Raw genomic sequence first — 121896 nt, 5'->3', positions numbered from 1 at the left:
TTTATTTTTTAAATTTAAAAAAAAATTTATGTATCTGTGAGGGAAAAAGAGAGAGAAGAGCAAGAGCACACACAAGCAGGGGGAGGGGCAGAGAGAAAAGCAGGCTCCCTGCTGAACGAGGAACCCAACATGGGGCTTGATCCCAGGACCCTGAGATCATGACCTGAGATGAAGGCAGGAGCCTAACCGATTGGGCCACCCAGATGCTCCTAGCACTGCTTTTTTAAAGTCAGACCTGCTCTTGAATAGAAGTCCACTGGAGATGCACAAGCCGAAATTGGAGTCTTGAAGCTGAGCCGTGCAACACTACTTCAGATGGTTTACAGGTTAAGATGACTGTTAAAGCTTCATACAGTATTTAAAATCAGACCACAACAGCAATGTCAACCATCAATGGCATTTTATTTGGGAAGTTTCTATGTATTCCATAGACATTCACTTCCTTTCTCTTACCACTCTCCCCACTCGTAAAAAAAAAAAAAAAAAAAAAAAAAAATCAGAAAGACTTAAAAAAGTTAACATAAAAAATCTCTTATCTAGTTTCTCTAGTCTTAGGTTAAAAAATCTTCAGTGGGGCCTCCCCTTTATGACAATACTGCTTTTTAAGGAGAATTCATAGTCTGTCCTTAAGCTCGCTACAGATTTCTACTCCTTCCTGGGGAAAAAGTGGTCAATGTTTCTGCTGCCTTTTAATAAATTCCTTTCTTGATTATTACACATTCTCATTCCCCACTTGACACCTTCTTAGAAACTTGATTGTTGGATGCATTTTTCATTTGGCAAAAATTCAATGTGGCTTTGCGTGGGATGTCTCAGTGTCAGAAACAGCAGTGTTGACGTTCTGGTTTTGAGAGGGAAAATATATATAGAGATGCATACATTCCCGGAAGAACAAATGTAGGAGACTGAAATAGGGTGTGCACAGAGTTAAGAAGGCTGATAGACACTACTTGGTTTTGAATTCTGTGGCTGTCAGCCACCAAAGCCTGCAGTGTAGGCCAGAATAGAAATCCCTGCAGGAAGAAGTTTGGTTCGGCACTATGGAATGACAGAGTCGGCTTCCTCTTGTTCCAAGTGCATCAGCACAGACACGCGTGAGGAGGAGCAGTATATGCTCATTTGCAATGAGCGGTTCACTGTAAGTGATCACTTATGAGCATTTCTGCAAACCCTCTGTCAAACCTAGGCACTGGGGAAAGAGAAAAGAAGCATCCTCTTAAAATATACTTCCAGCTCTAACTCACCCAAGACCCCAGGTCTCCTTAGCTCTGTGATTCGCAAGGCCAAAATGAAGTTTAAGTACATGTCACTCCTGGTCATCCAGAAGCTTGTTCACTGGGGCCATCCCGGAAGATCCAGGCGTGCCCTCGAGAGCAGCAAGCCTACCCAGAAGGGTACGCCTTAACGATCTTCACATCGTCCACAGGGCGGTCCTGGGAGTTTGTTTCCACCATTCCTACTCGATTCACCATTCCTATACCTTGGCAGACGCGGCCAAAAATGGTGTGCTTGCCATCAAGCCACTGGGTAGGGGCAAGCGTCACGAAAAACTGGCTGCCGTTGGTGTCTGGCCCTGCATTGGCCATGGCGAGGATTCCAGCCCCTGGTGGGTAAAGAAAGAAAGTAAGAATAACCCCCAGAGCTCTAGCCGGGCGCATGTCCCACCATCCCAGACTTTATTCTGGCCTCCACCATTAACCACAGGACCCGAACACTCTTCCCCCAAGGGCAGGCCTTGCCTTTACCCAACGGCCTGTCACCGCCCTACCCCAACAACTGCACCTTCCTAGTCTTGGCCTACTCCCCAGCTTCTCTATCCATGATGATCCCCACTAATCGCTGGACCATGTCCCCAATGCCCTGCAAAAACCCAGCAAGGTCTCCGGCTTCTTTGAGGACGCTTTCGCTTATCCTATAGTTTGTAAGAGCAACAACATTTGACCGGGTCTAGAACATTCGGACCAGCACTGTGAATTACGCAGGAGAGAGAGGTGTCACTCTCTCGAACCCACCAGGGTTCTTTGTGGCACCACAGCTGGGCAGCTCTGTGGTACCCTGCCACGGTGTCAGACATGACCCCAGAATCACAGCCAAGAGTGAGCTTTTCAAATCCACTCCCCCTTCCCCCCACCCAGCACAGCCAGATTACATACTTACCCGTGAATTTCAAGTCTGGGTGAAGTTCATCCTCAAACTGCTTGCCATAGATAGATGCACCACCTCGACCTGCCAGATTAGAAGATGAGAGACCATCCGTCAGTCCCATGGACTCCTTCTCAGCAAGAAGCAGTGAGCATGCCTAGTCCCCCTGCGAAGCATATGCTGCAACTACAGAGCCCAGCGGCGGAGTTCAGCACTGGCACGCCATATTGGAACCCCTGGTTTCGTTCGGGTAAGAGGTTTCCTTTCAAAATAACACCAAGAGTGTTTTCTCCTGGGTATTAGAGTAATACATATTCACTGTCAAACATGCAGAAAGCATAGAACATTATCAGAAGAACATTAAAGTTCCATAGAATCTAACCATCTATAGACAACTACCATTTTTAAGTGGATGTATTGATAGATTTCTGAATTTTTAACTTTTTAAGGAATATTTAATTAATTAATTAATTATTTAAAAAAGATTTTATTTATTCGACAGAGAGAGACACAGTGAGAGGGAACACAAGCAGGGGGAATGGGAGAGGGAGAAGCAGGCTTCCTGCTGAGCAAGGAGCCCAGTGTGGGGCTCGATCCCAGGACCCTAGGATCACGACCTTCCTGAGCTAAAGGCAGACGCTTAACGACTGAGCCGCCCAGGTGCCCCCTTTTTAGGAGTATTTCAGACAGGAGTGCCCCAGGACTTAACTATGTGCCCATCACAGGCACTGTTCATCAATCAGCATTCCTCACCGCTGAGCTTCCATCTGTATCCCACCAACTCGGAACTCCAGGCAGCCATTTTTAATGGATTAGAGATGGCACAAGAATTAAAACCTATTTGCTGTCCTTGATGTCAATGAAGGAAAACAACATTCACTTTGGTCAACGATATCCAGCTTAAGGAGAAGAGAGACGGTGGCCAGTGGCAAGTGGCAAAGAGGAATCCTATTACAGTAGGTGGAGTCTATTGAGAGGAGAGGTGGTACATCACAAGGATACCGTGAGGAAACATGGCATTCGGAATGATTTGCTGGCAACATCGCCACCACATGCTATTTATATTATGTCCACAAGAGTGTGGTGCTGTGCACCCAGGTTCTGTTCTCAGCGCAAAATGATATAACAAAGACGGTTTTCCCAGTGGAAAAAAATGTCCTAACAGGAGACAACTCTTAGTCAATTATTTAGTAAAATAAATACGACTGGTTGAACTACTTTGGTTTCTCCAAGATGACAAAACAGCCTGGAACAAAATGAACACTGCGTTTATCAGCGTTCTCCGTCTGCAAACAGCCTGGCCACAGGGAGCTCCTCCTTCTACAGCCTTCTGTGAAAGCAGGATGTGAAAAGCACCACGTCCCCCTTCTCTCCCAGGCCCTCCCAGTGAAAATCCTTGCATTACCTTTTAGGATGTTCCACCAAAGACAGCCTGTCATAGCCCCAGATTCTGGAAGAAAACACTTTGTCTTTTTTTTTTTTTTTTTTAAAGATTGACCCTGGGATCACAACCTGAGCCAAAGACAGATGCTTAACTGGTTGACTGAGCCACCCAGGCGCCCCTGGAAGAAAACACTTCTAAGAGGTGCCTGGATGGCTCAGTTGGAAGAAAACACTTCTCACGCAAAGAGGAAGTAGGGGTGAAATCTCCCGCCTAGCCCAGCTACCTACGCTTCTGGAAAAGTACCCAACTACTGAACTTTGTAAAAATTCATTCCCCAAATTCCAACCTGCTAGCATACTTCTAAACAGCAATTAGGTGACCAGCACATGCTCTCTGACTACGGAGTTCCTGCCTGAGACTGGGGGCAGAAGGGGTGGTGAGTGAGAGTGCTAGGGCTGAAGATGAAAGAGAAAGCTGAGGGGGCCAACTGTGTTCAAGCCCTAAGCCTGGGGCTTGAGTGAGCAAATGGAGGGTGAAGTTCAGGAGTGGGCTGTCCATTGGGGGCTGAGCCTTGGAAATGTGATCCCTGTAAGCTGGGGGCCGCCGGGATGAAAGGGCAGGGTCCCTGCCCTCTAGGTACTCAAAGCCATCAAATAAAGGGCCCTGTGAACAAGAGGGCTAAGGGATGGGCCAGTCAGGAGTCACAGACGAAGCTGGGGGTTTGCAGTCAACAGGAGATGGGAGGAAGGGCCCAGAGGTCCCTCTGTACTCACTAGGAAGAGTCGGACCAGCTGCAACCAGTTTGGGGGGCTCTACAGCACCATTTCTACATAATATGTTATGGTTTCATAACCTAATTCAAGTCAGTAGTGTCTGCACTAGAATGTCAGAAAGACAAACACTTACAATCAAAACACTCCTCTGGGTGCGTGGAATAGGGAAGAGATGGGAGCGGGGCCGCAGCGATCTAAGAGTTTGACCGTGTGGAGAGGGCTGTGCAGATGCCAATGAACACATACAAAGCCAACCATCTGGAGGCTTCGCCATCAAAATTTCACCATGTGCCTCGTATGGTGCGGGTATGACAGGAATTAGGCACTGATCGGGTTTCTGAACTCTGTACCCTGGAAGTTCTTTTATTCTTCTGTCCCTTGTTTTTGACACTTAGTCTCTGTACTTAGTGTTTCAGACCTACGAAGGAGACAAAGAACATGACGAACAACGGCACCTTCCCCTCAGGGAACAGTGTAGCAAATCCAGTCCCAGAGCCCATGTCCGTAGCCCCTGAACTCTGTGCTCCCCCCATCCCCACAGCTAACAACGGCCTCAAAGAATCACATCTTGGCCTCAGGGAACCACTGCGGTGACCAAGAGTCTGTCACCTCCATGCATTCTCCCTTCTACCACCTATGTATGTGTCCCTAAACAAATGTATTGTTGCTCTGCATGTTTTTAGGGTTATACAAATGCTATTAGACTCAATGTGTTCTTCTGCAATGAGCTTTTCTGTGTTCACCGCTCTAAGTGATGTTTACGCATTTGGCTCTGAGCAGCTCTCTCTAGTATTCATTCCACTACACGACTGTTAACACCAGTCTTCTCTACGCCGATGGATATTCAGGATCCTTTCAGGGTGTTTTTGCTGTTATGAACCATGCTGCAGTAACCACTCTCGTACTGTCTCCCAGACGCACATGCAGGCACTCAGGGGCTACGCCTCATGGCGGACAGGCGGGGTCACAGCTTGAACAGTTCCCCATTATGACATGTCCTCGAATATCTTACCAGAAGTGGCCTATCCACACTGCTCACTCTTACTGCTCTAGGTCCTCCAGCCACACTTTCTAATATTCGTCAGCCTAAGAGGTGTCAGATGCTTGTGTTTTAACCTGCATGTCCTTGAAGGTGTGCAGAATTTCATGTTTACTATTTACCTTTCGACCTCTGGGAACAGCCACTTATCTACCAAGTGGTTTGACATTTTTATATATATATATATACACACACACATATACACACACACACACATATACATACACACATATATGTATGTATGTACAAATACACACACACACTCACACATACAAAATTGGTATATTATTAGGATTCGTACTCTGGAAACTAATCCTTGGTCAGTGAATGCTTTTGCAAATACTTTCTTCCCAGTGGATTTTTTTTCACTCTTTTTGGGGTCTTCTGATGCACAGAATCTTTTGCAGTTGAAATTTGTTTATCTTTTTATGATCTGTGCTTCTGCTCTAAAAAAAAATTTCTCTTATCCTCCGGACTCCTCTAAGGTCTCTTCTTCCTGCTCACTACCTGTGGAAACCTCTCACAATGAACTGGAGTGGCCCCTAAGCCATGCACGGTGGTCTCTCACACAAAGATTACCACACTTGGCGCTACTTATCCCCACCGGTCCCATGCCACAGCTGATGGGACCACGGATTAATATCTAGCCCCAAAGTGGTCATGGGTGGGCCAATGAGCCACTAGGAGGCCTAGGTGAAAGCTCTGCCTGAGGCACCCAACACCAGAAGGCCATTAACCAAAACAATCAAAAATCTCTTTTCTGGCAAGAGAGCATCTAACTGCAGATTAGCTGTCCTCTGAGGATTTCTAACACCTTCTCCATGGCCTGCCTCAACTTCAGAGACAAGGGAGGCAGGTACTAACCAGTTCCTTTTGCAGCTAAGAGTGGTCAGATGACCCAGCTCCGACCTACTGAAACAAAGAGAAGCCTGCTCAGTAGTTTCTGGGAAAGCTATAGCTTTCCTGATAAAAAGGGACAAACACACTCCTGTTGTCTTTCACCCGTAGCTCTTTCCCCATCTTGCTTCTTTGAAAGCAGAGGTGATGTCAGGAGCAGCAGCAGCCATCTTGCAACCATAAGATAAGTTTGAGATCAAAGGCAACACATTCACAATGGTGGAATGGAAAGACAGAGCAAACCTGGGTCCCTGACAACTCTGCTGGGCAGCTGAACCAATGCCTGAAACTACTTACCTTCAGACATTTGTTATGTGAGGAAAAAACAAAAGCTCTCTTCCTTTAAGCCCTTGCTGTGGAGTTGTGTTACTTGTAGCCAAAAGCATCTCAAACTGATACAATCTATTAGTACAGAGTCTTCAGAAGGGGAAACTAATTGGTGGAGCTGCTGTTGGGTTTACCAGGGCAAATGCCAGATACCAGATCTACCAATGAAAATGATGCTACCAAGAGGCTTTGTAGTTCTTAAGAGTACTCTCTTCTTCACTTGCCCGTGGGGCCAAAGAGATCCAGATTTCTCTTCCAACTCCATTATTTACTGGCTGTGTAACCTTAAGCAAGATACCAACCCTCTCCAAGCCTCAGTTTCCTTATCTGAAAAATGGGAATAGCGGTAGCGCCTCTGTCTCACAGGCTTGTTAGGAGACAGTTAAAGGGAGCTCATCATCACTGATAATACTGCGTTTGCTTCATGTTTTACACTATGGGGATTTCTGTGCACTCAGATAACCTAGGCATCTTCTGGGAGAGGGAACTGCAGATAGAGGGGAACAGTTCACCCTGGGGGCTGGCCTGCCTGGGTTTGCTGCAGTTCCTCCGTCGGCAAACTTCCACCACTCCCTCGCTCTCCCGGCTCTGTGAGTGTAACTCTGCTTCTTATCTTACTGACGCAAAGGCAGAGGCCTCTCACCACCAAATCCACTTCCCTTCCTCCCTTATTGATACATTGTATGAATTTGCTGTTCATCCAGCCAACCCATCACCATGTCTCACACCAATCCCATTCACCTTTAAGGAACTCTGCAACTATAATTCCTCCCAGTCCTGTATCAAGTTTTCTTTCTAGTGGATCATTCCTATCAGCATTAAAAAAAAGTGGTATTAATATTCCCTGTCTTAAAAAATAAACATAAAGCTCCATCTCCAAGTATCCATCCCCCTATGTCTCTGCATCCCTTCACAGAAAAACTCAAAAAAAGCTGCCAACACTTAGTGTCTTGGCTTCCTCTCCTGCCTCTCAACGTGCGCTCTCCGTTCAGACTTTTGCCCTCAGCGCTCCATGACCTGGCTCTTGTCAAAGCCATCAGTGACTGCCATGTCATTAAATTCAATGGTCAATCCTCGGGCCCCACCTTGCCTGCTCCACCAGCAGCATCTGACAGCTGATGTCACCCCTCTTGAGATCCCGCCTTACTGGTGGCTCCCCCTATTCTCTACTGGCTCCTTCTCTTCTGCCCCCTTTCCTTGCATAAATTAGACCTGCATTGATGTCTGAAGACCTCCCCTTCTAAACCTGCTCCCTTGCCCCTTTAACTTTCACGGTGTTACCCCAACCAATGTCCTGAATGTCTAGCTCTGTCTTCGCATCTACTTCCCAGAGGACCAAAACCAACAGAAAACACTATCACCCTAGTCCAAATACAAAAAGCTGTGGCTATGACAACAATGAAATCTCTCAATTGATCTCCTTGCTTCCAGGCTTGTCTCCTCCTTTCCATGCCAGTTGATTCTCCATGTGGAAGCCAGGAGGATTCTTTTAGAACAAGCCTCATCAGAGCAGTCCTCTGCTCAAAATCCTCCAGTGACATTTCATCACTATTAGTACAATATCCAAAGTCTTCATGACAATGTATGAGACTCCAAGACCTGGTGCTCTGCTACCCTCCAAAGGTGTCTCTTACCACTCTTCCCCTCATTCACCTGCTCTAGCCACACTGGTCTATGCTCTTTCTTTCTTTTTAAAAAGATTTTATTTATTTATCTGACAGAGAGAGACAGTGAGAGAGGGAACACAAGCAGTGGGCAGTGGAGAGAGAGAAGGAGGCCTCTTGCTGAGCAGAGAGCCCAATGTGGGGCTCGATTCCAGGACTCTGGGATCATGACCGGAGCCGAAGGCAGACACTTAACAACGGAGCGACCCAGGCACCCCTGGTCTGTTGCTGCTTCTTGCCAAGCACACTCTGCTCTAAGGCCTCTGACTGCTGTTCCCCCTGGAGTGTCCTTGCCCCTGACACTCTCAGGCTCACTACTTCACTTTATTCAGAGCTCTGCTCAAATGCCATCTTATCAGAGAGGTCTTCCCTAATCGCACTATCCAAAATAGCACCTCTCTCGCTCTCTATCCCAGGGATTCTCAACTCAGGGTGACTTTGTCCCTTACGAACATGTGCGGAGACATTTTTAGTTGTCACACAGAGGGGCTCTACTGGCATCCAGCATGGTAAGGTCAGGGATACAGCTATAAATCCTACAATGCACAGACAGCCCTCTACAGCTAAGAATTATCCAGCCCAAAACGTCAATAGTGCCAAGGCTGAGAATCCCTGCTTACACAGTATTTCTTCCATATCACGTGTCATGACCTGATAGTAGTATCATGTACTTAGTTGTTCATTGTCTCTCCTGCCAGAACGTGAGCTTCACAGGGGCTGTCTTATTTACTGTTTTCTCTCCCCAGCTCTTAGAACAATGCCTGGAATATGGCAGGAGTCCAAAAGACATTTATGAAATAAGTTAACAACCAAAATAAATAATAAATGACATCTTTTTAAGCTCCTATTTTGTGTCGAGCCTGTAGCGGCCATTTTACAAACACCAGCTCATTCACGGCTCACAACATCTTCATGAGGTGCACACAACCAAACCGCACTCTGCATTTATAGCTCAGAAGGCTCAGTGATTTACGTTATGTCTACATTTAATAAGTGTTCCTGTGAAGTTCGGAGTCAAGCCCAAACCCACCGGGCTCTGCAACCCAGGCTGTTCACCCCATGCTATGGGACCTTGCCATACACTACTGCTGAGTTACATTTCCCCACATATTTTTCTTATCCCAGACTCAAGAAACTCTGGAACCCAAAGCAGTTCCAGAATGATGTTAGATCAAATCTGAACTCTTGTCTGGGTGTCTCCATGAACTGGTCTGAGCTTAGGCACCATGCTAATTACTCTCTGCACTTTGTCCCCAGTTGCACCTTAACTGTTTCTTAAACATGCAGTTCAGGAACCTTAGAAATTGCATCATACACATTTGTCCTGGACATGAAGAGGTGGCTAGATGATGTCACAGAGCCAGTCTAGCACGTGAGACACAACATGTGGAGTACTGGGCTCTCCTTCACCCTCAACAGGTCTCCCTATCACTTGTGCCTCTGCTCTGTATTCTTTCTTCCTAAATCTAAAATGCCCTTTCCCTGTCCTCCTAAGAGTTAAAATTCTACATTTCCTGGGTGCCTCAGTTGGTTGGGCAACTGCCTTCAGCTCAGGTCATGATCCTGGAGTCCTGGGATCGAGTCCCACATCAGGCTCCCTCTGCTCAGCGGGGAGTCTGCTTCTCCCTCTGACCTCTCCCCTCTCAAGCTCTCTCACTCACTCTCTTTCTCTCTGAAATAAATAAAATCTATTAAAAATTTTTGAAAAAGAAAAATTCCACATTTCCTTCAAGGCTCACCTCACACTATGCCTCCATTCCATGCTAATCCCACTCTACTGTACTTTTTCTCTTTTGATGAATTAGTCCAATCTCTGTTATATGCATGACCCAGAGCGTGCCGCCATAAATTTGCATAGCATATTATTACTTTCGAGTTGTTTCTTGTAAGAACTATCTTGTCTTCCTGGCAGAGAAGGGAACACTACAAGGAAAAGAGAATGCCTTGGCTTCTAACGCTTAAGTTTCTTCATGGGACTTAAAATAGCATATGATACCCAGCAGACTCTTAGCAAATAGTCATCAAATGAATAAAATTAACAATGAGCATGCTGTTCACCACGTTCAATCTCAGGTGTTCCCAGGGCTACCAAGAGGAAACGTGAAATCAGAGGGAGGGCATAATCAGCACAGGATTAATCACCACAACCACACCAGCGAGGGAGCACTGAGAGCCAAAGCGCAGAACACGAAAAGCCAAAGGAAGGGCTTGACAGGCTGCCACATCTTACAGGGAGAGAAAGCAAAGAAGTCAGTAGAAGCACATAAAAAGATATTTGGACAGCTAAGGAAAAAGCCGGCGTACAATTCTTATAAGTAGAGAAATTTAAAAGTGGGAAAATGGTTTAAAATCCAGCAAGCAGGGGCACCTGGGTGGCTCAGTGGGTTAAGCCTCTGCCTTTGGCTCAGGTCATGGTCTCAGGGTCCTGGGATCGAGCCCTGCATCAGGCTCTCAGCTCAGCCCGGAGCCTGCTTCCTCTCTCTCTCTCTGCCTGCCTCTCTGCCTACTTGTGATCTCTCTGTCAAATAAATAAATAAAATATTTAAAATAAATAAATAAATAAAATCCAGCAGGCAGTCAAAGGTATTCGAATTGAGAAAACCCCTGGCAAAGGCATAAATGAAAAAACTGTGGAAAGAACGGTTGCAGAGTAGCCAGACAGAGGGACAGGTGGGGACAGAAACAGTACACTGGCTTGCTGATGAGCCCAGGATGCCTCATGCTGCTCATCTGAGATGTTTAGCAAAAAACGTGTCACCTAATCAGTGAGTGGTTCACATCAGTGACCCAGGAGGGCCTAACTCTTGTTTGCCTTCTACAGCAGACCCGCCAGCTCCATCATTCATTATACTTGAGGCTGGATGCAATTACTTGGAAATCTTTTGACTGATTCAATCTCATTAAATCTGCATCATGGTGGGGCGCCTGGGTGACTCAGTCGTGAAGCGTCTGCCTTCGGCTTGGGTCATGATCCCAGGGTCCTGGGATTGAGCCCTGAATCAGACTCCCTACTCCATGGGAAGCCTGCTTCTCCCTCTCCCTCTGCTACTCCCCCTGCTCGTGTTCACTCTCGCTGTGTCTCTGTCAAATGAATAAACAAAATCTTAAAAAAAAATGCCTCATGGAAATGTGACATTATGAAGGATTACAAACCGATTATAGAAATATAGGGGAGCTCTGCCATGAGCAACTCACATTGGAAGTCACTTCCAATTCTTGTACCCTCATCACGGACTCTCTCAGCTTACCAGTGTTATGAATTAAAATTTTATCTCATGACAAGGGAGAGGAAGAAGACAGGAAAGAAATACATCAAAGTGTTTACAGGACACTTTCAGATAAAGAAGTGGAGTGAAGGAACACCTAAGAGGCTCAGTAGGTTAAGCGTCTGCTCCGATCATGATCTCAGGGTCCTGGGATCCAGCCCCCTGGGCTCTGTGCTCAGTGTGGGGTCTGCTACCCTCCCTCTCTCTCTCTGCCCCTCTCCCTCCCATCCCCTGTGCACTCTCTCTCCCTCTCTAAAATAAGTAAAGAAATCTTTAAAAAAAAAAAAAGGTAGAGTGAGGCAGGCTTAGCCTCTGCCTCCCCAATACCTGATGACACAAACACACAAAATTCCATTCGTTTCCAAGCCCCAAATTCACCAGCATCAACCAAATAAAAAGGAAACAAACTTATTACAAACATCCTGAAAAGAGTCACCAAGGAAAGAAATGAGAGTGTCTTCTGCCTGCACTCCCTAAAAGTGGCAATCAGGAAAGAATAAGAGTAACCCAGAGGATTCTTACAAATACCTTCTGATGCTGAGAAGCCAGCAGGAGGGTGGATGGGCTGGCGAGGCTGGAAAAGTTAGAGCAGTCCCTGAGGGCAAAAGCCTGTGCATACTACCAGGGCTCCGGAGCAACATGGCAGGCTACCAGCACCAGGCAACTTGTGGGGCATGGGGGAGCCCTGGGCCATGATGGAGTTCAGGTCAAACTACCCCCAAATATGGTGCTTTGGCATACTGACTGTCAAGTTGAAGGAATCTGAGAAACATCAGGTACAAGAAGGACATTCCGACCTTCCCCGGAAGTAGGTCCTAAGACCCTCATGTGAGAGGTGCTGTCCCTATACCTGGGGGAAGAGAACATCTCATCTCTAAGACAGAAGGACCCCTGGAGGAATCTGAAAGAACAGGCCTTGCTGCTTCCCTCAGTTTATTTTTTTAGACTCCCTTCATCCTATCACATTTTCCCACAAATTTCTACTCTTTGTCAAACCTAGCACAAAAACACTCAGGTACAGCCACTTCTTTGGGTCTTCATTTCTTTATCAAGGCCACAGTGTCATCAAAACTTACAGCAAACAGGAGCACCTGGGTGGCTCAGTCGGTTCAGTGTCTGTCTTTGGCTCAGGTCCTAACGTCCTGGGATGGAGCCCAGCCTCAGGCTCCTTGCTCAGTGGGGAGTCTGCTTCTCCCTCTCCTTCTGCCCCTCCCCGCTGCTTGTGCGCAAATGCCTGTGCACACCCGCGTGCTCTCTCCCTCTTGCTCTCTCTTGCAAATAAACAAAATCTTTAAAAAGAAAAAAAAACTTAACAGCAAACAGATTTGTATGCTTTTCTCTCATTAATCTGTCTGGTTACAGAGACCCAGCTATGAATGAAAAAGGGTAGTAGGATCTTTCTCCTCCACCACAGCTATTGTCAGGGGACCACCCAGAGTTCCAGGTTTGGGGAGAGGGATACCACTGGTTGGTGGAGGAGACCCAGGGATAGGACTTTAATGGAGGCTGGGAAAACCAGAAGCTAGCCCTCCCATAAGGTGCGTTCGGCCTTAGCTCTCCTCCCCACCTCATCAGGCTGGAATAAAATGGAAAGAAAGCAACCTAGCATCTGGAATGGGGAAGACAACTGTCTTCCCCACCCTGCCCCAACAAAGCTGGGGACAAGGACAGAGAGAATCCACTTATACTGTATCTGAGCAGATAAAAAGTACGTACAGCATCAGTGCCAACATTAAGCACGGATAAGATGAAAAGAGATGGCACAAAAACTATGCAAACATATTACAACAAATGGAAGGAGAAAAAGAAAGCGTGTAAGTAAAAAACAAAACACACACCTCAGGAACTCAGTCTGGGAGAAAAGAGAGTCCACAAAGGGCTTCTCTGCAGTTGTCTCAAAACTAGAGATGCTTCAACAGAAATAAGAATCCAGCGGTGCCTGAGTGGCTTAGTGGGTTAAATGTCTGCCTTCGGCTCAGGTCCTGATCTCAGGGTCCTGGGATCGAGCCCTGCATTGGGCTCCCTGCTCAGTGGGGAGCCTGCTTCTCCCTCTGCTTCTGCCCTACTCGCTCTGCCCACCCCCACCCCACTCTTCTTTCTTGTGCTCTGTCTCTCTCTCTCAAATAAGTAAAATCTTATCAAACGAAAGAAGAATCCAATAAAACAAGAGCTCAAAGACAAGATAATAAATCAACAGATCAAGGTGAAAAGATTGCAGAGCTAAGGAAACAGTGAGAGCCCAATGACAGCAATACGGAGCTAATCAATCACACAGAACAGTAAAGAACAGAACAGACGTGACTAAAAAGTTGAATAAGGCACAGAGTAAAGGTCTGACACTAATTCAGTGGATGCGGGGGGAAAAAATAAAAAAACATCATCTCAGACCCTCAGAAGAAATGTAATAGACAGGGAAGGCAGAGGTCATGAAACAGAGAATAATTGGTTTCCTGAAATACAAAATCAGAGCAAGTAACAGAGAAAATACTCAAAAACACAAATCAAAACATTTTCCCTGAGCTGAAGGAAGGAGTTACTCTGGCCTCAGTATTCTCCAAAGCCACGCTTAGAACCAGAAGGCAACAGAGCAGAACTGCTGAAAACAATCTGAGGGGATGAGCGTGGCCCAAGAACGGCAGACCCAGTCATGGTCTTTTTCAAATTGTCAAACCGGACTGAGTTACCAAATGTAACATCCCGCAGCCCTTGCAATACAAACCACACACCAGGAAATTCTGCCCTCGAGCACCTGGGAACGGAAAAGCCTAATGGTGGGCACTGAAACCTCGGAAATGCAGGACCCGTACTGCAGCCGAGGGAATCAAGCACAGGGTGGAAAATGTACTCTGACAAGGAAAAATAGTAATGACAAAAACCAAGAGCAAGGGAGAGTGTGAGGTAATACAAGATATACGGATCTATCTACATGGATCTATATGCCTGTCCCTGGTTCACGGCAAGGAGCTCCTAAAACTCTTGTCATTTCCTAAGTGATAAGAACACTAGGAATATCTGTGGTTCTCACATTTAGTCTTTGACCTGTCCCTGAAACAGGGCTTCTAAAACCCTTCTGAAAAAGCATTTTTTGTTCTAATGAGGCAGGTAGACTCCCGAATGGCTCCTGGGTGGGGCCTGGCCACCAGAAAGACCAAGCCACAATTAGAAGCTTGGAATTTTCCATCCCCACTACCCTCTGCTTCTCCAGAGACGGGAGAGGAGCTGGAAATGGAGGTAATGATCGGTCACAGCTACAAGAAGCTGCCTCCGCAAAATCCCAAGAGTACCAGGTTCAGAGAGCTTCCAGGTGGGCAAACACAGCCCTTCCAGGAAGATGACACACCCAAATTCTATAGGGACAAAAGCTCCTGCCCACAGGACCCTCCCAGATCTCACCTTATTCATCTCTTCATCTGGTTGTTCATCTGTATCCTTTACCATATCCTTTAATAAACTGGTAAACATGTTTCCACGAGTTCTGTGAGCTGCTCTGGCAATTAATTGAACCCAAGGAGGGGGCTGGTTATTGGAACATCTGATAACCTAGGCTTGAGACTGAAGTGGGGTAGGGAGCAGGGGGCAGTCTTGTGGGACTAGGCCTTAACCTGTGGGATCTGATGCTATCTCTGGTTAGATGGTGTTGGAACTGAGCTAAATAGTAAGACTCACTTGGTGTCACAGAACTGCTTGTTGGAGGGCAAACCTCCATGCATTTGGTGACCAGAAGTGTCAGAAGTGAAGTGATCTGTGTGAGTAGTAAAGGAGACATGTAAGAGAAAAACACAAAAGGGAAGAACTAGGTTTCTCCCAACACAGAAGGCAGACAAAACGGAGTTTTCCCTAAACAACAAGAATGAGTAGAAATTTAAGTACTAATTGCCCCATCCTTCATAGCAGAAAACCAACTTTTTGATTATATATATAAATAGCATGCATGACATAGCCTATTCTCTTGAAATTATTTCTGTTTAGCTAGTTATCCATCCATCCTTTTGACTAGGTATCTGAAAAGAAAAATGTCTAGAATAATGGCCACCAAGAGTTAACACTAATTGTTTCTAAGAAGTGGGAATGTTGGGGCGCCTGGGTGTCTCAGTTGGTTAAGTGTCTGCCTTCAGCTCAGGTCATGACTCCAGGGTCCTGGGATGGAGGCCTGCATCGGGCTCTCTGCTCAGCGGGATGTATGCTTCTCCCTCTTCCTCTGCCCCTCCCCCTGCTCATACTTTCTCTCTCTTGCTTGCTCTCTCTCAAATAAATAAAAAAAATCTGAAAAAAAGAAAAAAAAAGAAGTGGGAATGTTGCAGAATAATCAATCACTAATAGTGGTTAGAAATCTTTAAGAAGTATATTTATGAGTGTTCTTTTTTGTAGTTTCCTATATATACTGTATTTTCAAAAAAGATTTTGCTTATTTATATTGAGAGAGAGTGATCAACCAGGGAGAGGGGCAGAGGGACAGAGAATCTCAAGCAGACTCCACTCAGAATACACAGCTTGCATGGGGCTCAATCTTACCACCCGGAGATCATGACCTGAGCCGAAATCAAGAGTCTACTGAGGGGCGCCTGGGTGGCTCAGTGGGTTAAGCCTCTGCCTTCAGCTCAGGTCATGATCTCAGGGTATGGGATCCAGTCCTGCATTGGACTCTCTGCTCAGTGGAGAGCCTGCTTCCCCCTCTCTCTTCATGCCTCTTTGCCTACTTGTGATTTCTCTCTCTCTCTGTCAAATAAATAAATAAATAAAATCTTAAAAAAAAAACAAAAAAAAAACGTCTACCAACTGAGCCACCCAGGTGCCTCTACACTGTACTTTTTACACATGTCCATATACATTAAAGAAACTGAATGCCTCTGGTCATAAAGGATAGACAGAGAACAACTGACAATGTCAAAGAAGAACAAGAAAAAAGACTGCCACAGAGAGTATCAAATTTATCTAAAGGCAAAAAAGCAGGAGCAGGAATCAGCGGAGAGAAGATGCAGACTGAGAAGCAAGGGGCCTTGAAACTAACGTTAGCATCCACTGATTTCACTAATAAATCCCATCTAAATGACAGTAACTCCCAGATTTGGACCTCCATCCCAGACCTTTCCATGAACTCCACACTCGTATCCCCTTACTTATTCAACATCTCTACCTGAAGATCTGACAAATATTTCAAATGTAATATATCCAAAACTAAAACCAAATTCTTAATTTTTCCCCTCTGCACGTGCTCCTCTCTCAGCCTTCCCTATTTTGCTGAATTCAGCCAAGGCCGGCTTAATTATACCTGTTCCTGTTGGGTCACCTCCCTGGATCATGAAGTCTTTGATGATCCTGTGGAACTTCGTGCCATTGTAGTAACCTCGACGTGCCAACTCAGCAAAATTCTTACAGGTCTTCGGAGCATGCTTCCAGTACAACTCCAGCACAATGATCCCCATGCTGCAGGGGGAGAGGAAAGTAGAGCTCCAGTCAGGAACAAGGTCACAGCAACAGTAATGTTATGGGACTGATCCAGGACTCTCTATTTTCAAGCTTATATTAAGTCATGAAATTGTAATACACATTGGATTTCATGCTGGGCAAAGGAAAACATCACAATCACAATGTAAATAACATAAACACAGATACCTTCTTTGAGTAAAACACATGGGAGGTTCTGGTACTTCTTTTAAACAAAATAATTGTGGACAACAAAAAAAATTCAAACTAGCTTTATATATTAGAAAAATCTTTGATTGTGGGAAACCAATATAACCAACTCTTAAATTAGGGGGAAAAATTACACTTAATTTGTAATTTTTTTTAAGGAGGACATTAACATATCAGGAATTTATACTTATTTATACATGCATGAGTTTCTGGGTCGAGGTAGAAACTGGGTAATGGGAAACAGGAAGGCTTTCAATGAGTATCTTCTTTTAAACTTTTGTATTTTTGAAACATGTAAATATATTACCTATTTGTAAAAATTTTAATGCGGAAAAAAAAAAGTACAGTTTGTGTGTGTATTTAGGAGGGGGTGCAACAAACGAAAAACCTGATTATTTCAAATCTCTAACCTACCAAGTGGGATGAGCACTTTTCCCCATGAAGTACAGCCAGGGAAAAGGAAAAAGTAAGACTTTAGACAGGTGCCTTCCCCTCCACTCCATCACTCACCTAGATTTTAAGCTCCAAGAATGTGAAAATTGAGGCAACTCTGGATAGCCTGCATACCCAGCGCCAAGCACAGTATAAGCACTCTGTAAATGTGTGTGTGTATACACACACACACATATATAAAATGTGCTAGAACATAGCTTTCTAAAACCCTTTCTACCAGCAATTCATCCTTCACACTACTAAAATTCAACAGGGATTAACACCTACTCTGTACAAGTTCTAGGTGCTTTTGCCCTCATAGAGCTTATATTCTGGTGCCAATTTTTTTAAATACAGGGAGTAACTTTTTGGAATGGCAATCAGGAAATACCTACACAACTCTGAAATCTGCATACCTGTTGGCAGCAATTTCAACTTCAAAGTATTCTATAGCAAAACCTACAGATGTGCCTAAGGATCCAGTATGTGCAAGGGTCTTTATTTATCCAGTATTTATCATAACAAAAACAAGAGGCAATTTAAGTGTCTCTTAAAGAGGAAATGACTAAAATACAAAATAGCAATAATGTGGGAAGCCATATTAACGAGTGAAAGGAAAGCAAATTATAGGAAACATATATACAGTATGATCACGATCCAGTTTTTAAGAAACAGAACATTAAAAAAAATGTTTATACATTCGCAGAGAGAGATGTAGGTCATCCAAAGAACTATTAACTATTTCTACAGGAAGAGGTGGATTTCATTTATTCTACACACTTCTACACTGCTTGGATTTAAATTTCAATTTATTTTGTAACTTAAAAATGTTAACAGGTGAATTCAGAAATTACTTACAAGTTGAGGCCTGAAGAAGTAGAATTTTGCCATACACGGTGGGGAAGATGACCAGAGAGCAAAAAAAAGCAGCACCTGAGAACCGTGTTCTGCGGGAAAACAGCATGGCCAAAAGCAGAAAGTAGACAGAGAACTAGAGCCTGGACCTAGGCTACTGGTGTGGGGATGGCAGAAGATGTAGCTAGAGAGCTAGGCAAAGGCCAGATGAGAAAAAAAAAACCCACCTTGAATGTCAGACTACGACTAATCTGATATTGCTGTAGCAGTAAGAAGTTACTTAAGGTTATTTGTCCTACTTCCGAAACATAGGACTATCTCCAAAGAGGCAATGGAATCAGTGGGGCTAAAGAACCGAGCAAGTGAGGCAGACAGACCAGGCTCCAAATGAGGTTCCCCTACTTACTAGATATACGGGTTTGGTCAAATCATTTAATCCGTGAATTCTGTCGTTTCCCCTGCTAAAATGGGAGAGAAGGTGGAATAACACCTGCATGATTTGAGTTGCTAAGTGGATTAAAATCAGTGAGATGCTGTACGTCAGGGGACGGGGACTAGAGGGGCTGGTGCTCAATGATACCGCTCTTTGACAGTGGGGAAATGTGCTTCTTCCTATGCCTTCCTAGTAATTTGTTTATCCTGCTGAACTATTTACTACGTTAGTAGTTACAGATCTGCCCCTTTCACTACACTGCAAGGTCCTAAATGCAAGGCGGCGTGTCTCCTGCAGCTATATCCTGATTCCAGTCCCGACGTCGCCTCGTTGTAGACTCAACACACGCTCGTCGAAAGAAGGGATGAATGAACCAGGTGGTGGAAGGAGGACAACCAGGCAGCTGTCGCTGAGGTTTCAGAGCGAGCCGGTGCGGAGCTCGGACGAGGGCGGTGGCGGTCCCCATTCAGCCCACAGGCGGCCCCCACGGCCGTCCCTGCACGGTTCTCCACGAGGAGGCCGTGCTCTCGGCGGAGCGCACGGGGAACCCAGCCCCGCGGCAAAGCCCGGGCTCCACGTTGCCTCAGCCAGCCGAGCCCCAGAGGTCCGACCCCTCTCACCTGGTCTCCAAGTATACGTTGGGAGGCTGCCAGGAGTCTGGGGGGATCGCCGCCATAGCGCAGCCGACGGAGTCTTGCAGCAAAGCTACTTCCGGTGTTGGTTCCGGGGGACCCTCCGCTGCTGCGCACACTTCCGGTCTCCGTCGTTCAACTTTTGCGATGCCAAGATTTGGGGGGGCTGAGACAAGGATGAAGAAGGATCCCCCTTCCAAGGCCGGGAAGCTGGGATGCGAGGCGAGAAGAAGCTGACGGCAAGGACGGAGAAAAGTGCAAGCTCCATCGTAGAGGTGGTCTCTAGGTTGAAGAGACCGCGACACTCTCCGGACGCTCTAATTGGTTCGTTTAGGCGTGGAAGGCGGGAACACCAGCAAATCTGCACTCCGATTAGAGTTAATACCCTAACTTTCAATTGGAATGATTTCCTAGTTCCACAAAAGGGCAAGGTCCTGAAAGGGGATGGGAATGAGTTGCTAGTCTCTGACATTTTTAAGGCGCTGTACAATTTGCGTAACACTACACTTTACTCTTATCTACTCCACAAAGCAGTCCTGTAAAGAAGATAATATTGTTCCCATTGTTCAGTTGTGAAAACTGAGACCCAGCGGTGAGATGACTTGCTCATTTGTCCATAGCCATACAGCGAACCCGAGCCTCCAGCTTCCAAAGAGTCAGGGAGAGTGGAAGGGGAAGGGCCAGGAAGAAAATGAGGAGGAAAAAGAGACGGGAGAACGAAGATCAAAGGGATGAGGGCTAAAGCAGGGCTCAGAGTGACTGGCTGGGATAGATGGGGTAGAAGGTTGTTGGGAGGGTTTGTTCAGGACTAAAGAGAGGCAAAGTAGAGGTCCTGCGAGGTTTGGAGGAAGGACGAGAAGGAAATGGGGTAAGTAATCATATGTTTTAGATGCTTTGCACACTGGGTAATAATGATGTTAGCCAATGAATTCTTACTTTATGTCAGGCATCGAGTTAAGCACTCGTGTGTACTTTCATATGGTTAAAATAAAACACAAATGGCGACCAGACTTGAAAATCTCCTGAGCAGTCAAACTAGTTTAGTCATATAAGCCATATAAGTCATATATCTTAATTTAGCTTGTTCTGTAAAGTAAGCAAAACTTATCTTGGACCACTTCTTGTTAACGCCTCTGGAAATCAAAAAGGAAACTTAAAATGTTCTCAAAATGGATGTGAAATAACTTCTTGTAACTCATCCCCATCACTAGGGAAACTCTAATATTATAACCGATCTGAAGAGTAAAAAGCCACTGCTTCCTCTCACCATATGAAGTACTTCATGATAATATACCTCTGAACCTCTCATCCCATGTTCAGTTTGAGTGGTTCCAGTTTGCAAACTTTTTGTGCATGATGAACTTTTCCTAATTACTATTTCAGTGGTGCAGTGGTTTTCCTTCTGCTATTACTGAACTTTTGACAACACTTCAAAATCTTATGAGGTAGATATTACTATTCTCTTTTTCCTTTAAGGAAACTGAATCTTACAAAGCTTAGGTAACTTGCTCAAAGTACTACAGCTGTGAGCCCCCGTGTTTAACCACAGTTCAACCCTAGCTCCCTTCGTTGTCAGGTAGGAATAAGGGTATATACAATGTCGTAAAGATCAAATTGGACAGTGAGCAGGCCGGGCCCCCTCCATCTCTGTCCCCTTCTCACAGAGTACTAAGAATAGGGTGTTCAGGTTTGTCAAATGAATAATGGGCAGAAAGTGACATTTTAAACTGACGAGTGCTGGGTAATGTATGGTGTAATAAATTTTACACCTTCTGCAGTCTTGTGTTCATATCCTCTTTGTGACCCTTGAGCTGGACAGAAAAGTGATCATCATTCGTCTGTTCTGTCCTCTGTTATTTGAGTTGCCTTTCTCTGGGCCTTGTGTAGTTCCTTACTATATATTTTGCAAGGCTTAGGGCACAGTGAGAATGCACTAGGATTATACACAAGAATAGGTCAGTGTCTTGCTGTCTCATTCCAAAGCCCTTCCTCAAGAGACTCAGTATTTGTTGGCCTTTTTGTCCCCAAGAGAACATTGGATGACTATAGGGAAGAACTGACAAAGATTTCTTTTCTGAGTTATAACCAGTAGTCCACATGAAATTACTCAGAGTAGCTTATATGTACTTCATCTAGTCTGTTAAGCTTAGTGTGTCTTCTGAAGAAATGTGCTTTATTAAAAACAAAATTATAAACTTCTACAGAAACATTACTTTTTGGGCTAGAGAACTGAAGATCATCCTCTTTCTCCTCCCTATAAAGGATACATCATCAAGACCTATCAATTCTTTTTTCCCAAGATAACCCAAAGTATATCCCTTCCTTCCTATTCCCACTGATGTTTCAGACCTTTAACATCAGGATTATTTTAGAAGCCCCCTTGTAGGGTTCCCTGCCTTTTGGCTTTTCCCCCCTAACCCATCCTAAGCACACATAGCAGCAGCCAAAGCTTTCCTCCCAAGTTATAGTATGTCACTTCTTTGCCACAAAATGTTAAATGGCTTCCCTATGCCTATTAAAATAAAGTCCCAAATCACTTGGCCTGGGCTTGAAGCCCCTTGGTCATTGGCCCCTCAATGGCTTCCCCAGCCTGATTTCCTGCCATTTCATCCATGTCTTAACCAACTATACCACCCAGGCGTCCCTTATTTCATCCATGTCTTAAATGTGCCAGGGGCATTCCCACTTCAAGACCTTTGCTCAGGCCATTCCTTTCCTTGCAAAGCTTCCCAAACCTCACCCGTGCCTTTGTCCCAAGTCCTTCAGGAAACCTCTCTCCCCTTCCTGTCTCTAAGTAGGCTTTCTCCCATCTTGGTTTTTAATCCTGTGCCACCTTTCAGATTTATATGGCCATAATAAAACACTGATCATGTCACAACCCTGCTCAAAAACCTTCAGTGGCTCCCCACCACCCACAGATCAAAGTCTTAGCATCAAATTCTTCCTGGCTATGCCAAGCTGATCTTTAAACATTGTTTCTTCTTCTATATGTAGCCTTGGCCTCACTCAGATTGACATTCTAGGTTCTCCAGATGTGCTCTTGTCTTCCCTCCTCTGAATCTTCTTACTCCCATGTCTTAATGCCTGAAATGTCCATTCTCAGCCTCCAATGTCTGAATCATTACAGCCACTTCCAAGATCACTTTCTCCCTAAATCTTTTCCTGGAGCACCTACCAGCCACTAGGCACTGAGGAAAATAAAGGTGGGTCACAGACATTGTGCGGCCCCAAAGGAACTCACATCCTACGAGAGACAAATACAGTTACAAGGGAGTTGAATGAGAGTTATAATAAAGAAGCACATGGTACTTCCTGACCTCTGGTTGTTCCAGAGCTGGCTTTGCGTAGTCAGAGATTTTTCTGCGAGTGATAAACTGAGCTGAGATCTGGAAAATGGTGGAGTTGGCCAGAAGCCAAGAGAGTTCTCTTTGTAGATCTGAAACTTTATAAAGAGCTTGGGAAGTCAGAGAGTTTTTCTTGGGCCATCCTGAAGCTGAGTGTGAGGGAATCATAGAGGATCTTAGAACTTGATTCTGAGGCAATAGGGACATGTGAAGTGGCAAAATCAGAATTTGTACATTGAAAGTTGTCACTCAGGCTGTGGTATGAAGACTGGCAGGAGGGGCCAGGAAAAAATGGGCTTTCTTGAGCCGAGTGGGCTCCCCAGAGTATTTTTAAGATTTTATTTATTTGATGGGGTGCCTGGGTGGCTCAGTCATTAAATGTCTTCTTTTGGCTCAGGTCATGATCCTAGGGTCTGGGATTGAGCCCCACGTCGTTGGGCTCCCTGCTCTGCGGGGAGCCTGCTTCTCCCTCTCCCACTCTCCTACTTGTGTTCCCTCTCTTGTTGTGTCTCTCTCTGTCAAATATATAAATAAAATCTTTAAAGAAAGATTTTATTTATTTGAGAGAAAGAGAGAGCATGAGCGGTGGGAAGGAGCAGAGGGAAGGGGAGCAGCAGACTCCCAGCTGAGCAAGGAGCCTGATGTGGGGCTCCATCGTAGGATCCTGAGATCATGACCTGAGCTGAGGACAGATGCTTAAGCACCTGAGCCACCCAGACACCCCAGAGTATTTTAAGTAAAAATTTAAATTCTGAATACATTCAGAAAAGTGGACAGATCCTGTGTGTAACAGTTCAATTAATTATTATGAAGTAAACCCACCACTAAATCAAGAAATGTTTCCAACTCCAGGGAAGCGCCCCCTACCAATCAGTACCCCTTCCCCGACGAAGGTAACCACTTTCTAAGTCCATAGATTATTTTTCTCTGTTTTTGAAATTTACATAAATGAAGTCATGAAGTATTTTTTGTGTGTCTGTCTTCTTTTGCTTATCATTTTTGCAAGATATTACCATGTTGTATGCAGTGGCTGTGTAGTATTCTGTTGCATGAATATACTACATGCCTTACACATTTCATTCCTTTTTTTTTTTTTTTTTTTAAGTAGGCTCCATGCCCGGCATGGAGCCCAGTGCAGGGCTTGAACTCATGACCCTGAGATCAAGACCTGAGCTGAGATCAAGAGTCATATACTCAACTGACTGAGCTACTTAGGCGCCCCTATACATTCTATTCTTAATGGGCATTTGGAATATTTCCAGATTGTGTCTATGACAAACGGTGCTGCTATGAATATTTTTGTATGTATCTTGGTGCACTGTACGTGAATTTTTTGGAGTATATACGTAGTAGAATTGCTGGGCCATAAGTTATATGTATATTGTAATTAACAGTTAACCAGACTGTTTTCCTAAATGGCTATAGCAATTTACATCCCTACCAGCAGTGTGTGACTTGCTTTGCTCCACTTCCTCATCAACACCCAGTGTTGCTAGTCATTTCCGTTGAAGCAATTTTGGAGCGTGTATAAGATCTCATAGTCATTTCTGTAACAACTAATGATTAGTGAAGTTGAACACTTTTTTTAACACGTATATTTGCCATTTAGGTGTCCTCTTTTGTGGTATTATCTTTTTGTGTTCAGATCTTCTGCTCATTCTTCTATTTGGCTGTCCAGTTGTCTTTTTTCTTATTGGTAGTTTTTATGTATCCTGTACACAAGCTCTTTGTTGGTTTCTTTCATTCTATAGGTTATCTTTTTCATTCTCTCAATTGTGTCTTTCAGTGATCAGAGGTGGTTTTTGTAAATTTCATGTGGTCCACTGTGTCTTATCTCTTACAGAACATCTCAATTCTGACTAGCCACATTTAAGTACTCAGTAGTCACTTGTATGGCCATGGTATTGGACAGAGCTGCTCTAAAGTTTTCTTGTTTTGCTTTTCTCATGTAGAGCTATAATGCACATAGAACTTATGTTGGTGTGTGGTGTGAGATTGGAGTCAAGATTCATTTTTTCCTATATGGATATCCAACTGACCAAAAACTATTTATTTATTTATCAGAACTATTTATTGAAAGCATTATCCTTTCCTCACTCCTCTGTTGTACCTCTCTGTCATAAAGCAAGTGTCTGTAGATGCGTGGTTCTCATTTTGGTCTCTCTGTTCTGCTTAATTAGTATCCCTATCCCTGCATCAGTATCACACTGCCTTTATAGTTAGCTTTATTAGTCTTGTTATGCCCCCCAAAATGGGTCCATGATTAAAGGAGTGAGACTGATATAAAGTGAAGGTTAAGCAAAGCTTTATTTCGCACCAAGAATCAAGAATCATACTGACCGGCCAGGGCCACGCCTCTTACAGAGAGGGGCAACCCTTCTCTGTTTCACAGACTAGCTTTTAAGGGCAAAGGCCTGGCCACGCACAGGTGGCCAATGAGATTGTAACACACACAGGAAACTCCACAGAGATGCTAGGTGACCAACTGAATTACAATTTACCCTAGTAGACATTTGAATCAGCCTATCTCCTTGGTCAGAATTGGCGCCCAAAAGGTGCCCAAAGGGCGGGGCCCATATTCCTTGGTAACTAGGGAGACTATGCATCTCCCCACTGATCGGATGTCTCCACCTGGCCTGACTCACCCTTGTATTTGGGCTTTGTTACCTGGAGCTGGTTCCCGGGACTTGTTTTTAAGTCAGTCCCCTGGAGGAAGGGGAACAGGGACAGTTTAAGGGATAAACAAGGTGGTTGTTTAATCTTAATGGAAGTCTCTGGTTAAATAGGTCCTTACAGTCTGGACTCAGTAGCATTTTGATTGCAGATCTCTAATAGAAAGCATTTAGGATCTTGGCACTAAAGACAGGGCAAAATAAGGAACCTGGGTTCAAATTGTGACCACACCACCCTTTGTGTAATCTTGAGCAAATTAACCTTTCCATAAACCTCAGCTTGGTTGGTATGAGATAAATGTTGTTGGGCATCAGGAAGGAAGAATTTACTTTGCACTTCAAGGTTCTTCCAGCTGGACAAAGAATCAAATTGACCTGCAACATATTAACGAGGAAATTGAGTTTCACATATGCAGGGCGCATGCGTGCGCGCGCGCATACACTCCAAAGACAGCCAACATAAGGCTTATAGGAGACAACCTGAGCTAAGGAGAGGGGCAAGGATCTGGGGATACAAAGAAGAGAAAGGCCCCCTTCTATTAGCAGGAAGGGTAGAGGAGATGATTGAAAAACAAAAGTTGTCCTGTAAATTTCTCAGATAAAGAGGAATCTGCGTTAATAGCTATCTTCTAGCTACAGGCAGGCAGTTGACGGGGTAAGTGGAGAGCTTTTCCTAAAAGTGCTGGATTCTAATTGCTTTTGGTTCAAAATAATCATAATGCTAAATTCCCCCATCCTGTGGTGGCCTGACCTTGGCCCGTACAGAAACTATTTATATGATAGAGTAGTTGAATTGGTTTCACGAATACAAAGGGCTTGGTAATGTCTGGCAGAGTAAGCGTCAATAAATATTCAGGAGTGGACTAAATGTGTGTTAATTTGAGTGATTGCTTGTCTTTGTTTTAAACGAAGAGCTCCCGGAGGCTTTAAGGACTTGCCCCCCATTACCTAACCCTCCCACTCCCGCCCCTTAATGCCTAACACGCTGCTCGGCACGTAGTAGGGGCCTCAATAAAAGCTTGTTGAACGGGATCAGCACAGCTGCGAAGCCCCGGTTGAGCCCCCGGTTGAGCGCAGCCACAGGACAGACCCTGGCATGCAATGAAAAGAACCCGCACGGCAAGAACCTGACGCCAGGGGGAGCAGGGACCAGTGCTCTCCAGATATCGCGGGAGTTTGCGCGCGCGGCAACGTCACTGGTTCTGTTTCTGACGGAAGCGCGGGGCGTGAAGAAGGAGCGGCCTTAGGGCGCGCGGCCTCGCCGGTGGCGCGGGAGTTGCTTCCGGGTTGCGTGCCCGGAAGCAGGAAGTTGTCGGCTTACCCTCCTCGCCCGGCGGCTGCTGTCCCCCAGGCGGGAGGAGCCCGAGAGGGCGCGGGCCCCGCATGTGAGTGACTGGGGCCCGAGGCCGGGAGGGGGGGAGGCCGCGCTGTGACAGCCTCACGGGGCCCGTCTGTGACATCCTCGCGCAGCCCCTTGCCCCTGCGCAAGCCCATTTCTTGAGCCTCAGGTGTTTCGCAGACTGCCTGCACCCCCGGCAACTTTCCCCTCGTACCACCCCCCCGACCAAGGCGAGGTTGACTCCTTTAAGACCTTTTCTTTCTTTAGCTCCGAGAGGCCGAGCAAAGTGAGGTCGACCCTGCTTGAACCTGTTTCGCAGGCGTCACGTTGGTGTCCAAAACACGACTGGCGCCTCGAAGTCTAGATTTCACTGCCCTTTTGACGGACTTCTGATTTTTCTTGTATATTGGGAGTAGATTCCCCGCCCCTCTTCGAAACATCTCTTTGTAATTGTTACCGGTGGAAGCTTGCCCTGTGTCAATCGAAGGCCCTCTTCTTGGATTCCCCACAAAAGATTTAATACATGAGGATCCGCAGTGGAATAAAAACAGTGAGAAGAAAGGTAGCAAGCACAAAGCGGTTTATCAAAGGACAGTACACTCAGAATGGAGTGGGCAAGTCCGGGATTGGCAACTGCCCCGAGGCTACCGGAGTTTTTTTTTTCCCTTTTAAGTGGGGTCATGAGTGTGGACAAGGTAGTTTTTAATGGAGACTCCTCCTACCGGTGGGGAGGGAGAACTTTTGCCCTACAGGGTTCCTGCTGGACCGGTCTTCGCTGTCTTCCCTTACCAGGGCGGGCAATCCTGAATGCAAACGTAATATGAATTCTGGGGTTACCCTGGGGCAGAAGTTGAAGAGCAGAGCACAAGCTCTGCACCTGCTGCTCTTGGTCTTGTAGTCCTGGTAAGTTGGAAACCACAAAACCAAGATGTTTGCCCTCAGGTCTCTAAATGTAACCCATTTATTGCTGCCCTTGCCTCCAGCTCATATGTAATAGCTTACTCTGCCATTCCCCCTTCAAAGACGAGGTCCTGAAATCTTTTAAGTCGGGGGCCGAACTCAATCTTCTGTAGCTGCTTCCTTCAGAACACGTCAGTGTTTTCGTTAGAGTCCTAATCTTTGCTCTCTGTCTGGGGCATCAGGCAGTGGTATGAGATTAAGGTGGAATGGGGGCTTGTGTCCTGGTCTTAGAAGGCTTGACTACTCTGGTCCAGGGGCTATGGTAGTTTTGATGTTCACTTGATAGGGGCTGATACCCTTGTTGCAGTAAGAGCTGAAGTTGGACCTGTCTAACATGAAAGGAGATGAGCTGCGTTAAAAGGTGAAGAAGACACAGTCCAAAAAACAAAAGAAGGATCATGCAAAGGAGAGGTCCTAGAAGAAGGGAAATATCCATGACCTAAGACCAAAAGAAAGGAGGCGGTGGATGTACCTGATAGGAGATGTGAAGTCTTTTAATACTTCTTGAACAAACCCTGATTGTTTGACATAAAAACATTATTCTTAAGCTAATGCACATATACCCCCTTGGGCAGAAGCAAGGATATTTAATGCCCTTTGATTTTGGAGGATTACTCCTGAGTCCTCCAAGGTTGCCAAAACTTGCATACTTTTTTGAATGGATTTGCCTAATTCTTTTTTTTTTTTTAAGATTTTATTTATTTATTTGACAGAGATCACAAGTAGGCAGAGGGTTGGGGAGAGAGAGAGGAAGGGAAGCAGGCTCCCTGCTGAGCAGAGAGTCTGATGCAGGGCTCGAACCCAGGACCCTGGGATCATGACCTGAGCCGAAGGCAGAGGCTTTAACCCACTGAGCCACCCAGGCGCCCCGGATTTGCCTAATTCTTGAGAGAATTGGGGAGAAAGGACAGTCCTAGTGAGCCCTGTGGCTGATCCTGAGGCTGTTTCCAGGAGGGTCCCTAGTAAGAGGAGTGTAAGGACTGCCTGCTTTGGATATGGATGTTTCAGTTACAATAGAGTGGAAAATTTGTGAGTACTTCCTATGAGGGTTACATCTGGAGCTAACCAGGTGAAAGAACAAGTGCCCTTCCATCCATTTGGAAGGGCTAGGTATGCCTGAGTTCCACAGAGTCCCTTCTGTGGACCTGCATACCAGAGAGGATGCAGGTAAGCCTTGGTTAGGATAGGAAATAGGGCGCCTGGGAGGTGCAGTTGGTTGAGCGTCATACTCTTGGTTTTGGCTCAGGTAGTGATCTCAGGATTGTGAGATAGAGCCCTGCACTGGCTCCATGCTCCACTGAGTCTGCTTGGGATTCTGTCTCCCTCTGTTCCTCGTCCCCTCCTCAACTCAAATAAATAAATCTTCCAGGGGGGAGGGGGAAGAAAGAAAATAAAGGGACTTCCTCGGAGGGAGTTCTCCGAGGTCCAGCAGTGGCCCTAAAGGGGACCGAAGCCAATATGAAGGCAGGCAAGGGGGTCATGACTATACAGTTGTGTTGGGCTGTTCAGAAAAGAGGTGGCTTCAGTGAGGATTCCAGAATATGTTCTAGGAGTTTTTCCAGTGGGAGGGCTGTTGGTAGGTTGTGTTGAAGGAGGAGGAGGTTATTTGGGCTGATGGATGGCCCTGACATTATTGAGACATGGTGGACCCAATGGGGGGCTTGATGGTGAATTTAGGGGGAAGATTAAAAGTGGGGTATTTTAACAGTGTTAAAGTAGTGATCAGAAACACTTTCCCACTTTCCCTGCTGAAATGCAAGGCACTGAGAAAAGGAATAGAACCTACTGGAGTCCCAGATGATGAGCTAGCACTAACATAGATTGGGAAGGTCATATTAAAAAGTTTGAGTTGAGTATGCAGCAGTCCCACTATAGAAGGTATTGGGAGGGGCCTCTGAGCATTTAGGATTTTTCTGCTGTGTTCTGTGACCTTTCTTTGGAGGTTTCTTGCACTTACAGGGGGCTGCAAGGTCCATGTTTGTGTCCAAAGACAGGTATAGGTGAAACTAGTGGGGCTCTTGGTGGTGGCCCACAATGAAGCAGGTACAGGAGTTACAGTGGCTAAGTGGGGTCCCACACATATCCAGCAAGAGGAATTGGTGGTGTTGAGATAGCACTGAGCAGTGTAAGTGATGGGGCTAAGGGGTCAGAAAGTTGCATTCTTGTGTGGTCCAGGGCAGTGTGAGAATTATCAGGCAGAAGAAGTGTGGTGAAAGAGGTACCCATGGATTTCTTTAGGGGTGTAGTCTTAGAAGTCTCCTGGAGGAACTTTGACCACACTAAGGTATTGGATATAACAGAATAGAGAATTTTAGGACTTATCTGAGATGCCCCCTTTTTGAAGAGTATGTTCAGAGGCATCGGGGTCATCCTCTTTGTTAGAGGTCAAAGCAGGCTTGGCTTGGGAGAGATGGATCCAACTGGCAGTTTCTGGGACTTTGATGACTGACTATAGGGTAGGGCTGAATAAAAGAACAGTAGAGGGTCCCTTCCATAAAGAAGTTAGTTGGGATCCAGGAGATCCATCTCTCCAGGATTTAATTAGGACCTCATCTTCTGGTTGGAGTGGGGAGGTTGGGTTTGAGTGGTGCGGCTTTGGTAGGATCTGTTTTTCCCATAGAGCCTCTCAAAGGCACTAACTGAATAGAGCCCTGTCCCAAGAACAGATGAATTTTAGCTTGGTGAGTAGGCCATTCACTCCCATAACCAGATAGGAGTTGAAGGAAAGCTTATACATAAAAGAGGTTAAGATAAAGTAGGTGGCTCCCGTGTCCAAAAGAAAATTAATTGTCCTACTTGCCCCATCAAGGGTCACCTGGTCCCCACTGCAGTGATGGAAACAGTGAGTGGGGGAGCCTGTTGGTGCCCTAGGGCTCCTCCGAGTGACAGCTAGTGGGGATGGTGGTGACAGAAGGGATTCTGAACTTCTGGTTCTCCCACTAGAGGGGCAGTCTCTCCTCCAATGTCCCATTTGAGGACATTGAGAACAGGCCATGTTATGGACTTAAGGACATTCATCTCTCCAGTGTTCCTCCTTTTTGCAATGGTAACAGGCTCCTTTTGGTGTCTCCCTTTTGAGGGGGTGACCCTAAGGTGATGACTTGTGTTGCAAGGTCACCAGGAATTGAGCCTGTCTCCAATCCTTATGTTTTTCTTTTCCCTTTTTTTCCCTCCTGGTCCTGGCTATAGAACACCAAATTGATCACCTTAAGGAGTTCAGAGCCTGGGGTGTCTCACCTTAGGGATAACTTTTGGAGTTTCCTCCTTACATTGGGGGTGGTCTGAGTGATAAGTCGGCCATTAAGAACGTAAGAACTGGGATCAAGGTTGGTATGTTTAGTTAGTCTCTCTTAGTCTTTCCATAAAGGCTGCAGGGTTTTCTTCCTTTCCCTGGTTTATGAGAGCCAGCTTATTATAATTAATTGGCTTTGATTGGCATCTTTTCATTCCATTTGTTAGATAGATTGTAAGATGGTCTCGGGACCATTGTCCTTATAGAGTCTCATAGTTCCGATGAGGATCTGTGACTGGCACTGCCATGGTATCTGGCAGAACTGTAAAGTTTATCCCCAAATTGGGTGGCAGCCTCCCCAGTTCCATCTCAGTCTGCCTTGGAGAGAGTCTGATTGAGAATGACCACTGTGTCCTTCAGGACAGATCAAAAATTAGTGCCAAACTGATATGTAGGTGTCAGGGTCCACAGAAAAATCTCCCAAGTCCTTTTGGACTTGGTGGAGATCACTCATAGAGAATGGAGTTTGCACCCACATGGTGGTTCCAGTTGGACCAGCCATTTCCTGGAGGGGACACAGAATTGGAAGGGGCTTATTAGGACCTGAGGGGGTTGGTGGTCCCAGATATTGGGATACTGGATCATTGTTTTGGGGCTATGGTAGGGTTTGGTGGGGCAGTGGGGCTTTGGGAAGCGTCCTCTGATGGTGGGGGAGGGGGCTTACAGCTTGGGTCTGTGAGGAGAACTAAAGAGGACAGCTCAATATTGCAGGTTTTGAAAAGCCTAGGGTTTGTTAAGGAACATGAAGTCTTGGATCTAAGGGATCTGAGACCTCTGTCCTTAGTCTCTACAAAAGAGGTCTAGCTGTAAGATGGTGTTAAAAGATTTTCTTTTTTTAAGAGAGTAAGAGAGAGAGAGCATCAGCAGGGGAGAAGGCCAGAGGGAGAAGAAGCAGATACCCCGCTGAGCAGGGAGCCTGATGTGGAGCTTGATCCCAGGACCCTGGAATCATGACCTGAGCCGAAGGCAGATGCTTACTGACTGAGCCACCTAGTAAGATGATGTTATAATCCATTGTCCTATTGTGGGGCCTTGTTGCCCCATCTCATAGTTTATATTGGGGCCATGCTGTATGCAGAAAAGATGAACCGTTTCCTCTTTAAAGTTTGGGGGTCAAACGTTCCAGTTAGCAAGGAAGCATTCCGGGTACATCTGACAACCAGTTTCCCATCTGTAAGGGGATAGCAAAGAAGGAGAAGTAGACACAATATTCCAAGAATGTCCCCATTGGAATGTTGTGTATCCGGAAGGGAGATGGCCTTCCTCCCTGCCTTTTTTTTTTTTTTTTTTAAGATTTTATTTATTTATTTGACAGAGGGAGAGAGAGATCACAGGTAGGCAGAGAGGCAGGCAGAGAGGCAGGCAGGGGGAAGGGGGGAAGCAGGCTCCCCACCAAGCAGAGAGCTGGATGCGGGGCTCGATCCCAGGACCCTGAGATCATGACCTGAGCCGAAGGCAGAGGCTTTAACCCACTGAGCCACCCAGGTGCCCCTTTCCTCACTGCTTTGAAGAGCAACCCTGAGGGTGTCCCCCTAGGAGAGGTCCACTGCCTTAATTAATATTACTACAGCCTCTCGTTTCTTTACCTGCCTCCTCGCAATTGATGTGCCCATGAGGGAGGGCATTGGTATATTTTATGGTCCCTAATGAGTCCCCGAGTTCCAGGATATATGCCCTGGCCCTCAAAATCTATGTAGTTCCATTTACGGATTTCATCCCAGGCCCCTCTCAGAAGTATTAACTTAAGTTTGAGTAGGTACAAAGTTTTGTCCTTTCCTTATTGGAAATAAATTCCCATACGATACCGTGATAATCATGCACCCACCTGGGATTTTAGAGGCTGATTGAGACCATCTTTCCAGAAAGGGAGTGGGGGGCACGTGAGGAGGTCTGATATGAGGCAACAGAAAAAGTAGAACTCTTGGTTAGATGGACCATCCAGGAGGTTGAATGAGTATGAGGATGGACGGAACTAGCAGGTGGGACAGCATGTCCTCGGGTTTTGAGGGTCACACAGTGAGTGATGGCAGAAGAGGTGCAGGAGGGGAAGAAATGCAGACAGTAGTAGCCAAATTGCAAAGTGAGTGAGAACTGACATCCGAGAAAGTAAATCAGACATGGGTCCTCTAGCCCCAGCGGGGTGAGGACTATCTTACCTTGTGCTGGAGTTACCGGTGGAAGCTGGTCTTGTGTCAATGGAAGTCTCGGTTCTTGGATTCCCCTCAAAAGATTTGTATGAGGATCCGCTCTCGAATAAGGACACTAGGAATGTACCAAGCACAAAGCATTTTATTAAAGAACAGTACACTATCAAGATGGAGGAGAGGGGGAATTGACGACTACCGCAAGGCTGTAGGGAGTTTTTTCCTTCCTGTGGCTTAAAGCTGTGGAGTAGGTCGTCTGTAATGGAGGTTGCGTCCGACTCTTGAGAGACTCCTCCTACCCGTGCGGAGGGAGAAATTTTGCCTCTAAAAGTTTTCTACCGGAACTGTCAAGGCCGCCTGCCCCGCCCCCGGGAGTTAGGCAGCGGGTGAAACAGCAACGCAAACGCATCACAGTGACGTTTGGTCTGCTAACCTGGTAAAGTTGGAAGCCACAGTGTTTGTCTTTGTTTTAGACGAAGAGCACCGGGAGGCTTTAAGGACTTGCCCCCCATTACCTAACCCTCCCACTCCCGCCCCTTAATGCCTAACACGCTGCTCGGCACGTAGTAGGGGCCTCAATAAAAGCTTGTTGAACGGGATCAGCACAGCTGCGAAGCCCCGGTTGAGCCCCCGGTTGAGCGCAGCCACAGGACAGACCCTGGCATGCAATGAAAAGAACCCGCACGGCAAGAACCTGACGCCAGGGGGAGCAGGGACCAGTGCTCTCCAGATATCGCGGGAGTTTGCGCGCGCGGCAACGTCACTGGTTCTGTTTCTGACGGAAGCGCGGGGCGTGAAGAAGGAGCGGCCTTAGGGCGCGCGGCCTCGCCGGTGGCGCGGGAGTTGCTTCCGGGTTGCGTGCCCGGAAGCAGGAAGTTGTCGGCTTACCCTCCTCGCCCGGCGGCTGCTGTCCCCCAGGCGGGAGGAGCCCGAGAGGGCGCGGGCCCCGCATGTGAGTGACTGGGGCCCGAGGCCGGGAGGGGGGGAGGCCGCGCTGTGACAGCCTCACGGGGCCCGTCTGTGACATCCTCGCGCAGCCCCTTGCCCCTGCGCAAGCCCATTTCTTGAGCCTCAGGTGTTTCGCAGACTGCCTGCACCCCCGGCAACTTTCCCCTCGTACCACCCCCCCGACCAAGGCGAGGTTGACTCCTTTAAGACCTTTTCTTTCTTTAGCTCCGAGAGGCCGAGCAAAGTGAGGTCGACCCTGCGTTCTTGAACCTGTTTCGCAGGCGTCACGTTGGTGTCCAAAACACGACTGGCGCCTCGAAGTCTAGATTTCACTGCCCTTTTGACGGACTTCTGATTTTTTGTGTGTATATTGGGAGTAGTCCCCCCCCCCCGAACATCTATTTCTAATAGTTGTTAAGGAGTTTTCTTTAAGTGTGGACTTGGTATGTGATAACAGTAGCATCTAGGGTTTCAGAAAGTTGTATGATTTGGTTTATTGACCCGATGAGCTGTTTGTAATCACCTTTTAGTACAAAAATCGTGTTCCGTAGTGTCTTAAGACCGTTAACCCTGTTGGCACACCTTTTCATGTTTAAGAGCCTGCATAGCCTTGGTATTCGCGAGTACATTTAAAGTGTACAGTCATCACTTTATAATAGAAACTACTCCCGGATACTTAACTATTCTGACTTCTTAGGGTGCTCATTTGGTTGTTCCCATGGTGGAATCTTCTCCCTTAATAAAAATGTGTATTTGAGTTTATCACAGTTTTTTTCTAAAGAACAACAGAAATGCAACTTTTGCTACATTGAAGTTTTGACTGAAGTTCACATAGTCCAACTTGCATACCAAAGAGTAACCCTGTTTGCCCTCTTAGGTCTTTCCGCTTTGGACCAAAACAACTTTCAAGACCCACTTTGAATCCCTAGTTCTCTACAGCTGCCCCACAACACCACAGATTATCTAAATGGGAGGTTCCTAATCTCATCTAAATCCTCCTTAGGTTGATGTATTTTTAAGAATAAGAAGAATAAAAGGTAAAAGGAATCAAGTATTAGATCAATTAGTTTGGGAAAAGAATGACCACTTTAGGTCCTTTCTATAAATTTGCTTAGTAGACATTGATCAGTTTTCATGTCCCTGAGATGAATTTCATGTGTGTTTTTAGTGTCTTCTGTTTCTCCATTTATCTTTGCTTTCAAGTGTTAACAAAAATTCAAATGAGCAAATTTTAAAGGTGTAATTGGCTTTATTAATTCATTAATCAGGCAGCATCCCATCTAGCAAGTAGAGGGGAGCTCCTAAGGGTTACAGAAAAGGAAAGGTTTTTTTTTTTTTTTTAAGATTATTTATTTATTTATTTGACAGAGATCACAAGTAGGCAGAGAAGCAGGCAGAGAGAAGCGGGGGAAGCGGGCTCCCACCGAGCAGAGAGCACGATGTGGGGCTCGATCCCAGGACCCTGGGATCATGACCCGAGCCGAAGGCAGAGGTTTTTCTTTTTCTTTTTTCTTTTTTTTTTCTTTTTTTTTTTTTATGGTTTTATTTATTTATTTGACAGGGAGAGATCACAAGCAGATGGAGAGGCAAGCAGAGAGAGAGAGAGGGAAGCAGGATCCCCGCTGAGCAGAGAGCCCGATGCGGGACTTGATCCCAGGACCCTGAGATCATGACCTGAGCTGAAGGCAGTGGCTTAACCCACTGAGCCACCCCTGCCCCCGAAGGCAGAGGTTTTAACCCACTGAGCCACCTAGGCGCCCCTAGGAAAGGTTTTCAAACATAGAGGGAGCACCTGGGTGCCTCAGCTGGTTAAGCGTTCAAGCACTTGATTTTGGTTTAGGTCATGATCTCAGGGTTGTGAGATCTATCCCTGTGTGGGTTCCACACTCAGCAGGGAGTCTGCTTGAGATTCTCCCACTCCTCCCCCTCCCCCGCCAACGCACGCACACATGCACGCTCGCTCTCTCCCTCCTTCCCTCCCTCCCTCTCAAAATAAATAGGGGCGCCTGGATGGCTCAGTCAGTTAAGTGTCTACCTTCTGCTTAGGTCATGATCCTAGGGTCCTGGGATTAAGCCCCGAAATCAGGCTTCCTGCTTATTGGGGAGCCTGCTTCTCCCTCTCCAGACTCCCTGTGCTTGTGTTCGTGCTCTGTTAAATAAAAAATAAAATCTAGGGGCGCCTGGTTGGCTCAGTGGCTTAAAGCCTCTGCCTTCAGCTGGGGTCATGATCCCAGGGTCCTGGGATCGAGCCCCACATCAGGCTCTCTGCTCAGTGGGAAGCCTGCTTCCTCCTCTCTCTCTGTCTGCCTCTCTGCCTACTTGTGATCTTTGTGTGTCAAATAAATAAATAAAATCTTTAAAAATAAATAAATAAAAATTTAAAAAATAAAATCTGAAATATAAATAATCTTTAAAAAATAAAGGTAGCGTAGAATAAAGGCTTTTTTTTTTTTTTTTTTTTTTTTTTTTGGCAAGGTCATTCACCTAAGGGAAATGGGAAAAGTTTTATCAGTAAATTTTCTAGCACTGACCAGAAATTCCGTGTTGGCTGGTTAAAGTTCTAAGGGGTTTGAAACTGCAGTTAGGTTAGGTGTTAAGTCTTGGTTTACTGACTTTACCTAAGGACACCATTTTGGGCCTGTGATTTTCACCCCCACCCCCCCCTTTTTTTTTTTAAAAGATTTTATTTATTTGGGAAAGAAAGAGCATGAGCAAGGGGAGGAGCAGAAGGAGAGGGAGAAGCAGACACCTTGCTGAGCAGGGACCGCCCCGCGCCCCCCCCCCCAATGTGGGACTTGATCCTGGGATCCTGAGTTCTTGACCTGAGCTGAAGGCAGACACTTAACCAACTGAGCTACCCAGGTGCCCCTGTGATTTTCTTTTCAAGGAAAACAATGTAGTGTGAGGAGACATGGAAATAGGTATAATATAGAGTGATTGAGTTGTGTTTAAGGTTCAAAGGACAAACATCAAGGCTGGAATAAGGAGTTCACTCATTGGGAATCTATGGGAGTTAGACTTTTTATAGCAGGGGAAATTACTTGTGCAAGAGCAAAAAGATGTGAAATGGTATGGCAGTGAAGCATGTGAAGAAGGAATGGGAAATGAGACTGAACAGGTAAGCAGTTGAGCAGGTCATAAAGGGCCAATGCTAAGTAATTTGGGCTTCATCTTATGACATTTACTAAGTATTAAATTTGGGTATTGGGACACATGTTTTACATTCATCATCTTATGATCCCTAAACAACATTTTATAAAATAATGAAAACTCTGAGGCTTAGATTAAGTGGTATTGCTATGGCTACACAGTAGATGGAAGATCAAGTAATTATCCATCTTTTTCCAACTCCATTTGCCTTCTTAACCCACTGTCTACACTGTTGCATAGCAGGTCATGGGGATTCAAGGAAGTTGCTTTATTTTATTTATTTGTTTGTTTATTTGAGAGGGGTAGAGAGAATCTTAAGCAGGCTCCACGCTAGGCCTCAGGTCTTGATCTCACAACCCTGAGGAAATGACCCTAAGCCAAAATCAACAGTCGGACACTTAACCAACTGTGCCACCCAGGAACCCCCTCAAAGAAGTTGCTTTATTTGTTTATTTATATTAAAGATTTTACTTGTTTATTTGACAGAGATCACAAGTAGGCAGAGAGGCAGGTAGAGAGAGAGAGGGAAGCAGGCTCCCCGCCCAGCAGAGAGCCCGGTGTGGGGCTCAATCCCAGGACCCTGGGATCATGACCTGAGCAGAAGGCAGAGGCTTTAACCCACTGAGCCACCTAGGTGCCCCAAGGAAGTTGCTTTAAATAGATGAGTAACATGAACTAATTTGTGTTTCAGAAAAAATAATTTGTGGAGAGAGTAGAGGACGGATTGGAGAGGAGGAGGAGGACTGGAAGTGTGGAGATAAAGTATATCTTTGTGATGGTCCAGGGAGACCTTAACTGCCATTAATGTAGAGCTAAAGGGAAGATGAGGAAGGTGGGAACTATACAGGGGGTGGAATTGAGGATTTAGCAATTGGTTCATTGGTGGTGATGAAGAAGGTGGAAGAGAGGTTTTAAATCTGGAGAACTGGTGTTTCTGTTAATTACAAAGCAATATAGTAGGAGAAATGGGTTGCAGGGAGGAAAATAGTCAGTTATGGACACATTACATATAAGAGATAGTAGGAAATTTCGGCCATGGTGTCTGGTAGGTAGGTAGATGGATGTGTCTGGAGTTCTGGAGTTGTAGACCGGAGAAGAGATTTGGAATCACTAATAGATGGCAGTTAAAGCCATAGAGGGGTATGAGAAGATCAAGGACAACTATGATAAATACCACATTCAGGGGTATAGTCTCTGAGAAAAGAGAATTATGCCAAGGTTTGAGAGCACTTGAGAGAGAAAATACATAGCAACAGCAGGTTCTGCAGAGAGATCGGGTAAGGTGATAGTTGAGAAAACATCCAAAACCTTTGGACTTGGCATGTAGAGAGCCACTGGTGGCCTGAGTGAGAGCATTATTGGTGTGAGCAGGGCAGAAATATAATTTCAAGAGGTTAGCAAACAAATGGAGATCTGAGAAAAAAGGTGACGTGATGCCTTTTTTTTTTTTTTTTTTAAGGAACTTGGCTCAGAAGGGTGGGAGAACATGAGCACTGGAATTCTAGAGAGGAAGGGTTTGTTGTTGTTTTAATGATAGAAACTAGAGAAGGTGAGGATAGGACCAGGTAAAAATAAGTTTTAAAATGGGATGGGGGTTACTGCTTCAAATATATTCCTATCATAAAGGACAAAAAAAAAAGGCCAAGATCTGTTCTAGGTTTAAATAAACCAAAGAGACATGACAGCTAGTTGTGATGTGTGACTGTTGATTGGATCTTGGGTTTCTAAAAAACTATATAGCCTTTTTTTAACAGAAATTTGACTATGGCGTGGATATTAATCTTAGAAAGTTATTTTAGTAGGTATGATAATTTTGCTTATGATTAAGTAGAGCAGTGTCCTCATTCTGAGGAGATGCATGCTGAAATATTTAGAAGTGATTTCATGATGTGTTGTAACTAACTTTTAAATGATTCTGGCAAAAGCAGAGAGGAGACAGATAAAGCAGATTTGGCCAAATGTTAACAGTCGGTCTAAGGGAAGGATATACAAGTGTTTATTGTAGTATTTTCATTTTTCTGGAGGCTTACAATTTTTCAAAAATAAGTAGCTGGAAAAAGTAGAAGAGACATATTTTCAGTGAGCAAAGAAAGTGTCAGACTCACCAGGTTTCACTGGACAGAGATGTCCAGAAGGAGGACTTAGTCAAATGATGATAAAACTGCAAAAAAGTAGGTGTGCCTGCATGGCTCAGTTGTTTAGCAGCTGCCTTCAGCTCAGGTCGCGATCCCAGGGTCCTGGGAAGGAATCCCGTATAGAGCCTGGCATTGGGCTCCCTGCTCAGCGGGAAGCCTGCTTCTCCCTCTCCCACTCCCACTGCTTGTGTTTCCTCTCTCGCTGTGTTTCTCTCTCTTAAATAAATAAAATCTTAAAAAAAAAAAAAAAAACTGCAAAAAACTATTCCGTCAGTTGTACATTTTGAGCACTTTTTACATTTTTAATTCCTGCTCTTTTAAATCCTCTTGTTTTAATATTCATCAACTATTTTTTTCTTTAAATATTGTATTTGTGGGGTGCCTGGGTGGCTTAGTGGGTTAAGTCTCTGCCTTCGGCTCAGGTCATGATCTCAGGGTCCTGGGATCGAGCCCCGCAAGGGGCTCTCTGCTTAGCGGGGAGCCTGCTTCCCTCTCTCTCACTCTCTGCCTGCTTCTCTGCCTACTTGTGATCTCTGTCTGTCAAATAAATAAATAAACTCTTTTTAAAAAAATACATTAAAAAATAAATAAATATGATGGGGTTTTTTTAAGTGGTTTTTATTATACCAAAGGCCGCATTTTTTTCATTTTAGTAGAACTTCAGTTAATGGGAATCACTGGATAAAATAGAATGGAATTTGTTCGTAACACTAAGGAATGGTTTTATCATACTGCATAGCTAGCACTAAAGAACCTGGTACTGAAAAAAGAAAATTTAGTATTACTCGAGATATTGTTCCCACTTTTGAAGATTATGACATATTTATTTATTTACTTATTTGTTTGTTTATTTGACAGAGATACAGTGAGAGAGGGAACACAGCAAGGGGAGTGAGTGGGAGAGGGAGAAGCAGGCTTTCCGCTGAGCAGGGAGCCCAATGCAGGGCTCAATCCCGGGATCCTGGGATCATGATCTGAGCTGAAGGCAGATGCTTAACAACTGAGCCACCAGGCGCCCCTGGGACATATTTAGATGGGCTTTTGAAACTTTCTTTTTGAAATACAGCATTTTCCCTTTGATGTTTTAGCTAGATGCATCAGTATGGCATCTCAGAGTTGCCTAACTGGCACAGCTGTTTAGTTTGGTAAACCGAGACCCTCCAGGGTGATGTCAAATCAGTGCTTGGGACATATTTATAACTCTAAAGGAATTCTGTATTAGACAGGACAAAGCAGAATTTGACATTAGGTCTGATCTCTTTTTTTTTTTTTTTTCTTTTTTTAAAAGATTTTATTAGAGTGAGAGAGAGCACAAGTGGTGGGGGGGTGGCGGGGAGCAGAGGCAGAGGGAGAGGAAGAAGCAGGCTTCCTGCTGGGACCCCTATGTGGGGCTTGATCCCAGGACCCTGGGATCATGACCTGAGCCAAAGGCAGATGCTTAACTGACTGAGCCACCCAGGCGCCCCTTACTCTGATCTCTTAACCTGTTTTCTACTTTAAATATTTTTGTTGATAAGTTCTGTCAGGGTCATTCTGTCAGCTATGCCTCTGTCCTGTTTTTTTCCTAGACTGAGACCCAGAAGGAATTGTGGAGAACATCTCATCAGAGCTGTCAGTGGCTTCCTTCTCTTCCTGAGATGCTCCTTCAGAAGCGAACAGCCTCCTGGCTTACCTCTCCCCTCACCTCCACCCCGGCCTCCCTTGAAAGGAGAATTTCTTAACCTCAGCACTCTTAATAGTTTAAGTGGGACAGTTCTTTGTTATAGGGGGCTGTCCTTATAGGATGTTTAGTCTTTACCCACTAGATGCTAATGGTGCCTTTCCAGTTTTGACAATCTAAATGTCTCCAGACATTGCCACATGTCCCCTGGGGAACAGACTCTTCCCCAGTGGAGAACTGCTGGCTAAAGCAGCGTCTCGTAATTGGGGGTGTGCCTCTAGTCAACAGGGAAGAGTTTGAATACTTCTGCACCTGGATCCCACTCCCAGATGTTCTAGCAGTTCCTTCTGTCCAGGGTGGTGCATGATACCTTGATTTTCATAATTTTGCTGGTGACCCTGCCTGTGCCCTTGCAGGTCTAAGCCACTGTTAGGAGTCAAGTGCACTTGGAACTTCCCTCTGTGGCAAAGCTCATTCCTGCCAGAGTTGGATCTCTCTTTCTTTCTGGAGGTAAAGGAATTGCCATCAAGGCTCAGCTGATTTCAGTCAGTCCCCTCATGCTTGATACTTAGCCATGACTATATGTTTGATTTTTTTTTTTTTTTTTTTAGAGGACAAGATTTTTTATTATTATTTTTTAATACAAATCCTTGTGTGGAGGACTGACTTTCAGATCACAGCAAGGAGCTGCTTTGCTAGTATGAAATCCCAACCCAAAGGGACATTTTTTGTGTATGTTTAATTAACATATTTGCTAGATGCCAGTACCCCTCCAATGTGACCATAAAAAATGTCTCCAGACTTTCCAAATGTCCCCTGTCCTGAATCGCCCCAGGTGAGGATGACTGGTCTAACCAAAGCCAAAAGGAGGGCTTATTATGAAGATCCCCATATGCTCTTAGAAACTTTATGAAATTATTAGTAATAATCCATCCCATAATTTGGGAAGTGTGTCAGAATCTCAAGGAAGAAAGATGTACAATTAGCAAAAATATATTCAGTATTGTAATATCATTGTATACTTGAATTACAAAGAAAACCCTGTTGTTTTTACAATATAAACTCTGGGTTTGGTGAAATGTTTATGTGTATTAAAAGTAAGCAGAGGTTTACGGAAGGTTGTGAAATTGTCATCAGAAATGATGGTTGTTAGTTCTCCTCACTTGCGCTTTTGTTCCTTTCACAGTTCTCCTAAAGGCACAATAATGTGATGTTCTCTGTTGCCTGAGGGCTACCTACATGTGCTCCACCTTCCAACACTTTCAGATTTTTTATTGGGATTTTTTCTCGTATTCTCACTGCTCTCTTTTCTGGCCCTTTACTAAATTTTAATGGATTTTGACTGGATATTGTTAGGTAATTAATTATGGTTTGTTTGAACATTATCCTTGCTTGCTTAGAATGTCTGTTAATTTCAACAGAAAAATTCTGTCTCTGGAATCACTAGTTACAAAATCACAATGTAAAAAATATTGTTATAAGTTACTGCTTTATTTTTCCAGGAATCATTGTAGTTGCTCACTTTTCCAGTTCTCAACCACTCGGTTGTGATAATTGAGGGACACGGTATTGCGGTTTCTGTACTGCCAGCTCAGAGTAGGAAAATACTTGGTAGGGAGGCAGCATGCATAAAGGTTAAAAGCATCAACCCTGATGTCAGGCACACTTGACTTCACATCCCAGCAAGTTATGGAACCTTTCTGAGCTTAGTTTCAATATTTGAGAAATAGGATTAATCACACTTACCTTTTGGCAAAACTGAAAGCAAAGAGAGACAAACCAAGGAACAGACTCTTAACTATAGAGAACAAACTAACAGTTGCCAGAGGGGAGGTTGGTGAGGGAATGGGTGAAATAGGTGAAGGAAATTAAGAGTACACTTACCTGGGGCACCTGGGTGGCTCAGTGGGTTAAAGCCTCTGCCTTCGGCTCAGGTCATGATCCCAGGGTCCTGGGATCGAGCCCCGCATCGGGCTCTCTGCTTAGCGGGGAGCCTGCTTCCCCCTCTCTCTCTGCCTGCCTCTCTGCCTACTTGTGATCTGTCAAATAAATAAAATCTTAAAAAAAAAAAAAAAAAAAAAGAGTACACTTACCTGTGATGAGCACTGAGTCACATATACAATTGTTGAATCATTATATTGTACACCTGAAACTGATAGAACTGTATGTTAACTAGATTGGAATTAAAATTAAAAACTTAATAAAAAGAAGTCACACCTACCTTCTGGGATTGCTGTGATGATTTACAAAGATAATGTTTCTAGAGTGCTTAGCATGATGCTTAGCATATAGGATGGCATAACAGGAAGTGGGATAGCAATGCAATTCAACATAAGTCCTTAATTTCTAATGAACTGAATTTTTTCTAGTTCCTGAAGTCTTCATCTACTCTTAAAATTTTAGAGCTAGAGGGGACTTTGAAAACCTCCTACTTCACAGTCCTTTTATTTTTTGGATGAAGTAGACCAAGTGACATAGCCAGATCATAGCAGTGTAGTGTAATAAATGCCACAACAGGCATATGTTGAAATTCTATAAATACAGATTTTAAAAATGTCTTTTTGGAGCTTTAATTTATATGCCATGAAATTCACCCATTTGAAATGTACAATTTAGTGTACATTTTTAGTATATTCACAGAGTTGTGCAACTATCACCACAATTTAAGTTTAGAACGTTTTTTGTCACTCTAGAAAGAAACACTGTATCTACTAACAGTCACGCCCCATTCTCCCTTCCCTCCCTTGGATAACTACTAATGAATCTACTTTCTGTCTCTATAGATTGCCTCTATTCTTGACTGTTTGCATTTTATTAATGAAGTCTTATGTTATCTTTTGTGACTGTCTTCCATTTAGCATAATATTTTCAAGTCTCACCTGTGTTGTAGCATGTATCAATACTTTATTCCTTTTTATTGTCCAATATTTCATTGTGTGGGTATACCATATTTTATTCATCCATTCAGTAGTTCATGGACATTTGGATTGCTTCTATTTTTGAGCTATTATGAATAATGCTGCTTGGATATTTGTATGCAAGTTTGTGTGTGGAAATATGTTTTAAATTCTCTTGGGTTCGTACTTACAAGTGGAATTACTGGATCATATCACAACTCTGTTTAAATTTTTGAGAAACTCAAACTTTTCCAAAGCAGCTGTACCATATTCCCACTAGCAGTGTACAAGGGTTCCAGGTGCTGAACATCTTGCCAGCTTATATGATTTTTTCATTATAGCCATCCCTGTGGTTGTGAAGTAGTGTCTCATTGTGGTTTTGATTTGTATTTCCCTGATGGCTAATGACGTTGAACATCTTTTCATGAATTTATTGGCCATTTGTGTATCTTCTTTGGAGAAATGTCTATTCACGTTCTTTGTCCATTTTAAAATTGGGTCATTTTATTATTGAATTGTACTAATTCTTTACTCTGAATAGCAATCTCTTATCAGATATATGGTTTGCATATGCATTCTGCCATTCTGTGGGTTGTCATTTCACTTTCCTAAAAGGTATCATTGGCAGTACAAAAATGTTTTATTTTAATGTAGTCCAATTTAGTTTTTCTTTTGCTGCTTATGCTTTTCCTGACATATCTAAGAAACTATTGCCTAATCCAGTGTCGTGAAGATTTTCCCCCACGTTTTCTTCTAAGGGTTTATAATTTTAGTTAAGTTTATGTCTTTGATCCATTTTGAGTTCATTTTTGTGTATGGTAGAAGGAAGGGTCCCATTTCATTCTTTTGCATGTGGATATCTCGTTGTCGCAGAACCATTGGTTGAAAATACATATTTTTTAAAAAGATTTTATTCATTTATTTGACAGAGAGAGAGATCACAAGTAGGCAGAGAGGCAGGCAAAGAGAGGGGGAAGCAGGCTCCTTGCTGAGCAGAGAGCCCGATGCGGGGCTTGATCCCAGGACCCTGAGATCATAACCTGAGCCAAAGGCAGAGGCTTAACCCACTGAGCCACCCAGGCACCCTGAAAATACACATTTCTAAATACAGTTTACCCATCCTTTTATCTGAACCTTGAAATGAAAGCCTGTATGGCCAATTAAAAACACTGAGCAAGAGCAAAGACTTGGGGGAAGGGATTTAGCCTCATTAGGTGTGGGGTGTTTCTCCCCTCCCCCAGCCAGTTCCTCAAAGTCTAGATTCCCTGTCTGTTAATTCACCATTAGAAGTCTGTTTCTGATTTAATTGGTTAGGGTTGACGTCCTGGTATGAGCATTCATTAAAAACTGTCTGGGGGAGTGGAGCGCCTGGGTGGTTCAGTGGGTTAAAGCCTCTGCCTTCGGCTCAGGTCATGATCCCCGGGTTCTGGGATCAAGCCCCACATCGGGCTCTCTGCTCAGCAGGGAGTCTGCTTCCCTTCCTTTCTCTGCCTGCCTTTCTATCTACTTGTAATCTCTGTCTGTCAAATAAATAAATAAAATCTTAGGGGGAAAAAAAAACTGTCCAGGTGATTCTAATGTGTAGGCCCACTTCATAACTAGTGAACTAAAGGGCTAAAAGTCATGAAGAGCACCAGTCAATCAGTCCCCCAGAGGCTCTGCTGGAAGGGGAGATAGGCTGAGGTGCTCGCTGGCTGGTGGCACTGTGGGCCTGCTTTTCTCTGCTGACCTCCAGGACTGTTGTCCTCTGCTCTACAGGTGGCAGCATCTCCTTACTAAAAAAAATTGAATTGTATCCTGTCAGTGCTTTTTGGGGTTAGAAGCACTTTGGGGATGAGGTATGTGAGATAAGAGGCCCTCTACATTTAAGGTGGAAAAAGACCAATAGAAGAGAACATAAATCCCAAGCCCTATTTTTCCTTCCCTTTTTTTTTAAGATTTTATTTATTTATTCATTTATTTGACAGAGAGAGACACAGCAAGAGAGGGAACACAAGCAGTGGGAGTGGAAGAGAAAGAAGCAAGTTTCCCGCTGAGCAGGGAGCCCAACCCTGGGCTCTATCCCAGGACTCTGGGATCATGACCTGAGCCTAAGGCAGATGCTTAACGACTGAGCCATCCAGGCCCCCCTCTGTTTTTCCTTCTATAAATGAAGGAAATACTTTTTTTTTCTTTTTTTAAGCACAAGCAGTCTTTAAAAGAACTATTTGACTGCATTTTACAAATGTTACAAGAGAGTATTATACTTCGCCACTTTAGTTTTTACCTTTTATTCTATGGCTACTGTGAAATAGTTTGGCTTTGAAGTAACTATGAGAACAAATTGAATTTTGAAATTAAAGATCTCAGGTCTTTTAAGTATATAAAACACGAATAAAAGGCTATTTTCTGAAGTTGTGTTTGTGGAAAAGCATGAGGACTGCAACGTACAAGGTCTGAAGACCCAGTGCCATGGTTTCCGTGTTGCCTGAAATTCTTGCTCTAACAGTAACAAAGAGTATCAGCATGTTACGCACAGTAAATCTTGCTTTCAGTGATTAGTTCCTCCTCCTGTGTTGCTAAAAGGCATATCTGATGTAAATGCAAAGAAATAAGATCAATAAGACTCCATGTTGTGTTTCTTTTTATTTAAGTAAATTACTGGTAACAGACCTCTTGTGATTGGTTTCAGAAATCATTTTGGTACTAGTGTTTCAGGGTCCCATTTCATTTATTTATTGTGCTCTTAGACTAGCATTCCTCAAAGTGTTTGGGAACCAGTACTGGTCTGTAAACCATTTGTTACTACCCCACAATTAAGAAACACCTAAAAGCTGTATGCCACTAACTTGACATTGTCTAGACATCGATTTTGTTTTACAAAAACATTGGCCTGCAGTGGATTAGGAAAAACACAAAGCTGGTCCTGCCCCCACAGATGGTCAGGAAGCGCTGTTCTAAAGGAAGGAGCTTTGAGGAGGAAGTAGTTGAAAGAAACCATCTTTGTTTTTACATTTATTTTCTTTCTCCCAGGGATTTTGTATTGGAAGACATGGATCTCGCCGCCAGTGAGCTCAGCATTTATGACAAACTTTCAGAGACTGTTGATTTGGTGAGACAAACAGGCCATCAGTGTGGCATGTCAGAGAAGGCAATTGAAAAATTTATCCGACAGCTCCTGGAAAAGAATGAACCTCAGAGAGGGCCACCCCAGTATCCTCTCCTGATAGCTATGTATAAGGTAAAAATGTGTTCTGATGTGGAGATACCTTATAGAACACAAATTCTTCAACTTTCTCTCCAAAAACTACTGTCCTCTGATTCCACCACTGAACCTTAGTTTTTCTGTGAATAATTTGGCCTTTGCTCTCATTACCATGTGTTACTAGGAAATTTGACTATTTTGTTAAATATCCTAGATGGAAGCTATATGTTTATAGTTAAACTGTATTTGTGTGTATTTTAAACTTTTTTTTTGTATAATTTTTCAATTAATAGAAGCTTGATGAGCATTGCAGTCCTCATAGTTCTCAAAATCACACTTTTTTTTTTTTTTAAAGATTTTGTTTATTTGACAGAGATCACAAGTAGGCAGAGGCAGGCGGGGTGCGGGGGGATTTCCTGCTGAGCAGAGAGCCCAATGCCAGGCTCGATCCCAGGACCCTGGGATCATGACCTGAGCCGAAGGCAGAGGCTTTAACCCACTGAGCCACCCAGGCACCCCTCAAAATCAAACTTTAAATGCTTTCAGAAGTGGATGTAAATGACTTGTTTATGAAAATGGATTAGTTCTAAGGCAAATTGGCAATAATAGAAGAGGCGGGGTTTTTTCTTGGCATTAAAATATTTTTTTGCTGGGACAATTATTAATCCTTTCCCTGTCTTTCCTTGTAGGTCCTTGTAACCCTGGGATTAATCTTGCTCACTGCCTACTTTGTAATTCAACCTTTCAGCCCATTACCACCTGAACCAGTGCTTTCTGGAGCTCACACCTGGCGCTCACTCATCCATCACATCCGGCTGATGTCCTTGCCCATTACCAGAAAGTATATGCCAGAAAACAAGGGAATTCCTCTGCATGGGGGTGATGAAGACAGACCCTTTCCAGGTAGAATGCTGCATTTTACTACTTCTGAGAGACAGCTTTATTGACGGTATACGATGGGAAAGGAAATAATGTGTATTGACATCTAATGAGAGACACTTTCCCTATTTTGTCTCATTTAATTCATTGGGGACTGATGAGTTTTATTGTCCCTGTTTTTCAGATTGAGAAACTGAGGCTCAGAGAGATTAAGAAACTGAACAGAAAAACACTTCTGGGGGAGCCAAATTTCAACCCCCTCCAATACCAAAGCACACAAGTGGAGATGAGTGTTTCTGTTTATAGAAAGGATCTGAATGTCGTATTCTACCCTCTTCTCTCCTGTGCTCCCTGTTCATAATAGGCATTTTAATAAATAGCTCTTGATTTACTGAAAGCATGTGAGTCAAGCTTGCTTTTAGCCATATCCTCTAATAGTCCTTGCCTGTTGGACTTGGTTTTTGTCCTAGTTTGTCATAGTCTTTTAGTTTAGTCTTTTCTTTCTCACAGTATGCTTATTTCATGCTCCTAAGTGAGTTCTGCCAATAAGTTGAATTTAAAAAGCACTTAACTTAGTAACGGTGCATCATTGATGCCACAGGAATTTCTGGTCTGACGCACCATTTGAGCACTTTCCTTCTGAGAACAACATAACATGACAAGACTTGAAATTTACTCTTTGAGAAACAACGAAGGGGATTTTGTTATTTTGGCAGTGTTAATCTTATTTGCCTATATGAAGGAATATGTAAATTAATTTCACAGATGGATTTCAGAACTTTTTGTTTAACTGTGTTCTGAAACCTTTAGGTTCCAGCATAACTGTTTAGAAGTATGTTCTCTCTTCATTTTGCTTTCAGCAAAAATTTCCTAGTGGAAACTACACTTTATAATGCCCCTATTTGAGCCAAGACCTAATCAGTCATAAAAAATCACTTGGATTGAGTCTCCTTTGAAAGCTATTTTTGTACACTTGATCAAGGGAGGAAATTATGGAAAGATTTCCAAAATTATACTAAAATCAGAGGAAGGGAACATTACAAAACAAAAGCCTCGTGAGTTTTTTTTTTTTTTTTTTGTTAGCTCATGTATAGAAAGTTTTTAATTCCAAATATAACTTCCTTGTATTTATTGGAAGGGTTGTTTTTGAAATGTCATCATCAAAGCTTTAAAAAAAAAAAAAAAAAAGCGACATTTCCAATACCATATCACGGAAGGTCCAGAGCACATGGGGGAAAGATCCAGAAAAACTTGTTAATCAGGCCAGCCTGTGCTGCATCCTCACATGCATCAGCCTCCTTTCCAGTCTTTCTCTCACTGCCTCCCTCAAGGCATCTTCTGCTGTTTGGCACACAGAGATGAAGTCAGCAGTGTTTAGCCCCAAATTGATGGCAGTTTCTTTCTTTCTCCCTTTCCTGTAAGAGAAATTTCCATAGGCTATTGAATTAAGAAGTGAGAGTCGTTGGACCACGATTGCTTATTCTCTAAGTCAGAGTCTAGTAATTCAAGAAACCTTAGTGTCTCATCCACAAGCCTAACTATTGGGTCCACTCCAAATGAATATTTGCCTTGCAGATGGAAATAAAATGAGTCCTTGGAGCTCAGTTGTAAAGAGAGAGCATTGGCAGGGTGGGGTTTTAGCTCTCTAATGTTGTTGACTCTATTAAAGTGCTCCTTTTACTTGTAAATGTGGACATTGATGCACCATATTTTCCTGTGTGTGATCATTCTGGGAAGCGGTGGCCATGTAGAATGAACAGCATTTTGCATAGCATTTGGAAGGAAACTTAAGAATGCATAATATTGTAAGAGGTAAATAGAAACATATTGGGGAGAATTAGGCACAAGAAATAGGAACTGCTGGGCCTGTAAGAGGGCTAGAAAAGGAATACAAGGTATCATTCCTAATGTCATGGTACCAAAAAACAACTGCCTTTTATTCAGGATTACTTAGTGATACCTTTGAAGTAAATGTAGAGAGACTGGCAGGGCAGATTCGGCTCCCTGAAGGAAAGTCTGCTGGCATATTGGGGCTGCCCTGTCTAACTTGTCATCTGTCCCCCCCCCACCCCCAGTCCCCTGACACTCCTTGCAGTGGCACCTTGGGAATGACTGAGGGCAATGGTGGGAGCAGTGCTGATATGCCCCAGGTAGCACTACCAATGGTGCTAGGTTTCCTCCTGACCTCTGGCACTTTTTCCTCTTGACTCCACCCAGGAAACAAAAGGCAACAGAAGTGGGATTCTTTTTCTAGGTTCCAGCCTTGGATCGGAAACCCTGCTCCTGAATCTTCTTGATGGGAAGGAGCAAAGTGACTCTCCAGTGACTCACGTCAACCTCCCACTCTGCAGCAGAAAATAAATAAGCTGACACTTCCTTAGTACCTAACGGATGCCAGGCCCTGTTCAAGGGTTTTCCATATATTGCCTCATTTAATCTTTACAATTTTCCTGTGAGGGAAGTTCTGGTTTTATGCACGTTTTAAAGGTGGAGACACTGAGGTACAGTGACATTAGGTCACTTGCTCAAGGTCCCACGACTAGTAAGTCACCGAACCATGATTCGAACCCAGGCAGTCCTTTTCTCAGAATCTAAGCTCTTACCTTGTGCTGGGAGTTGTGTGTAGCTATACAGTGTACCTGAAGAATCTAGCTTTAAGTTTGATTTGTGGGGGGGGAAGAAAAGTTTGATTTTGGAGTTCTGTACTCTCTCTTAGCTCACCAGACGCTTCCTCTCAGCTCCCTAGTGCCCGGAACAAGGTTTTGCATCTGGTACTGCAGATCCAAAGATAAGCCAAGCTCTTGGTGCTTTAGAATTTTCCTAATCTAGTCTTTTCCTAGGTATTCAGCCCCGCTCATCTTCCTGGTCTGCACCCTTATGGGTAATATTTCACTTATTGTTTGACTGAATCCTTTATCTTACTAACCCATAGTTTTCTTTCACAATCTCAGTCTTAGTTCTTATTTCCTCTCCAGCCTCATATCTTTATGTTCTTGCGGCAACCATCAGTTTGCTTGCATTTATGGGATGATCTTACCAGCCATCCTCTTGGCTTTCACCCTTCCATGGAATCACGGAGTCTTAGAGCTAAAACGGAACTTTAGTGTTGATCTAGTGCATAGCCCCATTTTATAAAGAGGAAATGAAGGACAAGAGAGGTGAAGTAACTTGCTTAGCCAGATAAAAATACCAAACTGGCACTTGAACCTTTGTTTCTTAACTCTAGTGTAGCGTTCTTTCCATCACACCACACTTACTGCCCGCTGTCTCTGCCCTCAGCCAAGCCAGGCTCCTGCATGTTAGGTCCAATTACTTTGTTTACTTGGGACATCTGTAATTTTTTTTAAGATTTTATTTTTAAGTAATCTCTACATCCAACATGGAGTTCAGACCTACAACCCTGAAATCAAGAGTCGCACGCTTTCCTGAGTTGAGCCAGCCAGGTGCCCCTAGGCATCTATAATTTTTAATTATGACACCCGTTTTTACTGAGGAGGCCTGGGATAGTTCCCATATACAATGAGAAAGTGTCTCTCTGGATCTGTACTGCATAATTGGAACTTCATGTCTTCATGAACTTCCAAGGGAAGGTTGAAGTAGATCCAGCAACATCAAGGAGTTTTGAGAATAGTAGATCATTCATGGACTTAGAACTAAGGACCTAATCAGAGTCTAAGCCAGTGCCCAAAGATGAAATTCTCAGACCTCAGGGAATGTCCCATCCTCTTATTTGCAAATAAATTTGAGGTGATAATGCAACCATGTGAAGCACTTTCTGTATCAAGCTCTGGGCCGTGTATTTTCTCAGTCATCACAGCAATCACAGAGTGGTTACCGTTTCTATGTCCATTTCTTTTTTTTAAGATTTTATTTATTTCTTTGACACAGAGATCACAAGTAGACAGAGCAGCAGGTGGTGGGGGGGAAGCAGGCTCTCTGCTGAGCAGAGAGCCTGATGCGGGGCTCAATCCCAGGACCCTAAGATCATGACCTGAGCCAAAGGCAGAGGCTTAACCCGCTGAGCCACCCAGGCGCCCCTTTATGTCCATTTCAAAGATGAGGAGACGTTGTGCCTGGGGATTGACTATTCTAAAAGTCTCACAGTTAGAGACCATGTTTTTAAACTGAAGTCTAATTGACACACAATATTACATTAGTTTCAGGTGTGCAGCACAACAAGGAGACAAGTCCCTATGTCATGCTGTACTCACCACAAGGGTAGCTACCATCTCGCACCATACAGCACTGTTACAGTACCATTGACTACATTCCCTAAGCTGTGCCTTTCCTCCCAGTGACTCATTCATCCCATAACTGGAAGCCTGTGTCTCCCAGTCCCCTTCACCCCTTTTGCCTATCCTCCCTCACCCTCTTTTCTCGCGGCAGCCATCAGTTTGTTTGCATTTATGGGTCTGTTGCTGCCTTTTTATTTTTTCAATTCCACATGTAAGTGAAATCTTATAGTATTCATCTTTGCCTGACTTACTTTACCTGGCATAATGTACCCTCTATCTGCGTTGTTACAAATGGTAAGATCTCGATCTTTTTTTATGACTGAGTGATATTCTTCTGTGTGTGTATTTGTGTGTGTGTAGTACTTCTGTCATACCTTTTTAAAATATAAAATAGCTTGGGGCGCCTGGGTGGCTCAGTGGGTTAAGCCGCTGCCTTCGGCTCAGGTCATGATCTCAGAGTTCTGGGATCGAGCCCCGCATCGGGCTCTCTGCTCAGCGGGGAACCTGCTTCCTCCTCTCTCTCTGCCTGCCTCTCTGCCTGCTTGTGATCTCTCTGTCAAATAAATAAATAAAAATCTAAAAAAAAAAAAAAAAGAACTTCTTTAAAAAAAAAAATAAAAAAATAAAATATAAAATAGCTAGTATACAGCACCTGGGTGGCTCAGTTAGTTAAGAGTCTGCCTTCGGCTGAAGTCACGATCCCACGGTCCTGGGATTGAGTCCTGCTGAGCAGGGAGTCACCTTCTCCCTCTACCACACCCCCTGTTTGAGATCTCTCTCTCACATTCTCTGTCTCTCAAATAAAAAATAAAATCTTTAAACAATTAGCTAGGATAGGGAGGTTATTTGGAGTAAGGAAACCTTAGACATTAAAAAAGTTAGGAAGTGACTATCCAAATTCCACAGGGGTTTATCTGGTGCTGCAGGGAGGGGATAGAAGTGAGGACTGGAGAGAGGTGAGATGCAGCATGTAAGGGGACTGAAGAAGAGCTGTGTACTGGAATGGCATAGGGTGGTCTGCTCTGTGCTGTTGGCTATTTTCCAGGGTACGATTTTGCTCACTTTGTGGTATGATGGTTCCAGCCAGTTGTATAGAGAACACATCAGATGAAGCCTTTTCAGGTAGATGGAGGCCAAGTGGGGAGTCTAGGTACTTCTCCTTTTGTAGTTGGGGATTTTATAGGAAGGGGAGGAAGGAGCCCCAGCCGTGCACCCCCACATACACCCAGACAATTTACTACCTGGCCATTCGTCAGTCCCTTCCCACCAAAATATAAGCACATTCTTTATCCACCTTTGGTGATTTCAAGGCTGTAGAGATATCAAAAGTAGCTCTCCCTCTTGAAGTTTGGCTCCCCTAATTCAGATGGATGGCATAAGCTACCCCATTCCAATGATCCATTTTTCTTCATCATTTCCCTTCTTTCTTTGCTGGCCACCAGCCTGGCCAGTGTCTCTGCTCCTGTCAGGTACCACTCCAGAGGCCTGCCTTCTAAGATGACCGAACTCTACATTTCGTAGTTGATACTCTCAGCTTAAGTTTTCATGGTCTCCAGCAGCATTTTTATTTATTTTTATTTATTTGGAAAATATATAAGACACATACAAAGACAATAAAGGGGTATAAGATTTTTATTTTTAGAAATACAGTTTTAGGGGCGCCTGGGTGGCTCAGTGGGTTAAAGCCTCTGCCTTCAGCTCAGGTCATGATCCCACGGTCCTGGGATCGAGCCTCTCGTCAGGCTCTCTGCTCAGCGGGGAGCCTGCTTCCTCTCTTTCTCTGCCTGCCTCTCTGCCTACTTGTGATCTCTGTCTGTCAAATAAATAAATAAAAATCTTTATTTTAAAAAATACAATTTTAATAAAGAAACTTCTCTCAATCCTTCTAACTCCTCCTCCCACCCAACCACTGGTAATAATTTGATATACATACTTGTGAATTTTTCCATGGCTATACAGATAGGTACACTTAATGTATATAAGTATATTTTGGTACACACCCAGGAGACTGACTTATGTACGTACTTTGAGCTAGTACCATAGGTTGGGTGCCTTAATGCAATAGAAATTCATCCTCTTCCAGTTCTGTAGGCTTGAAGTCCAAAATCAAGATGTTCGTAAGGCTCTCCTCCCTCCAGGGAAGGTTCTTGTTTGCCTCTTCCAGCTTTTGATGGTTGCCAGCGATCCGTAGTGCTCCCTAGCTGTGGTAACATTTCCCCCGTCTCTGCGCCCACCTTTACTTGGCCATTTTTCCTCTGTGTGTCTTTGTGTGGTCCTCTCATCTTATTAGGGATAACAGTTGGAGTAGATTTAAGGCCCACCTTACTACAGTATGACTTCATCTTAATTAGTTACATCTGCAAAGACCCTATTTCCAATTGTGGTCACATTCTGACTTTCCAGAAGGACTTAAATTGGGGGGGTGGGCGTTCCTATTCAACTGAGTATATATACTTTTCCAGATTTTATATTACTCCATTATGTGAATATTCCATTATTTAAGTTTCTACTGAGTTTTTTTTATCTTTTTTTTTTTTTTTTTACTATTATTTAAAAAATGCACCTGGGACTTTCATATATACATATCTTTATATACATGTACTATTATTTCTGTAAGAGATTCTTAGAAGTCAAACAGCTGAGTCAAAAGGGCATGCACATTTTGAATTTTAATAAATACTACCCAGATTTTCTTCATAAACTTGTATCAGTGTATACTTTCATGAGCTGCATATGTACAGTGATATTGTCATTGTTTTGCCAGTTAGAAAAACCAAAGAACGATGTCTTATTTTAAGTTACATTTCTTTGATTATTACTGGAATTGGATACCTTTTCATATGCTTTATAGGCCGTTTTATTTATTTTTTCTGTGAATTACTTGTTTTTAGTCTTTGCCTGTTTAACATTTTCTAATAAATAGAAGTTCATTATACATTAGAGATGTTCTTTGCCTCATATGCAAGTATTGGTTGAATCTGTCCATGTTTTCTTCATGGCATCTTGGTCTGTGTCTTGCTTAGGAAGCCTTTATTTTCTCCCAAAATTATAAAAATCATATTTTCCTCTAATTATTTTTAAAGTTTTGTTTTATCCATTTAAGTCCTTATCTAGAATTTATTTCAGTGTATAGTGAAAGGTAGAGATCAAACTTTATTTTCTTCCAAAAAAAAAATTAAAAAAAAAAAAACAACTTTATTTTCTTCCAAATAGGTGGCTACTTGTCCCAACATCATTTACTGTATATCCATCCTTTCTTCACTGAATTAAAACTGACCTTTATCATAAATTAAATATTCTCATTGTGTGTATATGGATGTGTATACTGGATTTGTTGCTACATTCTTACTTGGTTTTATTACATTTTTTGTCTGTTTATAAGAACACAGTTCTCATTATTTGCTATGGTTATGTTCTATAAAGTCCCTACAAATAGTGAATTAGTGAATATTGATCCATTGCCCTTAAGGGAAATCAGAGTTGTGCTCCTGAGAGTCTCTGGCCACATTTTCATCAATTGATGAATACTTGGCTTTGTTTTATGTATGTTTTTGTTTAAAGATACCTCGTTTAATACATATATTGTTGATTCATTAACATTGAATTCACATTCAACAACGCTACAACTCATGCCCAAACAAAGCTTATCTAACACATTTATTTTCTCTGTAAGGCACATCACAGCCTGCTTGCACTTAAGAATGCTAGAACTTTAGCACTATGCTTGGAAGCCTTTTTTTTAAATTAACTACTTGAGCAGTTTTGGGTTTGTGTTCACAGCAAAATTAAGCAGAAAGTACAGAGAGTTCCCATATACCACTGTCCCCACAGTGCATAACCTCCTTGGGAGCCATTCTAAACAGCAAAATCATCAATAAAAGTGCAAAAAAATGTAGCACCAAATAGCAAAAAGGACACTCATTTACAGTGTGAGAGGTGAAACAAAACGGCCAAGTGTCACCTTCTTGCACCTCAGCTAGGATTTGCCACTCTGCATGGCTGGGGATGACTGCGAAAGCACCACAAGAATTGATTGGGGTTACAAATAAATTTCAGGGAGTAGGCAGATTCACAGATCAGAATCTGTAAATAGTGAGGATTGATTGTACTCTTTTAATTAGTCACTTTATAGAATGCTACTATGTTCTTATATCTAGAAGAGCAAGATCCTTTTTTTTTTTTTCAAGAATTTATGTTAAAAAAAAAAACAAGTTCTTTAAGTTCAATAATAGACAAAAGAGGGGCGCCTTGGGGGGCTCGGTTGAGCATCTGCCTTCAGCTCAGGTCATGATCTCAGGGTCCTGGGGGGGGTCGAGCCCTGTTTTAGTCTCCCTGCTCAGCAGGGAGTCTGTTTCTCCCTCCCTCTGCCCAACCCGGCTCCCCTGCTCCCCCCCCACACACACTGTCTCTCTCTCGCTCAAATAAATAAATAAAGTCTTTAAAAAATGGGCAAAAGATCTGAATAGACATTTCTCTAAGAAAGATATGCAGATGACAGGAACATAAAGTAGTGCAGCTGCTTTGGAAAACAGTTTAGCTGTTCCTCAGAAAATTAAACACAGAGTTACCAAATGACCTAGTCATTCTGCTCTTAGGTATGTACACAAAAGAATTGAAAACACATGTCCACACAAAAACTTGTACGCAAGTATTCGTAGGAGCGTTGTCCGTAACAGCCCCAAAGTAGAACTGTCCAGCAACATATGAAAGAATAAACAAAATGTAGTATATCCATGTAACAGAATATTACTTGGCAATAGAAGGGAAAGGACAACTGACACAGACTGTAGCATGAATAAACCTTGAAAACGCTAGGCTAAATTAAAGAAGCCAGACACAAATGACCGTATATTGCACAATTCCATTTATTTGAAATACTAGAATAGGAAATCCAGGGAGACTGAAAGAATACTGGTTGCTTAGGGCTGGCAGGAGAGGGGATAGAATGGGAAAAGTGTCTGCTAATAGGTATAGGGTTTCTTGTTAGGGTGATGAAAATGTTTTAAAATTAGATAATGGCGGGGTGCCTGGGTGGCTTAGTGGGTTAAGCCGCTGCCTTCGGCTCAGGTCATGATCTCAGGATCCTGGGATCGAGTCCCACATCGGGCTCTCTGCTCAGCAGGGAGCCTGCTTCCCTTCCTCTCTCTCTGCCTGCCTCTCTGCCTACTTGTGATCTGTCAAATAAATAAATAAAATCTTTAAAAAAAAAAAATAAATAAAATAAAATTAGATAATGGCGATAGTTATTACAACTCTGTGAATATACAAAAGCTACTGAATTATAAAGTTTTTTTTAAAAGATCTATTGATTTGAGAGAGAATGGGAGCGGGAGGGAGGGGCAGAGGGAGAGGGAGAATCTCAAGCACACTCCCCGCTGAGCATGGAGCCCATCTCCAGACGCAGTCCCAGGACCCTGAGATCATTACCTGAGCCGAAATCAAGAGTCGGCCGCTTAACCTTGACTGAACCACCCAGGCATCCCTGAATTGTACACTTTAAATGAATGAATTTTATGGTCTAGTAATTATATCTCAGTAAAGCTGGTTTTTTGTTAATGTTTTATCTACAAAGAGAAAGCAAAATAATGCCACTTCCCTCCAGTCCTGCCCCTCTTCATGCCCCATGTGGAGAGAGGCTTGAGCTGTCTGGTGACCCATGAGCGGTCAGGGGTGAGGGTCCTCAGGTCCACCATCTGCCCAGGGTCCATCACATAGGCTCTTACTGTACTCTCTAATGGTATCTGGGCCTTAGGGGGCCATCCTCCGTAGATCTGAAGCAGCGGCCAAACTTTGTAGGTCATTTGTATTACCAAGGACACCTCTGGCCCTGAAATTCTTTCCAGAGTTAATCTGGGGAGGGGATGGATTACTGCCTGTTGCTGTTCTCACACATTTACTCTTCTAGATGAACTTCAGAATGGGATTGTCACAGCCTCACCCCACCCCACCCCACCTTCACCAGTAAGAACTCTGAAGGGAGACTATCCAAGTTCTGATCTTTGGATAGACTTGGCCTCTTTTTAATATTTAGTCTTCCATCCTGGATCACGGTATGATATGTTTATTTATTCAGGTCTTATTTTATGTCCTCCAGTCAAATACTACAGTTTATCTTTTTTGTGAAACTTACTGCTAGTTATGAATGAGGCCTTCTTCCATTTCAGTTTTGCAGTGAGAGGAAGAGGTAATTGATGTTCATGTGTCTAGGTGTGTTTACCTTACATCCTGCCACTTTATTCAGTCCTCTTTTTAGTACTCTATTTTTTTTTAAGATTTTATTTATTTATTTGACAGAGAGAGATCACAAGTAGATGGAGAGGCAGGCAGAGAGAGAGAGAGAGAGAGGGAAGCAGGCTCCCCGCTGAGCAGAGAGCCCGATGCGGGACTCGATCCCAGGACCCTGAGATCATGACCTGAGCCGAAGGCAGCAGCTTAACCCACTGAGCCACCCAGGCGCCCCTCTTTTTAGTACTCTAGTCTCTCTTTTTCTTTCCCAATTTTTCCTTTCCGGGGTTTTCTTCCTCTGCCTCTTTTTCAGGGCACTTCTACCTGGAAATCCCAGGAGTGTCTAAAGCTCCAAATAAAACTGAAATTCAGTAAGTCACAGCTAAAATGATCTCTCTGTGCCCTTAGGTTCAGAACTGCTCACTGCTAGCCCCTAGCTCTTAAAGCACGTTTGTATGCGTTAAGAGAAGATGCCCCTTTCTCTGGGCACTTGACTCTTATCTCCTGGAGAAATTGCCATAATTAACTAATTCAGTTGGAATAGGATTCATGCCTGTAAGAACATGTCATGGTGAATCTGCAGGTCCCCAGTGTCTCCTGCACCCGGCCCCCCTTAGGCAAGGCGTGCTCGGGCAATCTCAGTGCACAGCATTCTTTAGGTCTGTAGATTGTGCTGTCACTGCCTCAGTTTACCTCTCATTATATGTCACCTCTCGTCACAGTACAACCTCCGCCCCCCCAAAAAAGGACAAAAACAAAGTGCAATCCAATGTTCCTCTTCCCAGCCTCTCTCTTCTCAGACCCTCTAGCCACAGCCCAGAATAACCTTCCTAAAGCATTGGAAACCCCTACCCAAAGGCCTTTGCTGGTTCCTTGTTTTGGTCAGAGTCAGAAGTACTTCACTCCCTGGAGGCCCTCATCATAGCCATGCTACTTTTCCTTTCTGCCACCACCCGGTCTGTGGTCTTCCCACCACACTCTGGTGCCTTGGTCACTGCTGTCACCCTTCACTCTCTGCTTGCTCATCTGTAAAGGGAGAAGAGCAGCACTTCCTCAATAATTTTATGGTAAAAAGTAAAGATAGAGCATGCGAACATGACCAGCATGGGGCCTAGCATTTAACACGTTGATGTCCTTTCTCTTCCTTCCTTAGAACTCCCTCACCAGGACTTTGGAAACTGAAATGCTATGTAACATGTTACGATTACTTATGGCTCATTGTATGTCTGTTACCCAAAGTGCTTGTATTTGGGTAAGAATTCATCGTATTTGACCTATAATTAGGAACATTTGAAAATATTCCAGAAGAGGGGCACCTGGGTGGCTCAGTTGGCTAGGTGTCTGACTCTCAATTTCGGCTCAGGCCATGGTCTCAGGGTCATGAGATCAAGCCCCACATTGGAATCTGTGCTGGGGCATGGAGCCTTCTCCCTCTCCCTCTGCCTGTGTCCCCCACTCATGATCTCTCTCTCTCTCTCCTCCTCTCTCTCTTCCTCTCTCTCAAAATAAAAAAAGAAAGAAAATATCCCAGAAGAAAAAAAGTCTAGGGGCACCTGGGTGGCTCAGTGGGTTAAAGCCTCTGCCTTCAGCTCAGGTCATGATCTCAGGGTACTGGGATCGAGCCCCACATCGGGCTCTCTGCTCAGCAGGGAACCTGCTTCCCTTCCTCTCTGCCTGCCTCTCTGCCTACCTGTGATCTCTGTCAAATAAATAAATAAAATCTTAAAAAAAAAAAGTCTAACTTTGTAGCCTCAGTGTGCCCCCTGAAACAGGTGCCATAGGAAGGTTCCTGGCTGTGCCAGGAGACTCCTGGCAGGATAAGGATGCAGCAGAGGGTCCCCTAGCTGGCAGTCTAGTCTGTCCACGACTGAGGCACATGAGGAGGGAAGGTGCCAGCTGCCTCAAGGAAACACAGATTCTCTCTGCAAGAAATGGAGGGGGTTTGGAGGGCACTCGGGAAACAAGCTGAGAACAAACGCAGTCCTTCCCTGGTGGGGATTTCCTCCACCCCACTACTGTTGCCCTCAGAAAACAGGGGGAAAGCACTTGCCGTCGACTGCAGCAAATGTTTTGTGATTAGGAGTCAGTTTCCAAGTGTGTTCATTGGTTCAGAGAATTGACTTCATTTCAGCCACATTTGGCTGTCTGTTTGTCTTTTGTTCTAGACTTTCTCCTGATTTGGTTTCCATTGGGTTTGAATCCGAAACCATCTGTGAAAATTTTGGATCCAAATTAGAGTTTATCATAAGCACATATCTCAGAGAAACAGATGAAACCCAGAGTGGAACAGAAAGCAAACAAGAAATAATGCAATAACATTAGAAGCAGAATAGTGCCAGAGGGAAGGAACAGAAGGAAACTGAGAAGAGCTGCATAGAAAGAGGGAGCCAACCTTTCAGCAGAGGACTAGCCAGAGAAAGGGGTCTGAGCTGGGACAGAGTACTGTCTTTTTTTTTTTTTTTTAAGATTTATTTGAGAAAGAATCTGAGGAGGGGTGCTGGGAGCAGGAGCAGAGTGAGAGAGACAGACTCCCCGCTGAGCATAGAGCCTGTCTCGGCCTGAGCCCACAATGCCCAGATCATGATCTGAGCTGAAACCAAGAGTCCCACACTTAACCAGCTGTGAATCCAGGTACCCCACAGAGAACTGTTTTAATGGGCACATACAATTTACTTTGTACCAGAGATGGGCCCATGAGAAGTCCTATTTCCTCTCCATCGCTTCTCTCTGCCTTCTTTTCTCACTCTTCTTTCCCAGGGTCATCCTGACCTCCACTTGGAGAAGACATGCAGTGGGGCTCATCACTGATGGTGGGACCACCCTTCCTGCCTCCCCAAGTGCTATAGACTTTCAGACGTTTGGGTCATTGGTTAGAAAATGAGAGAGCTCTATCTCCAGCCCCACATCACTGAATATCTTCTCCAAATGGTTGACGTTGTTGATTTGACTTAGGAGATACATGTACATATTAAAAAATATTTTCCATGAAGTGTAGAAGAATATAGAGAGGAACATTCCTCTCCTGCCCACCCCTATCCCCTGTGCCCTCTATTCCCTCCCCAGAGGCTACTTATTCCATATGTACCTTCTCAGAGGTCATTCTTAGCTTTTAAAAATCATTACATCTTTGCTTTTTCCTTTTGTTGCTGAGGCTGAGGATTTACCTGCTGTGTTCTTTCTGTATCTGCCTTCTCCGTATCCCTTCCTCGCACAGACTTTGACCCTTGGTGGACAAACAGCTGTGAGCAGAATGAGTCGGACCCCATCCCTGCCAACTGCACTGGCTGTGCCCAGAAATTACCCCTCAAGGTAATGCTCCTGGAAGATACCCCGAAGAAATTTGAGAGGCTCCATCCTCTGGTGATCAAGGTGAGCAAGAAGCCTGATTCTCCCACTGCTAGACTATTTATTTAATCGCTAGCAAGCATCAAGCTCTGTGACATACCTGAGAAGGAATCCCATGTTTTGTTTTGTTTTTTTGTCCCGCTTTTGTTTTCTGCCTTGCCAAGACCGGACAGCTCTTGTTGTCCAAGGAGCTTCAGCATTTTCTATGCCAGTACCCTGAGGTCACGGAAGGCTTCAGCGAAGGGTTTTTCACCAAGTGGTGGCGCTGCTTTCCCGACTGGTGGTTCCCATTTCCTTATCCGTGGTGAGTGTGGGAAAGGGCACTAGGCCTGCATGCGGTAGGAAGGGGGCAGAGCAGATGTCCAAGCAGTACTGGCTACCCAGACCCTCCCTAGCCTCGCACTGGGCAAGCACTCTTCAAGTCAGATGAAAGCATCCAGATTTATTTCTGAAGACATGTTTATGCAGACTGCTTCCTGAGTGTGAGGGCTAGAGAGAAAGCATGAAGAACAGAAGGCCAACTTCATTTCCTGGCACTTGTTTGTGCCACGCTGTGTGCCTTAGTGCTTAGCGTCTCGTGCTCACTGGTGATGCTCATAATAGCTCTGGAAGTAGGCACTATCGTGGTCATTTTTCAGATCAGAAATGTGGGAATCAGAGAGGTTAAGAACCTTGCTTAAGGTCACCCAGCCAGGCTCGAAACCCAGATCTGTCTCCCTCTTCCTTCCTTTGTCCTGTAGAAGACACAGTCGAGGCACCTGGGTGGTATGTCAGTTAAGCGTCCAACTCTTGATACCGGCTCAGGTCATGATCTCTGGGTCTTGAGACTGAGCCTCCCATCAGGCTCCGTGCTCATCAGGGAGTTGTCTTCTCTCCCTCTGCCCCTCCCCCTGCTCACACTCATGCTTCCTAAAAAAAAAAAAGAAAGGTAAAATCTAAAAAAAGAAAACATGGTCCATTTCTTGGGGTGAGGGTTGCTGTCTAGAAAAAAAGAAGGAAAGCCAGTTTCCATCTAGAACCATTCCAGAAGAGAATTAAAATTGTTGTTGTTGGTTTTTTTTTTTTTGGTCTTTTTGTTAGATAATTTCTCAGTGCTTTGGTCTTTTTAAAAATTTGCCATTTATTTGCCTGATTGAATACTCTGGTTTAACTAGTCAGCTTCCCACTACATGCCATACCACCTTAGAAGAAAGTTCGTGATTTTTGCCTCCTCCTCCTCCCTTCTGTTCTCCCGCCTGGCCTGCTGTTAGTTACTTCAGTCTCTTTTCCAAGATAGAATGAATGGACTGTTTCTTTTCTTCCTCTATATGTTGTTTTAGCTGGACTTCATAAACACCCCACCACGTGTACAAATTGCAGCTGTGGAGTTACGTGTGTACGAGTGCATGTCACAATTAATTGATTTGGCATGACTCTTCTTCATGAACCTAATACTTAAGATATTGTCCTGATACTTTTCCCTGTTTACCTACCACCCACAGTTTTCCCACCCTTGCTTAGCTCTCTGTTAGTCATGGAGATAGAGGCTGGCTTGCCCAGCTGAATTACTTTTGTCTCTTTCAAACTTTTACAGGAGAAGACCTCTAAACAGAGCACGCATTTTACGTGAGCTTTTTCCTGTTTTCACCTACCTGCCATTTCCAAAAGATGCCTCCTTAAAAAAGTGCTTCCTTCTTCAACCAGAACCTATCGTGGGTAGTAAGGTAGGACACTTTAAGAGGACTTGGGTCTAGAGTTTTCCTCTTTTGGCACCTGGGCTGATGTCATAATTCCTTGCTTCCCTGCATGTCAACTCAGAAGGTGAATTGAAGGGACACCCACATAATCTAAAGTTCTCTCCATCTGTTGCTAGCAAGGAGACCTGCAGTGGCCCACCCTTCCACAAAGACGTGCTTACAGAAAGTCTCCTTACCTCGCAAATCTGTTTCCTGCCCTTGACACCTGAGGTCAATCTACTTTTCTACATTAGGAAATAAAATCCTGAAATTTAAAGGGACCCAAGCATGCAGTTAGTTTGACTTCCCTACCTCAAAGTAGACAGCAGCAAAGCTGTAAGCAGCTCAACTTACTCATTTTGTGGATGGGGCCACTGAGCCCCAGAGACAGTGAGTGATTTGCCCAAGGACACAGCAAATTAATAGGAGGGCTCTACCCACCCACCCCCCATTCCCAGGTTAGCTTTCCCCAGAAGTAAACAAATGAGAATCTTCAGGTGGAGAACCCGAAAAGCAAAAAGCTTGAGAAGTTTAGGGATGAAAGGGTTGCCAGATGTGCCCAAGGCAGGCAGACCAGTTTGGGTAGCACACTTCTTACTCAGTCCATGGCCAAGTACCCAGAGCCCACATTACCTCTCTGGGGCCAGCTGTTTTGTGTTGTGTCTGTTTACTTTTCTCTGAATTGCTCTTTTGTTGAATCTTATTCCTGAGGAAGGTTTTTGAGTTTAGATTGGTTTGGAAGAATTAATAGGATGAAATTTCCCAAACTGTGACCCCTATCAACTCTGGGTTATGTTTTCAACCTCCCAGTACTATTGTTTGGCTCCAAATTTGCTGAATCGTGGTAAAGGAATTTCAAAGCCTATAAAAAAATCATTTTGTCTAGAAGTAAGAACTTCTGTCTGCCAGCATTAGGGTGGAGGTGCTGGGCTCTTGCCTCAGATTTTAAAGAAGATTATTCTGCTGTCCCCGGCTAGAACTCAGGGCCCTAGTATGATTTCATCTTCATAGTTATGATATAATTCTGGGCGAGAGCTTTTATCTTTATCTTGGTTTTCCCACTTGAATCTGAAGTTAATTTCACCAATCTGCTTAACAAGAACACAGAGGATCCCAGCCAGAAGGTAAATACTAAGTTACTCAGATGCCTATCAGGGTCATGGTGTGGTTCACAAGCATGTTTTGGGAAGGGGAGTGGTCCAAAGAGGCAGAAATCCTGAGAGTCTGGTTTCTTAGAGCATCTGCTCCCCGCCCTGGCCCAGGCTTTCCTTTCTCTACAGTCTCGTTACTCCACCCTGTTGTCCACATCCCTGGGCCCTGGAGCCCTGTAAAGTCATATGTCTGTGGAGGCAGTCTTGGAATAGAAATTGGGCAGTGGAGATCCGATTGGAAGAGGCACTGGAGGAAAGAGGTGAGAGCCTGGCTTCCAGGCCCACTTCACCCAGTCCACAGTATCACCTGGGGCCTGGCCCGCTCCATCCCGTTGTCTGTTTCTTCCCATCCTGAGGGTAGAGGCACATGGTCCTGCCCCCTCTCAGGCCCATATGAAGAAGTGCTACATCCACTGGGTTTTGGTGTCCTGGGATTTCTTCAAGACTGCAGGTGTCTGGGCCTCTGCCAGTGAGTCGTAAGCCACTCATCCTCCTTAGTCCTCCTCCTGTCACGACACTGGCAATTGAATGGCTCTGCTGTTGCCATGGAAACAGCATTCTGGCCAGGGCCTGTGGGCACAACAGAGAGACCAGGGCTGGGGACAGGAGAAGATAGGGCCCAAACCAGACCTCTGGAGGGGCCCAGTGCTGAAGAGAAAACCGGGATGTGGCCTGGAGAGTCGGACTTTAGATCCTTGTTTTCTGTGGGCACAGAAAGCCTTTTCCTGGAGGGGATAGAGAAAGGAGGCCCTAAGGGTTTTCTCTCACCATCTAGGTAGGAAGAAAAGCCTGAGCAAGACCAGCCTGACCTCTCCCTTTGTCTCTACTCCTTGCCCACATCAACACCAGGGTTCACAGCCAGACCTGGCCCACAGCCTGTTGGTGGCAGTAGTCTGCCCTCCCAAGTGAATCGTTCCTGTGGGGGCGCGGAGCCTGGCTGCCTTCTAAGGGTCTGAAATCTAAGGCCATTCTTACTGCCATTAGTTTTTCATCAGTACTGTGATCTATCTGCTCACCCAGGTCTTGCCCAAGAGTGTAAACTTGAACTTCTTGCTGCTCAGTTCTCTTCCAGACCCTGGCAGTAAGAAGTACTATTCCACGGAACATTGCACAAAGGAAAGGCAGGCCATCTCTTTCTCTGAAAAGTCTGGATCCAGCCAGACCCTCAGAAGGTCGTGTACTTTGACCAGTATGTGTTGGCCTCTCCTAGACTTATTAAATCATACGTAGATGATTTGCCGTCTACCTGCTTTGGAGCTGTGGCTAGAAATAGCAGTGAATTATGAAGCTCATGCTAGATCTGCATTGCGGCTGGTGCTAAGGATGTCTCTTTAGCAGAACCCGCAGAAGAGATCTCAGTACCTGGAGATAGGGACGCTGAGTCCCTGGTCTCAATACCAGGAGACGCCAGGTTTAGGAGAAATTAGTTTGTTTTAATCCTTCGGACATAATTGTGAATGGTGTCATTGGTTCTCTTTTGCTTTTTGCTCAGGCTGCTAGAAAAGTCAGAGCCATATATATATATATATATATATATATATATATATATATATATATATTTGTATGTTAATCTCCCATGCCACTGGTTTTTATTTTGTTTCCTTTTCCTTCTCCCGTGTTTTTTTTTTTTTTCTTCCCTCCAGATGTATAGAATGCATGACCTGTTCATCGTTGGCAGTGGTGAGGCCATGTTGCAGCTCATTCCTCCCGACCAGTGCCGAAGACACTGCCAGTCAGTAGCGATGCCCCTAGAGCCGGGGGATATTGGTAGGTGCCCCCGCCCCGGGTGGGGCAAGGTCAGTCACAGGATCTTTGTAGTTCTTAAGAACTGTTTTGAGAATTGACACAAAGTTTCAATTAGCTAGAGTCAAAAATAGCCTTCTTTTATGGACAGAGTCAATATTTATGCTTTAGGTGGAACACTAGGCTAAGGAAGAAAGGTAGCACAGAGAAATGCCTCCTTGTATATACATTTAGAATGCATGATGTGTCTGTCGGTCTTAGAAGTTTCCAGTTAGAAGGCATTATAGAAAATACTGAGAGCAATCCTTTATTTTTCAGATAAGGAGCTTGAGACCCAGAAAGGAGAGGTGACCATCCCAGGTTCCCATCAGCTAAGCAAAGCATTGAGCTTAACGTGTCTTCTGCAACAGAGTCAGGCCAGGGGGAGGTACAATTCTAAATTCGAGGAAACCCTTTCTGTGCCTGTTTTGTTCATAAAACAACACAAGCAGTGTGCAAGGGCAACAACCTCATAGGGGAGTATTACCTTCCCTGTGGCTCCTACAGCCAGGGCCCCCCTTCACAGTCATGACTCACCCTTGGCTCCATGATTTCCCAACTGTGGCCTGTTCTGTGCATTATTTTCTAAAAATCTATTCCAAGAAAACAGGTCTGAATCAATTGCTGTCCATAGCAATCAGTTTGACGGTAGAGTTTTCTTGGCAGAAGCAAATACCAAGTGTCACAATTGCCCTCTCTGTTCCTCCTGCCTCACGAAGCCTAGGGGAAGCTTAGCACCCATGACAGAGCCCACGCTGGTTTTCCCAACTGATTCCTTTTCATTTTACCTCCACAGAAGACCCCGGTCCCTACTTCCCCTCATTTGGAAGTAGGGTTTAGACTGCAAACTATGACAAGCTTTAATCCACGTTACATAACTTGTTTTAGTTTAGAAATGAAAATAATGTGCAAATTAAGCATTAACTGATAATGGAGCACAGCTGGCCTGGCCTTTGGGAATTACTGCAAAAAAGAGGATTTTTGTGTAGAAATTGTTCTGAAGCTATTTTCCTGTAGTGGAGGTGACCCTTCTGTGAGGCAGGACTATTGCACAAGTCTGTGTGGCATTTGGGGTTGAGTGTGTAGTGATGTTTGAAAAAGCTTCTGTCTTCTGTTCTACAGAAGTCTTGACAGTTCAGACAACTACAGAAATACCTCAGTTATCCAAAGTTTAGGTTGCTGGAGCCCACAGACATCTAGAATGCCAATTACAGAATTAAGGGGAGTAAATGGAGGACAGGCAGTGACCAAAGAAGCTGTGAGCGTCAAAGGCTGGTGGGAGTAGTGCAGAAAAGCCTCAGACCCAGAGCGTGATCACCTGCCGTGCTCTGACTGGCCGGTTTGCTGACCGGAAGGAAAGGAGGCCTATGGGTAGCAGTGTCCATGAAAGGCCAGCCACAGGACAGCAACGTGGGGAAGGGATGGGGGCTTGACTAGAACCAAAGGAAGAGGGCAGGTCTGGGAGAAGAACGGGGTGGTGGGGGTTGGGGAAGACAGCGGGCTTCTGGAGCAGTGGCAGAAACAGAAGCCATGGATGCAGCTGCCACAGTTAAAGATGAGGACAAGAGGGCCTCCTGGGTGGCTCAGTCGATTAAGTGTCTACCTTCGGCTCAGGTCATGATCCCAGGGTCCTGGGTTGAGTCCTACATCAGGCTCCCTGCTCAGCAGAGAGTCTGCTTCTCCCTCTCCCTCTGCCCCTCCCCCTGCTTGTGTGCGGTCTCTCTCTCTCAATAAGTAAAGTCTTTATAAAAATACATAAATAAAGACAAGGACAGGAAAGCAGAACCTGACAGCAAAGGGGAATAATTCAGTGCTGCTTGTAGGATGGGGGCATCTCCAGCACCTTTGGGACCCTTAAGAATCGCACTGGTTTTCTGGTTTTCGACAAAATAAGCATTGTTCTCTGAAGGCTGAGGGGAAGGGGACAGGGATACATGTCACCAGAAAACCTGTGCTGAGAAGCATTTTCAAGAACGATGTAGGGGTCAGGCCTCAGAGGCTGACACTGGTGAGCCCGCACATGTGCTGTGATTGAGGAGTCACTGCCCATGGTGACCTTTCTTGAGTCACCAAGTAGAAGTTAAATTCTGTTCAGTGCTCTCAGTTTAAAGATAGGTAAGGTACATCATACTCTAGAGATGTTTCCTTCGGGAGATTATTGAAGTGTTCAAGTTTTTAAAGCTTTTAAGTTTACAGCTCACGTCAGTTTTTCCTGAAGAGTTCTTCAGATCACTCATGACCTGGGGGTAGGAGCACGAGCCCTTTAGAAAGGCTCTTGGCAAATAGGGCTCTTGGGTCCTTTAATTTTGGGAACCGCCTGTCTTGTCATTACATAGTACACGTTAGTGTACCAAAGGCTCCAGAAGCCTTGGTGGAACCTAGTGTTTCTCAGACTGACTTGACTATGGAACCCATTTCCCTTGGACTATCTTTCAGGCTGATGCTGTTTGCAGAACATGATTTAGGACATGCTGGTTTGAGCTAATCTGGATGTTCTATCATGAGACAGTGTTAGAGATCACAGGAGGAGAATTGGACTGGGGGGGGGGTCCTGCTCCCCCTCGGAATTCATCCTGTCTTCTTGCTGATAAAGATGACATGGGCCTGAGAATTGATGCCCAGCTCCAACCTCATCCGGAACATCCTGCCCTTTTAAACTTGTTGAATTGAGTCCTCGTTCCCCCAGCAAGTGGTGGCGAGGAGGCACTTTGGTTCACAGTGACTCCTGCCAGATGTCAGTTTGCACAGAGGCCCGAGCACTGGGGGTGTTACTCGAGGCAGACCTGTCTTGCTCCTGCCCCCAGGTGTGCCTCGTCCCTGACATTTACCTGCTGTCCTGTTGCTCTTTCTCTATAAGGCTATGCCGGTGCCACCCACTGGAAGGTCTACGTGATAGCCAGAGGGGTCCAGCCTTTGGTCATCTGTGATGGAACCACCCTCTCAGAACTATAGGAAACAAGAGCTGTACAGAGGAACAACTTCGAGAACTGAAGATCAGATTGAAAGGGGAGAAATAAAAACGATGAAACCACTTTCCAAGGTCACTTAGTTACCTACCCTGTGCATGCATGTATGAGCCAGCCATATGCTGGAGGCCATGGCCAGAGCCTGGCCCTCCCAGTCGACTCTTCCAGCCTAGTTGCTTGGCCAGGACTTTGCCAGTACCTACCTGTGAGGGATTGGGCTCTCCCATCTTCCACACCTTTTGGAACCACAGCCTCGAGGCTGCCCCTCAAGCAGGAAACAGGATTGGTGCCTTCCCTTACTCGCATGGCATGATCCCTTCTGCTGGCTCCCTGGCCACAGAGAGGGCAGCCAGCAGGTCCAGACTTCAGAGCCGTCCCTCACCAGGTGGTCCTGCTTGTCCTTTCTTCCTGGCCACACCACCCTGTACTTCTGTTGAAAGCCATAGCTGATTAAAGAAGTCATTGCAGTTTCCCCAGCAGCACAGAATCTAGAACCCATGAAACAGGATTAAGTAATCTCATTGCACTCAAGAAAAGCACCGCTTTCCCAGTGTCCATGACTCTTGGAGTCTCAGTGATGCCAGGTTGGAGTGTGATTATAATTGAAATGGTAATTCCTAAGGTAATACTTGCCTCCATTTGATCAAGTTCTTAGGCCTACCCCCACCCCAACCCCTTCTTGCTTGGCTTGCAGAAGCTGGACTCCCCGTCCTCCTTCGCTGGCAGGTCCAGAGCCCTGGACTGCTGAGGCGGCACAGCTTCTGTCAGCTGGGTTGGTTTACCAAGTGTCTTCAGAGGGGATGAGTTAGAGTCCTGGCCTGGGGAGAGGGTGCCTCCCCGGGTTTGATCTTTAGGGTCCAGCTTTCTGCAGGGAAGATGTTTTACAGATGTGTCAAGCTGATGTTGTAATATGGTTGGGGAAGGAACTCCAGACCCAACGTGTTTGCCAGCTGGGTGTGCGACTCTGGGATCCTCTGTCTTGAAATGATTTCTTTCTCCTGGGAAACAAGGTGAGGTATTTTTATCATTTGTAAAAATATAAAGCTATGTTCTTTCAGTTGGGTGATTCCCTATGCTCATTGTTTTCTCCAAGTGCTTTTAATATGTATTAGTTAAATGGTGTAAATAAGGGCATACTTTTCTTCCTCTTTTTTCCCCCCTTTATTCCTTTATTGATGCTGCTATTTTGATACCTGGCTTCTAGTCACTCTGTCGCCAAGCTGAGAAAAAAGCCTGACTGTGGCCCTTGGTTCTGAATCGCAGGAATCAGATGAGTACAGGGTCCATGGCAGAGTGGACCAGAGGCAGACAGTGGCGAGAGAAGGGGGTGTGACTCCTTGCAGGGTCCTTCCTCTGCATCCTTGGAGGTGACCTTGGACCTTATCCCTGGGCTCTCTCTTAGCACATCTCCTGAGCAGTGTTGGGGATCAGCAAGGCACTGAAAGGCTTGTTTGTGGGTCTGTAAAGGACAAGAATGGTTCACAGAGCTCAGGGCGGAACTAATTGGCCTCTATGGACTTGAGTGAAATTAGGATAAATGGTACCTGAGGGAATTTTTCCTTAAACAAGTCTGTGCCTTGTGTGGGTTAATACAGGCAAAACAAAATTTTTTGTAGATATAAAAGTCATGCTGCTAAGCAGTTATGATTTAAGAGGTTTTATTTCAGAGGGATCATCTTGAGGCCAGCTTTGCGCAAGCTTTTAGGGCCTTTGCAGTGTCCTTACCCCCGCTGCGCATGGAGAATTATATGTAAACAAGTGAAGAGTTTTCTTCATTTGGGCCCTTTGGGTTAACAAAAGAGAGGGTTTCTTAGAAGAAAAAGAAACTTTTGGTGACCGAGATTTCTGTTTTGTCTTTATGAATTACCCTGTGTTCCTTCTCCATTTCACTCCTGCCCTTCATACCTTCAATGTTCATAAAATATCTGCTTCAGCTCAAAATTTTGAAAACTGAGAAACCCTTGTATGTGTTGCTGTTCAGAGGTCTCTCCTGGAAAGTCCCCTAAGCCCCTGAGCTGTCTACAGTTCAACCAAAAAAATGGTGTGGCAACAAAGAAGCAGAGATTTTTGTGCATTTCCTACTCTAAACTTAAAATCTATCCTGTTCAGAGTTGGTCAATTTCTGTTAAGGGAGGAATTTTCCGAAGAGAGTTTTCCCCTCTTAATTACTGGATACGTAGAAGTAATTTGCCTTCTTCTCAAGGCAGTTCTGACAAGCAGAATACAGGAATGGCTTCCCTCAGGAATGGCCTAATTGGCAGCCCAAGGCCTTGTGTGAGGGTGCTGCTCACCCAGCTCTCGGCTTTTTGGGGAAGTGGCGGAAGTCCCTCCACATGACCCCGTGTGCTGAAGAGAGTCATCAAGATGAGGTGGAAGGGTGAAGGGCAAGTATACTTGTCCGATATTGGTAACACATTATACCTGTTCAGGCTTATAAAAAGAGGCAGAACTTACCCTCTCCCCACTCTCAATTTTTTTAGAGAAGGGAGGGAGTAAAATAATAGGGTTTTGAGCATAGAATCTAGGGGCACCTGGCTAGCTCAGTCAGGGAAGCATGCCACTCTTGATCTCAGGGGTTATAAGTTCGAGACCCATGTTGGGTGAAGAGATTACTTAACAATAAAATCCTAAAAATTAACAAACAGAATCTACGTATTTGGTGAGAAACAAAACAGTTTTAAGAAATGGGTAGGTTATGGGGCACCTGGGTGGCTTAGTGGGTTGAGCCTCTGCCTTCTGCTCAGGTCATGGTCTCGGGGTCCTGGGATCGGTCCCCACATTGAGCTTTCTATTCAGCAGGGAGCCTGCTTCCCCCTCCCTCTCTGCTACTTGTGATCTCTCTCTCTCTCTCTCTCTCTCTCTCTCTCAAATAAATAAATAAAATCTTAAAAAAAAAAAAAGAAATGGCAGGTTTAGGCTTGTTTTCTAAGGATAAGAATGGTAATGTTTGTTCAGTCCATTCTAAGAGGGCCTCAGTCTCCGTGGTCTTCTTTAATCGTTACTCAGTCCTGTCGAGTAGGTGTTAAAGCCTCATTTTTCGGAAAACCTGGGCTTAGAACAGTTACCTGCTGGTCAGTAGGTTGTTGGTTTTGCAGCTCAGTTTCGCTGCCTCAGCACAGCCTGGTGCCCAAGAACCTAGCTGTGGGTTTAGTTGCCCGGGGCGTGTCCCCACTGGGTCAAGAGAACCTCGGGGTAGGGTCAGCAAGTCAGGAACTCTTCAGGGTTTGTTTTCAAGATTGTTTTAGACAGAAAGGGAATAGAAGAGGATCTAACCAGATGACTTTTATAAAAATCCTTTCACTTTCTCCCTCCCCATTTGAAAACTCTTTAGAGTGAGCGTGGCTGGAACACAACTGTGTCCAGCCATTTTCCCATCACACATGTTTCCAGATGTGTGAATAGAAGAGGGACTTTGCCCAGTTCCAGTTGTGGCTCCCTTTAGAGTTTACCTCAGTTGTTTTTCAGCTCTCTGTTTTCTCATCCCTTCTTCCCAAACCCAGCATAGGCCTCTGTGTAGGAGCAATTCGTTTTTTAAAAAACTGTCAGTCTCCTTCGCTGCCGGTGATGGCCTCACTCATTTTAATATAGTCTGGGATGAGAGTTTGTTCCTTAACCAGTGGCTTCCATAATGAACATTCAAAAGCCCAAAGCAAATGTTCATTTTTCACCTAATCCTTGCTCGCAGGAGGCGGCCAAGTTGTAGGGGAAAGAGCCAGAGCTCTCTGGTTGCATGGAGACAAGTGATCATGACTTTTTGAGAATCAGTTCTTGATCAGAAGGGTCTTTTAGGCTTTTGAGCTCTCCTGATGATGGAGGAGAAACTCTCCTAACTTAACGAGTTCACACTCAATAGCTTTAAGTGGTGACCCATCCCTAACTAAAACTGGTCAAAGGAAAGCAATGCAGAATGTGCTTTAGATGGCATTTCCCCCCTTTTTTAAATTTTAAATTTCGGTTAACATACAGTGCAGTATTGGTTTAAGTGGCATTTTAGATTGGGATTCTGTGTTTGGAGCTACGCATGTTGTGCACAGCGCTGACAGGTGTTGGGACCAGGAGGCCAGGAAGGGGCCAGTGCTTATGGGGATAACCCTGTAGCGAATGAAAAATGGGAGGCTCTGGAAATAACGCTGTGTCGCCATCAGCATGCATCTCCCCGGCCTCCCCACCCCCAGTCTCCCGATATCTTCCCAAAGAAGCAGCTTCTTCCACAAAAGCGTCTCCAGGAAGATGGACAGGTGCTTCCCTGTTGTGCACCACACCCAAGTTGGCCCACCCTTGGACACAGTACGGTTTTATGCGCTGGCCTTGGTGAGAAACCATCCAGCCAGCTTGTCTCTCGTCCAGGTCCCTTAGTGTCTGGTTTCCCTGCCCTGCATAATTTAAGCATTAGAGCTAAGTACATCTGTCATTTTCCTCTCTCCAGAGACTGGGAAATGTCCAGAGTTTTTCAGAAGAGTGGAGAGAAGAAATGTTATGTAACTCCTAGTGTAGGCCTGGAACTGTCCAGACATGGTGGGACTGGGGCTGAGCTGGAAACCATTCCCCCTACACTTTGTGCGTCTTTTAGTCGGCGTGGATCCAAGCGTGAGCCCCAGCTGCAGATACCTGAGCAGAGAAGGGAAACCAGACTAGAGTCAGACAGAAACTGGGGAGTCAGGCCATCAGGGTGTGCCAAACTTTATTTACATTTCCTCACAACAGCTCTGTGGGGTAGGGGAGGTCACCCTGTGAAGCCACTTTTACTCAAAGATCAGCTGTGTCCCAGCCTCCAAACTCTAGCCCCTCGGGACACTTTTGGCCCTTTCAGGAACAAGCTCTTGCCCACAAGAATTCATGACAGGTTCAGACAGACACAAGGCATTCCCAAGAACCCCTAGTCTCATCATGACCAGCAACTTTGCCCCCAAACTTCTTGTCATAGTGTCCCCCCTCAGAAATGTGCCAGCTGTGATCTCCTCTGTCCTGCAGAAGAGTCAATAACAGGTGTCTAGGCTGGGGGAGCAGACTGGAGGGCAGAGCTAAGCCAGCAACTCCTGCTCAGCCTCTTCCCTGCCCAGGGACAGGTCTTGGGATAGCTGCTGTGCATCTTCAGGGAACCAGGGAAGGTCCTGATAGGCAGAGGGAGACGGATACCTGTCCCAACCGTGCATGTGTGCTGTTCTAATATGTATTCGGTGCAGAATGTTGACGGTAACTTAATGTACTGCAAACTTGTAAAGACTTCTGCCATGTAAAGAATGTATGTAAATTAAAGTTTTATGTAATGAAAGCTCTTACTTTTGCAATTAAAAGTGTGTATGTTGGTTGATAAGAACTTTCCTATACTTGGTGTCATTCTTAAATTTCCAGGTTTCTCTTTCCCCATAACTCAGGAGACATCTAGCCACATCGTACTCATTAGGCAGCCCCGAGGTGCCTTCGGGGGCCTCCCGGTCACCTGTCCCTGATGGCCCCGGTCCTCTCTAACATTCTCTCCCAACTTTCCCAGATTTCTCTTTTCTTCCTATCCCTGCACTTTGCCCAGAAATCAAATGAGACCCTGGGTGCCTTTTTCTGTCTCCCCAGCCAGCTGCACATGATCCAGATGCCATCACAGTGTCACCTCCCCTCTGGATGTCCTTGGTTCTTGAGGGAGGTCAGCCAGGCCTCTGCTGGCCCACGGGAGCCAGCTGCCACTGATCAGGGCCACTCTTGGCACTCAGTTAACCTTACAGTGCAGGTTTGAGTTAAGTCATTTTGTTGTGTTCACATTTTTTGTGTGATTTCTTTTTTATCTACATACAAGCTTTATATAAATGCATGACTAGGACTATTTCTTGGGGCTCCTGGGTGACGCAGTCAGTTGAGTGTCCAACGTTTGGCTTCGGCTCAGGTCTGACCCCTGGTTTGTGGGATCAAGCCCCACGTCAGGCTCCATGCTCAGCGCAGAGTCTGCTTGACATCCTCTGTCCCTCGCCCTCTGCCCCTCCCACTCTGCCCCTCCCACTCATGCTCTCTCTCTCTTCCTCTGTAAAATAAATAAATCTTAAAAAAAAATGTCTTACATTACATGCTGCTTAATGTCCTTACTTTCCTGCATTGCTTGTTGCAGCATTCTCCCTCTCCCCCACATTGCTCACCCCCTTCCTGTGTGTCTTTTCACAGTTTCCTCCATGCTCTCTAATCATCATTAAAATCAAGATTTTTGTCATTGCTTTATCAAAAATCCAAACATATTACAGACACTTCATTTCTTACTTTGCTTCCTCAGTACCTCCCAGAGTTCTCTTTAATCAGCTGGCATAGCTCTAATCCTTTCTTTTTAATGGTGTGGATATGCCATTATTTATTCCACAGTTCTCTTATTGAGGCTAAGTCACATCCTGCTCAATGATTATTTGGATTATAAGTCAAGAAGTTTGGAGTTAGTTTTAAAAACACTTGTTTTTAGGGGGCACCTGGGTGGCTCAGTCTTTAAGCGTCTGCCTTCAGCTCGGGCCATGATCCCGGAGTCCTGGGATCTAGTCCTACATCGGGGCTCCCTGCTCAGCGGGAAGCCTGCTTCTCCCTCTCCCACTCCCCCTGCTTGTGTTCCCTCTCTCGCTGTGTCTCTCTCTGTCAAATAAATAAAATCTTTTAAAAAAGAAAAAAACTTGTTCTTTTACAAAATGAATATTCATCCTTCTTTGCTCCAGCTAATATATGTCCTTCAAAAATTCAAACTCCGGGGTGGCTGAGTGGCTCAGGCAGTTAAGCATCTGCCTTCGACTCAGGTCATGATCCCAAGGTCCAGGGATTGAGTCCCACATTAGGCTCCTTACTCAGTGAGGAACCTGCTTCTCCCTCTGCACGCGGCTCTCCCTGCTTGTGCTCTCTCTTGCTCGCTCTCTCTGACAAATCTTTTAAAATTTTTTTAAAAATCGTCACATTCCACAGTGCTATTCACTTACCTACTTGAAAGCTCGACTTCAAGAAAAAAGTGGGGAGGGCTTAATTGCATGCGGAAAGGTGACCAAGTCACGAGTTTTCAGTCCCCTTCTCTCTCTTTAGCACTTGACACTGACTCAGAGAAAACATCTCCTTCCCTTGGCTTCTTTGAGACTCCCTTCCTGAACCTTCTCTTTTCCACTTCTGTCTCCTTTGTAGCATTTTCTTCTGCCAGTCTCCAAAATGCTGGGCTCCCTTACTGGTCCTGCCTTGGACTCTCCTCTCTTCACTCTCCCTGGGAGAGATACTCTCCCTGCAAGATCTCGACTCCGTGTTGTCCTCTCCACCCAGGGTCAAGTCCTCTCCAACCTACGTGTGCAGCCCACACTTCCTGCCTGAGTCCTAATTTGTACACCTGAGTGTCACCTGAGTGTCACAAGCTCATTCCATTCCTGAAGCGCCTCTACTTCCCTGTGTCCAGAACGACTGTAGCAGCCTCAGAGGGCTCCTGTCTTTTCTCTCAGCCTCTGCTTCTGATCAGGACCAAGGTCTGGAGAGTTCTGCCTCCTTGTTGCCTATCCAGCCACACTGCCACGGTCTCGGTTTAGAGCCTTGCTATTCCACTCCTACCTAGACTCTGCCGGTAGTTGCTTGTTTCCCATGCACATCCCACCCTCTCCATTCACCATCCACAGAGCTGCCACAGTGCCCTTGCTAAAGCACATGCCCCCTTCCTCACTCAGCATTCCTCCGTGACTCCATTACCCACGTGATACGTCCCAGCCATCCCCTCCAGTCTCATTCCACTGCTCCTTCACTGTGCCTCACCTCTACTGAACCATCTCTGATTCCTAGAAACATCTAGGCTGGTTTTTCTTTTTTTTTTTTTACTCACAAAACTATCTTTTAGAGCACTTTTAGGTTCACAGCAAATTTGAGCAGAAAGAGTTCCTATAAACCTTCTGTCTGCCCCTCCCCACCCCAACCCCGCCAACACAGCCTCCCTCACTACTGGTGAGAGTGGTACATTTGTTAGAATTGATGAACCTATGTTGACACATCTTTATCACCCAAAGTCCACAGTTTACACTAGGGTTCCCTTGGTGTTATACATTCTATGGGTTTGGACAAATGTATAATTACATGTATTCACCACTATAGAATCAAACAGAATAGTTTCATTGTCGGAGGATTTCAAAATCCTCTAGGCTCTTCCTATTCATCCCTCCCTCCCTGCTAACCCCTGGCAACCACTGATCTTTTTGCTGTCTCCATAGTTTTGCCTTTTCCAGGATGTCAGATAGTTGGATTTACACGGTATGTAGCCTTTCCAAATTGGTTCCTTTTACTTAGTAAAATGCATTTAAGTTTCCTCCATGTCTTCATGGCTCAATAGATCACTTTTTTTAGTGCTGAATGATTATCCATTGTCTGGATGTACCAGGGTTCATTTATCCATTCACCTACTGAAGGACATCTTAGTTGCTTTGAAGATTTGGCAATTGTAAATAAAGCTGCTGTAAACATCTGTGTGCATCTCTTCGCATGGACATAGTTTTCAATTCTGTCGGATAAATATCCAAAGAAGCATGAAGAATGGATCATATGGTAAGAGAAATGTTTAGTTTTATAGGAAACTGCCAAACTTTCCCAAAATGGCTGTAGCATTTTGCATTCCCACCAGTAATGAATGAGTGTTCCTGTTATACCACACCCTCACCAGCCTTTGTTGGTGTCAGTGTTCCAGATCTGGGCCATTCTAAGAGTTATGTAGTGAAATCTCCTTGTTGTCTTAATTTACAATTCCCTGTGACAGATGATGTTGAACATCGTTTCATATGCTTGCTTCCCATCTCTGTAGCTTCTTCTCTGAGGTGCCCATTCAGGTCTTTGGCCCACTTTGTAATCAGGTTGTTCGTTTTCTTACTGTTGGTTATTAAGAGTTCTTTGTATATTTTAGATAACAGTCCATTGATTGATTGATTCATTCATTCATTCATATATGCTCTACACAGAGTAGAGTCCAATGCAGGGCTTGAACTCATGACCCTGAGATCAAGACCCAAGCTGATACCAAGAGTCAGATGTTTAACCGACCAAGCAACCCAGGCACCCCCAGATGTATCTTTTAGAAACATTTTCTCCCACTCAGTGGTTTTTCTGCATTCTCTTGACCTTGCTTTCTGTACTACAGAAATTTTACATTTTAATAAAGTCTAGCTTCTCAGTTGTGTCTCTCATAGATCATGCCTCTGGTGTACACAGAGTCCTCACTGTACCCGGGTCATCTAAATACTCTCATATGTTATCTTCTAGGAGTTGTATAATTGTGTGTTATACATTTAGGTGTAGGATCTGATTTTTCTGAAGGGTGTAAGGTCTGTGTTTAGATTCCTTTTTTTGCATGTGGATGTCTGGTTATTTCAACACCATTTTTTGAGAAAATTCTCACTTTATTGTATTGTCTTTGCCCCTGTGTCGGAGACCAGCTGCCTATATTCATATGGGTCTATTTCTGGCCTCTCTGTTGATTCTGCTGGTCGTTTCTCTTATTCTTTTGCCAATACCACACTGTTTTGATCACTGCAGCTTTCTACTGAGTCTTGAAGTCAGGTGGTGTCAGTTTTCTGACTCTGCGCTTCTTCAATACTGTGTTGGCGAGTCTGGACCCTTTGCCTCTCCATATAAATTTTCGAATCAGGGACAGCTGGCTGGCTCAGTCAGTAAAGCATATGACTCTTGGTTTTGGGGTGGCAGGTTCAAGCCCCACATTGGATGCAGAGGTTACTTTAAAAAAAAAATCTTAACAAAACTTTGGAATCAATTTGCCAATGTCCACAAAATAACTTGCTGACATTTTGGTTGGGGTTATGTGGACTCTGTAGATCAAGTTGCATCTGGGTTGCTGTTAGTTTGAAGTTATAATTCCTATCCCATGATAATATTTGTGAACTTCGGTATGTCCTTTCTATTGCTCAGTTTGAATTCCAGCTTAGTAGTGCACATTCCTCCAACATGACACATGTCCTTTAGGCTTTCTTAATAACACCAACTGACAAGCCTCCAGACACCATGTTGAAGACATATTTCATCACTCATTTTTTCCAGAATAATGACTTTATTATTTTTGTCAAAGTGATACATTCTTCTTACACAGAATTGAAGATAATTCACATGATCATATGCAAATATCCACCCAGAGATAATTAATAACATTAGATGAACAGTATTCAAGGCATCCCTAGGATGCTTCTAGCTAGGTGAGACAGAAATGCTTTTATTAAAATGGAACTAGCCATGCTATTTAAAGAATAAAAACAATTTTATGTGAATCTAACAGAAGAAAAAGAAACTGAAGTAGGCATTTCTTCTCCACAAAAAAGTGTTAGTTCCTAAAAGGTCTCTCTGAAGTTAAGATTATGAGAAACATCAAGAAACCATAATGATGTGTTGGGTGCCTGGGTGGCTCAGTTGGTTAAGCAGCTGCCCTCAGCTCCGGTCATGACCCAGGGTCCTGGGATCGAGTCCTGCATTGGGCTTCCTGCTCCACGGAGAGCCTGCTTATCCCTCTCCTTCTGCCTGCCATTCCGCCTACTTGTGCCCTCTATCTCTGTCAAATAAATAAAATCTTTAGAAAAAAAAAAAGTTTGAATCTTAAAAAAAAAACTATAATGATTTTTTAAAAGATTTTTTATTTATTTCTCAGAGATAGAGAGAGAGAGCATAAGCTGAGGGAGCATCAGGCAGAGGGAGAAGCAGGCTCCCCACTGAGCAGGGATCCTCATGTAGGACTCAATCCCAGGACCCTGGGACCACGACACAAGCTGAAGGCAGATGCCCAACCGACTGAGCCACCCAGGCATCCCAAGAAACTGGAATGATTTTTAGTAAGATTTTCTAATTGGGCTCCATGCTCAGTGGGGAGTCTGAGGATTCTCTCTCCCCCTCTCCCTCTGACCTTCCCCCTGCTCACATCTCTCTCTCTCTAAAGATAAATAAATAAAATCTTTTTTTTTTTTAAGTTTTTCAATGGCATGGCTCAAGGCTCTGAAGATGAGCAAATCGCTTGCCTCACGCTTGCCTTTTCTCACCTTCTCCCTTCCTCTGCTTCTCCTAATTTGTGTTAATCTGTGTGTATATTGATATTCTCAAAGTCTACACATTGCCCTCTGCTCTGAAACGAATTCACAGTTATGTAGCACTCATCTTATACTGAAGCTGATTTGTGACTCACTAGTAGTACGTTCACTGTCATTTTTTCATCCTTGAATTGTTTTCAAACTCTTAATTGGCTACATTTCATCATAAAGTTCCTCAAGGATGGCTCACAAAGGCTGTATTTTCTGTGTTTGAGAATGTTTCTGTGGTTTTTATACTTGAATGCAACTTGGCTGAGTAAAACATTCTTGCATCGGGCGCCTGGGTGGCTCAGTGGGTTAAAGCCTCTGCCTTCGGCTCAGGTCATGATCTCAGAGTCCTGGGATCGAGCCCCACATCGGGCTCTCTGCTCAGCAGGGAGCCTGCTTCCTCCTCTCTCTCTGCCTGCCTCTCTGCCTACTTGTAATCTCTGTCTGTCAAATAAATAAATAAAATCTTAAAAAAAAAAAAAAATTCTTGCATCACACTTTCTTTTGCTTGGAACTTTGGGGACATCTCGCCACGGGCATGTAGCAGCATTGACTGTTGGTAGGGACAAGATGGGCCAGTGTCAGAGTCCCCCTTAAAATGAAGGTGATGTTCTTCCTCCTTTATAATTTGTCTGCCTGAAGAAGTCTAGCTTTCTGGTGCTTTGTCAGTTTTTCCTGAAATAGTGTGCTCTTTTGAGTTGCATTTCCATTCTTTTGGGGGAAGATGCCTTGTATTTTTTTTTCTTCCAGTTTTATTGAGAAATAATCGAACTGCATCACGTATACATTTAAGGTGTCCAGCATGACGGTTTGATTTACAGATATTGTGAAATGATTACTACAGTAAGTTTAGTTCACATCCGTCTATCTCGTGTAGATACAAGAAGAAAAAATTCTCCTTGTGATGAGAACTCTTCACGTCTAGTCTCTTCACAACTTGTATGTGTTCTTTATGAATACTTTTTCTTTTCCATTTGTGGGGTTTTCCATTTCAAAGTCTGTGTTTATTCCTTTGTTTCACGGTCTTGATCTTTTACAACTATGGTGTTCTCTCTGTTTAATACTTTTTTTTTTCATTTCCCATTAATTCTCTCAAGCCTTCCCTCTAGATCAATTTTTTTTTCAGCCATATCCACTTTCTTGTTATTTCTGATGCATTGGTTTTATGAAAGTGCACTCAGTTTGTTCTCTTATCTCATTCTATCATTTCCTCTTTGCTTACTTTCTTGAAATCATGTTGTTATTTAATTTTTCTATAGCTCAGCATGCTCTAGGGACTTTTTCTGTTCTTTTTTTTTAAAAAGATTTTATTTATTTATTTGACAGATCACAAGTAGGCAGAGAGGAGGAAGAGAGAGAGGAAGGGAAGCAGGCTCCCTGCTGAGCAGAGAGCCCGATGCAGGGCTCCATCCCAGGACCCTGGGATCATGACCTGAGCTGAAGACAGAGACTTTAACCCACTGAGCCACCCAGGCGCCCCCTTTTTTCTGTTCTTTAGATGACATTTTCTTCTAGACTTGGTTTTCATCAGTTACATATGCATGTTCCTCTCTTTCATTTTTTTCCCCATGTATTTGTGTAGCTACCATACCATTTTTTTTTTTCAATGTCTTGTGCTTAAAGTAGCTGCTCTGGCCAGGAAATCTTTTCTTTGTACTCTGGGTATATTCTCAATTCCAACAGCATCTGTACCCACTGCTAAAATTAACAAATGTTAACATTTTATCATATATTGGAGCGCCTGGGTGGCTCAGTGGTTCAAGCCTCTGCCTTCAGCTCAGGTCATGATCTCAGGGTCCTGGGATCGAGCCCTGTGTTGGGCCCTCTGCTCAGCGGGGAGCCTGCTTCCCCCTCTCTCTCTGCCTGCCTCTCTGCCTACTTGTGATCTCTCTGTCAAATAAATAAATAAAATCTTTAAAAAAATTTTTGTCATATATTAACCAAGTAGTGATCTACACAATCATTTAGTACTTGCTACAAAAGCCCCATTTTTACTCTTTCATCACTGAGGACTCTTCTCACCAGCTAGAGCTGAGACTCTCTCTCCTTCCCTTCCTGACCTCAAGTTTTCTTTACTCTGTCCTAATCAGAACTCATATTTTCTTAACTACCTACCATATTCCATTTTCTCTTGTTTAAAGAGGAAAAAAAAAAAAAAAGAATCTTGGGGCGCCTGAGTGGCTTAGTTCATTAAGTGTCTGCCTTCGGCTCAGGTCATGATCCCAGAGTCCTGGGATGGAGCCCTCAATTGGGCTCCCTGCTCAGCAGGGGGTCTGCTCTCCCACCCCCACACCTCTCTACCATGGATGCTCACTCTGTCTCAAATAAATAAACAAAAATTTTTAAATAAGAATCTTATTTTCCACCCACTCCCCAAGAGAAAGTATTGAAAAACGATGCTAACAAAAATCTAGTAAATATAAAAAAATACAGCAAGAATACTTGGGTTCCCACATGATGTGTCTCCAGAAGAGAAGTGTGAGCCTATAAACAGGCATTCCTGGTTATAGGCGTTGGTCTTTTGACAGAGCCTGGGGAAGCCTCCACGGCAGTGACGCTAGGAGCTGAGGGCTAGGCCAGCGCTGTGGTGGTTGGTCCTCTCACCTCCAGTTTCCTTTTCAGGCCTCCAGGAAGCCAGCCAGTCCTGCCCCTCACTCCTGGTGAACGCCGGCCTTACCCACACACACTTCCATTCCACAGCTGCGTCCACACTAAGCTGCAAGGGGAGTGCGGACAGCTGGGAACTGAGTGGACTGCAGTTGCCGGCAAAAACCAGGCTGTGAGCTCCCTGAGGGCAGGCTCTTTATGAGCATTTCCTGATGGATGCTGCAGAGTGAAAAATTCTCCTGGAGAAGGTGAGGCCCCAAGCAAGTCTCTCACAGGTATGAATGGACTTCTGTATGTGAAGAAGGGACAGGAAGATAGACATTCCAGCATGAGATGGGAGCCTGACATGGAAAATGAAGGCACAGAGGTGGGAACAGCAGGATGTGTGCAGAGGATTAGAAGGAGGTTGGCAAACACAGAGTGTCATAGGGTAGGCCGGGTCATGGGGGCCTAGGTCCAAGCAGAGGAGTTGAGCTCTGATGGGACAGGTGGTAGGAGCCATTGGGTTCCTGAGAAGGAAAGACAGAAGGGAAAGTGGTGTTTGAGGATCATCAGCCTTTGATTTACTTTTGGATTTGATTTTTACTTTGATTTACATTTAGCTATTTAAACTTCAATTAATTAATATAAAACATGCAGTTCTTTAATCACACCAGGCCCATTTCAAGTGCTTGATAACCACATGCTGTTAGTGGCCACTGTTTTGAACAGTGCGGATGAAGAACACATCCACAGAGTCCTTCGGACAGTGCTAGTGTTAAAACATACAAACTGTATTCATGTGTGTAGATACGGAGTGTTTAGCAAAAGTACAGTGGAAATCATGCAAATAGCAAAGAACACATTCAGACCAAGGTTATGTCTAGTAGGGTGAGAGTGCTTGCGTCCAGAAAAGGGACGCTGGGGGCTTCCATGTTTTATCTCTGGAGCCAGATATTATTATCTGTACTTTATTTTATTATCTTTTCTATTACCCAGATGTGGGTAGTGGCTGTTGTGTTGGATAACCTGGGTCAGATCCTGCTAAAATTTGTTTTTCTCTTTCTTCCTTCTACCCTTCTTTTTTCTTTCCTTCTCTTTCTCTTTCTTTCCTCCCTCCTTTCCTTCCTTTCTCTTCCTTTCCTTCCTTCATTCCCTTCCCTCCCTTCTTTCCTTTCCTTTTCCTTTTCCTTCTCCTTCCTTCCTTCCTTCCTTCCTTCCTTCCCTCCTCCCTCCCTCCTTCTTTTCCTTTCTTCCTTTTACCTTTATTATCTTTTTTATTATCTATACTTTTATTTTTATATCTATACTTTTATCTATGCTTTATTATCTATACTTTTACTATGACCACGTCATAGTAAAAATTTTTTTAAGATTTATTTATTTATGTATTTATTTTAGAGAGAGAGAGCAGCAGGGCGGGGCAGAGGGAAAGAATGTCAAGCAGACTCCCTGCTGAGCACGGAGCCCATCACAGGGCTCCATTTCACCACCCTGACATCATGACCTGAGCAGAAACCAGTCGATGCTCAACCGACTGAGACACCCAGGCACCCCATAGTAAAACATTTCTAAAGGAGCTGGGCTGGACATTGCCACACTGAGATGGAGACTGAGCATAGAACAGAGAGGAGACCAAAATGGCTGGGATTTCTTGCCCGGGAGACTGGGCGAAGGGGCTGGCTGTGGAGACATCTGACCTTCCTCATCCTGTATCCATGCCATCCCATGTGGGCCATTCGGCTGTTCCCTTGTCATCACCGGGGTCCTGGCCTCATGGATACTCTGCTCAGGTGCTCTTGGCTGCGGTTACCTAGCATCCTGCCAGCTATGATGGGGTCAGGCACAAACGCCTGCACAGGCTGGCCTCCCCCTGGTCACAGACACATATTGGGTGTCCCTCCCACTTGCTCAGCCACAACCCCCACCACTCTGACCACATACCCCTTCCCACAGGCTCCCCAACCCCAGCTCCAAAACCAAACCAGGACCCATACTCCTAAGGATGTTACCCAACCCTGGGTTCACCTCTAGGTGGGTGTTGAGCCCAAAGACACAACACCGAAGAGTGGGAAAAGGAAGGGTTTTATTTCCAACAAGTCAGGAGGACACCGGGGATCTTTCCAAAGCAGTATCTCTGCAAACAACAACACTGGGGGACATTTTTTTTTTCATTTAATTTTTTTTCACTTAAATTCAATGAATGAACATATAGTGTATTATTAGTTTCGGAGGTAGAACACAGAACACAAACACTGGGGAAGTGTTAAGCTAAGGGTGCATCCATATTCATGAAGGGGCTTGCACAAAGGGGAATTCAGCATAGAACTGGGGTAAAAGTCATCCTAAGTCAACAGGTTTCAGTTGATTAAAGTCATGAGGATCAACAAGGGGCAGCACCGGTTTCTGAGTGCTCAAAGGGGTTCAGATCCATTCTGAAGGATTGCAGCAGGTCCATCTTCCCATCCGAAACAGTGCTGAGGGGCGCTGGGTGGCTCAGTGGGTTAAAGCCTCTGCCTTCGGCTCAGGTCACGATCCCAGGGTCCTGGGATCAAGCCCTGCATTGGGCTCTCTGCTCAGCAGGGAGCCTGCTTCCCCGGCTCTCTCTCTGCCTGCCTCTCTGCCTACTTGTGATCTCTCTGTGTCAAATAAATAAATAAAAATCTTAAAAAACAAACAAACAAAAAACAGCGCTGAGAGTTTTACCCCTGATTTCTTGTCTCTACTATGGTTAGGCTATCTCCTAGCCTGGTAGGGGCTATTTGTTCTTATGTTCCTTTGTTCCCTTAAAAGCCTTAACTACTGAGGTCTGTTCTGCAATTTCTACATATCCCAGGAAGTTCTGCAAGAAACGTGCTTAGGCCAGTAGTGCTGGTAGGGCTTAGATCACAAAATGGCTGTGGGCCTAAAATGACTTCTTCCGCCGTGTCTCATCTTCCGGGGACCCCTAGCCCTATCTGTCTATGAAGTACCTCCTTGAGGTATATCACTCTTCCTTTTTGAGGGGCATCGGGCCGAAGATCATTTTTCTGTAGCTGCTTCCTGCTGAGAATGGTTGTGTGGTCTCCCCAGCTGGAAGAGTGAGACTCTCACTAAAGCTAGACAAGTTTTCAGCAGAACAAGCTGAAGTTGCATTTGTGACAAGATCTCCTGGGAGTCTGAAGATGCACGGGCCAAACAACGGAAGTAGGACAGTAGTGTTAAGTGTTAACAGGGGTCCATCAAAGGTCATAACCATGAAAACCATCCCCCAAATAGACAAAGATTGAGTCCCAGGGCCACGGCTCAGTTTTTTCCTAATATTTCTGTATTTCCTTTCTTTTTTTAAAATGGATTTATTTCTGAGAGAGAGAAAGAGAGAGCGGGTGGAGGAGGGGCAGAGGGAGAGAATTTTCAAGCAGACTCCCCACTGAGTAAGGAGCCCGATGCAGGGCTCAATCCCACAACCCGTAGGATCACGACCTGAGCTGAAACCAAGAGGCAGATGAGCAACGGGAGGAGCCACCCAGGTGCCCCTATTTCTGTATTTCCTTTTATGCCCTCTAGGCTTTCTTCAACTTGGTGAGAGGTATTGATGTGGAAATAACCTTCTTTTCCCTGGAGAGCACAGGGACCTCCTGCCTGGGCTGGGATGACATTGAGAGCCCTTCTATTTTGGGATACTACCTAAGCCAGAGAATGGAGGGCAGTTTTCTGGGGTTCTGTTGTCACTACTATTGCTTTCCAAGATTGTTGAATAAGAATGGATATATATTTCTGATGGACTTTTCTAATTCTGGGGTCTCAATGAACCAAGAAAGGGCCCTACAGATAGTATGACCAAGACCGTTCTGGTCTATTATGGGGTTGTTTGTGCTTAAGATACCATCCAAGTCCCTTTTAGCCCAGACCCCCCGACCAGACTCCTGACGCATTTAGGGCGGGGTCTAGGCATGATCCCAAGTTAGGGATAGGGGCTGTTGATCCTAGGGAAGTCATGTTATAAACCTCCAGCAGAATAAAGACCACCATACAGGACCCTCTCTATTTTCATGGGAGGGTAAGCAAGAGGGTAAGCACAGAGGAAGAAGTAACCAGTACCCTTTAGGATGATTGCTATGGGGTCCCCTTGGGCCCAGATCCAAGTATGATTATTTTCTGAAGATCAAGTATCAGTGTTTACAGCAGGGTCCCTGGGCTTCCAGAGATCTATACCCTCTGTTTTTGTTCCAGGCATAGAGTCATCTGCACAAAGGACCGGGAAAACAAGTATGGGCTCAGCGGCAGATTAGGGAAGAGCATGAGCTAAGGGATTGGACACGAATGGGTGGAATTGGTCAGGTCATATTCAGGGAACCATTTACAAGCTGCCAAGGGTTACCAGACTCTAGATTCACTCCCATTTGGATTAGTTCTGATGAACTCTGCTTCCCATTTTCCAGAAGAATTGTATTTTTTATTACCCAAACAAGGCTTGCAGTAGCCTTATACTCAGTGTTTATATTTACTGGAACTAGAGAGTGGTCAGTGGGATTGTACTACATAACTGCAAAGGGAAGCTGGCAAGGTCCAGGTGATGGTTCCCATCTACATAGACTGCACATGCATATGGCAGCACCGAAAGGCAAGGTGTGTACCATTCCCACTGCTTCGTGCTAAGTTGCATCTGATTCTCCTGTCTAGGGAGGGGATCCCAGAGGCGGCCTCCCCTTTACTGAGGAAGTTATATAGTTATATCTATTGGCTTAACCTGAACACTTACAAAGATCTCTAGTAGGAGGGATATTTCTATATTTGGCTCATCCCCAGTGTGATTCTGTTGAGCATGCAACCAACAAGAGGAAAGGTTAACTTTCTTTGCTAGGCTTTCTAGGACTGGCGAGAGAGGGCCTCTGTAGTTTCCAAGATGTTGTCCCATTAACAAAATAGGAGGAAAGGAGCCATTTCCCATGAAGACTTAGGCTATAAACTTACCTATAGTTTTCTCTTAGGAACTGAAATCCCTTTGAAGAGGGGCTTGAGATTTTTCTGAAGAGGGGTTTGAGAACCAATACTGGTTCACAGCTGTAGCTCGCTTGGTCCCCTTCTCTGCTGCCTCATGGAGGCTCAGCTGCTCTTTTGATTCTGGGATGGTGGATGCAACTGAAGGGAAGAGTGAGTGGCCAGCGGAGCCAGATTAGACCCATTCCATATGGGCTTAGTTGAGCTAAAGCTGTTCCTATTTTCCATGTCTTTACATTTACCCCGAGTCCTAGTTCATAAGGATGAACTGGAGACTGGAAGCTTAGGTTGGCATGGTGACCTGGTCTGGTCACAACACTGTACTATTTGCTTGTCAGCATTTTCTGTTTCCACATCTACTTCAGGCCAGGCCCTGTTCATCCCTGGGAATGGTCTCCCATTCATCATTTCAAAGAGACTGAGTCTTTTCTTTCTTTGGGTTGAAGCTATGGGGTATTTATTGGGTTTAGCTACGGTTCATGGGATTCTTGGCAGTTTGGCCAATGTCTTTTTCAAGGTCTGATTAGCCTGCTCGGTTTTGCCTGAAGACTTGCAGCCTTCCAGGTAACATGTGGTTTCCTTTTTTTGTTTTGTTTTTTTAAGATTTCATTTATTTATTTGAGAGACAGAGAATGAGAGAGAGCATAAGCTGAGGGAGAGGCAGAGGGAAAGGCAAACTCCCCACTGAGCAGGGACCCTGATGTGGGACTCGATCCCAGAGCCCTGAGATCACGATCTGAGCCTAAGGCAGATGCTTAACTGACTGAGTCGCCCAGGGGTCCTGCAGTTTCCATTTTATAACCAAGAAGTGAGAAACTCTCACCAGCATCAGATAAAGGCTGGCCCCACTGTCACTTAGAATTGTTCCAGGTGGCCCCAGCCTAGCAATACTATTCTGTAGGAGGGCTTTAACTACTTCCCCAGTTTTTCCTCTTCTGCAAGAGAAAGCTTCAAGCCAAGCCAGTAAAAGTGTCAGCCAGGATCAGGAGACATTTGAAGCCACCTGATGCAGGAGGCATCCCAGCAAAATCTTCTTGCCCACTTCCCTCTATTGGGATCCCCAAGGCTACACAGCCCTCTTGAGAGGTGAGGCAGAAGGCCTAGTATTGACATTGTCTTTCTGGTGGTAAGCACACTGGCTCATGAGTCTCCTCTCCGTCAGAGATTAAGTGTCCTTACCACCTGACCTTGGGGCACCTGGGTGGCTCAGTCATTAAGCGTCTGCCTTCTGCTCAGTTCACAATCCCAGGGTCTTGGGATCGTGGGCTGGCATCAGGATCCCTGCTCAGTGGGAAGCCTGCTATTCCCTCTCCCAACTCCCCTGCTTGTATTCCCTCTTAAAAAAAAAAAAAAATACCTGACCTCTGTCTTAGATATCTGGGTCTTTGTCTTTGACACTTTATACCCCCTCTCTCCTAGACAATTCAGAACATTTATCATATTTTGATCTGAGTTCTCCTTTGATGGGCTGGCTATAAGATTGTCATTAACAGATTGGAGGACCGTCCCCTTTTCTAGGTGCAGTCCTCTCACATGCTGACCCAGGATCTCCCCAGAGGAGTGCCTGGTTGGCTCGGTTTGTGGAGCATGCAACTCTCGATCTTGAGTTTGTAGGTTCGAGCCCCACACTGGGTGTGAAGATTAGTTTAAATAAAATAAACTCTTTGAAAGAAAAAAAGGGGGCACCTGGGTGACTCGGTTAAGTGTCTGCCTTCAGCCCAGATCACAGCCCCAGGGTCCTGGGCTTCCTGCTCAGTGGGGAGTCTGTTTCTCCCTCTCCCTCTACCCCTCTCCCCTGCTTCTGCACACTGTCTCTCACTCTTTCTCTCTCAAATAAATAGATAAAATCTTTGAAAGAAAAAATTTAAAAAATTTTAAAAAGACCTCAAAAATTACAGGAGGTATTTAACAGGCAATACTACTGCCTTTTTTTTTTTTTTTTTTTTCAAGTGGAGATCTTCCCACTCAAAAGCAAACAGCTCTTGTGAGCCTCCATTAGGGATGTATTGTACAGAAAAAAGCGTCTCATGGTTCAGGATGGTTTAAAACTTATCGCTTGGGAGGTGAGCAAGGTTGGGACCACAGGGTGCCTATCCCATGTAGCCTCATTTACTGCCCTTAGATCCTGGCTTCTTTACAGGTGAAATCGGGGAGTTGCAGGGAGATTGACAGGGTCTTACTAAGCCTTGGCCTAGCAATTTATTTATTACTGAGTCTAACTTTTTCTCTGCCTCTGGTTGGAGGGAGCATTGCTTGACTCTCAGCCAGCGATCCACTGAGTTCCAGAAAACCTTCACAGGCTGGGCTTTCACAGCTCAGCCCACTTTCTCTCCTGCCCAAACCTCTGGCCTCCCCTGATCAAGGATGCGGGTGGGAACAGGTGCTGGCACAGGGGGCTCTTCACTGAGGAGCCCCAGAAGTGTAGTCCCCCTGTGCTCTGAGCCATTGATCCCAACTTGATCTTTGTTTAAATGTACAGTGGCTCCCAATTTGACCCCCAGATCTCTCCCTGCCAGAGGGATGGGGCCTTCTGGAACACACAAGAAGGAATGCTTTAAAGGTTTCGAACCTACTTCACAGGTCAGGGGCTCCAAAACTTTTCTTATATTTCCCTTTCCTGAAACCATTTTGATGTTACATTCTCTCTTGGAGAGGGGACCCTTTCAGGCCCTCGACACTAAAAATGTGGCTCTTGTAGCCAGCAAAGATTCAGTTGCCTCTCCCTCTATGTCTGAGGGAACCCAGGGCTCCATGGGGGAGATTGGGGTGGTGCTTTGGGGAGCCAGGTGGGGAGCCCCCGGACCTGTCAATCTTAGTCCTCAGTTCCGGGGAGCTGGAAGGAGGAGACTTTAGCTTGGGCCCTCCCTCTGGGAAGGGTCAGAGTAGCCCCTCTTCTGAGGTCCCACCTTTCTGCAACAAGCACACTGGTTAGTTCCAGCTTTGCTGGTGCCCTGCAGTCTGTGCTGGGGGCAGGGGGCACTCACCCTCGGTGTCTTCTGCAGTGTCTTTCCCATTTTCTTCTCCTGGATCACCTGGAGTGAACCGCCATGCTGCTGCCCACAAGGCAGCCTGTTTCTCCTTGCTTCCTTTTCTTCTTCTGTCACATCCCGGTTATTGAAGACCCTACAGGCCACCGCAACCCCTTGGGAGGTGGTGGGGTTGAGTCCTACGGCAGTCTTTTGAAGTCTGCGGTGCGTATCCTGAGTGCTCTGAAATGTGAAATAGATGTTTATTACCACTGTCCTTCCTGGATCCTCAGGGTCCAGGAGGGTGTGTTACCTAAGACAGTCTGCAATCCTCTCCAAAAAGGCAGAGGGATTTTCATCCTTTCTTTGTTGTATGTCGCCTACCTTGCCCCAGTTCACTGGCTGAGCCAGCAGCCCTCATACCTTTCAAGGGTAGGTTCCTATCATGTTCCAGGCTTTCCCTGTCCCCTCAGGCATTTGGGTCCCAGTGAGGGTCTGCGGCTGGCCTAGACTCCTCAGCGGGGCTCCAAATCACACTGTCTGGCTGGGTAGCCTGCTGCTTGTCCGCTTCCTCCCTAGCTCTGAGCAAGACAGCTCCCTTCTCTCCCCCTTGAAAGCAGGGCGGTTAGATGCTTTGAATGTCTCCCCAGGCGGGGTTATGGTTCATAAAAACAGCACTCATCAGATAACCAGACCCCTCTGGGCCTGCCCTGAGTCCTTGAGTATCCGGTCTCCGGCTGTACAGGTCTGAGAGGGAGAAGGACTTGCACAGTGCTCAAATTGCCTTCCCCATCTGGGACCTGTGTCAGAGGGCAAGAGTTTTTCTGATAAGAGCCACCACTCCTGGTGGTGGCAGGGCTGAGCTCAGATGGTCTGCCATTACTCTCCCTGGTTTGAGTAAGGTGGAGGCAGTTTAGATGGGGTAGGAAAAGAAATACAGCAGATCAGACAAAGACTCAGGATCTGGAGGGGACAGAGTTGCAGATGGGGCTGAGGGCTGGGGAGCTGTTTGGGATCTTTAGGGCAAAGGGACGTCTAAGAGGTCTTCAGGGGTCCCTCCAAAAGAGCATGGTCTTACCTTTGAGTTAGATAGTTGGATAGACTTAAATCCACATCTTCTGCAATGACTTATTCTGGTGGAAGGCCATAAAGCATTGTTCACGAGGGATCTCATCCTACTTCTCTTCCTTCTTACAAAATTGGTCTAATTGAAATATGCTATTATAATTTAACAAGCTGTTTTCTGGCCACTTCTCCTGGCCTCCTACAGAGGCCAGGCTGGATTACAAAAGAAAACAAGTTTTCTTTGTCACTGGGGTATACCCAAAAAGCTTGCAATGACTCAGGAGGCCCTCTAACAGGCTGTCTGGCAGGATCGATGTTTGGGTCCCCTTATCCTTGGATCTCTGTAAAGGATTTGTCTCCAACTGCCAAGAGGTCTATAATAAGGGTTAGTGGAGACACAGATTCGGCTGCTCTGAGCCCACTAAAAATTTCCTTCTCCAGAAAGCTGGTAAGTAAGCTCTTCCAACTGATAATTTATTTTTTAACATTTTATTTACTTATTTGAGAGAGATAGTGAATGAGAGAGAGCACAAGCCAGGGACGGGTAGAAGGAGAGGGAGAAGACAGCTCCCCTCTGAGCAGGGAGCCCGACACGGAGCTCGATCCCAGGATGCTGGGATCATGACCTGAGCCGAAATCAGACGCTCAATTGACTGAACCTCCAGTGGATAATTAAAAAACAAAACAAAACAAAAACCAAAAAAAAAATACCCCAACCCCCCCCTTTTTTTTAAAGATTTTATTTATTTGTCAGAAGAGAGAAAGAGAGCACAAGCAGGGGGAGTGGCAGGCAGAGGGAGAATCAGGCTCCCTGCTGAGCAAGGAACCTGAAGCAGGGCTCAATCCCAGGACCCTGAGATCAGGACCTGAGCTGAAGGGAGATACTTAACCAACTGAGCGACCCAGGCATCCCTCCAATAGATCATGTAAAAGTGTATTCTCAGGTTGTTCAGGTTTACCACACTGGTGCCTCTCTACAAATACTTCCCAGAACCTGTGATCTATCTCACTGAGGCCTTCGATGATCAGGCCTCCTTCATCAGCCTCCAGGACACAGGAAGACGGGGAAGTTTACAATCTGGGGGTTAAGGGCAGGCTGCTCCAAGATGGGCCATTCTGGCATGAAGATTATTTTGAGCTGAAGGCAACTGAGATTCTACGGGCTCAAAAGAAACCTTTGCCCCTCCTTTAATTACATAGAAGAATCTATATTGGGGGTCTTTCCCAGAATAAGGGTTATTACCAGAGATAAATTTTCTCTGAGTGACCCATCTGCATCCCAGGGCAAACATCTAACTTACCAAACATCTCTTCTTGTTGCCCTGTGAATGACATCCCTTTCCTTGGAAGTCCCAGACCCCTACCCCTTTCTCCTTAGTTCAGGATGACATATTGACCTTATTTGGCTTTGCTGTCTTGGAAATTTCTGTGTCTGTGTGGATTCCCCGTATGTACCCTATTAAATTCAGTTTTTCCCCCTGTGATTCTGTCTCCTGTCAACTTGATTCTTCATCCACCTACAAGGCCCCTGGATGGGGGACAGGAATTCCTGCTCCCTGACAAAGCCTTCAGACTCTCTGAGCCATTCTCACCCGACAGATGAACTGCGCAGACTCTGAGTCCTTCCCTCGCCCCCCCTTGAGATGGGAGCAGAGCCCTCGAGCTGGTTTGTGGTGTAACTGCCATTCTCCTCTCCGAAGGGACTCTCTGAATAAGATGATCAGAGCCACCGCTGAGTCCATTCATTGTGTCGAGGTACAAGGACCCAACCAATCGGGCTGAGAGGGATCCTTCTGTGCCCTTTCCCGCAGCTTCCCCAGCAACAGAGACGGCATTACCTGGGTGAGCTGCCCACCCTGTCAGCTGTTGAGAGCCAGAGGACCCCCAAAGGGTTAGGACCTATCTGGGTCGTCAAAATTTGTTACCCCAAATTGGGTTCCCTTCTTGGTGGTTGTGAAGCTCAGAGATACAACCAAGCCAAAGAGTGGAAAAAGGGTTTTCCTTAGAACACGGGGAATGTTTCCCAAAGCTGTGTCTCTCCAGAACCAGGGAAGTTTGAAGCCAAACGTGCATGCGTAGTCGTGAAGGGGCTTGTGAAATTTCAGCAGAGAACTGGGACGGAGTCATCCTGAATTGACAGGTCCTAGGGGATTGAAGACACAGGGACAGCAAGGTCAGCCTCATCAAAAAGGGCCACTAATGTACCATTAGAGTCCCATTGAGGCCTGGGACAGCTGTGCCCTGTCAGGAATTTGTCTGCTCAGGGAAGCCAGCAGCCCAGGGGAGGTCTGGGCCAGGCGCCCAGCCCCGGGAGGCCATGGGCTCCGGCCCACATGCTTTGGTCATTAGCTGAGTTTGGTCTGTGGGGGGAGAGGGAGCCTCTGTGTGGCTTCGAAGAGCTGGGACCTGGTTAATATTTGGTGTCAGCCAGGCAGCCAGACCCTCCTCTTTGGGATAATACGTCCTAGAGCCATGAGACCCCTGACCAGATTAGTAGATCCCATTCAGCCCCTGCTGAGGCACCTGGAACTTCTTGCCTCTTTCCATCTGTTAAAACAGTTACATTTGACAAGCGCTAAGTGTTTGGTCTTTGTTTTTATTGAATCACCCCAGCAATGCTGGAGTCAGGTGTTAGGATCTCATTTTACACATGTGAAGTCTGGGGGTCAATGACTCTGCCACACCTGGTGAATGACAGGTTTAGCACCTGGATGGGTCCAACTGCTTCTGCCTCTGAACCCCCTTGACCTGCTCTTTCTGTCTTCCTCTGGTGCTCTGTCTGCCTCCCTGGCCTCTCCCTGGGTCTCCCTCTGTGTGACTCCCTCCTCCCCTTTCTCCTTCGTGATCACCAGAGGTGGGCGTGTATTATCTTTAATATATTGGTCCTATCTACAGAGGCAAGTTTTGAGCCCACTATGCTTATTTTTAACTCAGTTCAATCATTCAAATGTCTTTTTCTTTTTTAACTGAAAAACACCTAAACCAAATTAAATAGCTTCTGCTTACTATTAGAAAAAATCTGCCCAGCCCCAGTTTACATTCTGCCCTGTCTTGGCTGGGCTTGAAGAATTCCCCCAAGAACAAAGACCTGGGCCCTGTCTTGAAAAGGGGACCCTGAAGCACAGAGGTAACTCACCGCCCAGAGAAGGTGGGCTTCCCAGAGTGGCCTGGAGGTGCATGTATGGTGGTTTCCAGGTGAGTGAGGGACGTGCCCTCAGGAACTCAGGCCTGCCAGCTCCCAGGAGCCAGGTGACCCTTCCATGGTGGCTCCCTTCCCTGGGGACATCCCCCACACACCCCACCATCTTGAAAAGACTGAAGAGAGGGGTCTTGAAACTCCTTCAGAAAGGAAGAACTCTAAGGGGCTGGCAAGGTTCCCATACACAAGTATCACTTAGTTTGAGGCAGGAGTGACAGGAAGGAGGTGTTGGGGCCCAGGATTTAGGGGTAAGGGGAGGTAAAGGCAGGGAGCTACTCCACAAATTGGGAAAGTGCCAGGTACTGTAGGGGCAGGGGAATAAGAGAGGCTTCCAGTCTCCTGAGCAACCCCACCACCACCACAGAAGCCCCATAAGGAGAGTAGTGACAAGCCCTGGGGGAGCCCATCCCCACCCATTCACTCCCCAACAATGCTGGGCAGAGGGGGTGTGGAGGGATTCGGGTGGACTGCCCAAGTGGTCCATGACAAGCTGCAGATCTCGCATGCCTTACTCTGGGCTGAAGAGAGTAAGAAACAAGATGAAGGAAACCAGAAGAGAGGCAATACTTTGATTCAGAACAAAGGGGGAGTTGAGGGGGAAGCATGTTCGCAGCTGCCCAACCCATGGGTCTGAAAAACCAGGACTCCACTTTCCACGTGAGCTGGTGGCCTGGAGGACAGGGGAAGAAGCACAAATCAAATGGGTATGATGGAAGGAGGCCTGGCATTTTCTTCTCTGTGACCCCCTAATTCAGGACTGCCGCCTTCAAATATTTTGAGCAGACTGGCTCCCACCCTTGGATATCGTTCTCTGATGCTCTCTGAGACCCTTGCCTGTCTTTTAAAAGGATCTCTGTTTTTCTCACCATCTGCTCCTCCTACTTTGGATTCACTGTGATGGAATGAAAGTAAAGTTTCACTGTCACTGTACCATCTAGTGGCTGGGATGGCGTGGGGAGGGGTGTCGTCATTCAGCACCAGTGGCCTTTTGTTTCTATGCAAAGAACAAATGTGCCAACCTGGGCGCCTGGGTGGCTCAATCAGTTAAGGGTCTGCCTTCAGCTCAGGTCATGATCTCAGGGTCCTGGAATTGAGTCCCACATGAGGCTCCCTGCTCAGAGAGGAGTCTGCTTCTCCCTCTGCCTGCTGCTCCCCCTGCTTGTGCTCCTCTCTCTGTGTCAAATAAATAAATAAATAAAATCTACCCAAAAAAAGTGCCAGGCTAGCCTGACTCTGACACCGGAACCCTAATAAAAGAATGAGCTGAGTTACAATGGTGAGAATGGGAACTAAAAGATAACATTCAAAATACAAGAAAAGGCCCAAAGGCCTTGTGCCCAAAGGCCAGTGAGTCACCCTTGTCCCTACGTCTCCCAGGGGTTAATAGGCTGATGTCTGACCTTGGGGACTGGCCGAGGAAGCTATACACAGCCCTTCTCTGGCATACGGGGCAAACACTATGAGTGGTGGTTAGAAAGATATGAAGCAAGTTGGAGAAATTATTTACAACAAACTATCTGGGGGACAAATGTCAAGAGCCAACAAGGTATGGGCGCTACTGTTGCATTAAGGAAAGAAGAGGGAGAGGCGCCTGGGTGGCTCAGTTGGTTAAGTGACTGCCTTCAGCTCAGGTCATGATCCCAGGGTCCCAGCATTGAGTCCAGGATCGTGTCCACTCAGCACGAAGTCTGCTTCTCCCTCTGACCAAACCCGCCTTGTGCTCTCTCTCAAATAAGTAAGTAAAATCTTAAAAAAAAAAAGGGAAAGGAGAGAAACATACTAGGACTGTACTTCTGAAACTATCAGAGGCAAAGGACTGGTTTGTTTTTATAACATTTCCATCCATCACAAACCAACAGTTTGGTAAAATACGGTAAAAGTAAGTGACAAACACACATCAATCAAAGGACTGGTCTTTTTAAAAACTCTCAAGGCGGGTGGGGGGAGGTGGTGCCTGAGTGGCTCAATCAGCTGGGCAACTGCCTTTGGCTCAGGTCATGATCCTGGAGTCCCAGGATCGAGTCCCGATTCAGGTTCCCTGCTAGGCAGGAAGTCTGCTTCTCCCTCTGTCCTCCTCCCTCATTCTCTCTCTCTCTCTCTCTTATTCTCTCCCTCTCCCTCTCAGCAGGGATCCCGCTTCTCCCTCTCCCCCGCCTCTCCCCCTGCTTGTGCTTTCTTTCTCTCTCTGGCTCAAATAAATAACATCTTTTAAGAAAGGGGGGTGCTGGGGCGCCTGGGTGGCTCAGTGGGTTAAGCCTCTGCCTTCGGCTCAGGTCATGATCCCAGGGTCCTGGGATCGAGCCCCGCATCGGGCTCTCTGCTCAGCAGAGAGTCTGCTTCCTCCTATCTCTCTCTGCCTGCTTCTCTGCCTACTTGTGATCTCTGTCAAATAAATAAATAAAATCTTAAAAAAAAAAAAAAAAAGAAAGGGGGGTGCTGCAGCAGGTTCCTGGGGCTGCATAGCAAATTACCACAAACTGGGTGGCTTCAAACAACAGAAATGTATTCTCTCACAGTTTTGGAAGCTAGAGGACTGAGATCAAAGTGCTGGCAGGGCCCAGCTCCCTGTGAAGGCGAGGGAAGAATTCTTCCTGGCTTTTCCAGCCTCCTGTGGCTGCTAGCAATCCTCCCGTTCCTTGGCTTGAGGCTGTGTCTCCCTGCCTGTTGTCACATGGCCTCCTTCCCTGTGTGTCTGTGCCTTCCCACGGCCTTCTTGGAAGCACACCAGTCACTAGATTTTGGGCACACCCTAATCCCAGATGACTTCTCCTTAATTTGACTGCATCCTCGAAGACCTTATTCCCACCCAAGCTCACACTCACAGGTACCGGAGGTTAGGAGTTGAACATACCTTTGAGGGGGCCACGCACAATTCAACCCACAACAGTGGCTGGAATACAAAATAGAGTCAACCACGAATGCTAACTAGGACGTGAAGAACTAGAACTAGTTGGAGAAGAGTCTGAAGGTTCTTATAAAACTAAATATGTACTTCATACATCTCAGCAATCACAGTCTTGCATGTTTCTCTCAGAGAAACGGAAATTCAGATGCACACAAAAATCTGCACAAGATGCTCGTAGCAGCTTCATTCCTAGTAAATGAGACACGGAAGCCACTCGAAGGTCTCTCAGCCAGTGAAAGGGTTAAACAAACGGGGTGCATCTCTACCATGGACTAGTGCTCGGCCACAGGAAGGAGGGAGATGCTGACACCTGTCACAACGTGGCTGGATCTCCAGGACACTTAGGCTCAGTGAAAAAGCCAGTCTCAAAAGACTACATGCTATGTGATTCCATTTACATGAATTCTCTCCCCCTTTTAAAGATTTTTCTTTTATTTATTTGAGAGTGAGAGAAGAGAGCATGAGCAGGGGGAGGGATGAAGAGGGAGAAGCAGGCTTCCCACCAAGCAGGGAGCCCAATGCAGGGCTCAATCTGGGGACTCTGGGACCATGATGACCTGAGGTGAGGGCAGATGCTTAACAAACTGAGGCCCCCAGATGCCCCCATTTATGTGACTTCTTAAAATGATAAAACTTTAGCTATGGAGAACAAAGTCATGGTTGCCAGGGACAGTGTTAGGGGTGGCGTACAAGACTTTTAGGGGTAGCAGCAGAGACCTGTTTTAAGTTCTGCGTCTTGGTTATTGTGAGGCCTACAGGATCTGAGAGCAAATTGCACAGAAGGACACACACGGACACCTGCACGCGCACACACATACATGGCTAGTCCGTCATCCAGTTAACAGTACGAGTACGGAACTAACATCAGTTTCCGGATTTTGATATCGGGCCACGGTTACAGAAGATGTCACCGTAAGGGGAAACTCGGCAAAAGAGTTGTGGAATGCTGTGTTATTTTTGTAGCTTTCTGGGAGTCTATGATTATTTCAAAATAAAAAGTTAAAAAGTTAAGTATTAGGAAAATGAAATGAAAAGCTGATTTGCAAAAGACAAGCACCGATTTGTAAATCACAGATTCCACAGATGCAGAACAACTACGCGGGGTTCCTGCAGGAGTTTCTCAAGGTTTTCTGCACCTGCTGTGCCGAGGGGCAGTAACAAACATCTGGCAGTAATGAACATCTGGCACAATGGCACCAGGCCACAGACCACACTTGGAAGAGCACCTGCTCAGAGATAAGAAAATACTAGAGGTGGAATGTTTTCCCTTCTTTGGCTTAATTATTTTGTGGTGGAGATATACTGCTGTTTGAAATGAAACTTGATTTAAAATATGTATTGATAATAACTCCATAATAATAATAACAATAATAACAATAAATATATATTTATATAAATTTGTTTCAAAATTATAACTTTATATTATTAAATTTTAAAAATAAAATATTTATTTCCTCCCAATGCTCGTTTATTTTTTTTCCAATGCTGGTTTATAGATTAAAAACACAGTTGATGTAAACCACAGCCAGCCCTCAGTGTGCCTGGTTTTGTCACCTCTCCCTCCCACTCCTTCCCTCTCCCCTTCCCCTAACTTTACCTCCCCCCCCCCCCCCCCCCCCTTCTCTCTCCCTGGGCTGTAGGCCCACCACCTCCCACTTTCCCTCCTGCTCCCCCTAGTGGCAGGTCCTGGGCTCTTGCCCCACCTGCCCCCAACACCAGGGACAGAACCTCTCTGAGCACGTTCCCTAGTGTGTGGTGGTGATGAGACCCACCTCAGAGCTGTCACATGAGGAGTCAATGAGATCACCCACGTGGCAAGGGCTCTGAAAACCTCTCGGGAATGTGCACGTGCAGAGTGGGCCTTTCTGGCAGCACGCCCTTGTCCCCCCAGGCACCTCCGTGGTCAACCACTAGCTATGGTCAACCTCCCAAGTCTTTGTCCCCAACTCACCCTTCCCTCTCAGGGAAACCGGGCTCCTCCTTCTCCACCCCCCCACCCCCACCCCCAATTCACCCAGCGCCTCAGAGTTACGTGTGTCCTGCTCTTCCAGCTGCCCAGGGGAAGAGGTGAGCAAAGCTGCTGTAGTTGTTGGTTTTTTTTTTTTCCTCTGCTACAACTTGAGGCCCTGTTAATTCTCCCAGTTGTAGTAATAGTAGTAGTAGTAGTAGTAGTGGTAGTAGTAATGAATACATTCATACTGGCTAACTCAGTGAGCACTTAGAAGGTGCCAGACACTATTCCAAGACCTACCTGTGTATTAATTCATTTAATGCTCCCAACCATCCTATGGGGTGGGTTCTGTTCTAAGCCCAATTTACAGATTAAGAAAGCAAGCAAGCAGGGAAATAGTTTGCCCAAGGCCAACTAGCTAGAGAGCCCCACCCTCTTCTCCACAACGCTACCCATGTTTCCTGGCAGGTCTCCTCCTTCATGGCAGTGGGGACCTGCTCTACCTTACCCAGCTCAGTGCCTGGCACAGCCCAGCAGCTCTGGGAATCTTTGCTGATCGAATGAATGAGGAGCAAGTGAAGGCTGCCCAGTGTCATGAGCCTACAAAGCTGTTCTTCCCTGCCATCGAGGGGCCAGGCAGAGGTCTCGGGGGTGGCCACACAGAGCAGCCTGAGCACCCTGCCTGCTGCTGCCCAGGAGGCAAGTGAGAACCTTGTCCTTCCCACCTCTGTCCTGCCCCTTCCAGGCTGGGTCTCAGCACTTCACTCCCTAGGAAATTTTCTTCTAAGTTTCCTTCTTTCTCTCTCAAGCCCAAGCTGCTGTCAGGCACTTGCCACCTTCTCCTGTCCCTAGAGAAATATATCTACCTCGCAGCTCATCAGCTAATCACGCTGGGAAAGCAGCCCCTGCAGGCTGGGCCGTGCTGGGATCTGGTCGTTCCTACCCTTCTCACCTCTGCTCGGACTTTACCCCGAAGGGTCTCCTCTTTGCCGGCGACTAACCCATTTTCCTGAACTTTTCAAATTCTCTCCCTACCAAGCTCCACTCTACCTCCTAAATCTCCCTGCTTCCTTTTCAAGCTACCTATTTATTTCCTTCATTATCATTAATATAATTATTTGAAAGTCTTCCAGATTGTTCTATTTTCTCAAAGCTGGGAGACACAAATCCTCCCACTTGTGTTGTAAGCTGCTGTTCACAGGAACTCAGCTCCTCACATGTTTTATAATTTCTGATTGTGCGCTTAAGCTGGGGGCTGTTTTCCTCGTGGATGGCCCAAGTGGCCTGGGTCATGAAAGTTCCCTCCAGACATCATTTTACCTTATTTCTCCTGAGACTACTCCCACCATCACCACCACCATTACTCAATATCCATCCCACTCCAGACCAATTTAAGAATTCCCAAGTTTTGGGGAGCCTAGATGGCTCAGTCGGTTAAGCATCTGCCTTTGGCTCAGGTCATGATCCCGGGGTCCTGGGATCGAGCCCTGCATCAGGCTACCTGATCAGTGGGGAGCCTGTTTCACCCTCTCCCTCTGCCCCTCCCCTGCCTATGAGCATTCTCTCTCAAATAAATAAAATCTTTTAAAAAAAAATTCCCAAGGTTTGTCTGTGGTAAAAAATGCACACCATAAAATTTACTATCTTACCCATTTTTATGCATAGATTTCAGTGGCATTAACTACCTTCACATTGTTGTGAAGCATCACCACATCTGTTTCCAGAACTTTTTCATCTTCCCAAACTGAAACTGTACCCATTAAAAAATGACTCTTCATCTCCCTCTCCTCCAGCCCCTGGAAACTACCATTCTACTTTCTGTCTCTATGAATCTGACTCCTCTGTGTCCCTCATATAAGTGGAATAGTACAATATTTGTATTTTTTGTGTCTGGCTTATTTCACTTAGCAGAATGTCTTCAGAGTTCAACCAACTGAGCCACCCAGGCATCCCAGAATGTCTTCAGAGTTCATCCATGTTGTAGCCTGTGACAGGATTCCCTTCCTTTTTTTTTTTTTTTTTTTTTTTTTTTAAAAGAATTTATTTATTTATTTATTTGACAGAGAGAGATCACAAGTAGGCAGAGAGGCAGGCAGAGAGAGAGAGAGAGAGGGAGAAGCAGGCTCCCTGCTGAGCAGAGAGCCTGATGTGGGACTCGATCCCAGGACCCTGAGATCATGACCTGAGCCGAAGGCAGAGGCTTAACCCACTGAGCCACCCAGGCGCCCTCCCTTCCTTTTTTAAGGCTGAATAATATTTCATTGTATACAAGGATCACATTTTGTTTATCCAGTGTTCATTGATGGCAATTTGGGTCCTTTCCACCTTTTAGCTATTGCAAATAGTGCTGCTACAAATATTGGTGTGTCATTCTCTGTTCAAATCTCTGCTTTAACTTCTTTTGGATATATATCCAGAAGTGGACTTGTTGGATCGTAATGTCACTCTGTCTAGTTTTTCTCAGTAACCACCATACTATCTTCCAGAGTGGTTGCACCATTTTACATTTTCAGCAGCAATGCACAAGTGTGTCAATTTCACTGTATATTTGCCAACACTTGCTATTTTGGGGGGAGCGTTGTTGTTATAATAGCCGTCCTAATGGGTATGAAGTGATATCTTATTGTGGTTTTGATTTGCATTTCCCTAATGACTGGTGACTTTTCACATGCTTTTCACTCACTTGTATATCTTCTTTGGAGAAATGTCCTTTGTCCTTTGTCCATTTTTAAATCAGATTGTTTAGGTTGTTTTATTCTTGAATTGTAGGAGTCCTTTGTATACATTAATCCCTTATCAGATATATAATTTGATAATATTTTCTCCTATTCCATGGGTTCCCTTTTCACTCCATTGATTTCATCCTTTGAGATGAAATCTGATTTTATTTTCTGTTGTTGCCTTTATTTTAGTGTCACACCTAAAAAAATCCTTTCCAAATCCAATATCATGAAGTTTTTCCCTTATGTTTTCTTCTCTTGTTTTGTAGTTTTAGCTCTTATACATAGGGTTCTGATTCATTTCGTGTTGATATTTGTATAAAGTGCAAAGTAAAGGTCCAATTTCTTTCTTTTGCATGTGGCTATCCAGTTTCCCCAGCACAGTTTGTTGAAAAGACTGCCCTTTCCCCTTTAAATGGTCTTGACACCCTTGTCAAAAATCATTTGATCATATATCAAGAGTTTATTACTGGGATCTCTAGTGTATTCCATTGGGCTATGACTGTTTTTATGTCAATACCACACTATTTTGATTGCTGTAGCTTTGAAGTAAGTTTTAAAATCAGGAAATGTGAGACCTCCAACTTTGTTTCTCTTTCTCAAGATTGTTTGGAGTCCTTCAAGATTCCATATGATTTTTTGGGATGGATTTTTCTATTTCTGCAAATACATCATTGGGATTTTGATAAGGATTGCACTGACCCTGTAGATTGCTTTCAGTAGTATTAAGACTTCTAATCCATGAACATGGGATGTCTTTTCATTTATTTGTATCTTCTTTAATTTCTTTTGCCAATGTTTTATAGTTTTAAATGTGCAAGTCTGTTGCCTCCTTGGTTAAGTTTACTCCTAAGTATTTTATTCTTTTTATTGCTATTGTAAATGGGGTTGTTCCCTTAATTTCCTTTTTGAGCTATTCATTGTTAGTTCTAACAGGTGTGTGTGTGTGTGTGTGTGTTGTGTATGATCCAAGTTGTTTTTGTTTTTGCTTTTGTTTTTACCCAGAGATCTGAGCAGAAACAAGTTTTCCTGCCACTTTCAAAGCCAGTGAGTAGGCTTTTTCTAGGTCCCTGTTCACTGAGAGCTCAGGCTCTAAGGATCCCAGCTCAACCCAAGAGTACTGGCTTCGCCTCTTCCCTTCCCTTCCCTTTTTAAGATTTTATTTCTTTATTTGAGAGAGAGAAAGCAAGCATTTAAAACAGAGTGAGAGCACAAGCAGGGCAAGTGGAGAGGGGGAGGTAGAGGGAGAAACAGACTCCCCACCAAGCAGGGAGACGGACTGGGGCTGGATCCAGGACCCTGGGATTATGACCCAAGCTGAAGGCGGATGCTTAACTGACTGAGCCACCCAGGTGCCCCAAGAGTACTGGTTTCAATTTCCTGCCTCATGAAGGCCAGGAACTTGGTTCCTGCCCTTCATGATCATTACAGAGGAAGTGCTTGCCCCTGGGCCTACTTCCCTTCTAATACACTCCCCTCAGAACTCCTGCCACATCAGCTCAGTCATTCCTCTGCTTTTCTGTTCTCTCTTGATTTCTAAAACAGATACATTCTATTTCCTAGATATTCAGAGCAGGAAAGATCCCAGCGTCCCACTTCCAAAAGAGCACCTCAAGCCAATGCATTCACAAAGGGTATGCAGAAGCTAACATTTTATCCATAGTGAAAAGCCCTATTCCAGGATACAACTAGAGTGGGAAACACTGAGGTCTCTTCTCCTGTGGACAGGAGTCCTTCATCCCCTGGGACTGGGAGCTGGCCAAGGCCATGCCCTGTGGGTAGTTGTTGTCTACTGTTTCTGAGTGGCAAGTACCGTCCTGGGCACCTTACATGCATTTGACCTCACTTAATCCTCCTTCCACCCCTGTGAGGTAGGTACTATTACTCCACTGATCTGATTAAGAAAACTGGCAAAAACCCAGTCAGCAAAGGAGCAGAACCAGGATTCAGGTTTTGGTTGGCCTGTCTTTTTTAGCAAATACATCCTGTCTTCCCCCATCCTTCCATAAGCTCCTTCAACCTGCTCAGCTCCTTCAACCTGCTCAAACCTCAGGAGTAGGGTCCACATGGTTTCTGTCCTCATACTTGTCCACAGCATCTAGTGGGTGTGACCTGGGTTACTCTATTTTGCCCCTGAGGACCTGTCCACAACTCAGGAGGGACTGGGGAACACACACAGCACTGGGCCTGAGCCCCTGTTACCAAGAGAAAGGAGGCTTTTGCCAAAGACTCTGAGGGGAGATAAATGCTGGGAGTGGACTCAGCTCTGGTCAGGACCCAAGCACCCAGCCCTCCTGGAGACGCTGTGTGAGCCGGGCCAGGCCTGCAGACAGCCCCTCCCCGCCGTCTCCAGCCAGGGTGGTGCTTGTGTGGGAAGGACTTTAAATCCAGCTGCCAGACCCCTGGCCGGGAGAGGCTGGGAGGACTGGCCACTATGCACGGCTCCTGCAGTCCACTGCTGCTGCTGCTGCTGGCCACCACTGTGAGTCCCACCGGCGCCCTCAGTGATGATGAGAAGCGCGCATTGGTGGAGCTGCACAACCTCTACCGGGCCCAGGTGTCCCCACCTGCTGCGGACATGCTGCATATGGTGAGTGTGGTGGCCAGGGGCCACTCACCTGCCGGGACTGACGGGGTGCTGGGCTGGGTCCCCCAATTCCTCCCACCCCCAAGCTGAAGCTATCTCCAAGACTCACCTCTCTGATCAGTGACAGAGACATTATGTAATTCACAGGTTCCCAGAAGCAGCCCCATTCTACAGATCAGGAAACTGAGGCTCAGAGGGACTTACTGCTCCCTCCAAGTCACACAGCTGGTAGAGCCAGGCCTGGGAGTCCCCAGCTTCCCACTCAATGGTCCCTTCCCCAGCACTTCCTAAAATGCTGATGCACCTCATAGGGGGGACATAGGAAATTCCTAACACCTTGGTGAAGATGGTCTTTCAGATGCCTTCCAAGGCAATGAGGAGAGGAAACAAGGGGAGTAGGAGGTCCTGGCATGAGGGTAGGAGGGATGTATAAGGAGGTGGGAGAGAACAGGAATCAGAAGCAGAGAAGGCTCAGCATTACACAGCTGCCATTCTGTCTCGGTCATACGACAAGACCTGCGATTTGGGGTGGGTCCCTTAACCTAGTAAGGACTGTCAGTTTTGCATCTGTAAAATGGGTCACCATTAGAGCTACATGGACTATATGGCAACAAGGACTGAATCTCCCAGATAGAACACTGATGGGGTCTGGGGATGAAATCTCAAGAAATATATGTATAGGAGGGCACATTTACATAAGGTTTAAAAATAGGTAAAAACTACTACTGCATACTTGTGGGGACACATGCAAATGTAGTAAAGATACAGGGCCATGCTTACAGGTGATAGAAGCCAGATTTGGGGTAGTGGTTACCTCTGTCGAGAGGGAGAGTTATTTGACAGTAGGGTTAGGATGGGATGTTTAGGTTCAAGATGAAAAGAGAGAAAGGGCGCCTGGGTGGCTCAGTTGGTTAAGTGACTGCCTTTGGCTCAGGTCATGATCCCAGGCTCCTGGGATCCAGCCCCACATCAGGCTCCCTGCTCAGTGGGGAGCCTGCTTCTCCCTCTCCCCCTCACGCCGCTCATACGCTCCCGCTCCTTCTCTCTCTCTCTCTCCCAGTCTCTCTTGCTCTCTCAAATAAATAGAATCTTTGAGGGGCGCCTGGGTGGCTCAGTCATTGAGCGTGTGCCTTCAGCTCAGGTCATGATCCTAGAGTCCTGGGATCGAGTCCCGCGTCGAGCTCTCTGCTCAGTGGGAAGCCTGCTTCTCCCTCTCCCTCTGCCTGCCTCTCTGTCTACTTGTGATCTCTCTCTGTCAAATAAATAAATAAAATCTTTTTTTAAAAAATAGAATCTTTGAAAAAAAGAGAGAGAGAGAATCAGAAATTTACCTCCTTCCTGCTCTCCCAGAGGGCTGAGCCAGCCCATCCTCTCCAGTGACCCTCGGGTGCCCTGGGAGGCTCAGGAACAAGGTCCAGGGATCCCATAGCTAGTGCCCCAGAGCAAGGTCACACCTGGGGGAATACAGCAGCGCGCCTGAGGGCCCAGGATTGGAGTTCCAGCAGTTCTGCTCAATTTGGCCAAGTGACTCTGGGTGGTTCCTTTTACCTTCTAAGGCTTCCATTTCCTGATCTAGCACTTGTGACTGGCAATCCCTGCCCTGAGGGTAGACAGAAAGATCAAGGAACGCCTCTAGAAATGCACTCAGCACCACCATTCAAGCCCTGTTGCCTGGCAACCAGGAACTACGGACAACAGACCCGTTGCACTGGATGCTGGTACCAGCTCTGCCAATAGCTCCCTGACTGAGGCCTGGAACACAGTGCTGAGCCTCAGTTTCCCCATTTGTAGGTCCCTGATGCCCTTCAGTCTTGTTGGCTGAGGCTGGGGTTACCCACCCAGGAGCTGCTTTGGGGACAGAGGTGGACCCTGGTGGTGAGGTGACATTCTGGGAAGCAGTTTGGATACTCAGGGGTTATGCTGCGGTCCGGTGGGAAGTGATGGGAGGAGGGGACAGACTGGGACACTGGGACAAATATGAACAAGCCTCAGCCTCAACCTCAGGAGTGGTAAATACAGAAACTGTGGGGCCAGGTGGCTTCATTCAAATCTTGATTCTACCATTTATTAGCTGCGTGTCCTTTGCTATGTTACTTAACCTCTCTGTGCCTCAGCTTCCTCATCTGTAAATTGAAGATGATGACAATATAGTAAGTCCCTTGTAGGTTGTGAGGGCTAAATGAGTGAATATGTAGAAAGCATTTAGAACAGTGTGTGGCATGCAGTAAGTATTACACAGTATTTGATTAACAAAAGAGGGAATGGATCCAGGGTAAGGCCGGTGGCAGTTATCATGAACTCTTTTCTCTCCCTTAGCTATCACATCTAATCGTCACCATCTTTACCTTCCAGAAGGTTCCATTTTCCTTGAATCCTACTCCCCCATCCTTGTCCCTAGATACAACTTTCATTACTTCTCCCAAGGACTCCTAGAAGAGCCTCTACCTGCTTCCTCAGCCTCTGGCCTCCACTGCCCAAAATGAACAATCCAATACACAGGCTTGACCTTGCTCAATACTCTTCAATGGCTCCCACTGGCTCCTGACAGCCTCAGGATAAAGCTCCAGCTTCTGAGAAGGCTCTCTCTATGTGTCTGGCCCCTGCTGATGGCTCCAGCCTCCTCTCCTGCTCAGTTTCTCCATCTATAACCTCAACAGCTTGTCCTTCCCCAGCCAAAACACTGTCTCTCACTTCTGTGCCTTTGCTCATGCTGTGCCTTCTGTTCCCTCCACTTGACTAATGCCGCCATTACATTAGCTTAGTGCCTCCTTCTCTGCCCTCAGGTTGGGCTAAATGGCCCTCCTCAGTGCCTCTACACCACCCATTGCAAATCTGTCACTGACCACATCGTGACCCAATCAGCAGTTTATGGCAATGTGAACTTGGGCTTCTCGGTCCTTTCTCTTAGCTCCAGGCTAGCACATTGCCCCGGACTGCTGAATGAGTGAGTGAATGAATGAACTTGTTTTCAGATAGTGACCATATGGCCAGTGTGGGTGGGTGCCGTGACTCTCAAAAATCCCTGTGGTTTCTGGAAGACTGAGAAGCCTTGAGACCCACAGAAATGACTCTGCTGGTGGGACTCCATGCATCCAGTCGGAATAGGAATCCAGCCAGGCTCTGTAGGGAGACTGCTTAAAGCAGAGTCTGTCTCAGTCATCAACAGCAGACAAATGTCTACTGAGCACCTGCTATGCGCCAGCACTGTGCCAGACACTGGGACCACATCACTGTCTTACCCCAAAGGAGCTCACGCTTCAGTCTGGAGCCCTGCAGGTCATCCCGGACCCCCCAATCCTAGTCCCCCACAGCCTGCTGCATTCCCACTCCCCAAACCCGCTTACTACCAGAGTCTAAGCAAACTGCAGGGAACAGGGACAAAACACCCAGGGAGGGAAAGAGATTCACCGCTGTCACAAAGTGGGGCGGTCCCAGCCCTATGTTCCCATCCGCACTCCCAGGCAGCTGTTCCCGAGAACCGTGTGTGGGTGAGGAGCCACACTATCCCTTCCTCTCACGGTCACCCAAGCTCCTGGCGCTCTGGAGGCTGTCTGGCTCCCACAGCTGGCTGGGCCGCCAGAGGGTGGAGCAAGAGTTGTTGCCAGGCCATCCATTTCTCTAGGAGAAGCCAAGGACAGAGCTTAATGGGATCCAGGCCTTTCTCATCAATCCTTTGTTAATCCTTCTTCCCACCCACACTGGGCCTGTCCTCCCAGCCAGGGACACACAGAACCTCAAAGGTCCCTTAACCTAACATGCTCCCTCCTGCTGCCTCACCTGAGGTCCCCCCTGGAGAACACTGCCTTTGGGAACTGACAGCTCCTTGAGACACCACACCTCTGAAAATAGGCCTCTTGGTGAGGGTCACGCGGAGACACAATCTTTTTGGGGAAAGGGTTTTTTAGCTGACAAGGGTTGAGAGCACCTGGGAGGGAAGCCTGGAAATGGTAAAGCCGTGGAGGCTGGGTGACCCCAAAGGGAGAGTGGGACCTGAGAGGGGAATGCTGGCCCCCCCAAGTCATATTTATGGTGTGTGTGGGTAAGGGGGTGGAGGATAGCAGGATAAATAATGCAGCCCTTGAACATCTCATTGGAAATTCTGGGGTCTTTAGAGCAGTCAGGTGGCCCTGGGAGGTAGGCAGGGCACAGCTGCCCTCCTTTCATATAGAGGGATATTAATATTAATTAATGATAACACTGTCACAAACATCATCTAATTTATTCTTCACGAAGCCCCATGAGAGTTCAGAAAGGTTAGGCAATCTGTCTAAAATCACACAGCCGGTAAATGGTCCCAAGTTTAGCCAACTCCATGGCCTGGGGTGGAACCCTCCCAGCATCCCCGCAGAAGCCCACCAGGAGCATAGGCCTATTCCTGATCATGGCCAAGAGTTACCCAGCAGGAAGGGAAGGTCTCCGGCCTCCAAAGGCCTCCAGGACACCTTTAAACTTCTTCTTTAATCCCCAGAGTCGGGGGCATTCCCACCTCCCTCTCCCACCCACCCCCACTGTCTCCACTGAGCCCGAGGCCAGGCGTTGCTCACCTCTCCGACCTGTCCCGCAGAGGTGGGACGAGGAGCTGGCTGCCTTCGCCAAGGACTACGCGCAGCAGTGCGTGTGGGGCCACAACAAGGAGCGCGGGCGGCGCGGCGAGAACCTGTTCGCCATCACGGAAGAGGGCATGGACGTGCCGCTGGCCATGGAGGAGTGGCACCACGAGCGCGAGCACTACAACCTCAGCGCGGCCACCTGCGACCAGGGCCAGATGTGCGGCCACTACACGCAGGTGCGTGCCCGCCGGGTGGGCGGGGCTACACAACTAGTGGGCGGGGCCGCACGAGCCGTGGGCGGGGTGGGCGGGGTGGGCGGGGTGGGGCAGGGGCTGCCTCTCCCTTTCCCCGCTCCAAGATCAGGCAGCCCCCACTCTAAGCCCCCGAGACCCTTCGTAGAAGTTTTGACAGGAGCTCCTGTGTTGTCCAGGCCTCTGACGAAGCCTGCTTCTCAAACTGCCTAAACGGTTTTCAGGTGACTCTGGAAGAAACACAATCGTTTGAAAATCTAGATGGCCTCTCTGGGCGTCATCCTACTGAAGGGGCCTGAGTTAGGTGTCGCAGAGCCAGTGTCGTGGATGATTATTGTGCTAGGCAATACTGACCGACCTCTAAGCGGTCCTGTCCTCCGGCCTCAAGCAGGACTGTGCCCCGCGGTAACTGCCCCCGACTTCTGGCTTCTCACTGTCCCTCTTCCGTCATTTCTCATGGTGTCTGCTTCTAACCTGCCAGGGACCGATATAGCAAATAGACAATTGTGTGTGTTTAAATTTTCTTCTGCTTTTAAAAGCCATGTGTAAAATAAGAGCAAATCGTCACCCAGTGAAGGTTTCAGGAAACCTTCGAGATCATTCTCTGCCCCTCCAAGTCACTTCTTGCTTATGTCAGGGTTCTCACTGCACTTTGAAAGTTGGAGTTCCAGATAAGAGATTCTGGGTGCGGGTGCTGTAGGGGTGTGTATACGTGTAGGGGAATTAACAGTAGTGTTATTGAATTCTTGTTCTTCTCCACCCAATGCTTATTGTTCAAACAATAACAGAACAATTTTTAAAAAAAAAGAAAAAGGAAGATCAACCTTCTTCCCACCCATATCCACCAATTCCACTTTCCAGTGCTTCTTTTGAGTGGTATTTTTAGTGCCAATCTTTGGGGAAGGAAATCTTGACATCATCCATCCAGATGAAGAAGTTGTGAGGGCCCAGCAGCCCTTCCCTGTCCCCTCCCCTCCATACCCTCCCACCTCTCACACCCACTGCCACCCCCAAAACACACACACACACACACACACACACACACACGTCCTCCTGCAAAGATTGCTGTCAGCGCCTGGCATGCTCAACAGTGGTGTATCCTCAGCTAACTTAAGCAGGGGAAAAAAAAAACAGTCTGGGGGATGTATGCAGAATTAGTTGCTGGAGCCAGATCTCACAACAAAAACTTGCCTCCGTTTGAGTGACTACTGAGCAGACCCGGCTAGAAATAGCAAGGAGAGTCTGCTGGTATCAGTCCATGGTGGTGCACAAAGGCTGCTTTGATTTTTAAATTTTATACTTAAGACAGAATTCGTTCTAGCAGGTAGGAGACCCAGACTTAGAAACAGCAGAGCAGACCCCTGCTCATTTGTGAAGCGGGAGGAAGTTCTATGTTCAAAATGGTTCCTTCTGTTCTCTTCCTTGGATTTTGTTTGTTGCTGATATCTAAGATTCTCTCGTTTGAGATTCATTCCTTTAGATATACCCCTTGTTTAAAATGCACAGGAAGTTGTAAAAAAAAAAAAAAAAAAGATTCGCAGGAGGAATTCATGAGGGTATATACAAAGGGAATTTTTTTTCAGAGAAAAGCCTGGTGAAATAGTGTGTGTGGTTCAGGACAAATTCTTCCCAAACCGCCTGTTCACAGTTGTGCCTGAAGCTCAGTGTCCTCAGAGACTTGGATCTGACAGGTTGTAGGGATCCTCCCCTCCCCACCCATACAAGACTGGTGTCCCACCCAGGCTAAACTGTTGGGTCTGCCCTTCTTCAGGTGGTCTGGGCCAAGACGGAGAGGATTGGCTGTGGCTCCCACTTCTGTGAGAAGCTCCAGGGTGTTGAGGAGATCAATATCCAGTTGCTGGTTTGCAACTATGAGCCCCCGTGAGTGCCCAGGGAGCCCTGCGGGTAGAGGATGGGCACAGCCAAGTGGAGGGTTGAGCTGGGCAGTCTAAGAATGTGGGAGGGGGCTAATCTGGGGCCTGAACCCCATACTCTTGGGGGAGCTGTGAGGGAATCGATGGGAATCTGCTCTCATCCGCCCGGCAAGCTAGTTGGGTGCAAGACCCAGGGGTACTTCCGACACAGGTATGTGTAGGAGGGATCGGGACAGGGGTTTGTAGGAACTGCCCCGCCCTCAGCATCGTCCTCGCCTCCCGCAGGGGGAACGTGAAGGGAAAGAGACCCTACCAGGAAGGGACTCCGTGCTCTCTATGTCCCTCTGGCTACCGCTGCGAGAACTCCCTCTGTGGTGAGTTGGGGGTGGGGTGGGGAGGAGTAGGAAGGGACTGCAAGGGACTTAGAGCCTCCAAGGACTCCCGGAGCCGGTGCACCGGCTGGGGCGAGGAAGGGAGAAGGGGGGGAAGGGAAGGGCTGGCGAGACTTGTCCCTCGGGGACCCTTTGCGGGCCCACTCTCTCCGAGTTCCCAAGCCCACTTCGCCTTCCTTGCGCAGTCACTTTGGCGCCCAGTCATTTAAAGTGACCGGATTTCAATCCTCGGAGCGAAGGGTAGAGGACAGAGGCCCTCAAGAGGCGGGCGAGGTGGGCGTGGCCAGAGGATAGGGCTCCCCCGGGGTGGGGGGGGCTAGTGGTGGGCGTGGCCAAGTGTCCTTAAAGGGGACAAGCAAGGGAAGCGGTAGACTTGATAGGCACAGGCATCTAGCTGGAGAGTCCCCTGAAAAAGTGGTTGTGTGAGTGCCGAGAGGAAGATTTGGACAAGGAGGTGGATAGAGAAGACATTGTTTTAATGCTACAATAAAATAACAACGTTATAATAAAATAATATTACCAATGAAGGATATAGTCGCTGGAGGGGATGTGTGTTTGCTTGTCATCGCAGGACATTTGGTCGCCTCGCCTTGACTGTGGTGGGGTGAGAAAGGTGGAGTTCCGCTATAGCACTAAGGCAGGGCCTTGTTTCTTGTCAGAACCCATCACAGACCCAGAAGAGGCTCAGGATTTGCCTCACCCGGTAACCGAGGCCCCAGCTTCCCAGGCAACCCAAGCTTCAGGCTCTAGGAAAAGCAGTGTCCCTTCTTTCCTGGCAACGGAAACTCCATCCTCCTTGGTAACAGAGGTCTCAGGCCCCCTGGCAACCACGGCTCTACCTGCTGCAGGAACCGAGGCCCCATCTTCCTTAGCAACGGAAGATTCCCTCTCCATGGCAACAGAGGCCTCACCTTCCTTAACAACTGAGGTCCCTTCCTCCTTGGCAACTCACAGCCTGTTCTCCCTGGATGAGGGGCCAGCTACCTTCCCCAAATCGACCCATGATCCCATATTCAAATTGGCAGACAAAGAGGCCAGCAGGACAATAGTGCCTTCCAAGAGCCCAGACAGTCCTCTGCACCCCAAGATGTTCTTGACAGGGACACGGGAGCCACTGCCCCACTCCCAGAAGGTGGGCAAGGCTGAGGCCGAGTTGCCTTCTTCCAGTGAGGTCTTGGCCTCAGTTTTTCCAGGCCAGGACAAGACAAGAGAGCTGCCAGCCACACTGGACCACATGGGAAACACTTCCTTCAAGTCCCCCAATGCCTCTGCCAGTGCTAAGGCTCTGGGTGGGCGCACCCTGGCTCTGCAGTCATCTTTGCCTGGTAAGGCATGTAGTGTCTTCCCACCTTCTCTCCTTGTCGCCAGAAGGTCATCATCCTGCCCCCAGCATCAGTGTTGTGGGCTGTACCCACTGAATAAGAGCTTCCTCCCTGGCTGCTGGGCCCCCACTTGCACGCCTGGCAGGGAAGGTGGGAGGTCAGGCAGAACTGTGTCCATGCTGAGACAAAGCCTCTCCCTCCCTACAGGTGCAGAGCCTAGTGTCAATTCAGGGCTGAACTCGGGCCCTGGTCACATCGGGGGCCCCCTTCTGGGACTGCTGTTGCTACCTTCCCTGGTGCTGGCTGGAATCTTCTGAAGGAGTCACCACTCAAAGGCAAGGGCTGGTGGGGAGACCCTGGCCTCATGCCCATTCTGGATCATCTCTTCTCCAAGTAAGAGGCCACAGTTTCCTGGGCAGGTCCTGCTCTGTGGCCCAGGAGCCCCCCCTTGACCCCAGCTTCTGGCCAGACTCCAGGCCAGTGACCTCGTCCCCTCAGGAGGACTCTGTAATACCCACTCCTGGCACTGCCCCAGGAGTGCCTCTGCCTCTGTGGAGGTCCAGGCCTCAGCTAGCTGCAGATTGTTCTGGGCAGTGTTCCTGCGGCCACCTGTGCTCAATCTCCAGTAGTCCTGTGGCCGTGGTTTTGCTCTTCCAGGATCAGAAGATCTCAGTGCTTCCCTGAAACCCTTTGATCCCTCCTCGTCCCCTGGCTTCTTCCTTAAGCCATCGGAGTCTGGGGCTGTTCCCAGGAGTACCTCCTGCCTTCCCAGGCTGAAGAGGTCAGCTGTCCTCCCCATCGTCTCCCCACCACCCTGCCTCTCCACCAAAGATGCTTCTTGGCTGAAGGCCCTCTGGATGGGCAAGGCTGCAGGGCCTGTGCCTCGTCTGCAGACACACTGTGGGGGCACGAGGCCGGCCACCTGGCCCAGACCCCTCCTGCCCCTCCCATCTCATTCCCTGGGTGGGTGGGGATTCAGGGGAGATCCCTGCCTACCAGGCTTGGGACTCTGCCTCTGCAGGTAGCTGGTTCTCCCTGAGTGCCCCCTCCCCCTACTTGCTGGTGTAGCTGGGGAGGGGGGTTATGAGGGGCAGAAGGACAAGCTCCAACTGAATGGCGTTCTACATGGAGGCAGCGGGGGTGGGGGGGCAGGCAAGGACCAGGGAAGGGAAGCAGTCCCTGACTCCCGAATAAAGCCTCTGGAAGCGTACTGAGTGTCTATGCTTATGAAGACTGGTGGGTGAAGGGGGGCTCTTGGAGAGGCCCTGAAGAGGTTCCCTTCTAGCCCCCAGCACCTGCTCCATCTTCTACCCACCTCCTCTCCCTACACCCTCCACCTAGTCCTTTGGGGCAACTTTCTTTTCCTTCCTCTAAACTGACCCCCTCCCCAACTCAAATCTTTAGGCAGCCAGCAGGAAAGAGTGAGGGCCAAGGGCTGACTCCCCCATCTCCAGGGGTCACCGGTGGAGGCTTCGTTGGGTTTTAGACCCCAAATCAAGGAGAGGCACACAGCCTTTTTACAGGGTGCTGCTGCCCAGGCCCAGCCAGAGACTTCACCAGCCCTGGGCGCTTGGAGGTGTCCCGAGGAAGGGTTCTGGAGTCCCAGACACACTCCCCTAGGGGAGCACAGGACTGTGCAGGGTGCTGCAGGGTGGGAAAGCACCAGTGTGTGTCTGTGTGTGTGAGCGTGTGTGTGTGTACACGCGTGTAGGGTTAGCAACAGTAGGTGACTGAGGGTGGGCAGCTTGCGACCGAGGTGGGGCTGGTGGGGATGGGCAGAGTGACAGTCTCCAGGTCAAAGCTGGAATGGGAGCAAACAGGAAGCTTGCAAGTCAGGGTGTGTGTGTGTGTGTGTGTGTGTGTGTGTGTGTGTGTGTGTGTGACATAACGTATTAAGAGACAACCTAATGATATAAATTAGGATATAACTCATGTAAAATTCACCCATTTAAAGTGTACCATTCAATGGTTTTTAGGATGGCGCAAGCACCAGTAGTCAGTTTTAGAACATTCCAACACCCGAAAAGAAACCCCATCCCCATTAGCAGCCCCTCTCTGTTCCCCCTCCACCCCAAGCCCGAAACAACCACTAGTCTAGTGTCTCTACGGAGTTGTGTGTTCTGACATGTTGTATAAATGGGATCATACAGTAGGCAGCCTTTTCTGCCTGGCTTCTTTCACTTAGCATAATCTTTTCTAGATTTATCCATTAGGTAGCACATGACAGTACTTTATTCCTTATTCCCTTGTATAGAATACATTTTATTTATCCATTTGTCAGTATCATAGGGTAACGGTCACTCTGTGGTGAACATTTTTTTAGAACTGCCACACTTCTTTCCAAAGTGGCTGCACCATTGCACATGTGCACCAGCAACGAACGAAGGTTTCCATTTCTCCACATCTTCGCCAACACTCATTATCTGTCTTCTTAAAATTACAGCCATCCTAGTTGAGTGTGAAGTAGTATCTCATTGTGCTTTTTGATTTTCATTTCCCTGATGGCTAACGATGCCAAGCGCATCTTTCCACGTGCTTTTTTACTGGCCTTGTCTATGGAGAGAGGTCTATTCAAGTCTTTTGCCCATTTTTTAAAAAATATTTTATTTAATTAATTAATTAATTTTATTTTATTTTTTTAAAAGATTTTATTTATTTATTTGACAGAGATCACAAGTAGGCAGAGAGGCAGGCAGAGAGAGGAGGAAGCAGGCTCAATGCCAGGACCCTGAGATCATGACCTGAGCCGGAGGCAGAGGCTTTAACCCACTGAGCCACCCAGGTGCCCCTTTTTGCCCATTTTTTAACTGGGATACTTGTCTTATTGTTATGAGTTGCAGGAATTCTTTATGTAGTCTAAATACAAGTCCCTTATCAGATATGTAATTTTAAAACATTTTCTCATTCTGTGAGTTGTCTTCTCTATTTTTCTTTAGGATATCCTCTGAACGCAGTCTTCAATTTTGATGATATCCAATTTATTTGTTCTTTTGTTACCGTGCTTTTTGGTGTTACATCTAAGAAACCATTGCCCGATCTGAGGTCACAGAGATTTGAGCCTATGCTTTTTCTAAGAGTTTTATAATAGTTTCATTTCTTGTCTTTATGCCTTTGATCCATTCTTAGTTGATTTTCATATGCGGTGTTAGGTGGTTGCCCAAGTTCATTTTTTTTTTTTTAAGATTTTATTTATTTATTTGACACACAGAGAGAGATCACAAGTAGGCAGAGAGGCAGGCAGAGAGAGAGGAGGAAGGAGGCTACCCGCTGAGCAGAAAGCCCGATGCGGGGCTCGATCCCAGGACCCTGAGACCATGAACTGAGCCGAAGGCAGAGGCTTTAAACCACTGAGCCACTCAGGCACCCCCCCCAAATTCATTCTTAATGCATGTGAATATCCAGTTGTCCAAGAACTTTTTGTTGAAGGTGATTCTTCCTCCATTCACTTGTCTTGTTTCCTTTGTCCACAATCAATTGACCTTAAATGTCAAAGTTTACTTCTGGACTCTCAATCCTGTCCCATTGATCTCTATGTCTATCTTATGCCAGGATCACACCATCTTGATTATCGTAACTTTGTAGGGCATTTTGAAATTGTGAAGTGTGTGTCCTCCAATTTTGTTCTTCTTTTTCAACATTGTTTAGGTTATTTTGGATCCCTTGAATTTCCATTTGAATTTTAGTGCCAGCTTGTCAAATTTCTGCAAAGAAGTCAGCTGAGATTTTGACAGGAAACTATGTATTCTGCCACCTAGGTCTTCCAGTCCATTAACAAGGGTTATCTTTCCATTTATTTAGGTCCTTATTTTTGTTTAACAATATTCTGTAGTTTTCAAGGTATAAACTGTGTGGGCTTTTTGTTATATTTGTTCATATTTTATTTTTGATGCGATTATAAATGAAATTGTTTTATTAATTTTATTCTTTGTTCATCTGTGAATGTAAAGTATGATTGATTTTTATGTATCAATTTTATATTCTATGCCCTTTCTGAGTTCATTTATTAGTTACAACAGTATTTTTAGTGGATTCTTTAGGATTTTTTTTTTTTTTAAAGATTTTATTTATTTATTTGACAGAGAGAGATCACAAGTAGAGAGGCAGGCAGAGAGAGAGAGAGAGTGAGAGAGGGAAGCAGGCTCCCTGCTGAGCAGAGAGCCTGATGCGGGACTTGATCCCAGGACCCTGAGATCATGACCTGAGCCGAAGGCAGCGGCTTAACCCACTGAGCCACCCAGGCGCCCCTTCTTTAGGATTTTTTAAAAAACATTATTTATTTGAGAGAGAGAGAGAATGAGCAGGGAGGAGGGGCAGAGGGAGAGAGAGAAGCAGGCTCCCCGCTGAGCAGGGAGACCCATATGGGGTTCGATCCCAGGACCCTGAGAGCATTACCTGAGCCAAAGGCAGAAGCTTAACTGAGCCACCCAGGTGCCCCAGAATTTTCTATCTACAAGATCATGTCATCTGCAGAAATAGTTTTACTTCTACCTTTCTAACCCTGATAACTTTTATTTCATTTTCTTGCCTGACTGCCCTGGCTGGACCCTCCAGGACAATGCTGAGCAATGGCAAGAGCAGACATCCTTGTCTTGCTCTTGATCTTAGAGGGAAAAAATCAGGATGTTCATCATTCAGTCTAATGTTAATTATGGGTCTTTTGGAGATGCCATTTATCTGGGTGAGGAAGTTATATTCTTAGGTTTTTGAATGTTGTTGTCATGAAGGAGTGTTGAATTTTGTTGAATACTTTTTCTGTGTCTATTGAGATGGTCATACGCTTTTGCTTCTTCTTCTTCTAAGTATAGAGAGTATGATGTTTTTCAGAGGATGACCCAACTTACGATCCTGAGCACCGGGGTCCCTCCCTTCCTGGGCCTGTATTCTCAAGCTAGCCCTAGGTCATGTGAGGGAGTCAGGTGAGGCTGCCTCTGAGTGGAGCAGGCCAGAGATGGGCCAAAACATGGGCCAAACCCATCTTTTCTGGTTTTGGGGTGAGCTCTGCTTGCCTCCTGAAAAGCAAGAGCATCTGTGGCCAATCTTCAGGACACCGTCACATGAAGAGAACCCACCTAAGACCAGAAGCAGGGACCTCTTTGGAAGTTCATTTTTGGGGAAACAAGACATGGTGTCCCATGTCTTGTTGTCAGGCAAGGCTGTGACAAATGGGCAGAGAGGGGACGTGTCAGCACAAGCCCATGGTAATTAGGAGGGCACGTTCAGAGGGGAGGGTGGCTGGCACTTCGAGGCTTCAAGGACCACAGTGGGGAGCACTCTGCTCCAGCACTCTGCCACACAGCTCTCAGGCATCTGGGGACTGGCAAAGCAACAACGGCTACACTAGGACCCAGCAAAGGCCACCACTACCAACGCAGGCTTCACCACAGGGGGCCCCAAAAGGCCTACCAAAGGACTCCCTAGCTTTGTCCATCAGAATTGCTTTTTCCAGGAGGAGTGGATGGAGACTAATTGCCCATGAGGACATTCCCACTCCTGTCACCCCTCCTTTTGCTGACGGCTCAGCTCCCTTCCTACCCCAGTCCAACTCCATCTCCTTTCTCAGCTAAAAACCCTGCCACTCTAGTTTCCAGGACTTGACAGTGAAATACCAGGTGCTCCAACGGTAGGTGAGACCTCAGCCCTCAAACACAGAAGGGTCTGGCAAAGGGGGCATTTAACACGCACAATAACCACATCTGTATATTGACCTGAAAAACATTAAGGGTAAAACCTATACTTTGCTCAACTAAAAACTGAGACAGAGCATCAAAGGGATTTTCTCGCCATTTCTGGTTCTGGTTCTCGCCGTTCTGATTCGCAAGTCCCCAGGGACAACTTGGCAGCAGCACTGGTTCTCCTCAGAGTGACCTGCCACACCCACACATGGCCCACTCTTGACCAGAGGTGGCCTCTCCAAATGTCTGAGGGGATGGCTGTCAGAGGGGCCCTTCAGCGCCAGCCCAGCTCACGTTCCAGAGTGCCCTACATCTGGGGGGACCACAGGAAGGAATCAATGGAAAAAATAGGATTCGAGGGCAGAGGAACAGGAAGAAAAGTTGCCCCACCCCCCACCAGTGGTCAGTGCTGGGGGAAAACCACAGTGGGCTGAAGAAAGGTCACATGCTGGGAGACAGACATGCCTCTGAAAGGCCTTCCTTCTCTAAAGAAATGGTGCCAGCCAGGCCCGGCCCGCTCACCTAGCTCACCTGTGCTCCCTCCTTCCCTTGGCGATTCAGCCATCTGAAGTGAGAATGGGACCTCAGAGGCCTCAACCAGTGGTCCCTCACAGGACGCCCACAAAGGCATGCTCCTGTACCCCCGGGGAACAAGGATACACAAAGGAAACTGCCCTCAAGTCAATGGCTACTAGGGCCCCTGGGGAAAACTGGTTCAGCCAAAGCATCTGGGGGGGGGGCTTCCCTGGGGGTGACCCAGCCCAAAGTCACCAGATCCCCCCAGCTCTCCGAAACCACTCCCCTAGAGCAAGGGCAGAGAAACACTCGGGGAACCCAGCTGGACCCCAACTGGTACTCAGACCCCATCAGATGGAAAACCAGAGGTCCCCAGAGGAGTTCCATCTGTAAGTTCTGCTGGTTTTACAAACCTGGGTGTTGGGCAGAAGCAAATTAAGGGAGCTGTGCCTTTTCCAGAGAAGGCAGAGCTCAGTCTTTGGCTGGGCCCAATCTCCCCCTTCTGCTGTAACCCCACGACCACCATGCCAAACAACTCTTGGCACAACCTGAGACTGTCATGGGCAAGCGGGGCTGAGCCAAGAGGGGTGCGGGGAGAACTTTCTGACGCCAGGAGGGGTGTGGGTGGAAGTTTCTGATGCATGGGAGGGCATCACAGGCACTGCCTTCCTGCTCGTAGGCCTATGCCCTCGCTGTTGCTCTGTAACCTGGCACCTTGACCTTGTCTGATTCACGGGATCCTCCAATGGCCTCCCCCACGGCTGATCTATGCCAAGGCCCAGCACTTCTCATCCCCAGGCTAAGCCACTTGTGAACCCTTCTCACACAAGCACAGGGGCTGAGGAGGACCCCGCAGACAGCTGCTATGGTCATAAAAATAACACGCTCCCCACCAAACTCCAAATCACCACCAATACATTTTATTTGAGAGAGGGAGACAAGGTCAAATCTTATCGGGAACTTTTAAACCGAATAGTATGAGACAGCGGCCTGCCTAACTTCCGGACATTGACAAGCGCGCAGGGAAGCAGATCCCACACCTAAGTCCTCACTATGGAACTGACCAGAGGAGCGTTTGAGGAGGGAGACACATTCAGAGAAGTCACATGATTTCCTTTCGGAAGGTGCCACCTTCGTGTCAGAGGAGTAGTGTTGAGAAACATGAAGGCAGTACCTAGCGGGAGCTTCCAAGCACAGGCCTGGACATGATGATGGCCTCGTGCAAGGGGCCCAGGCCCTATTTACAAAGCAGAAGAGCAGTGCTCGCAGCTGAGCTGCAGGATGATGGCTGGGGCTGTCGTGGGTATGAGTGGGGTGGGGGGTGGGATCTGACCCAGTGAGCCTTTTCCCATCCTAGCTGGACCTCCGTGAGCCAGTCTCTGGCCCCTTGCACAGGGCAGACTCGGCAAATCTGTGAAGGAAGGGGGTTCTGCCTCAATTCTCCAGCCTCACCCGCACCTTCCCAGGTCTAACGGGTAACCCATCCCCTGGGGGCAGCCTCCCCCCAACCGCCCCTTCTGGACAGACACACAGCAAACGTGGAAACCAAAGCCCCGCTAGCCGGAGCACAACGAGGTATTGCTGGGTCAGACTCATCTGACAGGTGCCCGAGATGACCACGCCCCACCTGCGGTGGCCAGGCTGAGACACTGTGTTTTTTTCAGGGGATTCAGGTTACTCCAGGGCAAAGCAGGATCCTGAGGACACCCGGCGGAAAAGCAAGCTGGAGCCGCGGAAAAGCTGGCCCTGGATTGGAAGGAACGGGTGGGTCAGTGACCAGGGAGGTCACACTTCTCGTCCCGCCCCAGGGCAAGGCCAGCAGG

The 121896-nt window shown here is 46.1% G+C and overlaps 4 protein-coding genes across 8 annotated transcripts in view; 2 read left to right on the top strand and 2 right to left on the bottom strand.

Annotated features, from left to right (window-relative positions):
* Positions 1-383: 383 nt before the first annotated feature.
* Positions 384-19736, bottom strand: LOC111147631 (peptidylprolyl isomerase like 1). The gene is made up of 4 exons (XM_022503816.1): positions 19467-19736; positions 16762-16916; positions 2158-2226; positions 384-1603 (listed from the first exon to the last, which is right to left on the bottom strand). The coding sequence occupies exons 1-4, from the start codon at positions 19520-19522 to the stop codon at positions 1383-1385; spliced, it is 501 nt and encodes a 166-aa protein (XP_022359524.1). The 5' UTR covers positions 19523-19736; the 3' UTR covers positions 384-1382.
* A 7826-nt stretch (positions 19737-27562) lies between these two features.
* On the top strand, positions 27563-72069 carry LOC111147522 (chromosome unknown C6orf89 homolog). Of its 3 annotated transcripts, XM_022503573.1 has the most exons (9): positions 34118-34181; positions 41031-41632; positions 47032-47239; positions 47893-48106; positions 61757-61911; positions 62052-62191; positions 63461-63590; positions 66397-66520; positions 69393-72069. In XM_022503573.1, exons 3-9 carry the CDS (start codon positions 47051-47053, stop codon positions 69485-69487), a joined length of 1047 nt encoding a protein of 348 aa, XP_022359281.1. In that variant the 5' UTR covers positions 34118-34181; positions 41031-41632; positions 47032-47050; the 3' UTR covers positions 69488-72069. The 3 variants fall into 3 exon arrangements, with proteins under 3 accessions (XP_022359282.1, XP_022359280.1, XP_022359281.1); XM_022503574.1 differs by lacking the exons at positions 34118-34181; positions 41031-41632 and adding an exon at positions 27563-27736; XM_022503572.1 differs by lacking the exon at positions 41031-41632 and having other exon boundaries at positions 34109-34181.
* A 33256-nt stretch (positions 72070-105325) lies between these two features.
* LOC111147666 (peptidase inhibitor 16) lies at positions 105326-114525 on the top strand. Its single transcript, XM_022503871.1, has 6 exons — positions 105326-105499; positions 110061-110282; positions 112069-112178; positions 112457-112545; positions 113223-113888; positions 114093-114525. Exons 1-6 carry the CDS (start codon positions 105344-105346, stop codon positions 114200-114202), a joined length of 1353 nt encoding a protein of 450 aa, XP_022359579.1. The 5' UTR covers positions 105326-105343; the 3' UTR covers positions 114203-114525.
* A 6446-nt stretch (positions 114526-120971) lies between these two features.
* The window catches only part of LOC111147532 (mitochondrial carrier 1), a 19041-nt gene continuing 18116 nt past the window's right edge, over positions 120972-121896 (bottom strand). For all 3 annotated transcript variants that reach the window (XM_022503595.1, XM_022503598.1, XM_022503599.1), the window contains one exon: positions 120972-121819. In XM_022503595.1, the coding sequence (XP_022359303.1) occupies positions 121748-121819 (72 nt within the window). In that variant the 3' untranslated portion in view covers positions 120972-121747. The remainder of the gene's footprint in view (positions 121820-121896) is intronic.

The sequence above is a fragment of the Enhydra lutris genome, unplaced genomic scaffold (genome assembly GCF_002288905.1).
Source record: "Enhydra lutris kenyoni isolate GAN:26980312 unplaced genomic scaffold, ASM228890v2 scaffoldscaffold17, whole genome shotgun sequence".
Lineage (NCBI taxonomy): Eukaryota > Metazoa > Chordata > Mammalia > Carnivora > Mustelidae > Enhydra > Enhydra lutris.
This window is presented reverse-complemented; position numbering and strand designations above follow the sequence as displayed.

Bases quoted from the DNA above. Each gene is read 5' to 3' on its own strand.
- LOC111147631 (XM_022503816.1), bottom strand. From the start codon at position 19,522: ATGGCGGCGATCCCCCCAGACTCCTGGCAGCCTCCCAACGTATACTTG. The intron at 16,917-19,466 runs GTGAGAGGGGTC...CTCCCCCTGCAG, and splicing joins AACGTATACTTGGAGACCAG to CATGGGGATCATTGTGCTGG. The intron at 2,227-16,761 runs GTATAATTAAGC...CTAATCTGGCAG, and splicing joins AGGTGACCCAACAGGAACAG to GTCGAGGTGGTGCATCTATC.
- LOC111147522 (XM_022503572.1), top strand. The intron at 48,107-61,756 runs GTAGAATGCTGC...TTCCTCGCACAG, and splicing joins TGAAGACAGACCCTTTCCAG to ACTTTGACCCTTGGTGGACA. The intron at 62,192-63,460 runs GTGAGTGTGGGA...AAACTTTTACAG, and splicing joins TTCCCATTTCCTTATCCGTG to GAGAAGACCTCTAAACAGAG.
- LOC111147666 (XM_022503871.1), top strand. From the start codon at position 105,344: ATGCACGGCTCCTGCAGTCCACTGCTGCTGCTGCTGCTGGCCACCACT. The intron at 105,500-110,060 runs GTGAGTGTGGTG...CCTGTCCCGCAG, and splicing joins CTGCGGACATGCTGCATATG to AGGTGGGACGAGGAGCTGGC. The intron at 110,283-112,068 runs GTGCGTGCCCGC...GCCCTTCTTCAG, and splicing joins TGTGCGGCCACTACACGCAG to GTGGTCTGGGCCAAGACGGA.